Source organism: Carcharodon carcharias, chromosome 11 (assembly GCF_017639515.1).
Source record: "Carcharodon carcharias isolate sCarCar2 chromosome 11, sCarCar2.pri, whole genome shotgun sequence".
In the NCBI taxonomy this organism is placed as follows: Eukaryota; Metazoa; Chordata; class Chondrichthyes; order Lamniformes; family Lamnidae; genus Carcharodon; species Carcharodon carcharias.
This window is the reverse complement of record NC_054477.1, coordinates 36,579,383-36,723,561: the sequence shown is the minus strand read 5'-3', so window position 1 is coordinate 36,723,561 and position 144,179 is coordinate 36,579,383. Positions and strand designations below refer to the sequence as shown.

Genomic DNA, 144,179 nt, shown 5'->3' with positions numbered 1-144,179 from the left:
CAAAATACTTGCTTCCAACCATGTGTGCAGTAGTTTGTATCCCCTTTGAAATACAACATTATAGGAAAAATGAACAGAATTAACTCAGAGCAGGATAAGTTGTTGGAAGAGGGAGAAAGACGAGAAGGGGAAGATGGGCTGTCAGCAGGAGGCCACATCCACCAAGGCTGTTCAGGGACAAATTCTCCTGCCTGAATCTCAGTAAGGAACAAAGGCTCAGACATTTCCTCTGAATTAAGGACGTCTTCAGAGGAATTTATCATCTCCTGCAGCCAAAACTGCAGGTTTGGATCAGGTTAGCAACAACATTGCTAATGGCTGTGAAGCTAACTGTCGCCGTGAACTTTTATGCATCTGGATCCTTCTGGCTGGAGCAGGCCTATTTGCAACATCTTTCAGTTTCCCATCAACTGTGACATAAAGGAAGTCACTGAGACTCCGCATCCCAAGAGCTCTGAATACATTTCATTTTCTCTTACCAAAGAGAAGATGGCAGAGTGAGCATGCAATTTTGCAAGGGTTACAGGCTTCTCCTTTGTGCAGGGCATTAGTTAATGCATGATTGTCACTTTGTTGGTGCTGCATGCCAACTCTATAATGTACCGCAACTGAGAGGGAGTGCATTCCCTTAGTATCCAGCTGATATGTGACCTTGTGCAGCTGATCATGCAGGTCAATCCCTAGTATCCTGGAAACAGTCATGATGCCTTCATTCTGCAGTGATCAGCAGCATTTGAGCAAATAGAGGCTAGTTCCTGGGTGACAAGGGATATCCTTCGATGACCTGGCTCCTGACTCCTGCAACCCAGCCACTCATAGGCGCTATGCATGTAACAAAAGCCGTGCTGTCACATGAAATGAAATAGAGCAGAGCATTGATATGCTTAAATATCACTTAACTGCATGGACTGCTCTGCAGAAGCCCTACGGCATGTCATGGTCTGGTGCTTACTGCATGACACTGGTGAGAGTAGTTTATAGGCCCCCTAATAGTAGTTATACTGTTGAGCAAGAAATAACTTAGGCCGGTATAAAAAGGCAATGTAATAATCATAGCGGACTTTAATCTTCATGTAGACTGGACAAATTAAATTGGCAGAAGTATTCCAAAAGATGAGTTTATAGAATGCTTATACAATGCCCTGTATAACTGAAGCATAATCTCCCTACTCTTGTATTCAATTCCCCTTGCAATAAGTGATAACATTCTATTAGCTTTGCTAATTACTTGCTACTAACCTCTTACAATCCATGCACTAGGACACCCAGATCCCTCTGCATCTCAGAGCTCTGCAATCTCTCACCACTTAGATAATATGCTTCTTTTTTATTCTTCCTGTCAAAATGGATAACCTCACATTTTTTCCACGTTATACTCCATTTACTAGATCTTTGCCCAAACACCTAACCTATCAATACCCTTTTGTAGCCTCCTCATGTCCCTTTCACACATACTTTCCTAGCTATCTTTGTGTCATCAGCAAATTTAGCAATCATATCATCAGTCCCTTTGTCCAAATCATTTATATTAATTATAAAGTTGAGGCCCCAGCACTGATCATTGTGGCATACCATTTGCCACATGCCCCCAACCAGAAAATGAGCCATTTATACCTACTTTCTGTTTCCTGTTACCTAGCTAATCTTCTATCCATGCCAAAATATTACCCCCTACACCATGGGCTTTTATTTTCCGCAATAACTTTCGATGTGGCAACTTATCAAATGTCTTCTGAAAATCTAAGTACAGTACATCCACCGTTTCCCCTCTAGCCACAGCACATGTTACGTCTTCAAAGAACTCCAATAAATTGGTTAAACATGCTTTCCCTTTCACAAACCATGTTGAGTCTGTCTGATTACTTTGAATTTATCTAAGTGCCTTGCTTTATTAATAGCTTCTAACATTTTCCCTATGACAGATGTTAGGCTAACTGGCCTGTAATTTCCTGCTTTCTGTCTCCCTCCCTTTTTGAATAAAGGAGTTACATTAGCTGTTTTCCAATCTAATGGAACCTTCCCTGAATCTAGTGAATTTTGGAAAATTAAAACCAACGCACCAACTATCTCACTTCTTTTAAGACCCTAGGATGAAATTCATCAGGACCTGGGGACTTGTCAACCTACAGTTCCAACAATATCCTCAGTATCATTTCCCTGCTAATTATAATTTTCTTGAGTTCCTCCCTTCTATTTCCTGCTTTACAGCTATTTCTGGGTTGTTACGCATGTCCTTGATAGTGAAGACTGGTGTAAAATACCGGTTCAATTCATCTGCTATCTCCTTATTTTCCATTATAAATTCCCCAGACTCGGTTTCTATAGGACCAATGCTGATTTTGTTAACTCTTTTCTTTTTTAAATATCTTTAGAAACTCCTATTGTCTGCCTTTATATTTCTAGCTAGCTTTCTCTCGTATGCTAACTTTTCCCTCCTTATTAAGCTTTTAGGTGTTCTTTGCTGTTTTTTATATTCTGTCCAATCTTCTGACTTGACACCCACCTTTGCACAATTATATGCTTTTTCTTTAAGTTGATACTATCTTTAACTTTTTTTAGTTAACCCTTGAAATTTTTCTTTCTCTTTGGAATATGTCTATTCTGTGTATTCCGGAGTATCTACATAAATATCTGCTACTGCATCTCTATGGTCCTATCCCTTAACCTAATTTGCCAGTCTATTTTAGCTATCTCTATTTCATGCCCTCATAATTGCCCTTATTTAAGTTTAAATTACTAGCCTTAGACCCTTGTTTCTCTCCCTCAAACTGAATGTAAAATTCAATCATGTTATGATCACTGCTACCTAGGGGTGCCTTCACTATGAGGTTATTAATTAATCCTATCTCATTGCACATCATTAATTAATCCTATCACGTTGCTATCTTGTTGACCGACTAAAAGCCAACAAATCCCCAAGTTCTGATGGTCTACACTCAAGTATCCTAAAAGGGGTAGAAAATGGATCTCTGCAGAGATAATGGATGCGCTGGTTAATATTTTCTAAAATTCTCAAGATTCTAGAATGGTCCCAACAGATTAGAAGTTAGAAAATGTAACATCGCTGGGAATGATCTTAGGCCTTCAGTACCTATCTTGCTTACCTTGTTATCTTGCTTCAGACACTATATCAGCTGTCTCATGGGACTTGGATGTACTCATACAGAAAGTTAGCATTCAGGTACGGCAAGCAATTAGGAAGGCAAATGACATGTTGGATTTTATTGCAAGAGGAGTGGAGTACAAGAATAAGGAAGTCTTGTTACAGTTGTATAAGGCATTGGTGAGGCCGTACCTGGAACTCAGTTTGGGTCTCCTTATCTAATGAAGAATATATTTATATTGGAGGTGGTGCAACAAAGGTTCACTAGATTAGTTCCTAGGTTGAGTCCCATGATCAGGGACTGAGGAGATTGAGTATATACTCTCTGCAGTTTGGAAAACATGCTGGTTGGAATTTTTCCAACAGGTAAGTGGACCGACCACTGGGACAGATAGCTGGAGCCAACTTCAGTGGTATTTTATTGATGATGACCAATTAAGAGGCAACTGCCAGGACCACTGCCCTACAGAGGGCCAGAAGCCTGGCAGCCTCGGCAATGCCACCAATGGAGGAGACCACGGCTGAGGTTGCAGGAAGAAGAGGAAGGTGTCTCCGTTCTGAGGCACCTTTGAAGGCCAGGTAAGTTTTTTTTATTGACCCTGCCAGGGCAAGCAGGCCCCAGCGATCAGGGAAGTGCACCCTGTGGTGGCAGTGCTCTAGCCGTGGGGGAGTGGGGTACAAGGAGCAGCTATAAAGGAGTCCCGCTTCCCAGGAACCTGCCGAGAGGCTATCAAGGTTTACCTGGTGGTCTCCCCATGCAGCAGTGGCTCCTCCCAGTAAATTGTTTGGGGGAGGGTGGGGGGGGGTGGGGTGGGGGGGGTTAGGGGGGCCTTTAATTGGTCACTTAATTCGTTAAATGGTGGGCAGCCATGCCCTTGAGGTTTCTGCCACTGATAACATCCTGTGTTGGCTGGAAGATGTTGGGTTCCCTCCCCAAAGCCTTCTGCTGCCAATTTCTGAGACCTCCCACTTCCCACAGAATCATAGAATTGTTAGAGTGTAGAAGAAGGCCGTTCAGCCCATTGTGTCTGCACCGGCCCGTGAGCATTTTAACTTAGTGCTGATCTCCTGCCTTTTCCCTGTAACGCTGCACATTTTAAATAATCATCCAATGCCCTCTTGAATGCCTCAATTGAATCTACCTCCATCACACTTCCAGCCCATCTCCAGAGGGATGGGAAAATCCAGCCCACAATATTCTCTAAGGGCTTGACAGGTTAGACACTAAGAGACTGTTTGCCCTGGCATGGGGAATATAGAAGATGAGGAGACACAGACTCAGAACAAGGGGTGATTATTTATCTGCAGTTATGATGGCAGCAGTCTGAACTTGCAAGATGACAGTGTGAGCATCAGCTGCAGCGTACAGATGTTGGCTGACTTCTACTTGCCCTACAATGAAAGCTGAGACACCAGCCATCAAGCACTGCATCATGAATGGGTCCATATTGTCTCATGGAGGTGGCCATCACTTCCACATTAGACAGAATGGGCTCCAAGCTCCAAACAAAGCCCTAAGCCAAGTGGTGTCAAATGAGGCTTGCTGAGTGTTTCATTGTGCTTTTGTATTGACAGACATTCCTGTGGATAGTGCTTTGTCTCTTCATTTTTGAGCCTTTTAGTCTCATCTGGAATCTGCCTTGGGGCTGCTTTTATTTTGGGAATTTCCCTAACCTACACTATTAGACAGCAGCACACGTTTCTCAATGAGAATTACCTGCTTAATGACATATATGTAGAAGAGGAAAAGTAGAAGGAACAGAGCAGCAGCTGACTTGTTTGACACCACAGCAAAAAATCCAGACCCTCATTCAGATACCCAACCATAAGGGTCTATTGACCCAGAGGATCCTATTTTGTTATATCCCCGGGTTTATGGAAAATGAGATATGGTTCAGCACAGAAGCCGTGGAAGTGATTTGCTGCATCCTATAAAAAGAATTGCGAACTTCCTGAGCAACCCGGATAATTCCTATTGTGCCTCAGGAAGTCACAACAGCACTTCATTTTCTGATCACTTGATCATTCCAAGGATCAACAGTTGCATCCTGCCAGGGCAGTATGTTTGCTGCAGAATGTAAAGCATTTAATGCATTGTGGCCCAGGTAGTCCAGTTCATTAATTTGATGCAGGAGCAAGACAAATGGTTCAGTAAGCCATTCATTTTTATTGGATCTCAGGATTTTCACAAGTGCTGGGAGCTAAAGATTGAAGTAATGTGGCGTTACAAGTCCTGATGTCAACTGAAAGGGAATTTACTCCCTTACTGGCTAATTACATGCATGGACTCCTGCATGTCAGCATTAAGTATGCAGGGAGCTGCCACAATTCTTTCATCCTATATTGGTTCTGTTAGGTTCAGAATTAAGACTATTGGTAAAATAGAAAAAAATACAACAAGACTCACATTCATATTATTGGCATGCTAAAGGGAAGATTCAGGTGCCTAGACAAGTCTAGAGGCATTGCTCTGGTACTCACCCAGTATTTTCACATAAACTGTGGTGGCCTGCTGCACCCGCTACAATTTCTTTGTTCAGAAAGGCTTAGGTGTTGAGATTCCTGAGGAGATGACAGTCAGAAACTGTGACAAATGAACTTGGACATGAGAAGAACATAGCAGGGCCATAGTCAGGGCTGTGAGAAGACTTTAAGAAGATAAACTAATTCAAGGCACTTACAGCAGTTGCTGATCATATCACAGATGTTCAACATTTGTAATAAGCGCATATATAAAAAGATAACCCTTCAGAATGCTCTAATCAATAAAAGCAAAAGTCCAATGGAGGGCCAAACTCCATAATTACTATTCTGATATAACTTTACATTTCTAGCAAAACAGTTATAGGCATTATCAATATATTACAATCAACTCCTAGGGCATAAGGTTTCTGGAGTTTTAAAGCTGAACAACACTGGGGATTATTTTGACTTTGTATGATGGTGTAATGGAAAGTTAGCATTTCTCTTTACATAATTTCAATGTTTCTCTCCATTGACTTCAAGCAGTGCTAAGTTGGTGTGGCTTGCTGAGCATTCATAGTAAGGTTTTGCGGATCAGACTAACGTCCTGGAAATCTTTGCCAAAATTAAGTAAATTGGGTGTAGGATCTGTTAGTGAGACCCATGCCTGCCAGAAGCAACTCTTTCCCAAAATTGGCCAGCAATAAAATCAGGAAGGCTGAAAATTGGGAGCTCAACTATGCACCCAATTTTCTGACCCACAGCCACTCCTGAGCAGGGCTTCATAAAATCTAAGAAGTCTTGTTCCAATTATAAGTAACAGCAATTGCATTGCAGTGTACAGTTAACAGCATGTTTGCAAAGTTATTGTGTAGAGACTCAACAGCATTTGTATTCTCTAATTGGTAGTGATGGTCTCACTGGCAGAGCATTTAGGTTGCTTGAAAGCTGGTTGTACAGAAACAAGCCATTATAAATGGTGCAAATATTTATTAATATTGGAATGTGCAAAAACAGCCTTGCTGTTTAACCTATCCAAAATGTCAGATCTCATTTGACATCTCACTTCAACCATGCAGTGAAGCAGAATGCTGCAATATATAAGTGGCCCAATATGTATCGAATCAAATCAACTCTCCTTCAAAAAAGGAGGAAGTATGGCCAAGGAATAAATGTTGAAAAAGCAGTTCAAATCCATTGTGCCGTAAAAGTCTGACTTTGTGCACAGAATTGCACAGAAGCGGGCCAATAATCAAAATCAGAAACAAAAACAGGAAACAATGGAGAAAATGCTTGTTTCAGATTTCCAGCATCCACAGTATTTTGCTTTTACAATAATCAAAGTGATTGGTCCATGCTGGTACCTCCACACAAGCTTCCCCCTATTCTAATTATCTTTCCACATCCTGTCTGGTGTCCTCCTATTCTCTTCCCCTTCATGCATGCATTGAGCCTCCCTTAATTGCAATAATGTGACCACTCCAGCCATGCTACTTGGCAGCAAGTTTCACAGTCTCATTACTCTCTCTCTAAAAAAAATCTTTCCAACTTTTTTAATTGCTCTTAGTGACTACCTTACATATACATATGTGCCACCTTGTTCCAGTCTCAAACATAAGAAATGCTTTCTACACACTCACCCTACTGAATATTAAAGAATTTATCAGATTACTTCTTAGTCTTTTTTCAAGAGAAATGACCAAAGCCTGCTCAACCTTTCGTGATAATTGCAGCCTCTCAATTCTGGTAACATCCTTGTGAGTCTTTTCTGCACTTACCCCAGTGTTTCAATATGCTTCATAGTGAGGCCTAACTAAGGTTTTATAGAAATGTAAAATTACTGCCTATTTTAGTATTCTATTTCTCCAGTAATGAACCTAGTCTGCACTCTTTATAGCTTTACCAACGTACTATTTTTAGTGATTTATGTAACTGTTTTCTCAGGTCCTTTTGCTCCTCTGGATCATTTAGTTTCTTACCTTCTAAGGAATAAATGGCTTCCTTATTCCTCCTACCAAAATGAATCACCTCACACCATGTTGTATTAGGGTAGTTTCAGCTGGTTTGTTCTCATTACTTTCACTGCAATCCCTGTGAAATCGGTTGCATCAGCGCAAATGATCATGTAAATTGAGTTTCCAGGATCTTTAATGTTGGCTTAAAAGTCATTTTGCCAGAAGCCAGCCCTGCATACAAAAACAACCGCACTCCCAGATTGAAGTAGTGAAGAGACTGAGTTTCCACCGGCCCTGCCTAATTGTGGCTGTTTGAGAAAGCTCTTCAAATTTTCTGAGATGCACAGGCAATAGTAGGCACATTTTTAAAGCTTTTCATATTGAAAAAGTATGTAATTTAAAAAGAAAATGACTAGTGTAGACCAATTAAACTAGTAAATAGTGCAACATAGATTTTAACTCATTTTCTATGCTTTAAAATCAGGTTACTCACAGGTTGGTGACTAGAGACTGTGACTGAAAATGTTTATTTCTTTTGTGATAAACATATTCTAGGCTGCATTTATAAAACTATACCAGGTTAGCAAGCGTAAGTAGATCAATGGATATTTTTAAATGTAAAGAAAAGTACAGTTATATTCGATTATGGTGACATGCTGGGTTCATGGAAGATTTGACATTTAAGTGATTATGCAAATCAATTTTAGCAGAAACCTGAATTGTTTTCTAACAATTTTAAACACAACTTGCACCCAAATTCCCGATTGCACTCAAAGCTCTTACCCATATTGTATTTACTTTACCATTTCTCCACTAAAAGCATTAGCTCTAGCGGAAAAAGGTCATGGGTTCAAACCCCATTCAAGAGACTTAAGCATATGATTTAAGATGACATGTCAGTATGGTATTAGGCGAGTGGTTTACTGTTGGATGTGCTGCATTTTAATTCAAGAGTTAATACTGAGGCTGCATTTGCCCTCTTAGCTGGGCTTATGCTAGGAATTTCTGCTTCACCAGTTTCGGTGAGGCGCCGCACATGAGTGGAGGGCAGGACACTGAAAGGGAGTAGACTGACCATCACCAAAATGAAAGTCGGTGCCACCCAGAGCCGACACTAGGGTATGGTGAATTGGGGTGACTGCCCCTGGCCACACCTTTCGCTTCGACATCACAGTGTCAGATATAATACTATTCCGAATGAGTTAACGTCTTTAAAGCAGGCATATAGCACATAGCATCTGACCTGTGGGGTAAGTCCCTCACTGTGTTTACTTTCGGTCCCAGGCAACTTAAACCCTCCGCTTGCTATTTTGCTTTTCTTCCAGTACGGATTTGCACCTAACATTTGCTTGACAGTGGAAAATGGACAGTCATATTTTTTTTAAAAGTCGAATTATTTATTGTATTGTGTCTGTAATTTTTTTCTTAAAGCTGAAGGCAGTGAATGTCCTCACTCCGAGATTTAGGCCGGAATTTTCCAGCCCCCCCTCCACCCCTCACCTCACCTCCCCCCACTCCCCACCCCCCACACCCCCTGCCTCCACTGTGGCAGGTTCCCCTGCAGCGGGGCCAGTGAGCCATTGAAATCACCATTAACATTGGGAGTCCAGAAGATCCCACTGGCGTGAGGGGCTGCAAAACTCCGGCCTTAAGAGTTTTCTCCAGCTGGGGTATGGGGTGTGTGTTAGCAAAACTGTTATAACAGAATCCCATAGAGATCATGGATTTCTCCTTAACAAAAGGAGAGCCAACAATTATGTTCAGATGTAGTTTTACATGTGACACAGTTATCACAGTCAATAGTGCAGTGCGTGCTTGTAACCGAGTGCTCAGTAGCTGGGACGATGATGGTGCTCCTTTTCACACACACGCTCAGGGGCCCAGCCGTCAGAGGAAACTTGTCTAAAAGTGTTATGGGAGGACCCACGCAGTGTGATTTGCCTGGGCCCTGCACCCCACCAGGAGCTGCCCTGTTGCTACTTATAGGATCCAGGCCACGTGAGTGGAGTGAATCCCCTCACGATTACCATATTCAGAAATTAAAGCTTATGATCAGTCCCCTTGCTCACAGAGTTGAGGGAAGAGGGGTGGGGGTGTGCGGAGAGGGGCCCTGCAGCCTCTAGGAGGCTGGAAAATATGGAATTTCACAAAATAAGATGCAACGGAGCTGCTCCCACAGAACATTTGAGCCAATGGCCTGGATCTTCCGAGCAGTAGCAATGCTGAGCAGCTTGCTGCTGCACTCAGAGATTCCCTCAACGTGATGCTGCTGCTCATTTCTTCTGGGATCTTCTGATTCCGGTTATCAAAGAAATATGCAGTGCAGCGCCCGTCAAGGAATTTCATCAGAGAATCGGGGGAAGACAGGACACACCCACTTTTTACAGCACAAGCTGCCATATGATAAGTTTAAAGGTCCAGCCTTTGAATGTTAGTGAATGGCTGAATGGGGTATGTAAGTGAATGAGTAGGTGGGTGGGTAGATGAGTGAGTAGATACGTGGGTAGCTGGACAAGGTGGGCAAGTGGGTGAGTGAGTAGTCAGGTCAGGAGGTAATCAGGTCGGGAAGGGGGTCATCAGGTTTGGTCCAGAGAGTTTAGTCAGGAGATTGGAGGGCAGTCAGGTCGGGTTCAGGGGTGGTCAGTTCGGGTTGGGGGGCTTCAGGGGGATTATTTTGGGGTCAGTTGTGGAGGTACCCAGATGTTAGACAAGGCTTTTAATCTGTCAAACATTTCATGGGTAATTATCCAGGTAAGTACAGTGGAAGGGACTGAAGTCTCTGACTCTAGCTCAGAGCCATAGGTATTAGCACAGGGTCACAGGGTGCAGGGGAATTGCCCATCTGAAGTTTAAACTTCCCAGGCAATTCCCACATGGATCCACACATCAAGACTTCCACAGTCATCTTCAGTTGTATGTCCAGTATCCAGTTTGTCAGAGACTGGACAGTCCATAGACCAGGAGATTTGGCCCCACATATTCAATGTGCATGAGATTCCCTCCCACTACACAGAAACTCCAGTGGAGTCAACATGAGCGCATGTCCTTGATCTGAGTGTTTTTAACGCCACTGCATTGATACCACCTCCTATCAGTAGGTGGCGGTATCTATCCTCATATGAATTTAAAAATAGTCCTGTACAAAAGCATGGGATAATTTTCTGACTACGCAATCCCAATGATAAACATTGCTCACAGAAAGCACATACCAGAAATTTGGGGGTGTTAATCCCAAGTTTTTTAATTGGTAACTCATATTCAGATATTTATCCCTTAAATGAGAATATACTGATCATTTAGGCTATAAAGGAGAAGGCGTTGGAATAAGTGAAGATAAGAGCTAACCAGACCAATGGCTGTAAGCTAGTTCTGTGCACTTTGTCGATTGCTCTTCTCGATAGCTGCTCTGGGGTATGAGGCTTCCGTGAGTTTGCAGAGGGGAAGGTAAGGGTGGGATCTCTGGACATGGTCCATTGATGAGTTGGTTGACTGCACATTTTCAATGGTCTTATCCATGCAGCCTTTGACCATAGCATGCCAGAGGTAGCATGACCAGAGTCAAGAGATTAGCAAAGCCAGTGAGTTGGCATCGAGTTCAATGCCATCCTTGTCCCAAAACAAAATGCCACTCTTCTCCCCAATGAATCTATTTAGAAAAGAAGCTCTATCTCAAAATAAACACTCTGCTTCAATGAAATAAAATCCTTCAAAATAAACTCACAATCAGCTTAAGCCCCATGGTAACCAACAGCAACAAAGCTACCTAGAATGGCATGAAGCATAGAGAGGGCATGACACCAAGATCAAAGAATACATTTATCTACAATAGATAGGCCCAGATCATCTGGTCTCTGGATTGTTGGGTAGGTAGGTGAGGTGGATACGTGGGTCAGATAGATAGTAGGAGCAGCAGGGTGGGTGAGTGGGTAGTCGGGTCAGTGGTAGTTGGGTCGGAGACTGGGTTGGGGGGGTGGCGGGGGGGGTGCGGGGTGGTGGCGGGGGAGTGGTGGTTCTCAACTATTTGGAGGATAGTTGGGTCGGGTTGAATAGTAGTGGTCGAGTGGATACTTAGGGTGGGTGGGTTGGGGGGGTTTAGAGGGTCAGGGAGTCAGCTGTAGAGTTACCCAGGTGTTACCCAGTGTGCTTACTCTGTGAGAATTGCCTGAGTTTGAACTTCCGATGAGAAATTCCCCTGCTCATTGGGACCCTCCAAAAAAGTCTCCAACTCTGAATTAGTTCAGATTTACTTACCCAGGAAATGTTAAACAGTAAAGTCCTAATCTCGATACAACTGACACCACGCACTTCTCTAACTCTCTCCTCAACCACCCAGCTACCTCCCTGACTCACCAACTACCCTCCCCACCTGACCCACTCAACTACCTCTCCCGATCTGCCCTTATTAGTCCCACCACTGACTACCCCCTCACCCAACCTGACCAGCCCTCACAACCTGAGCATACCCTGACCCAACCACCCCTCCATCCAACCGACCCACTCACTCACCGACCCACCACTCTACCCACCTGTCACCATGCCACCCTACTCATCTGCCACCCTACCATCTACCCATGTGCCACCTCCCCCACTTACCTCACCCACCCGCCCACTTACATTTTGACCCATTCACTAACTCACTGAAAAGCTTTGGGACTGTTAAACACTTCCCAGAATAAGGCAGCTGGTGCCGTAAAAAGCGTGGCTTCTGTGCAGATTCTCTTCACCACCTTCCCTGTGGATTCTTGAGCAGAGGGAGTTCTCTGCATCGTGGATCGGAAGTCTGGCCCGAAAATCATATCCAGGAAAGTGGGTAATTTTCTGCCTGATCAGCATCCGACAAAGCAGTTCCGCTGCTCGTCGGAAGATTTGGGCCTTTATCTGTTCTGGAATGGATGGTAGGAGCTCTGAAAACCAAATACAGGTTCAGGTTCAGGCTATAGCAACCAACAGCCAATGAAAAGCAAAAACAGCTCTGGAAACATGAGAGAAACTGAGACAACGACCAGGAGAATGAGAAAGATAGAACTTGAGTTTAAACAGCGTCTTTCACAATCTCAGAATACCCCAAATTGCTTTACAACCAATGAAGTATAAGTGTTCTGGAATACCCCAGCCCTCTTTTTACCCATGCTTAACAGCCGAACATTGAGGAAATGGAACTCCTTTATGCTCATGGGCATCAGGACACTATATCCATACAGGTGTGAGCTCCCTTCAATGTTTCCAGCACTTTGGAGAAGGCTGAAATGCAGGGAAATTGGACAGCCACCACAGGCTGCTGTTGATATTTAATGAGGAATGGTTACCTTACTGAACTTTGAATTGGTCACTTGTTGACACTCGTCGCATCAGGAGGCAGAAAAACAGCTGGTATTCCAGGGAATCTCTATACCAGGTGAAAGGCAAGTGTATAACAGTCCAATACCACAGCTATTGCTATCTCTGTGTTGGATGTTACCTTTGGGGATTCTTATAGCAGATAGAGGACCTCTGCTAATTAATGCCTCTGCTAAAGACCAAAATCTCTGAGTAAATGTGTTGGCGACGATGGACCTGAATTCCTCCTTTGAGGAATGGTGAAGTGCTGCACATGGTGTGTTTGAGGCAGGTTGCCTTTTTGGAGGCCTTTGGTGCAGCAAGTCTGGCATAACATGATGATGGCTTCCCAAGGACAAAGGAACAGATACAGAGAGCTGCTGAGATGCAGTTATCAAACAGAATTTTCATGAATTCCGAAACCAATATGTTTGCTTGTACAACAAGTTGGCAGCCATCATAAGAAGACATTGAAGGGGGCCCAAAAATTACAACCCTAAAATCCCCAGGTCTTTGATTCTATCATAAGTGGTAAGATCAGCATCGCCAGACTTTGCCTGTGGAGCATGTGGAGTCTGTTCGAGGCTGCCACACTTGAATTCTGGCAGTGGGCGTCTGTGCAACGTGGATGTGAACCACTGTAGGATGCTTAAGTTGAGTAGGGCTGGGAGTGGCAGCTATTCAATCAAGGCGCTTTCATCCTGCTCAGTTTGGTGTTAGAGATCCCATTCATTCTCCCAGTGCAACATGAACCATTCAACCAGCAAGGGCAAGTAGATTATACGGTCATTAATCAAATTGGTGTTTTTGCTTCAAATTTTCCAGCATTTTGCTTTTTGTTCAAGGAGGTCAAGTTGTTGGTCCTGCTCAACAATGCTTCATTCTCTTGTTTGCTACATTTATTGGCAACAAGTTGGCTGATAATGCAAACGATCCCTCTGCTAGCCTGGATGGGGGTGTTATGGTGCAAAGTGGAGGTGACTTTGTTTTAGACTCCAGATTAAGTCTGAATTTTTACTGCCACTTTTATATCAGTGCACAGCTATTTTCATTCACAGTAATACAAATGCAGCAGTGTAGGCATTTCACAAGTTAATCAGTACTGAAGTACTACATAGGTAGTCCACCATGTCCTCACGCCCTCTTTGATAGGCAGAAAACACTACCCAGTCAGACAATATCACTCATAGTGGCCAGTGATGTTGTTGATCTGAAGGTCTCCTTGTAGCAGGTGATATAGATCTGCACTGTGTACAACTCCCTGTGTACAACCCACTGTGAACTGGAGCACAGCGTGAAGCAGGCAGGGAGACAGCAGGTTCGGTGATTGATAATTTTCTGTCTCCTCATTCCTGCTGGACAGAACCCAATCCAGCCACTTAATTATTGCTGTGAGTGGAAACAGTGGGAGTCAAAGATGCAAAAACAGAAGTATAACTACATTTTTCATTTCTAGTTGTTTCGTAATTCATATTCGTAAAGCATCTTGAATCATTTTTTAAACAAAGGTGTGCGTTTATTTAGCATATTTCATAACCTCAGGCTGTTCCAAAGTGCTTACAGCAAATAAACTACACAGACAGCTATTTTGAAGCCATTTACTACATCTGGGTATGGCTAAATCAACCAGTTAAGATATCAGGATTTCTGATAACAATTGTCATCTACAATCTGATAAGCAGCTAAACATTTTTTTGAAGTGTTTTTGAGGAAAATATTACAGTTGGAACAGTATGATGTGAGTTGTGCAATAACTAAACAAGGTGCTCAGTGTTTTCTTATAGTTTCTCGAACCGTAGGAACATAAGAACATTGGGCTTAGAAGCAGGAGTAGGCCATTCAGCTCTTCAAGCCTGCTCAAAGCTGATCTGGTTGTAGTCTCAACTCCACTTTCCTGTCTGCTGCCCCCACCCCACCACCCCATAACGTTTGACACTCTGGTCTAATAAAATCTATCTAGATCAACTTTGAATAAATTCAATGACTCAGCCTCCACTGCTTTCTGGGGAAGAGAATTCCACATACTATCTGTTGTAGGGTGTTGGTTACAGTTCAGTAGGTCTGAATAAGTCTTCGTAGTCATATGTTGGTTAACTGTAAGTCTTTACTGACTCTGACAACTATTTACAAATATACAGTAAATGGTACAAGCTATGAGCTGACTCCTTGCTTACTGACACACACGGCTCTGTCTAACATGAGACTGAGCCGGGGTGCAGATCATGTGCTCTCTTGCATCACGGTGTGGGCAATACTGTACTCAGTCCCACGTTAACCCTATATGTGCCAGACCCTTATACTATACTAACAACACTCTGGGGGGAAACATTTCTCCTCATCCCTGTCTCAAAAGTAGAGACCTCTTATTCTTAAAATATGTCCCCTAGTTCTAGTCTCCCCTACAAGAGGATATATGCTCCCAGTATTTCCCCTGTCAAAACCCCTCAGGATCTATATGTTTCATAAACCTTGCTGAGAGACTCACAGATTGAAGCATTTCAACTGAAAAGGCAGATCCTCGTCAGAATCTGTCATGGCTGTCAAGGCAAAATTCAGAAAACTTTCCCCAAGGTCAGTTCGAGATTGATGGAGAGATAAGTAGAGCCATTTATCCATCATCAGTCACACAGCTGGACTTGGCATCACTTCATGCCTCATACACTAGGGAGATGGATTTCATTCTGAAACCTGAGGTAAATAATTACTGGCTTAATGAGAACAAGTGTGTTAATTGAGGAACTGAGAGAGGGCAACGTTTCAAATTGAAAGATTTAAAACATGCAGAAAAAAATCAAAGCAACAAAAATATGAAAGTGAAGAGAAATACACAGAAGAGTATCAGAAAGTCATGATAACAGCAGCCACGCATTTCAAATTAATTCTGCATCTCAAATTCAAAGTCGGAGTTCTGGTTTTCATTAGGCATTCACATCTTCACATCTCTGCTGATTCTCAGTTCTCACAGCAGTTCCTTTTTAAGGTCCAAAACGTATGTCAGACAATGCAATGAAACAGCACTATTTTCAGCATTAACAACCATCCCTGCTCATAGCGTTCAACTCCTTCTTCAGCTGTCTGCCCCAAGGCAGGTCCGGCCCATGGCACCACCACCTCCTGAATAGGTAAGGCAAGGGGGCAGGTCCCGAATCCACCAAGTGCCAAGTCTGGGTTGCTGCGGCAACATGTACTTTTACAAGCATGTTATAGTCCAGAGCCATAGATAATGATGGTAGAAGCTCCAAATTCCTTTCCATCACATGGCTGAAAGGAATTTCTCCAACTCTTACCACCTGCCATTGGCATGTGTTGGAAGGATTTGCAGGCTGATGCTCAATCCGACTGGCCGCATTATGGGTTCACCTTCCTTGGCCATCTAGTCCCGGCCTGGGACTCAACCCTGGAGCTTCTGGCTCAGAGGCAGGAAGGCTGCACCACAAGACCCCCTAGCATTCTCCCAGCTATCTTTAGCCAATGGACGGTTTCCACGTTCAATTAAGCTTCCATTTCGTGAAGGTTTTGCATTCCATTTTTCTGTGCACAATTCACAATAGTATTTACTTTCAACTGCTATATTCTTTCATTTTGGTGACATATCACTGTGACCTAGACCTGGAATTTCAATTCGGGTTTGGGAACCCAACGTCTGGATCATTTCCAGATCCCAACCCCGTGCCGCGTCAGTGGTGCAACACAATTTTTAAATGCAAACGTCCTAATTGAGCCGGCGGTGAGCTCACCAACCAATTAGTGGCACCAGGCGTTGCCTGGAGGCAGAAGCTAATTCCAGAGGGCAATTCTCAAAGGCAGACGGCAGCCATTATTGGCCCTACAGCTGCCTTGTGGCACTGAGCAGGCAGGAGAGCAGTGAGGCCAGCAGCCTCACAGTCCACACAGGTGTCCAAATGCTCACTCATCAGGTAATTAATCTGCACGGCTCAGGCAATGGCAACTTTGTGCCACCTCATGAGTGCTCAATTTGACCATCCCTTGACTAGATTTTAAATCGGCAGTCACAATAAATAATGGCTCCCGACTGTGCTCCTGACAGCTGTGCACGAACGTGCCCCAGGCTCTTCGCGCTTCTATTCTTACCTTTGAAAATTTGATTCTCTTCCTCTCTAACCCACTAGCAAACTCTTCAACAAGCTTAACAACAAGTTAAATGAAGGCATGTAGATTTCTGCTCGCCCCGGCCACACTCCTTTTAAACAAGGCTGCACGTCACCAGAAATGTTGGAAGACTGTCTCGCAATCCAAGTACACAATTTTCAATGCGCGTCTGCATTCTACTTTTCTCCCACTGGCGATTGAAAATCCAGCGATAAAAACAAGATAAAAACAAGTTCGGTCGAAGGGTCATGAGGACTTGAAACGTCAACTCTTTTCTTCTCCGCCGATGCTGCCAGACCTGCTGAGTTTTTCCAGGTAATTCTGTTTTTGTATTGAAAATCCAGCCCCTGATATTTGAAAAGACAAATCAAAAGAACAAATTTTAACCATTTGCAGACAGGTAATTCAATCGATTACCCAGCAGAACAGAGAACCTTGGAAGAGATGAATAACTTCTCAATAAACAACAGGCTAAAAATTGGTTTCATCCTGTTTTCCAGAGTATGGGTCACAATTCACAACCTCCTCACACCTGGTCCTATTGAAGGAACCAGCACATAAATTTCACACTGAATGTTCATTCATGTGATTGCACCGTTCAGCTGAGCATAGCTTGCTGAACGTTCAACAGGTGTAGAGCAGCATGCGAAGTGAGCATGTGTTACAGCTATCCTGTAGCTCTTAAAGGCAGCCTGCCCCTCTTAAAGGGGAATGGCATGCATCAGAAGGGAACTGCTGCTGACTACCTGTAGCACAATTGACTGCTGGTAGAAGATAAACAAATGGAGCAACAGGGAAGAGAGAGGAGTCCCAGGTTCATAGATGTGCATTGTAGAAAAGCCATGTTTGCAGATGGAATGGGAGCAAGAAGGTCAACTCCTGCAGTCTGGACATTACAGAAGGTTAATATATAGGTGCGTCAGAAGGAGGAGTTCCTCAAGGACCTGGCAGCAGTGCTGCAAGATCTTCAATGACCTCAGGTGTGTGTTTGAAGTCAGTGAATGGATCTTCAGAGGACTTCTCCTACCCACTGCGTAACTAACCTATCACTCTGTTCAAGCCACCCTACCCCCCATTATTCACTAATCAGCAGTCCCTCGCACCCAGGAGTCACGCTTAACATTCAGTTCCTCCATTTCACACTCACCCACCTTCCAATGATGATGCCAGCCTCACAACCACCTCCAGCAGCCTAAACATACCTCCAGCTATTCAGCTATGGCAGGCACATCACCCAAATGGGTGAAATGCAATTACTGCCACCTTTCCCTCCTTCTTGCAGGAGAATGTTGCACAGCATTCTGTGGAGCAGAGCAGACTCAGCAGCCAATAGGCAAGCCTTCATCTCCTGAGCCTGACAGAGAAAATGATGCTACACATCATGGGGCTGGTTAGGACTGAGCTTGTGGCACCTGGAGTCACTTAGAACATTCAGACTGATGTTATGTTCCTGCCTTAACCTCCTTCTCAACTTCTCTCTCACCGTCTTCTGACCCTTCCCCTGCTAACTGGCATGAAGTGCAAGTTGCGAATGGTGTGAACATGGACCTCTTACCTCCCAGTCTCATCCCAACCTTCCCCTTCTGATTTCTTGCTTTCAGACACCCAAGGAATGCTGCCTGACTGGCCACAGGAGCCTCTGGAAGATGGGCAAAAGAATATAAGAAGATAAGAAATAGGAGCACGTGTAGGCCAGTTGGCCTCTCGAACCTGCTCCGCCCTTCAACAAGACCTTGGCTGATCTTCAACCTCAATTCTACTTTCCTGCAATCCCCATATCCCTTGATTCCTTTAGCATCTAAAAATCTATTGATCTCAGCCTTGAATATGCAATGACTGAGTATCCACAGGCCCTGGGATAGAGAATTCCAAAGAATCACAGTCCTCAGAGTGAAGGAATTTCTCTTCACCTCAGCTTTAAATAGCCATCACCTATCCTGAGACACTGACCCCTTGTTCTAGACTCTCCAGGCAAGGAAAACAGTCTCTCAGCATCTACCCTGTCAAGTCCTCAGAATCTTATATGTTTCAATGGGATCACCTCTCTTCCTTCTAAATTCCAGAGACAAATGGCCCATTTTACTCAATTTCTCCACATAAACCATCTCTCTGGGAATCTGGGAATCAATCTAATGAACCTTTACTGCACCCCTTCAAAGGCAAGCACATCCTTCCTTAGGTACGGAGGACAAAACTGTACACAGTACTCCGTCTGTCGTTCCACTAAAGCCCTGTGCAATTGCAGCAAGACTCCCTTACCTTGCACACCCAACCCCCTTGCAATAAAGGCCAACTTGCCAATTGCCTTCCTAATTGCTTGGTGTACCTGTATGTTAACTTCCTGTAATAAAGCAGCAAAGTACTGCAGACATTGGAAATCTGAAATAAAACAGAAAATGCTGAAAATATTCAGAAGGTCTGGTAGCATCTGTGGAGACAGAAAGAACATTTCAGGCTTTCAGAACTGATGAAAGCTGAGTCAAGGTTGAGCTAGATGTTTGCTTTACAAGGGAGTCAAGAGTTATGGGAATCTGACAAGAAAGCAGAGTCAAAGTCACAATCAGATCAGCCATGATCTTATTGAATGGTGGAGCGGGCAAGATGGGCCTACTCCTGTTCCTATTTCTTATGTTCTTCTGTTAACCAGACCAGGAAAGCATAGTTTATGTGCCAGCACACAGAGGCTAAGGTCACAGCGATTTCTGCTACAAGATACTCAAATGATGACATTGATAGAGTGGCAGGCAGGCGAATGCTGATGAGCATGTACACTGGGATGCTTAGTGCATTGGCAGGCTCCCTAGGGGGGCTGTGATCACTCTCGGGAAAAGGGAGAAGTTCAACATGCTAGAGGGCTTCAGACAGAGCTTGGAGTCCATCCTTAGCAGCTAGGCCATCACCATGATAGCACTTGCTGTCTACGCAGCCACGATGCAGAGTCTGGTAGCCACTACCTCAGCTTCCCCTCCAACACAGGCGGAAGCTACCCAACCTCATGGTGCTGCAGTGGAAGCTCAGAGAGAGGTCATGAGATCCATGCTTGCTGCCATGCAGACTCAGACTGCTGCCATTATAGCTTTGGATCATAATGCTCAAAGTGCATGGTTTACAGGATTTCACAGTGGTCCAGCAATCTGTCCTCCAATAGGTTACTAGGCTTGTCTGACAGCATCTGTGGAGAGAGAAACAGAAGCAATGCCTCGAGTCCGCATGACACTTCTTCAGAGAAGACTCAAGGCACTTAAGAGTCATACGAGCTCGAGGCGTTGGCTCTGTTTCTCTCTCCACGGATGCTGTCAGACCGGTTGAGTTTTTCCAAAGTTTCATGTTTTTGTTTCAGATTTCCAGCATCCACAGTATTTTGCTTTTATTTTAGGTTATTAGGCTTGTTGAGGCACACTCTGGGGGGAGTAGCAGTGGCTCCATTCAGCACGACCCTGCTCTCCTCTCACAGGATGACAGCATTGGGGACTGTACCCCTGCCACTCCACCAGTCCTTGTTGATTTTTCTCATCAGGCCAGGCCAGATGCTGCCACCCCTGCCAAGGTGGTGCCGTTTGAAACAGTACCCCTGCCAAGGTGGTGCAGTCCAAAGCAGTACCTCTGACAAGGTGGTGCCGTTCGAAGCAGTACCCCTGCCAAGGTGGTGCAGTCCAATGCAGTAAACTTTGTAAACAGTAAAAATGATCTGGTCTATACACAATGAGGCCGTGAATAAATCTAAAACTTCAGTTTATTCACCAGCCAGCATGAGATGTGCAGTAATGTTATAATTTACAGTTTCACTAGAGGTACTAACCAAAGGGAATCTTCATGAATTTGTTTACAATGCTGTGACACCAACAAGCAGAGCGGCTCTCCAATCTTTTAGTATCTATATAATCCAAACAACAGATAATCCAATATAAAATGGGAAAATTGCTTGGTTGTGATTTTTGATTGGAACAAACCCAGACGGCTTGTGCTGAGGCCTGCTGTTTTGTCTAAAGTTTCAGCACCTGGGTTTTCAGATTTGAAATGAAGCACAAAGATTAGCTTTGCTGCTGATGACAGAGTGGAACCTGTTATCCAATAGATCTATGTGATTCAGGCTGGCTGCCAATCCCATCAAAATGTGGCATAATTTACAACAATGAGATCAGAACTGAGAGGGTAGAACTGTCAGGAAACATTGAATAGGCTGGGGCTCTTTTCTCTAGAAAAGGAAGGCGGAGAGATGACCTGATATGGTCTTTAAACTTATGAAGGGGTTCAATAAGGCAGATGTGGAGAAGATGTTTCCACTCGAGGGGGGTAGTCCAAAACTAGGAGCCTTAAAGTATAAGGTAGTAGTATTGATCCATCTAAACGGGAGTCCTCTGCTCATTTTTCCAAGTTTCACAGTCTCGTGCTTTCCCCTTCAGTCGCTCGCAGGAACCTCCCAATTTCAATTTCAATGAACAATATGACTAGGGAAAGGAATTCGTGAGCTGGTTTCTCATCTCCTTCCTCATGTATGCTTAAAGGAAATACAAGTCTACATCCTGAAGGATTCTCCATTCGTAAGGAACCACGTCCTCAAGGTTGTAGCTCTTCCACCATCACTTCAAAAAAATTTACTGGTTCTACCATAGGTAAAGGCTCATATCCCTGAGCATGGGACCCTTACCTGGGCCTGTGGCATCTCACTAAAGGGCAGGGATTACTGCTGCTTGATGTCTTAATTGACTCCGCTACCTTAAAGTATAAGATAGTCATGAATAAAACCAATGGAACTCAAGAAAGTCTTTACTCAAGGAGTAATGTTAACATCTAGAGACCAGTTAGCTTGACGGCCAGCATGTGGTTCAGAACTAATGCCAACAGCAAGGGTTCAATTCCTGCTCCAGCTGATGTAGACTTGGACCTGCTTCCTCACCTGCCCCATGTTTGTTGTAGTGTGCTGCCCCTCAAGCTATATAACCATTTACCTCTCCCTAAAAGAGAGCGGTGCCTAAGGTCCCCTATGGACTGTAGCTAATTCCCTCATGAGAATGTGGAATTTGCTAGCAATGGAATGCTCAAGGTAAATAAACACAAGGAGCAGGAGTAGACCACAGGGGCTGTTGAGCCTGTGCTGCCATTCAATATGATCGTGACTGATTTTGGGCTTCAACTTTACTTTCCCATCTGATCCCTATATCCTTATATGGACTGAAAGTTGATACCAACCTTAAATTTATTCAACAATGGAGCAGCCACAACCCTCTGGGGTAGAATTCCAAATATTCACAACCCCTTTGGGCAAAGTAATTTCTCCTCATCTCAGTCCTAAATGATTGACCCTTTAACCTGAGACTGTACCCCCATGTTTTAGATGCCCCAACCAGCAGAAACAATCTCTCAGCATCCACCCTATTAAGCTCCTGCAGAATCTTGTAGATTCAGATGAAATTCCCTTGCATTCAATGTTGTAGATATATTCAAGGGGAAGCTAGAAGCATGATGGTGAAAGGAATATAGGGATATTTCCATTGGAATAGAGTGAGAGGAGCCTTGTGGGTATTTCAAAGTAAAGGACAACAATGCTTCATTAGTATCTTCTCAGTGAGAGGCTTTATTGAACTGACTTAAGATGTCTGCTTGCAGAGAGACTGCCTCATGACATAGTCACATGACTACAGGAAGCCAGATGTGACATCAGACTGGTTACATTTCAAAACCCAAACATTCCCCTTTTCATATTAAACAAAAGATACAAACATCCCCCTTTTTCTAACGGACAGAAGACATTTACATGCACGATCCTGTGAGACTGAGTTACCTGCTATACACCCATTGTTAGCAGGCATTAACACTGTTTGTTCTACAAGTCAGTCTCTGCACATGCATTGTACACATAGTTTTTAAATCGCGCAGATCCATTAATGGTACGTTTGTGCATTGACTGATCACCTGAGTGGTGTTCCTTGTCCAGAAAGTGTTGTTCCCATGGCTCTTGTTGCCTGTTGCTATTCCATTGTGGTTGTTGGGACACCTGGATGTTTGGGAAATCTGTGCTCAGTACAGCTGGTGAGATCCCTTCTTCCTGACCAGCAAATTGCTGTGAAGGAACAGCTTCACTTGTGCCTGCTGTTATACCTGTATGTTTGGTAATTCACTTCTACCACTTGCGATCGAGGTGACAATTTCTCTACACATGTCCCAAGCTTACGTGTGGGCTGACTCCTGTTCAGGGTGTTGAGTGCTTGTAACTCTTTCAAGTACAAACCCGTTTCCATCTGTTTCAGATGAAGCTACATTGTTTCATAGTTTGCCATTGTGAGATTTGAACTCCTGATCTTGGGGTTACAAACCCAGTACCATAACCACTTGGCTATTACCCTGACTTGCTCTTCATGCTTTTTCATGGCTACATATTGATTCTTCAAGGAGTCTTCCAAGGTTGCAACTCCTTTTCTGCCTGCCTTTTTGTCTGACTGTACATGCGATTGAGCTTTTTCAACTCCTGTTTTGAGTTGTCAGCCATGAAATTGAGTGTCATTATTTCCTCTTAATATCTTTGTGTTGTCTCTGAAATTTGTTTGTTCAGATCTCGAACAGCTTGGTTCATTGAAGATTTCAGTTTATTGTTTATTTTCAACGGTATATAGTTAGCTGGAATTTTGCCCTTCAAATCTTCCAGTTAAGCTCTGATGTGTACATTTTCCTGTAGAACTGCTTCATTTACCTTCAACTTGTGCATTTCATTGCACGGACATGGTTGACAACCATCTTAAATATTGTCTGCCTTGGTCTGGAGACTTTTTTTTCCCGCTCTCTGGAGTTTTCTGTTGCCTTCTCTGTTGGCACGTCTGGGATTACCAGCCCAAGCTTTTGACTTACTTCGGCTGAGACAAGTAGCTGTTGCATCCTAATTATGATCTGGAACTCCAGATCTTCCTTCTTGCCATTTCAATGGGCTCTAAGGCTAATTTGTCCTCTCAATATGAGTATCATGCCTTCATACAGCTTTCATGGGCTTCATTTTCAGATTAACATGTTGAGGTACTTCACACAGGTCTGTGAGGGTCATTATGTTGCATGAAGCACCAGTGTCTATCTGATATTTCTTGTTCACTCGACATTCTTCCTCTGTGCTCATCAATGTAACAGTCCACAAACCATTCTTCAACTATAGATTTGATGGAACCAACCTGCTGTATCGTGTATAGTTCTTCAACAGGCTCTTCTGCTGATATCTTGCCAGTGCCATCTGTATAGGCTTGTTTTGCTTCTTTCTAGCATTATGACACAGCAGTTGGTAAAGGCTGAGTGGTTTAAACTCCAGAGGAAAACTTGAACAATTGTCAAAACCTATATTTTCAACTGGTATGTTTGAGGTGCAGCTCTGAATTCAGGAATAAGACCACCGAGCCTCAAAAGGTTTTTTTATATAAAACTAAATTAAACATTTATTAATTTAACAAATTAAACACATGCACATCTACAAATTACTACCATAATAACTTTTAAACAAATCCCCAAGTTAATATCTCCCAGGTAAATCTTCAGCAAGGCAACAATAAACCATAAGGCAAAAATAGCGCGCCCGACATGCCGGAACGTAAAATGATGCACGAAGACATTGGGTGTGTGTCCCGACATCACTGCGCACCATCGCGATATTTCACTAGGCGGGCATGCTACGAGGATGGAGGCATGCCTGCCATTAATTAATGGGCCAGTTAAGGCCCTTGAGGCACCAATTGAATTTGATTTTGTGCAGTCCGTGCAATTTTCAGGACATCGCACAGATGCAACGGGCAGGCAGATAGGCCCCATTTTCAAGAAACTCATTCATGGGTGCGATAAGAGGGGTGAGTGGGCTTATAAATGCGAGTTGTTAGTACTTTAGCTTATAAGTTGCTGCTTGCTTGTGTGAACAGGACAACTTCATTTTGCTTCAGAGCTGCTTTGACAGAAATAAAAGGTTTCAGTTCAGGACTCCAGAGCAATCATACTGCTTCGGCCTTCCAGGTATTAGACAACCTTCTCTTACCCTGGGATTGGGGATTGTGGTCTCCGCTGGAGGCACCTCTTCTGAGGAGGAAGAGAGGGCCAGAAGGGGCAGAAGGCCTGGTGTCCCAATCAACCACCAGGGGAGCCACATGTGGGAGGAAAGGCACAGGTACCAGGGGTGCAGGGCCAATAGGAGGTCCGAGGTAGAAGGGGCCACAGAAGACACCACTATCCTGCTGTCAGGGATTACAGGTGGTGATGCAGCTAACTCAATGTGTCTGAGGTGCAATGCCACCTCTCATGGGAGACTGTGACCTCCATCTGTCAGATAATTGGTCCTGAGATCAGCTCTGACTGTGTGGGTGGACAGCCCATGCCAGTGGCTCTGAAGGTCACAGTGACCCTCAATCTCTATGCCTCCGGCTCTTTCCAGGGGCCAGTGGGTGATCTTTGTGGAGTCTCCCAATCAGCTGTCCACAGTTTTGTCAAGCTGGTGACAGATGCTCTGTTCAGGTGTGCATCGACTTTCATTCACAATGCATGGATGAGGCCAGCCAGGCTGGGTGAGCCAGAGGCTTTGCAGCCATTGCTGGGTTCCCCCGCGTCCAGGATGCAATAGACTGCACACATGTGGGTGCCAGTGGGTGAAACGAGTGCCTTCGTCAACAGGAAGGGCTTCCACTCCACGAATGTGCAGATAGTGTGTGATCACAGGATGTTGATTCTGCAAGTCTGTGCAAGGTACCCAGACATCTCCCATGACGCATACATCCTCAGACACTCCCAGATGCCTCTGCTGAGGTTCTTCAGTGCTCCAGCCCAGCTGGATGGATGGCTGCTGGGTGACAAAGGCCATCCCCTCAGAAGGTGGCTCATGAAGTCTCTCTGCCATCCAAGAACAGAGGCTGAGCAGCAGTACAATAGGAGCCATGGCTCCACAAGGGCCGTGGTAGGAGGAACCATCGGTCTGCTCAAGATGCGCTTCCGATGCCTGGACCATTCAGGGGGCACACTCCGGCACCCCCCAGATCGTGTGTCACTGATGGTGGTTGCATGTTGCACTATCCACAACCTGGCACTGGAAAGGGGAGACACAGTGGAGGAAGAAGATGTTGATGCAGCTGCTCTGGAAACAGACAATTAGTCGTGCAGTGAGTCCAAGGATGAGCACGGTCAGGAGAATGCTGAGGGCATAGACGCTGACCTGGACAACCTCCAGGGAGGCAGAGACACTCGGCCATGAGGGTCATTGCATTGCTCAGGCTCTGCAAGGACTCCTCCACAACGGAGACCAAGGCACGCATCCCCTCATGTATCTCCCCCAGATCCTTCCGCACACCCTGCTGGGCTTCCAGCATCTGCTGCCTCAGGGATGACTCCAGAGGCCCATCATCAGGCACCGACTGAGCATGTTCCTGGTCCCCAGCCGTCCTCCAACTGCCGGCGCCCTGGGTACCCTCTGCCTCCCTCTGCACCTCAAGCAAGTATGAAATGCCCTCACTGCTGTGCACCGAGATACTATCCAATGATCTAATACCCACCAAGGTGCTGGTATCTGTGCTGGTACCTGTTTGGCTGAGAGGGTGTGACGCAGGTGCGTTCTTTGGGTGCTGTCCTCTGGGGTCAGCGATGGGCCTTCAGGCTCCTCACCCCGAAGGGCTTCTGGTGAGCCTGAAAGGAAGAACAAGGACATGTCATTAGTTGAAGTCATTACACTGTTTCTGCGCATGCCAGGCACCCGGAACAGGGTGCTCTCGTCTTTCCATCATCAACGGAGATTCCATGTTCAAGGCTCACATCAATATACGGACAACAGTGGAATTGTTGCTATTACAGACATTCTGACCTCAGTGCATGGCACTCTTACCTCCCTATGACACCCCAACCTCACCGTGGCCAGTTGACCTAGATGCATGGCACCTCTCCAGCTGCAGGGCCTCCTGCTCATATCTACTCAAGGTTAGAAGGTGGGGTGGTTCTCCGCCAGTCCACAACCTTCCTGCATTGTTATGGGATGCCTTCTCCTGAAAGAACAGAGGAGCATTGACTAGTCCACCCTGTACCTGCATTGCCATTGCAGCCTGGCCAACTCCACTGAGGAATACATCACAGGGCTCAGCCGATTCGTGATCCTGGAGCTGGAAGACATTCATTCCAAACAGCCAGGGCTCACCCCCTTGCCCAGATGCTGCCTCATTAACATTTGCCACTCACACTCCAAGAACATTGTGGTCTGGGGTGGGGGAAGGGGGGGTGGTGTTGGCACTCCTGACTGCTATGTTAAGAGACCCATGCCGGTCACTTACCCTTCCCAATCACAGGAGATCATCGAGTGCTTATGGCACAGCACCCATGTGCGCCTCACCATATCATGGGAGCTCACCCTGGGTGCCACCTCCTCCCAGGCATTTTTAGTGAGGCGGGGGGGGCCTTCTCCTCCCATCCCTGGGGGCAAGTATATCTCTGCGTGCTGCCAACTCCTCCAGGAGGGCAGCGAGACACTCATTGGAAAAAGTGCTGGGCTGACTGCCATGCCAACCTGCCCTCCCGCCTGCCGTGTTCAGCACTGAAGTGTTCCACACTGAGGTTCCTCAGAGTCAATGGCAGCCTTCGCATGGCTGCTGCGGTCACTTTTGAATTGGCCACCGGGTTGCCATTGAACCCAGAGGACATTGAGCTCCCGCCACACCCGCCCTTTCTTGCTGATGCCGCTGTCGCTGGTCTGGCCTTAATTGGCCCGCCCACATAAAATGGCGGTGCACAGCCAATCGCGGGCGGTGGCTGGGTTCCCGACCGCCCCTGCCCACTGCTGCCAAGCCTGCCCAACAGATGTAAAATCCTGGCCATAGACTTTAAACAGACACCAGGCAAAGCATATTTGACAGTACAAATTCAAAATGAGGTTCCTTTCAATTTGTTTCCTTAGCAGACACACTTGTAAGATTACAGGCTGGTTCGACCTTAAACGTCTCTGGCTTACACACATACAGACTCCTTTCTGTTTATACCTAGCTTCCCCTTTAAATGTAAATTTTCCATTGTATTACTAGCTTTTTACTTTTATCTCTCCTAACAATAATATCCTTTCATTCCACCAATTTTATTAGTAATATAAACAAATTGTTTGGCATCTCCCAGCTAGGTGCAAGATTTTACCCAATCTTTTGAATGGTTTATTCAACAAATGCAAATTTACACTTTACCTTCTCCTCCTTATGTTTATCTAATTAACATCTCAAAACTACTGTACATCAAAACCAGACTAGTTGGCTTGAATCCAATTAGGCCACACACAGGCACACACATAGATACACACATAGGCACAGACCTTACTACAATTCCAATTTAAAAATAATTTCCAATAACATTACAGACATTAATATCTCTTCATGACACTAGCCAAACACTTGTGTGCGAAATGATACTGCTTCCTGCAGTAAAAACACTGCTTTCCTCACAGTGGGCAATCCTTCCTTTCCTTTGCATGCTGTCCTCTGCAGTATTTGTATCCTGTCCTTTGTCATTGCTCTATTCTTTCGGCCTGGAATGTCTCTCAACATTACATATCTCCTGGTCTGTTCTGTCATACATATGCTCTAGCTCACATTTCACAACTTCTGCATTTTGAAGCATGTCTGTCACTTTCTTTAACGCCAGTTTCTTATCTCGCAGTAGATTTGATCTCACCAAGGTGTCTCACATGTCTAAGACTAATCTATCCTTAGTCAGGTCCTCTTTTAGCTGTCCAAACTCACATGATTCTGCAAGCTGCATTACCGCTTGCAGAATCAATGGTCTTGTTTTCACCCTGAGTTCTAGTGTTGAAAACATAGCATTCATATGTAACATTCACCTGGGGTTCAAAACATTCGCTCAAGGCTCTGTTGTCTTTTTCCTTTGTTCGTCAGTTAGATTTAGGATGGTATACACTTTGTAGCAGACCTTCCCCAGCAGTGTTAGGAATGTGGCTGCTCTTGTCAGTTCAGGCTTGTTAATTAAGTTTGTTGCAATCTCATAGTTTTGCCATTGTAAGTGGAAAAATTGCCAATTTTGCCACATATTGCCTTGCATTTCTCCTGGAACTGGGATTGGAAAATTTACTGCAGCCAAGTTACTCACTCAATATTTTACCTGCAGCCTTCAGCATGTGTTGGCTTTCCTTTTGTCCTTTTGTATTTGCTTTTCCTTTGTCTTTGTTCAGTAGCTTTCCGCAGCCAGTATTTTACTAGCAAGTTTTGTTTGCTTTTCCTTTGTCATTTCTCAGCAGCTTTACTGCAGATTTAAGCATTTCTGTGGGCCTTTCTGAGCTGTCTTCTCTGCAGCCAATTCCAAGGTTTTTCCCCACCTTCTGGCACCATGTTTCAAATTTAAGGATAGCAGTGCTTCATCAGTATCTTCTCAGTAAGACGCTTTATTGAACTGACTTAAGGCTCCTTGACAGCACCTTCCAAACCCACGACCACTACCATCTAGAAGGACAAGGGCAGCAGATACATGGGAACACCACCACCTGGAAATTCCCCTCCAAGCTACTCACCATCCTGACTTGAAAATATATTGCCGTTCCTTCACTGTCGCTGGGTCAAAATCCTGGAACTCCCTGCCTTACAGCACTGTGGGTGTACCTAAACCACATGGACTGCAGTGGTTCAAGAAAGCAGCTCACCACCACCTTCTCAAGGGCAATTACGGATGAGCAATAAATGCTGGCCCAGCCAGTGACGCCCACATCCCTAGAACAAATAAAAATAAATGTGTCTGCTTACAGAGAGACACACTTGTGGAACATATAGAAATAGAATATATAGAATTATAGAAAGCCAGATGTGACATCAGACTGATTACATTTCAAAATCCAAACAGAGTATTGTGCTGACTGGACTGTTTCTGTGCTGTAAATTCTATATAATACACAGTTTGAAAGCTTTGTTCAACTGCCACCAGCCTGCTTTTGCGATGCCTGGAGGGGAGCCATCAGTCATTTCTTGGATGTCCAAGGCCTGACTGATGTGACTTTCGGGTGAGCCTATAACTAAGTGCCCAGTGCGCCATTTCGAAACAAGCAGAAGGTTGCTTGCATATGCAAAATGTATTCCAACACTGGTTATAGAATATTGCTCCCAATCACAAATTAGCAGAGGTTATGCCGGGCACACTTCACCTATTTGTGCCAGGCAATGTGCAGCCTAGCCAGCAGTCTTTAAAAGAGGTTGCTCCACAGAGGACCTGTCTTACAAAGCTATAGCAGACCTGCTGCCACCATTAGTCTGCCTGTCTGCCTCTCACCCCATTGACAACCAGTTTGAGTTCTGCCATGGAGCCATCAGGTTTTCAACCCCCGGCTTGCTGACTGTATTCTAACAAAGGGTTCTTTGTGATTCTCCTCATGGTTCTGACAGTTTGATTCAGCACAGCACCAACAGTACCAGAAAGGTCAGAGGTAAAATCTGAACGAACCCTTCCCCCAGCAACAGCAGTCTGTGTGACAGCGGATTGGCTGAGACAAACTATCAAACTATTCCCACTCATGAAAGGATTGAGAGTGAGAGGGTACAGATTTAAAGTAATTGGCAAAAGAAGCAAAAGCGATATGAGGAAAAACTTTTTCACACAGCAAGTGGTTAAGGTCTGGAATGCACTGCCTGAGAGTGTGGTGGAGGTAGTTTCAATCAAGGCTTTCAAAAGGGAATTAGTCTGTTATTTGAAGAGGAAGAATGTGCAGAGTTATGGGGAGAAGGCGGGAGAATGGCACTAGATGAACATTCGGAGAGCCAGTGCACACATGATGGGCTGAACGGCCTCCCTCTGCGCTGTAACAATTCCGTGATTCTGTGAAACACTGCTGATATTGCACTCATTTTGAGCATAGGTTTAAAATCACCCCCTATATTTTTCTAGTCACTGGTGAGCTTTAATGGAAATTGCATCATTGAAATTTATTTCAGGCTTTTACTTAAGTGGAAAAGACATAAATTTCAATAGGAAAATTGAGCCAATAAAATTTAGAAATATTTTTGAACAAATGAGGCTCTCGGGAAAACAAAGGAACACATAAAATATACCTTTGAATTTTTCTTTCAATGTCTGAATAGTGTGACAGACAAATAGTTTGCAATAGTTTTGTCAAGACTGCTAGAAATTGGATAAGGAGAAGGAATAAGATTTTAAATGAATATGGTCCAAATAAACTAGAAGCATATATCTGAAGCAAAGTATATGTACAAACAGAGGCTTTTTCCTCAATAGTAGCCAAGTCAAAATGGAACCAATTCTTAGGGTAACCCTATTCTATGGGCTTAAAATTGTTCCTCTGAGATGTTTGTAATGGCTACAGTGACAGGAAGTGACAGCACGAACTGACTCCTGAGTGAAACTTCCTGAGAACTCCCTAAGCACACTTGTTTGGGTTTGACACCACATGATGTCTCACCACAGTCATTTCTGCCTGACCTGCTTGGTGTTTCTTCATTTCTATTTCATTTCTCAAACTGATCTTAATAAGCAAGCTCTTCTCTCTGGTGGGACTATCATTTGTCTCTTTCGCCATGTTCACCTTCATTGCTTTCCATTTCCCTCCTGGTGTTTGCTTTAATACTGTTATTACCACTGCCTTTGTCTTGCGTCCATGACACCTTTGTCATTTAATCTCTCCTGACCTCCAACCTATCCCTGATCTATTTTGCTCCACCTGCTCCATCCCCCCCCACTCCACCCTTTTCAACAGCATCAAACAATTCACATTTCTACCTCTCTTCAGCTCTGACGAAGAATCATATGGAGTCGAAATGCTAATGCTGTTTCTCTCCCTCCACAGATGCTACCAGACCTGCTGAGTTTTTACAGCAATTTCTGTTTAATTCTTAATAAGTAAGCACTTCCTGTGCACTTTATAAAGTTATAAAGTTATAAAATTAACTTAGTTTGAGGAACCAAGAACTCTCACCCATTTAAAGCTGCTGACACTACATACTGCTTACTTCCATCTCCATAGCATTGCCAGCATCTGCCACAATATCAGCCCATTTTATGCTGCAGCCCTCATTTATGCATTATTCATACCTAGACTCATTCCAATTGCTTCAAATTTGACTTGGCCAGCCTCTTATCTTCCATCCTCCATAACCTTTAGCTCATTGCTGAACCCCCATTCCCCCACCTTTGCAATCTGACATTGACTTTTGGTACCCAGTGCCTCAAATTTTAAATTTACATCCTTGTGTTTAAACCGTAGTTTCACCTGTTGCTATCGATGTAATTCCTTACAGCCTTCTCCAAACTGAGCTCTCTTCTCTTCAATCCCTTTTGCTCCACTATTGGCAGTCGTGCCTTCAGTTTACTGGCCCCCTAAATTCAGAAATTCCCTTCCTAAACCCATTGACATCTCCAACTCCCTGTCTTCCTTTCAGACCATCCTTAAAACCCAGCAATTTGATCAAGCTGTTGGACACCCTCTTTTAAACATTTTTTTCTTTCAGTGACCATTTTCCCTTATACCCTATGTTAGAACCCACGGTGTTATTAAAATTTACCCATTCGGAGAAAAACACGGAGTTTGCTAAGTATAGGATGATCACAGCCATTGTTCCAATATAAATCAGCAGAAGAGCTGAAGAATAACATTTTTCTCTAACTGATTATAGGCTTCTGACCGGCCTTTTTCATCCCCGTCTTTCATATGTTTTAATCACTGTCACCAGTGGGGACTTTCCCCACCATCCCAAATTCACATTCAGATCAACTTCAGACAGCAGGGTAGCTGTCCCCTTGGACCTCCCCTTCTACACCAGCAATATGAAGGAGGATTTGCAGCCACAACATGAATGGAAGGGATCAAACAGGGCATCAGATGACAGCAACCCGCCAAGTATTACCCTCCTTAACAATATGAACAGGTCACATTGGTCCTATGAGGACCTCTCCAAGGAGCTATACATCCAATGGCTGCCCCTCTGCAAGGATGCCACTGGGTATCTCTGCCAACTTCATCATGGAGATTTGCCGACATGCTCCACTGCACAGCACTCTGTCCATGTAAATCGAAGTGACAGCAGCCTTCAACTTTTATGGCTCTGTATCTTCTCGGGCTGCCTGCGGGCATCTGTGTGACATTCACTGCCAGGGAATTGTCAGGACATGAATCATTCAACTGATAGATGCCCTCTTTTATATAAAATTAATCCATGTGTCAGGTGGTAGAGGGCACAGATCCAAGGATAGCTGAATTCTCCAATTCGCAGGGTGCCGCAATGGCACACATGTAGCTCTGAATATGCAAAGCAGCCTCTGGCATCTGTGAAAAGGAAGGATTCCTATTCCCAGGGTACCCTGCTCAACCTAGGTACAAACCAAGCTATCTTCTCACTCACTGCTGCCAGAAATATCAGAGGGTGGACTCCCCAGGATATCTTCAGTGACTGATCAACTACAGCAGCACTCAGCCTTACCTTTTTCTGCACATCATTACCAGGTGATACCACTTCACAAGTCTTTGATCTAGACCTTTCTCGGAATCCCTCAGCTATTAGAAGAAGGTCACGTTTACTGAATGGTTCATTTTATGAATTAATATAATGCTCATAAGTAACAATCAAAGCAAGTATGTTATGATTGTAAGCTGAGAGATTGGAAGTATGTGAAGATAAGTCTCATAAAAAATTCACCTCTGTGCATTTTCCTCCACCTTAACCCCTTTTCTTGCTCATTTTTCCTTTTACTCTTGCTGAGCTTTCCATTCTTTTCTTCTACCTTCTGTAGGTATAAGCATTTTTTCTTAGTTATAAGTTATTTTGTTTGTTTAAGTTTGTTTCTTCAACAAAGAAGATTTTATTTCTTAGAAATGCATTGCATTCAGTAAGTGTAAGATACATTTACTTCTACTAGACTCAAAAAGCTTACATCTTATCACAAATAGCAGTGATGTATAATCTTTTATATGTAGGTATAATTAGAACACTAAATTTTCAATTTGAGACTTAGGTATGGAGAGATTAAAGAGATGTTAATTGAACCATAAATTTCCAGGATTTTATTTGTAACCTCTGATGTGGTTTAAAAAAAACCATAATGAGGATTTTCAATAATCCTGGATGAATGTTGCTGTTAATTATCCCAGTAAAGAAATTCTCTTGGTCCCATATGATGACAGGAGCCACCTACTCGTCCGGCCTAGTTCTGCCTAGATTCCATGATTTATGGACTGAGTAGGGTTCTGTGGTGCCTGTATAACTGAAGCTTTAGTGGTAATCTCCAAACTGCATTCATGTGGTCAGGCACAGGTTAAAGCCAGTTATTATCAGCTTAGGTATGGCCTCCCAGTTTGGAATTATGTAGCATTTCTAACCACCTCATTCGTCTAAGTGAGAGTAAGAAGATTGAAGAGTGTAGATTTTCAAAAAAAGTAACATTTATGTGGATTTTTAGGTTGTTGATTTTTAAGCCCATTTTATAAGGCTAAACAGCTATCAATTTCACATGAGCAATTTCCCTTGAAATACTTGTTCTAAACACACACTATCCTTTACCATAGGATCATAGGACCTTATAGCACAAGAGGATACCACTTGGCCTATTGTGGCTGTATCCAGTTATTGCCAAACACCCTTCCTTCCCCATAACCCTGCAATTTTCTGCCCTTCAAGTATCCATCCTATCCCATTTTCAAAGTTGCCTTTGTGTTTGTTCCCATTACTCTTCAGGCAATGCACTCCAAACACTCTAAACCAGAGGAATTCAGCACACTACATAGCATGACAAGCACAAGTCACTGTAGGTAGGAGACACCCACATAAGAATCACCTCAACAGAGAAATAGACCAGAACATTAAATACCTATGCAGAGATACATTTAGGACAATAGGTATATAGAATATTTATATAATCCCAATACAGCATCAAGTCAGCAATTTCCAACATCTTATACAGGACATTATTCTGAAAGCATTGCATAACAATGTGTGACCCTATTCTTTGGTTAAGTTCATTGTTTACTAATATTCATTTATTTACCATTTATCAACAGGAGCTGGGAACCAAAAATCAAACTATTTTCTCAGAATAGCCATCACAGAGCTGCATGTTTCTATTTGTTTGATGAAGGGCTGGAGGAAAAGCAGGAAGACGGGCATAAGAACCTACAGTATTTAACTGAAGTAAAGCGTTACCTCATTGCATATTTCCAGTACAACAATTTGCATCTTTCTTGTGCCTTTATTGTAGTAAAACATGTTAAGGTGCTTGACAGAAGCATTATCAAACATGAAGGCTATAGTGGGACAGCTGACCAAAAACTTGGTCGAAGTGATAGATTAATTTAGATTAATTGTTCAGTTCAGATGTAAACATGAGTATATTGAACACAGGAACAGGAGTAGGCCATTCAGCCCTTCAACTGTTTCTGCCTTTCAATCTCATCATAGCTGGTCTCTAACTTAATACCCATCTTGGTTCCAGATCAGTCAGCGTCCTAATCTAACAAAAATCAAGAATCATCCTAGGTTTGCACAAAGTGCAGTAGTGGGTGGGATAAAAGTTGATTTACCTGCTGGCTGCAATGGTGGGCCCCTTTCAATCTCAATAATTATTCACTCATGGGGGATCACACTGTTTCGCTGGCGGGCAGCCTCCAAATCACCAACCACACCATCATCTTGCCATTTCCTCATGCCAGGCGCCACATTGAAACTGCGGCCATGTGCGCACCTCTCAGTGCTTCCAGCCTAGGACTGTTGCACAGAAGATATGTCCCTGAAAAGCAAGAAGACTGCAGCCCCCCGGTTCAGTGATGCATCCTTGGAATGCCTTTTGGACACCGTGGAGGCCCCCCATGATGACTTCTACCCCAGCTCTGGCAATAGGAGGGGCAGCAACCTCACCACTCTGGCTTGGGAGGCAGTGGGAGTGGTGGTCAATGCCAATGCTGCACACAAAAGGTCGACTATCCAGTGCAGAAAGGTGATGAATGATCTCATCCATGCTACCTGGGTAAGTCAACCATCTCAGCACTCTAAACTCACACACATTCACTGGCATCTCACTCACTGCCAGCTCAAGGGACATCATCACTCATTCTCTCACATCTCCATCTGGCCTCACCTCCTCTGGAGATCGGATCTTCATCCCGTCCATGTCTCCACTCAGCACACATGCATGCCTGGCATCCTTCTCATTTGGTGTGGCATGCACCTTGCTCACACTCTCCCATCTGTCTTTATGCAGGATAAGATTGTGCACAATAAAAGGGTGAGTCCCAGACTGGGGCTGGACATCAAGATCCTCACTCCCACGTGTTACAGTGGACCATTTCTATGGCAATGGCGAGGTTAGCGCCAAGCGTTCGAGTGTGGATCATGCACCAGATCATCCCTCTGGCAACTCAACAGTGAGTCCACTGTTCTGTGTATCGTGGAGGCCATACACTAACAACCTCCAATTTCTCTCATGGGTACATCTGGCACATTGCCCTCAGGCAACCTTGGCCGTGACTCCAGCGCCGAGAGCATCTCGGATGAGGACCCTGAGGACAGCACCCTCGAAGACCCATCACAGTGCTCACCCACACCCTCCGGCAGCACATTGACACACACCTTGGTGGGACCTACAGGTATAGCAGGCTCAGGCTCACTATCTGGTGAGCACAGCACACAATCCATTCCACAGCCTTTGGAGGCAGGGACACCCTTGGTCACTGGCATTCAGAGGACTGCTGGAGGCAAGGGATCTGCTGAGTCCAAGTTAGATGATGAGCTTCTGGACTCAGTCTTCAGTCAGTTGTTGGAGCTGCAGTGACAATCATAGGAAGAGCAGGAAGGGATGACAGCAAAACTCTTCAGGTTGCAAGGCATGACGGAGGAGTCCCTTGCTGTCAGCCCAAGGTGATCGCACCATCATGACAAAGCACTGAGATCAACATTGGCAGGATGACAGCTGCCATGCAGACTTTGGTTCAGGACACCAGTCCTGCACTGCTGCACAGGCTGAACTCCATCGCTGACGCCATAGCTGGCCTCCAACAGTGTCAGCACAAGAGGAGTATGGGGCAGCTGGATCTCCCTCCTTCAAGGGCCCAGTCAGGGAGGAGAACCGGCAGCTCAACACCCTGGGGCCATCTACCCAGGCGACTCTGGGAATGTCCGGCCAATCCAAATCCCCTTTTCCTGTGACCACATCAGCCAAAGCTCCACAGGCTGAGGAGGGTGCATCTGCCTCACAGCAGGAGACCCAAAACAGGCTAGGGCCTTCCACATCTCAACCCTCCAGAGGACACACGCCAAGGTCATCACAGACAGGGCGTAGCAGGCAGCAGGCAACCTCCACCTCTACTGTCGATGTTGGGGGAGAGCCAAGACGTAGCAGCAGGGTTAGGAAGGTTAAGAAAAGTAGTTTCACTGCGTGGGCATGGGCGTTAATCACTTGTACATAATGTTGACTATTGTAAATAAACTCCCAACAGTGTCACTCTGTCTATGGCTCCTTGTTACGATGATCAGTGTTCATGTCTGTCTGAAATGAAAGCTTGGTTCCTGCACAAGATAAAGACAGGTATCTCAGTCCAGAGCCTCCTCCCTGTGCTTTGTGCAATCTTCCAGCACATTGATGGTGCACCTTCATAGTTACTGGATGCGTCAGTCATGCTGGCACATCGATGGAGCTTATCATTGTTGCCAGAATGTCCGGGGCTGGCAGCACAGAGTTCCATCATGTTTTCTATGTGCTCTTAGCGCCATTGAGGTGTGCTGTCTGTTATGATGCGGCAGTTGATGTGTGTCAGGCAGATCAAATCCACAAGGGAAACTTGATCACGCTATCACAGCAGTTTTGCAACTTGTATTTATTTTATTTTGAGATGCGTGCCCTGAGTTCAGGAGTGATAAGTCCACCAAGACTTCAGAGATTTTTTTTAAAAAACAAAATTATACATTTATTAACAAAAAAAATATTTCAAGCACATACATAGGTCTACAAATTAATACTATTATAACATCTATAACCCCTAATTAATCTGGCTTCCAGTTATACCCCCATTAAGGCAACAGTAAAAAAATAGATGTCAAACAGATCCAGGCAAGTCAACACAATACACTGGGCAGAAGAATTCAAAGTGGCTTTTCCCAGCTTCTGTTTCTGTAGACAGCAGGCTTAATGCACAAATACTGGAGGCTTCTCACACTTCTGTTAGATCTTAGACGCATAGCCTCATTCTCCTTTATACATGTAAATTCCATTGTTCCCATATGTCTTTGGAACTTTACCTTTCTCATAATATAAATCTTTTCATGGTGCTAACATTGTCAGTAACCTTAGGGAAAAAATAAACACACTGCTTGGCCTAGCTTCTCTGGCTAGGTGTAAACATCCTGTCATCTCTTTGAAATTCAAACTGCCCTGATCTATCTAAAAATGCAAATTCTCCTCACCTTACATTCTAAGACTTCAGCCATATTTACATAATTAGCATTTCAAACCTAGCTTCTTTTGATGAGTCAAAGCCTCCAGACTAGCTGTCTCCAATTCAATTAAATCCTTGCCATCACACACACACACAAAGAATCTATCCAAACCCCACTATTAACCTACTTTTACAATAAATCACAATAATATGAGAATTATTATACTTTAAAGACATCCCCCTTCTTAAGAGAAAATGAGTCAGCATAATTTAAAAAGGCTGCTTCATTTTCTTAACCCATCTTACACTACCACCTACACTTATCTATATACTCATACTATTATATTACCAGGTGCATGCATTAACATTATACATAAATAAATCCTTGATATCAACAGAAGTCATTTCAGTCCGGTGTCCAAGTTTTAAATGTCCAATTTTCCTTTGAGCTTTAAGCTCGCGACAAAGCATTTGCAAGTAAATTTTCTCATCCAGCCACATGTACAATCTGTAGATTAAATGGCTGTAGTTTATTATTCCATCTGAACACTTCGGTCTCAAAATTTGTCCAGAAACTTTAAAGGATTGTGGTCTGTATAAACAATTGTTTCTGACAAATTGTTTGCAACGTAAACTTCAACATACTGCAAAGTTAACACCAGACCCAGAGTCTCCTTTTCAATCATTGAATATCTTCTTTGATTTCTCTGTTGCACATTCAACTTCCATGAAAAATACCCTCTTGGTTTCTCAATTCCAGTTTCATCTTCTTACAACAGTACGGTCCCAATGCTTATATTCCTTGCGTCAATGGCCAACTTAAATTGCTTTGCATAATTGGGTACTGCCAAAACTGGTGTCATAGTAAATACAGTTTTTAAACTGTCAAAATATCTCCTGACACTCCTGTGTCCATTGAAAGTTCTTGTTCTTTTTTAATAGTTCAGTCAATGGAGAAACCCACACTGCTAAAATTTGGTACAAATTTCCAGCAAAACCTACTCATACCCAGAAATCTCAAAACTTCTTGTTTTGTTGTAGGCACAGGGAAGTCTATGATAGCTTTGACATTCACAACTCTCAGAGTCACCTTACCATGTCCAATGGTATGGCCTAGATAAGTAACTTACTGTTATGCAAGTTCACTTTTAGCCATGTTCATCACCAAATTAGCTCCATGTAGTCGACTAAATAATTCTTCCAGATGTTGTAAATGCTCCTCCCATGTTTGACTGAAAACTATCAAGCCGTTAATATAAATAGCACAATAATTCTTTCCGGCAATTACTTTATTTGTCAGTCTTTGAAATCTAGCGGGTGATTCTCATGAATCAGTTTCAGTGGTCCCCTTACCTCATGACCATAGACTAATTCAAAAGGACTAACTCCAGTCGATGCATTAGGAGAATCCCTAATAGCAAAAAGCAAGAATGGAAATTCCCCTATCCCAATCCCATGGATAGACCTAACTATATGCCCTCTTCAACACAAAAACAAAATTACCTGGAAAAACTCAGCAGGTCTGGCAGCAGCAGCGGAGAAGAAAAGAGTTGACGTTTTGAGTCCTCATGACCTGTTGAAGGGTCATGAGGACTCGAAACGTCAACTCTTTTCTTCTCTGCCGATGCTGCCAGACCTGCTGAGTTTTTCCAGGTAATTCTGTTTTTGTTTTGGATTTCCAACATCCACAGTTTTTTGTTTTTATCTATATGCCCTCTTTATAGCTTTTAAAGTTTGATGCCATCTTTCCAAAGCCCCTTGTGATTCAGGATGGTAAGCTGTTGACTTAAGTTTGTTTTAACCCTAAACTGTTCACTACTTCCTTAAAAAGCTGTGACATGAAATTTGAACCATTATCTGATTGTATTTCTTTTATTTATTTTGGTAAACCATATCATGTAAAAGATTTAGGCAACTCTTCCACAATTCTCTTTGTTGTAATATTTCTCAAAGGTATCGCTTCAGGGATACCTTGTAGATACATCCAATATTGTCAGTAAGTACTGATTTCCACTTATAGTCTTAGGGAGGGGTCCTAAACAATCAATCATGACCCTGTTTAGATGCTCTTCAAATGCTTAAGTTGGAATTAAAGGTGCCGGCTTAATCACTGCTTGTGGTTTCCCTATCACTGGACATGTGTTACATGTTCTACAGCATTTGACTTCATCTTTATGCAATTCAGGCCAATAAAAATGTTTCTTTAATTTTGCCTGTGACTTTTTAATTCCTAAATGTCCCCCTCTTGGAATTTCATGAGCTACTTTCAGTATCCCACTTTTATACCCAATGATATAATAATCTGATATACCTCCATCCAGTTTTCATCTGCTGAAGCCTGATAAGGCCGTCACTTTCTCATCAACATGTTACCCTTAAGGTAATGACATTATGGAATCCATTTTGCCTCTGTTTCTGAGTAAACTGTTTTATAAAGCTGTTTTATTTGTGGATCCTTTTTCTGTAACTCTACCAAGTGCCTTGAGCTAAACACACCAGCTACATTCTCTTCCAGTCTTCCTTCTTGAACAATCTTATCAAAGATAGTGTCGGCTAATTGAATTTCAACACCTTTGCCCTGTCTCCTAGACTCCTACTCCTCCTGTCTCAACTTATGAGTCTGTTTTCATGTTATCTCATAGTCTGGAAACAAACCAGGATGCTTTTTCTGCGACATCTCTGTTGAATACATCTCCACAGGTTGCTCAACTACCATAGGCATCACCCACATCTGTGGCCCAGCTATATCATTACCTAAAATAAATTTAACCCCTGCAATGGGCAACTTACCCACCACTCCAACAATCACCTCACCTGTTTTCCACTTGCTCCTTAAATTTACCTTCCACAATGGAATAGGTTTAGGATCTCCATGAACCCCACTTCTTTTCACCTGTTCCTGCAATACTCCTTCTGCACAACAAATATCACTATCCCACAACATTAAGCATTGACTAGCCCCTGTGTCTCTTAAAATTTTAATAGCTTTACCTACTCCACCCCATACAGATGGAAAGACTCCCCCATCACATACAAAATCTTTAAAAATTTCTGCAACCTGCTCCTCAGAACTCCCTTGAGTAAATTTTGAACACATTCCCTCTTCTTATCACTGATTCTTCCTGTTTTATCTGGACACAAACAACTGATCCCCTGCCTGAACCTCAGAACCCACAGTACTTTCACGCCCAGAACTTTCGCATCCCAATAATTCCAACAAGTTTTCCCTGTAATTTCCAACACACTGACTGCACGTGCCCGACTTCATTACAATGAAAATGCCTCAATTTTCAAGTGTCACTTCTACCATCAGTATCTCCCTTTTTAGTCTGAGAAAATCTTTCTGGGAATTTCCACCTACCCCTTCTCTTCCCTGACTATCCACCTTCCTTTCCCACCCTCTACCCTTCTCCAACCAAAAAATGAGAGGAAACAGCTTAGCAACTAAATCAAAAACTAACTTTCATCGACGTGGAAACAATCATTCTTCTAGAGATTGGCAATTTTAAAAAGTAGAATGTTATTTTTATCACAGATGTTGACATATAATGAAACAGTGCAAAGTGAGATTTAAACAGATCTTCAAACAGCAAACAAAGTCCAATGAAGTCTATAGTGTAGAAGAGCCAGAAACAACCAATTCTGACATTGATCCCATTTACTTTCAGCGACTGCAGGTGTTTAATAACATTGTAGCACCAATTCCCTACCCACTAATTGGTGAACCACCTATGAGTCATGTGTTTCACATTAGCAGCTACATAACACATGCCAATGAGATTTAACCTGAAAAATGAAATCGGTCCCCACTGATTCCACTAGGTAACCATTCCTGCCAACCCACTGCTTTCATGTATGGTGATTATAATCAGCGCCATGGTCTTCAAAACTGAGGGCGGAATTGTCTTCCCCTGTTGGCGGCTGGCATCATGGCGGGCAGCGGGGACAATATGCCGGGAAGGCCAAAAATGGTTTCACAACATTGGCAAACCAATTAACCATCGTCTGCTCCACCTGTCAACGGCAGGCCGACTTTCCCACTGTCCAACATCAAGAAGGTAATTTCAATGCATTTACATCTCATCATCTTGCCTGCCTGCTGGAATCATCCCACCATGTCGAGTTTACCTCCCACGTCAGTGTGACATCAGAGCGATGTGATTCACAGCAGCATTTAAAAGGCGTGCACCTGGTGAGCTAAACTTTGAGGGGAACTTGGAGGTAAGTGTGCACTGACATTACACAGCATTCACGAGGGTCGCCTGTTCGACTTCAAGCATTCAGGCAAGTTGCTTTTTCGCAGCTGGCTGACAGTGGGCTGCTGAGGCAAGGGCTGCACTGCAGTTGAGGCAATGGGGATGATGCAAGGAAGTCTGATGGTAGTGCACAAGCACATGCGGGGGCTATTTCCCACTTTGCAGCGGAGTCCGGACTTTTCGCGCCACTTTCGGCTGACTGCTCCCGCCCAACTAGGAGAATGGTGCCACTACGTGCCCCTTGAATTGCTTGTGAATCCCTTACAGTGCTTTCCATCACCAATGCTATTTCTAACGCATTCTTAAAATCAAGATTCACTTCAGCCAGCAATCTTCGCTGAATAGTGTCTTCCTGCATGCCATATATTAAACAATCTCTGAGCATGCCATTCGGGGTTTCACCGAAATCACAATATTCTGCTAGTTATTTTAATTTCACCACATAGATAGCAATTGTTCCCTCCGGGGCTCTACTGCATGAATTGAACTTGAACTTCTGCATTGTGACTGAGGTTGAAAATGACTGAGGTTGAAAATTGGGTTGAAAATGTCCCTTAATGAGGTCTAATAATTCATTGAAAGTCTTTGAATCTGGGCACTGTGGGCCATCAAGCTTCAAACTAAACTGTAGGTCTTGCTCCGAAAAATACTCAGGAGAATTGCTCTCCTCTTTTCCTTCCCCCGTGATTTTGGTTGCTTGAATGCAAGGCGTTCTACATATTGAGACCAACCGCATGTGGCTGGCTCAAAGGAATCAATTCTGCCAAATTGTGGCAATTCAGATGAGTATATCTTCTTTTATTTTTAACGAACTTAGATATTCAAAATCGCTGGGTGAGGTATAGCACCAAATCTGATTTATCCTCATTGCCAGTTTGTTATTGAGTTGATCTTCACACAACTTTTCTTAGTGGAAACATTAACTTTATTTACAAGGCAGCAGCAGCAACTATACATATGCATCAAACTCCATAACTAAAGGAGAACTGTCTTGCAGATGTTCCCCGTGCTGTTAACACATTGGTTTACACAGATCATGCAATCTTGCAACACAAGACTATTCTTAAAGCTACAGCCCTACATTTCCCAAAAGTATAATTGCTACATTATCTCATTGCAATTTGTGGGATCTTGCTGTGTGCAAGTTGGCTACCAGGCTTCCTACACTACAGTAGGACCTACAACTCAAAAAGCACTTCATGGACTGTAAAATGCTTTAGTACAACCTGAGGTTTTGAATGCCTTTTCTTTAACTCCCTATCTACAACAACAGGGAAAACAAGTAGTATTTAAAACTTGGCTGGCAAACTCAAATCTTTTATTCTGCTCCATTTTATTCAATCCCACACCCTAATCAATTCATTACTCCTTTACATTAATTTACAAATGATAGAATCTATTTATGGAGAAGACAGATACTAATTGAAACATCAAACTTTGTAATGATTTTTTAAATATTCAGAACATTTTTACTGAAGAAACAATATTGTAGATGATTTTGAGAAGCTTATATCAGTTTGTAGAGCTGTATATGTACGTTTTAAAGAGTAATCTCTCAGTACCTTTCTGCATGAATAGACTGCTTGGAATGACATGAGCGTCTCAAGACTGTTCTCAAGAACTTAAATTATCAGTAATCCACACAAAAAAAATCAATTCTCATACCTATTGTACGTGATGTATTCAGTCGATTACCAGAATTCAGTTTATATAATTTAATTGGAAGGAATTCTGTGAGTCTTGAACTTTCATCAAAAACTCATGGGTGAGTGATGTCACTGAATAATTTAATCCCTTACAAAACCTAAGCGCTTGTGTGTCTTGACATGTATTGGAATCTGGCTAATGTTCATTGGATCAACTTTAGTATCTTAAAATATCTACATGGAGATTGTTACCATAACTCAATACCATTCTAATGGAAAAGAAATACAATACACCCTAAATGTTAATGATGTGATACAAATGTTTAATAAACTTTAGTTCCTATTCCTGAAGTTCACTGTATTTAAACTTTTCAGAAGAGGATTTTATGGGATTACTGCATTACAGTAATGAGTGTTTCAGTGTAATACTGCTTACAATTCACTCAGCTGTAATGCTAAGTGCTATGTCATGGGTACTTGGTTACAGCCACACACACAGATGCCAAAACTGTTGTGCCTTATCTATTGAAGTAAGTTCTAAGTAATCCTCCAAGATCTGAAAAAAGGAACTTTCATTTAAAAATATCACCTTATCAAACCTCTCAAAACACATTGACACTGAGCCACATAAGGAATTATTAAGAAGTGACCAAAAACGTGGTCAAAGAAATAGGTTTACAAGGAGCTTCTTAAAGGAGGAGAGAGTGGAAAGGTTTAGGAGAGGATTTTAAGTGTTTATGGGCCTGTAGACAGCTGAAGGCAGGGGCAGAGCTGGCAATGGTGGAAGAAGGAAAATTGTAGATGTGTAAGAGGAGAGAATTACGTCCTGTGAATTAGATTTGAAATACAGTGATCGTTACTTTTTTATTCATTCGTGGGATATGACCATCACTAGCAAGGATCTGTTGTCCAGCACTAATTACCTTCGAAATGAGCCCCTTTCTTGAACTGCTGCTGTCAATGTGATGTGCGTACACTCACATTGCTGTAAGGAAGGGAGTACCAGATTTTTGAAACAGCAATAGTGAAGGACTGGTGATATAGTTCCAAGTCAGGATGGTGTGTGGCTTGGAGAGGAACTTGCAGGCGGTGGGGTTCCCATCCTACTCTTACACTTCTAATTGGTAGAGTTGCTATTTGGAAGATGCTGTTGTAAGCGGTCTGGCAAGTTGCCACAGTACAGTTTGTAAATGGTACACACTGCTGATCGTTGGTGGAGGGAGAGAATGTTTAATGTTGTGAATGAGGTGTCAATCAAGTGGGAATGATGCTGTCAGGGGCTAATGTTGGCAGGATACTGGAAGAACCCTTTGTTCTTTTTTGAATAATGTTATAAAATTCCTAATATCCACCTGAAATCACAACTGGTGTTTTAGTCAGTGTTTTATTCAAAGAACACGCCAATGGCAATGCAACTCTCCTTCAGTACTGGAATGCTCAAGTTGCGGAAAGGGACTTGAACCCACCATCTTCTGATTCAGAAGAATGTCATTGACTGAATTGAATTTTTATTTTTTAAAGTTTTGATTTATAGTGAACATTATTCAGCACTTTTTTGCAAGTTGATGTAATACACAAAGGATAAGCAAGATAAGAGCATGAGTTCTCAATCACGTACATCGACATGAGCAGAAAGCTCCCCCAATTAAACATTGAGAAGACCAAACCCATTGCTTTCGATCATTGCCACAAGCTCCACGCTCCCTTGCCTCCAATTCCATCCCTTTCCCTGGCCACTGACTAAAGTTGAAACATATAGTTAGCAACATTTGCCTTCTTACTTAATCTTGAGCTGAGCTTCTAACTCCCTCTCAAGGCCACCTACTTCAACCTCTGTTGCATTATCTGCCCCTGTTTCAGACCATCTGCTAAGGAAAAATGCTAATAAATATCTTTGCTATCTCTAAACTTAATGGTCCCGGTGCACACCTGGCTGGCCTCCCACCTTGAACCCTCCATAAACCTCCAAACTCTGCTTCCCTCGCCAAGCCTGCAACACATCCCATTTACCCATCACCCCTGTGCTGACTGACCACATTGGCTCCTGGTCCTGAAAAACCTTGATTTTAAAATTCTCATCCTTGATTTCAAATCTCTTCAGGCCCTTGCCCTCCCTCTCTTTCTGTAATCCTCCAATTCTCTCCTCTTACACATCTACAATTTTCCTTCCTCCACCATTACCACCTCTGCCCCTGCCTTCAGCCCATAAACTCTTACAATCCTCCCCTAACCCTTTCCACCTCTCTTCTCCTTTAAGAAGCTCCTTACAAAACTATTTATTTGACCATGTTTTTGGTCACATCTTAATTATTCTTTATGTGGTTCAGTGTCAATTTTTTTCTCATAGCATTCCTGTGATGTGCCTGGAGAGGTTTGGATGTTGCCAATATCAACTCACCTCATCCAAAGAGGAGGACAAAGGCAGACTTGGTTGAACAATGAGAGTTAACTTTTATTGCTTTCATTAGTGTTCCAGCCCTGGCCCAGAACAAAGTAACAAGCGCACTTTACAAAGATATTACTTGCTAACCTTTCTTCCAAATCACACAAGTGTGTATCTTGTTGGGAAGAAAAATTAATATAATGGGAAATACTGCAAATGAATAGCCTTTAAAAAGGAACAAAGGATAAAAGTGATGGGAATGCAAATCAAACACATACAAAGGAAAATAAATAAAGAAAGAAAGACTTGCAATTAAATAGAACCTTTCATGACACAATACGTACCAATATGCTTTACAACCAATGATGTGCTTTGGGGCCAGCCACATAAACACTGGCTACAAGAGCAGGTCAAAGACTGGGGATGCTGTGGCAAGTGATGTGCCTCCAGACTCCCTAGAACTTTTTCACCATCTACAAGGCGCAAGTCAGGAGTTAATGGAATACTCTCCCTTGCCTCGATCAGTACGACTCCAAAAACGCTGAAGAAGCTTTACACAATCCAGGACAAAGCAGTCTGCTTGATCGGCACCCCATCTACCCCACCTTCTACCACTTCTAGCGAAACATGGCTGTAGTGTATACCATCTACAAGCTGTACTCTAGCAACTTGTCAAGGCTTCTTTGACAGCACCTTACAAACCTGTGACCTCTATGTTCTAGAAGGACAAGGGTAGCAGGCTCATGGGAACACAACCTCCAAGTCACACATCATCCTGACTTGGAACTAAAGCACCATTCCTCCAATGTCAATGGGTCAACATTCTGGAAATCCCTACTTAACAGCACAGTCGGTATGCCTTCACAATACGAACTACAGTGGATCAAAAAGGTAGTTCTGCATCAACTTCTCAAAGGCAGTTCGGGATGGATAATAATTGTTAGCTTTGCCAGCAATGTCCTGTGAATGGATATATGAAAAAAATATAAGAAAACATCAGATAAAAGTAGTAGTAGACCATACAGCCTGTCAAACCTGTCCCAGCATTTGATACAATCATGGCTAATCTTGGGCTTCAATTCCACTTTCCTGCAGGCTTCCCTTATTCCTTGATTCCCTGAGAGACCAACAATCCGTCTATCCCAGCCTTAAATGTATTCAACGATGGAGCATCGATCATCTCTGGGGTAGAGAATTCTAAAGATTCACAACCCTTTGAGTGAGGTAATTTCTCCTCATCTCAGTCCTAAATGATCGACCCTTATCCTGAGACTATGTCCCCATGTTTTAGATTCCCCGACCAATGGAAACAATCTCTTAGTGCCTACCTTTCAGAATCTTATATGTTTCAATGAGATCGCCTTTCATTCTTCTAAAGTCCAGAGAATATGGACCCACTTTACTCAGACTCTCATCATAGGACAACCCTCTCATCCCAGGGACCAATTTAGTGAACCTTCACAGCAGCCATTTTGCACATGGTTAGGCCCCACAAAAAGTAGATGAGCACCCTGGATAATTTGCAATTTGATGGTATTAGTTATGGGCTGAATATTGGCCAATAAAAACAGGAGAACCTTTTTCCATTTCTTCAAATTGTGCAATGAAACTTTTATATGGATATTCAGGGCCTTTCTTTTCCGCCTCATCCACAACTCCCTCAGTACTGAAATGTCAGCATGTATTATGTATTTAAGTCTGTTGAAGATGAGAAGCTTTTGAATTGGAGGCAACGAACACCATCTGATTACAATGCAACCAAGGCAATCTCTGTGCAATTTGTAATATCAAAGCAAGAATGCACTGGTAATAACGACTCATTTAACTTTGGTGGTATCCCTTCATTGGGCTTTGGTTCTTTGCTGATGAAGGACAGATATCCTATTGAATAAAAACATTTACAAGTTTGAACAGAATAGATAACATGCAAGATAGCAACTAGCCATGTCTGAAGTGATTGAAGAGTCAAGTCACATTACATAATGGTTTGTATAAAGTGTGCATTGTACTTGTAATGGTTTGCAAGACCAAATTAAAAATAAGTGTTCTTTGCACAGTGGAGAATAGTGAGATGTCCCATGTATTTCACTTATGAAGAATACTTCTGTAACTCATTTGTTTGGAGCCTCGGCTATTGAAATAAAATGAAATTCCTTAGTTAATTAGCGCATACGTTCAACTGTATTTTTTACAATATGTATTAACATTGCTATGTTGACTTGTGGTCAAACTGAATGACATTAGTTAATTGTATCTTTTTCTTAATGTGTAACTATTAAAGCTGATGCAGAGCTATCAGGCAAAAGTAAACAAAAATCCTTTCATTGAAGTACATCAATTTTATTTATATTAAACTATATCACATTGAATCATGAATTTCTTTATGCTTTTTGATAAATTTTGATAAATGCATACAAGTCAGACTTTAGTGTATTATGTTTTAAAGGAAAACAATGTAGTATTATAGAGTGGTTACACCACAGGAGACCATTTGACCCATCAAGACTGTGCAAAAGCAGTTTAGCTAGTCTTACTCCTCAGCCCTTTCCTCATAGTCCTGCAAATGTTTTCCCTTAAGGTGCTTATTGAATTCCCTGCTGTAAGTAATGATTGAATCTGCCTCCATCACCCTCTCTGGCAGTGCATACAGGTCATAACCTCTCGCTGCGTACGTTTTTCCTCATGACACCTTTGGCTCTTTTGCCAATCACTTTAAATCTGTGTCCTCACTGAGATCTGGGCCTGAATTTTTCGGAGGGCAGGGTCTTGCTTCCCACGATCCGAAGATTCAGCAGGAAACACATCCCCACTGACTCTGAGTACCCCTCAGCCATTTCGCGCTCGAGTAAGCATCTATTGGCTGCAGGCGGAACTCCCCACCCCTCACTTGAAAGGAAGTCCCACCTTAGAGAGCTACCGGCCAACCTGATTGGCTGGCAGTTCTCCAGTCCCTGCAGCGTCTGCGCTGCAGTAGACAGAAGAGGAAATGGAGGAAGAGGAGGACGCTTGAGACCAAGTCCAGGCACTGGACACCCAGGTAAATTCAAGGGGTCCCAGGACAGGGAGGGCAGAGAAGGCCTGGGGGGTGCGAGAAGGGTGCATTCGGGGTCTCAGGGGAGAGGCCGATGGGGGGAGGGAGGTCTGGGGGCCACTGGACATTAAAGGGGGATTGGGGGAGAGAGGTGCCTGGCTTCAGAAGGGGGTTTCTGATTGAGGCACCCCTCCCCCTTCTCACCTGAGATGTACTCTGTTGATTTTTGGCCTTCCCCCCCCTCACAACTTTGATATTCCCACCAGCTTAAACATTGAGGCTGGGTGAGAAACAATCCCTAAGTGGCCTGAATAATTGGCCACTTATAGGCTTCAAATGGGGCAAGGGCAGGCTTCCCATTCGAGGCCCTTCCACCCCAGCTTAAAAGCGCCGTGTGCTCGGGACGGGTGGGAAGCCGGAGTGAATCCTGTCACTTCAATTTCACGCTCTACCCACTGCACCCCCACCCCTACTCCGCCTCTGAGTGAGGGAGCATAAAACTCTGGCCCTGAAGTCTATGATGGTACATTGGTTCTAAACCGATTTCTTTGACTCGTTATATTGGCCGCCCTTAATCTTTTGACACTTTTACACATCTAAAGAAGACAAAGCACTGGGCAGAATCTTCCGTTGAATGGCAATCATCATCGAACTGCCGCTCTGCTCCCTTTTTGCCTACCTTAACCTGGAGCTGCACATTTCGTTCCTGGACCTCTGACCCGGGGCCTGCTGAGAAATGTGCAGCGCAGCAGCTCCTGGAGTCCTTCAGTGTAGTGCAAGATCATCAGGGGAAGTGAAGTCACATGCTGCATGAGCTGCCGTATTCTTGTTGGTTTCAATGCCCCAGCCACTTTGACAAGCTGAGAGAGAAGGTAAGAGTGTAAGGTAAGTAGGTGAGGGGGTAGGGTGGGTCGAGCGAGACAAGTTGGTTTGGGCGTAGTCAGAGTTTGGCAAGGGGAGTTTGGGGGATGGAGGGTGTTAGTCAGGAAGGTGGAGGGTATTCAGGTGGTTGGCAAGTAGTCAGGGGTGAGGGGGTAGTTGGGAGGGGCATGGGAGTGTTAGTCAGGGTGTCAGGCAGGTCAGGGGTTTGGGGATGGGGGGGGTGAAACAAGTCAGGGGTCCAGTGGGGGCTGGCATAGTTACCCAGGAGTTAGTTATTCTTTCATGGGATGTGGGCATCCCATGCAAGGCTAGCATTTGTTGCCCAACCCTAACTGCCCTTGAACTGAGTGGCTTGCTCGACCATTTCAGAGGGCAGTTACAAGTCAACCACATTGCTGTGAGTCTGGAATCACATGTAAGCCAGACTGGGTCAGGGCGGTAGAGTTCCTTTCCTAACGGACATTAGCAAACCAGATGGATTTTTACAACAATCAATGATAGTTTCATGGTCACTGTTACTGAGACTAGCTTTCAGTTCCAGATTTTATTAATTAAATTTAAATTGCCATGCTGGGGTTTGAAGCCATGTCCTCAGGTTATCAGCCTGGGCCTCTGGATTTCTAGTCCAGTGACATTACCACCACGTCACCATCTCCTCTTTTCCTGGGTAACTATCCTGCTAAGAAAGTTGGAACCATCTGAAGTCTCCGACTTTAAATTGACGGGTTCCAGTCACAGGCTACTTGCCCAACAGAAGTTGAAGCTTCCCAGGAAATTCCTGTACCATCCTTACAAGAGTCCCCAGCGCATCTTCTGGGGCACCTCTGTGGAGTGGAAGATCTGGACCATGTGCATGTCCAAGCTCTCTACACCTCCACCCTCCACACCCGCCCTGCACCACCAACATCTCTTCCACCCCCCCAACCCAAGATAGCCTGAGAGCTCTCTGCCTCTTTCTGAAAAGGACCAATCAGTCTTGATCCACCAACCACCCTCCTATGCCTGCCTAAATTTGTTTGCACCTTAAACTTCACCCACTTCCTCCAAATGAAAGTTGTTGCTGTGGGTAACCATATGGTACTAGCTTTGCCTGCCTTTTTATGGGAATCATGCTTTGGAACATGTTCCAATCCTACTCAGGCCCCTTCCTCACCCATTTTACCAGTACACTGATGACCATATCAGTGCTTCCAATCTCCCATCCTTCTCTCACCTTCAGATGGTCCATCTCCAGCCTTTCCCTTCTTCTTCATCTGGGAATAGGCTATTAACCAACATTCACCACAAGCCTACTGACCTCACAGCTCCCTTGACTAAATCTCCTCATACCTCACTTATTGTAAGGACTCCATTCTACTCTCCTAGTTTCTCCATCTCCGTCACATCTGTTCTAATGCTACCCTCCACACCAGCACTTCCGATACGTCAACATGTTTCCTCAATTGAGGATTCCTCCCCCCAGTGTGATTGACAGGTCTTCAGCTATGTTTGTTCCATTTCTCACATTTTCGCACTCATCCCTTCCCCTCCCTCCCAGGACCTAGGATGATAGAGTTCCCCTCATCCTCAACTTCCACCCCCCCCCACCAGTCTTCATATTCAACAAATCATCCACTGCCATTTCTGCCACCACCACATTTTCCCCGCCCCTCCCATTTCAGCATTCTGAATAACCGTTCCCTTCATGACACCCTGGTCCACTCCTTGATCACCTCTAATAGCCCCGCCCTTTCCTGTGGTATCTTTCCATGCAAGTGCAGGAGGTGAAACATCTGCCCTTTTACCTCCTCTCTCCTCACCATCCAAGGCCCCTAACACTCCTTCCAGGTGAAGCAATGATTAACATGTACTTCTTTCAACTTAATACACTCATGCTCACAAGGTGGCCTCCTCTATGCTGGCGAGACCAAGTGCAGACTAGGTGATCGCATTATGGAACAGTTCAGTTCAGTCTGCCAACGTGACCCCGAGTTTCCGGTCACCAGTCATTTTAATTCTTTACCTTGCTCTCACGCTGACATTTCCATCCTTGGCCTCCTGCCGTTTTCTAATGAAGCTCAATGCATGCTTGAGGAACAGTGCCTGATCTCTCAATTAGGCACTTTACAGCCTTCCGGATTCAACACTGAGTTCAACAATATCAGATTGTAACTTCTGCCCCCGTTTTGTTTTCTTTCTCTCTATTGGTTTGGATTCTGTTATCCTGTTTTTAATGTTTTTGCTTTTAGATGGCAGTCGTTCATGATTCTGCCATTCACACCTTCTCGCGACATAATTTTTGTTTCTTTATTTCTCTCATGACCACTCCCTCCTGCCTTGCACTATGAGCCCTTTTTTCATTTAATCTCTCCTGCCTTCACCCCTATCCAACCATATTTCCCACCCTATGTCCATTACATGTTATTATTTTATATTACATCTCTAACTTTTCCCAGTTCTAACAAAAGGCCACCGACCTGAAATGTCAACTGCTGAGTATTTCAAGCATTTTCTGTTTTTATTCCATTACATTACCAGGTTTTCCTGGGATTAAGTACAAACACCACACCTTTTCTTGGGAACATCCATTTGTTTTCTGTCAATTTAATTTGGCGAAATAATAGATAATACTCCCATGACCCAAATTTCACTTCTCAAAGTCATCTCTCTTATAGTCCTCAGGCTTGATCCATTGGGGCTGATTTAAAAAGCACCAAGATTACAAATCTGTGTGCTCAGCACAAATAGCATTTATGCACAGTATGCATGTCATACTCAATGACAAGTAAATCAGTAATATCTTTTTTCTTAGCCTTCCATGGGATGTGGGTATTGTTGGCAGAGCCAGCATCAGTTGCCCATCACTAATTGCCCTTAAACTGAGTGGCTTGCTATGCCATTTCAGAAAGCAGTTAAGAGTCAACCAGACATTATTGTGGGTCTGGAGTCCCATGTAGGCCAGGCCAGGTAAGGACAACAGATTTCCTTCAATAAAGGACATCAGTGAACCAGATGGGTTTTTACAGCAGTTAATGACATTGTCATTATTACTAAAGCTAGCTTTACGCTCCTTATTTTATTAATTGAATATAATTTCACCAGCGGCCATTGTGGGATTTGAACCCATGGCCCCAGAGAATAAGCTTGGGCATCTAGATTACTAATCTAGTGACACACCACTACACCACAATCTGTTCTAATGCACAGTAAACCCATGATAACATTCAAAACAACAAGAGATCACAAAACCTTTTTTATTCAATGTTACTCATGAGTACCGGGGTCTGTCTGGTTGGTCCCAGCAAGCCTCAACCTCACTTCACTGCACCCCGAGGCCTCCTCGATGGTCGCCGCTCCAGGACCTGTTGCAGTCCCAGCAGTGGCCACTGCTCCCAATGGCGCTGCTGGGACTGAAGAGCCGTTGGCTATCCAGTTGGCTGGCAGCTGACAGAGCCTCTTCCCTCAGAGGGATAGAAGCTGCAACCGCAGGCAATTAACTGCCTGCTCAAAGTAAAGTCCAGTCATGGCTTCCAGAACCAGCGGAGGCTTTCCGGCCGATGGATGGGGCCACCCATACACTGTAAAATTCCAGCCTACAAACAGCAATGTGATAATGATCAGATAATTTATTATAGTGAGGAACAAATATTGGCCAAGGCATTCAGAACAAATCCCCTACTCTTTTTAGAATAGTAAAATGGGTTCTTTAACATCTGCCTAAAAGGGAACACAGAGCATTAACGCCTCCACCAAAAGACAGCAACTCCAACTGTGCAGCACTCCCTAGATTATGTACTCAAATCTCTAGGTGGGATCAAAGCCCAATGTTCTGACTCTGGGCCAAGAATACTATTACTGTACTATTCCTGACACTTGTGCTAGAAATTGTATTCACTTGCAGTCCAAACCATAGCAGAAGATTTCTGTGAATTAATAAAATCGTACGTATTTAAATTTCTATTTGAGTAGCTAAGGTTCTTTAAGGAAAATTTTTTGTAGCTCTCGACAAAATCGAGATGACAAACGGAAAGTATTTGCTCAGTATAGTGGCAGCACTCATCTATACTCACTATACTCACCCTCACGTCCTCTTTCAAAAGATTCATAACTAAAACAAATTCAGGGCCATCCCCTCAAGCTGCAATAGTCCAACATGTCTGGAGCACTGACTCTTCTCCTTTTCTGTCTGCAATTTGTATGCTGTCTTGGCATGGAAGCAAATAGCAATTTTTTTTTAATGTGTCATTAGGGTCCAGGGCCAGCATTTTTATTGCCCTTCCCTAACTGACCTTGAGAAGGTGGTGGTGAGCTGACTTCTTGAACCGCTGCAGTCCCTGTGGTGTAGGTACACCCACAGTGCTGTTAGGGAGGGAGTTCCAAGATTTTGACCCAGTAACAGTGAAGGAACGGCGATATATTTCCAAGTCAGGGTGGCATGTGGCTTGGAGAGGAACTTGCAGGTAGTGGTGTTCCCATGTGTCTGCTGCCCTTATCCTTCTAGATCGTAGAGGTGGATGCTGTCTAAGGAGCCTTGGTAATTTGCTGCAGTGCATCTTGTAGATGGTATGCACTCTTTCACTGTTCATCAGTGGTGGGGGGAGTGGATGTTGAAGGTGGTGGATGAAGGACCATTCATGTGTGCTGCTTTGTCCTAGATGGTGTAGAGCTTCTTGCATGCTGTAGGAGCTGCGCTCATCCAGGCAAGTGAAGGGCATTCCATCACACTCCTGACTTGTACGTTGTAGATGGTGGACAGGCTTTGGGGAGTCACGGAGTGAGTTACTCATCACAGGATTCCTGGCCTTTGACCTGCTCTTGTAGCCACAGCATTTATAAAACTAGTCCAGTTCAGTTTCTGGTCAATGCTAACCGCCAGGATGCTGATAGTGGGGATTCAGTGATGGCAATGCCATTGAATGTCAAGGGAGATGGTTGGATTCTCTCTTGTTGGACATGGTCATTGCCTGGCACTTGTGTGGTGCGAATGTTGCTTGCCACTTATCGGCCCAAGCTCATCGATGAAGCAGTTGAAGATGGTTGGGCCTAGGCCATTAACCTGAGGAACTCCTACAGTGATGTCCTGGAACTGAGATGACTGACCTCCAACAGTCACAACTATCTTCCTTTGTGTTAGGTATGACTCCAACCAGTGAAGAGTTTTCCCCCGGTTCCCATTAACTTCAGTTTTGCTAGGGCTCCTTGATTCCACACTCGGCCTAAAGCTGCCTTGATGTTAAGAGTGGTCGCTCTCACCTCATCTCTTAAGTTCAGCTCTTATGTCCATGATTGGACTAAGGCTGTAATCAGGTCAGGAGCTGTGTGGCTCTGGCAGAAATCAAACTTGAGTGTCAATGGGCAGATTATTGCCAAGCAAGTGTCACTTAATAGCACCGTTTATGACCCCTTACATCACTTTGCTGATGATCAAGAGTAATTGGCCGAGTTGGATTTTTCTTGTTTTTTGCGGACAGGACATGCTTGGGCAGTTTTGCACATTGCCAGGTAGGTGCCAGCGTTATAGCTGTACTGGAACAGGTTGCCTAAGGGCACAACTAGTTCTGGAGCACAAGCCTTCAGTACTGTTGCCAGAATGTTGTCAGGTCCCATTGCCTTTGATGTATCCAATGCCTTCTGCCATTTCTTGATATTACATACAATGAATCGAATTGGCCAAAGACACCCACATGTGATGTTGGGGACCTCTGGAGGAGGCCAACTATCGGGGTGTTCCAAGCATCTGCTCTTTGTCTATTTCAATTCTCTTTCAATAAAAGGGAATTACAAATTGGCAGCATTAATTTAAAGCATAACATTACACTTGTTAGCATGCCCCATTAGAATAATGTCATAGAACTTTTATGCAATTAAATTGTAGGGACATAGGGTAGATGTTGCCTTCACGCTATCTCCCTGAGCATGCAAAGGTCAATATTTTGTTGTTGCCTGCCTTCTAAGACCTATTAGTAAACACGTGTACAAAGGTGATATCTACCTTTGCTCTTTCCCTGATTTCACTAAGCAGCCCCTGTATCTGCAACCAGCCATGCAGACAGCAATCATTTAGGGAAAGATTTTTAAATTCCAGCTGCCTGTTTCTCATCAGTAAACAGATGGCGACCATCAGTTGAAAATCACGTAGGGCCCTTGAGCACCCAATTGCCCCCCCGAATCAAATTTTAAGGAGGCATTCAAAATGAGCGCCTAGCAATTTCCTGCCCAAAAGAGGTGTTCATTTAAATCTGAAGCTTTAACTCTGTTTTTCTCTTCGCAGGTGCTACTGAGTATTCCCAGCATTTTCCATTGTTATTTCAGATTTACAGCATCTGCCGTACTTTGGTCATTTTGCTCAATCTGTCTGTTTAAATAAACAAATCAGGGCAATACGCCTGTTGCAAAATCCCCCATTGAAACGCGCGAGAAGAATTAGGCACATGACGTGAAATAAATTTCAGCCATTGAGAGGTCTAACTGGAGGACATTTTAAGATAGTTGAGGAGCCAGGAGAAACTGATGTTCTACCTCATCAGATCAGCTAGAGCAAGGGCACCATTTGGTACCAACAGATTGCTGAGAAAACACTAATGAGATCTGAACCTGAAAATGATCAAGGCCCCTCCAATTGCTGCAATGGACATGTGCCAATATTGACATCATGCCCATTCAGTGCCCAATTGGAAGGTCTCTCCCATTATTTCAGCATTCCTAATGTAGGTTCTATTTATATCTCTACAGACCCATGTGGCATATATTGTTTGCTCTCTTCTGTATATCTTGAATTTCTCACTATTGTCATTGGCTACAACTTAAAAAAAATATTTATGGGATGTAAGTGAATGGAAGGGCCAGCATTTTATGCCTATTTTTAATTGCACTCAAGAAGATGGTTGTGAGCCATCTTAAGAACATAAGAAATAGCAGCAGACCACATGAACCATCGAGCCTGCTCTGCCATTCAATGTTTTCAAATTGACCATGTAGTTGATAGTGAAGCGGATAGCTGTCAACTCCAGAATCATGTCAGTGGTTTGATTAAGGGGGCGGAAAAATGGCAAATAGAATTCAATCTGGAAAAGTGTGAGGTACTGCATATGGGGAGGACAAACAAAGCAAGGGAACACTCAATAAACGGGAAGTTATTGAGAGGTGTTGAGGAAGTGAGAGACCTTGGAGTGCACGTCCACAGGTCCTTGAAGGTGGCAGGACTGGTAGATAAGGCAGGTGGTATTTGCCAAGCTGACCAAATCTTCATGGGAAACTTGGCTATGCTATCACAACGATATTGCAATTTGTATTTATTACATGAAGGCTTGTACACTGTAGTCAGAAGTAATATGTCCACTACCACCCTTAGAGATTTTAAAGATCAAACTAAAATATTTATTAACAAAAGAAGAAAAAACTTAAAACATACACACAAGATTACACTTACACAGTTATAACAATGCCCAAAATTTTTACTTAACCGGACTTCCAATTACACACCCCCTTTCAAACAACAGTCCAATTAGATTTCAGGGGAAGAATTTCCCTCCCATCGGGGGGATGTGCAGGAGAGGGTGTGTGTGGGCGTGCCTCTGATCGGTGCCCCCGATTGGGGGCGCGCCGCCATTTTATGTGGGCGGGCCAATTAAGGCCCACCCAGTGCGACATCCGCCAGGAAGCGCTATGCACTCCCTGTGTGGGCGGGGGGCTGGGGGGGGGAATTCCCTAAGCCGAGAGTGCATTCTTTCACGCATGCGCATGAAAGAGCTCACTCATCTCTCAGAGGCTAAGTGCTGCCTCAGGGAGATGAGTGTGCCAAATTTAAAAATGGTGAAGGGGCAAAAATAAAACTTCCCTGACATGTCTCCTCATGTGACACTGTCACATGAGTTGGGACATGTCCATTCCTTTAAATCAAATATTTATTACATTTTTAAAAAACCCTCATGAAACCTCATCCCGCCCATGGATGAGGTTTCATGCTTTTTCTGAAGCCTGCCAGGGCTCCCGGCCTGCCGGCCATCCTTAAGGTTGGACAGGCAGGTCCAATAATGAGTTCCACCCAAAGTCATCCTGCGTCATTTTAAGTGTCACTGAGCGGGCCCCGCCCCCACCCACCCCCCGCCCCTGCTCATTGACTTAAATATCCTGGCCCAAGTTTAGAAAGTCATCTAGCAATATTACCACAAGTACCAACTAGACAATAGACTTCCAAAGTTTTTCAATACAATCTGGAACAGCAAACTTCCACAGGGTGGCTTGAGGCTTTTTCCTCAAGTCTGTTTCACACAGTCACCTTTCAAGATCTCACATGGCCATCCCTCACACAGCCTTCCATCTATCCTTCTTTAAATATATTTCTCCCTTTTTGATCTGTAAATCTCATTGTTTCAACTTGCCTTTAGGAGTTGCTTTTCCCAGAAAATAAAAATCTTTTGTGTTATCATTACGGCCAATGCTTTTGGGAAAAATAAACATAATCACCTTGTCTTACTTATCTTGCCAGTTGTAAACATCTTCCATGTCCCTTTGAAAATCAAACACTTTATATAAAAATGCAAATTCCATTCACGCCTTCCTTGCTGAGACTTCACCCTAGCTTTACTCATCTGCATTTCAAATGCTTGTTTTACACCTCACTTCTTTGATAATTTAATCCTTGCAGTCTGATCATCTCTAGTTTAATTAAATTAGCCATACACAAAGAATCATACGCACACAGACACACAAACACACAGACACACAAGCCTGCTTTAAAATATCCCACAATAAAATTAGGAAAAATATGATAGTTTCTTGACACTGGAGATGATCTTTAACTGGCATTTGCATGGCATGAATGTTACTTGCCACTTATCAGTTCAAGCTGAATGTTGTCCAGATCTTGCTGCATTCAGGCACAGGCTGCTTCAGTATCTGAGGAGTTGAGAACGGTGCTGTACATTGTGCAATCATCCCTACTTCTGACCTTATGATGGAGGGGAGGTCATTGATGAAGCAGCTGAAGATGGTTGGAGCTTGATTCTTTCCTATTGTTTGTCATTATCTTCTGGAAAAGTAGAAGGCCCAGAATATTCAAAATTCATCCCAACACTATCACTACAATGGAGCAGGGTGTTCATCAACTGGGGTGCCAAGCATTCTGAAATTCCCAATATGTTAGTATTTGAATAAAGTGTGTGGGAGATAGGATCAATGCAGCTGGCTCATTCTCCAGTTGGGCAAGGAGGAAAGAGCATTAGCTTCAAACTGCAAAGGATTGGCCCCTTTCTAAGCAGGCCACTTCTGCCACCTGGCTGGACTGAATGCCTGCCTCGTTCAGACATGCGGAACCTGACCTAACACTACTGCAAGTGCTCCACAAGAAACAGAATTTATCTTCAGAACCAAGACACCATACAACAACTTGCATGGGAGCTTCTATTCAACACCAGGAATTTACAGATCATTTCCACCTACAGGGGTAGGATGAGGAAGCTCAGAATATATTCGTAAAGCCCTGCTGACTGGCAAACCTGGTGGTGTGACCTGTAACCTTGAATACCAAGGGCCTTACCTGGAATTATAATCCCACAATTCAAAGTGAGTTGAGGTAACATTAATAACATCATTACAGCAGTGTGAGGTGACACCCTTCGCCTCAGCATCAGCATTATTTGGCCAATGTTCTTGCTTATGGGGCAGGCAGTTGCCTCACATGGCCTGCTGGCATCTGGAATTGAGGCAATTGCTCCCAACCTCACCAATTTTGTAGATCCTGGGTAGGCAAACCCTGGCATAAAACCCACCTTAGAATTCTGACCAACAGTGTGAATCAGTCCAGGAGGTTGGGCTGTCAGTGTGTGCCTGGTTTATAGAGGTGCACAGTAACAATGTCATGTTGCTGCAGGAAACCAGTGAAGGTCATAGGGAAACATTCAAATTCATAAACTTTACAATTTAAATAGGCTTGAATCCTGGAGGTATGCAAAGCTCGCCCCCAAATTCTACTCAGTCAGAATATACTGGACAATGCATTGCCAATTTAATTGTGTTGCTAAGGACCCTCCCATATTTTTTCCCCCTTCCCCTGTAGCTTTTGTGTGCATACATCATTGGTTTATTGGGGCAGAATATGTGCCTTTTATGTTCCTTAAAGTTGGTAATAAACAAATGATGCCTGGTCACTGAATGAAGCAGACTTGGTGAGTTAATGACCTTTATGAACTTTATGATGTTTGTATGTTACAGCTATCTTCTACACGTTCTTGTTAAGTCATCAAATACACAATAACAATAATACCAACAACTTCTTACAAACCTACAATTTTCACCTCATTAACTGGCATTCTTCCTTATGGAGGCTTCTCAAAGGCCTCAGCATAACTAACCCAAAGCATTAACTGCCCAATAATCAATTCTGAACCTTATTGTTGGTCAATGTAGTACAAGGGTCTGGCACATACGGGGTTAATGTGGAATTGAATACAGAGTACACACAGTGATGTAAAAAGGCACATGATCCAGGTCTAGGGTCAGTGTGGTATTGAGAAGAGACGGACTAAGACCTAGGCATGGAGATAGCTCCTAGAGTGTACTCTTTACTGTACATGTGTAAATAGTCTGACTTTTTTATAAAGACTTACAGTTAACCTACTGAAGATAACAAAGGCTTCTTTAAGAGACACCATTCTGTAACCAACACCCTCCCACAGTCACGATAATATTTTAAAATGAAGATTAAGTAAAAATCCTTTGATACGATCACATATTCATTTCCACATTTCAAACTACTTGTGCTGGCAACATTATCTTTTTATTATTTCCTTTAATAGAATTCAGGACCTTCAAAGCAATGGTGGAGTGTGTGTCTGATATTATGACCAGTCCCTGGGCGAGATTCCCCCAATTTGTTGTGATCCCACGCGAGGCACCCCAAATTGTTATGCTCCTGGGTGAGGAGGGATGAATTGGCTCTCCTCCTTTATTCAACCCCCTCGGTTGGTCATAACAGGGTTAATTTAGAAAGGATCCCATGCCTCGCGGATACCTTTTCCCAGTCCAAATGTATTTATGTTTTAAATGGAGCCAATTTAACTAGGCTTTCTTGAGTCAAAGAAAGAGTGAGTTTATTAGTTACTAAACATGGGGAAAAATAATAAAAATGCAACACACATACACGCAGATTAGAAATGAGAAATTGAGTTCAAAAATAAAAGTTTAAACAAGATATACGAATCTGTCCGTGTTGCAGCCATTAAGTTGAGGTGATTCCAGTAGTGCTGACTTTGGCAGTTGAGCGGTTGGGTTGGAGATTCTTGCTTCTGAAGGCTAGCTGAAAGGGATTGTCCTGTTTCCTTTTCAACTGTTGCTTTGCTGACTTGTGACTTGCTTTCCGTAATCAGGGAGAAAATCCATTTTACCTGCAAGTGCAGGGATGACCAGTAGGTGTTCTGCAGCTGTGACCTTCACAACATACACACACACCAGAACAGAACACCAGACTAACACACAGAACTAGGGTTACAGTTGGCTTTTTTAAACCCCCTTTCTAGTGTATTCCTAGAAGGGAAAAACAAATAGTCTTTCACCCAGATCTGTTTTCTTTTCAACTCAGTTCATGTTCACAGTCTGGGATCTAACTCAACAGGAGGTGGTTTCAGCTGAGTTGGTAATCATTTTCCATTATCTCTGCAACCACAGGATCAATTTTCATTGTATCTTTTCCTTTGAAGTGCCTCTGTCTGAAGTAGGCCATGTCACACCTTTTCGGCACAACATTCCATTCACTCTGAACTAGTTGGTCAAGTCATCCACATAGGAATTTTCCAGCAAGTGGTTACCTTACAATGTCAGCCAGCTTTTGCTTATAAGTCCTTTTTTTAAAAAACACATGTCTTACTTAAAAGTTCAATTTGTCCATAAGTAATTTGGGGATAGGATCCGTGGTCATGACACTAATAAAGTGAGCCTGGATGTCATGACATTTAATAATTAGTGTCTTTGTGTTACAAATGTGCTACTGAAATGAATTATTTTGTCACAAATGACTCCACAAGACAAATTTCAGGAGTGTTAAGTAAATATGAATGAAGTATACAAATTACCAAATAGGTAATTGTCCATCACAACTTTGCTCTTTACCAGCTAACAACCTCAGAAGAACAAAATAAGCAAAGGGAAAAACAATCTTCATTTAAGTAAATATTGCACAGATCATTCATCAATGAAGTAATGATGTTTCAGCAGTGTTATTTGATCACTGCTACTAATCTATGGGAAGCATAAAGTACCTCCTTGGTTTCAAGTCAGTTTCTGGCTTGCTCACTGCAAACAATGTGTTAATCTGAATTTTAGGGAAGACCGGGCAGGAATGTGCTGTGACTAATCTTGACTCCATCAGATTAAAGACTGTCCTCGACCAAGTATTGGGTTTCATCCACTAATCAGGTCTGTGCTGTGGATGGTGGATATCCCCCCCTCCCATCATTTATCATTAAAACATATGGACAGTCAGAAAAGATCTGTCACGTTTCAGACTATGCAGAACATAGTGCTTGCCAATAACAGCATCAGTGCTTTAAGGATTTTCCACTCATAGTGAGAAGAGAAAAAGGCTGTCAGATGAAGACAGATTGCTTTCACCTTGAATAATTCTGTTTGTCGTATACTCCGTTAATTTTAGTGAAAAGATTTATAAAAACTGCTAGTTTAAGAAGTAATGAAATCATTTCTTCCATCTTACAAGGAACATTATTTCCTCAAAAAAAGCAAAAATTCTAAAAGTTATATTGAGTTCCCAGACAATTCATTACTAAGCATTATTTGTGCAACACTGCATGACAAGTAATAAAATAAAAAGAGCAACAAATATATATACTGTTGCATGCTACATCCTGGTAACCTGAGCAAGTTAATAAAAAAAAACCTTTATTTCAGAGATGCCTAATTATTGCCTCGATCCCGCTCCTGATCATCATACTCCTTTGGTTGGCCCACTCTCCCAAACTCCCGAATGACCCTTTCCATCTCCTACCACATGACCACCATTAGAGATGCGGTGGCCCAAAAGTTAAATGGTCCTTGCCAATTATCTGCCTGGAGTTGACCAGCAAATGTCTGCAGTGCGGACAGAGGCCTAATATCAGGTGGGCCTCAAATCTACCTGGTCCATTACAGGGATTCCTGCACCCACTTTGCTCTTGCAGGCAGGCACAAGACAATTCCTAGGCCAGCACATACCCTGGGCACAGCACAAAGGGAAACTGGCACAAAGGTGTCTCAGATGTTGTGTTCATTGTGATTCTTAAATGCATCAGCATTTAAAAGGCTCATTTTGGTACTTACGTAGCAGTCAAAGGCCACTGTTTACGTCATTCTCAATTTAATTGTGAAACTGAAAGGTTTCTCTTGAAGGTATATAACAGAATCAAATGAATAAATGTCACAAATTTAAGAGCAAACAACAGGGAAGAGGGGAAGGGTAGCAGTGATGAATCTAGGGCCTCAGATAAAGGCAGAGTTCTTCTGAGGGAGGGACTTTAAACTGACAAAGGGACAGGGGCATGCTACTGAAATAGAGAGCTACACGAGGCCTTCAAAACCTGACAAGCTAGAGGAAATAGGACATGACTGCCTTAGGCAAAGAACAGGCTAAAAGTGAACATGAATTAAAGGGAACATGCGGAGGGGAGTGGAGAGGTGCTGTGGAAATCAATAGCTGGCGATAAAGAATGATGAAAAGTACAGCGACCTTCAAAATTCCAGATTAGACAGACAAGCTGGGCACGAAATCAGGAATTATCTTGACTGTAATTTGCATTAAATTGACCATGAACCTATTAGGTGGAATCTTATGGAGGTAATGGGGGTCTTAGCTGACAGAGAGCTGGAGAAAGCCTTGCATTACCTCTTGTGGCACTGAGGCACTTAACAAGCCAACGGCAGGCCTACCCTGGGATCAAGGATCTGGGATCCATAAGTCTTGCCCACTGAGAGCTGCCGGCCAATCAGAGGCACTCAACAGCGCCACTGGACAGGCTTTGGCTGCTATTGGCATCATACTTACCCAAAGCCTCAGATCGAGGAGGGACCCAGGCACAAGTGAGTGATGGTGGTGGATGGGTGTTGTCGGGTGGGGGTTGCAGGGAAGGGATGAGGGGGTTCGGCAGCAAGGGCAGAGGATGGCTCTCAGCAGATGCTCCCTTCCTGATGCTGGGCCCCTCGATCAGCCGCTGAGCGCCTTTGATCAAGGGGCCCACCTTGAGAGCCCGCAAGCAAATATGCCAGGCTTTGCTAGTTGTGCTTCCCACATTGCAAGCACCAGTCCTCCCCCACCCACCCCCTCCCTCCACCCCCCACCCCCCAACATCTGCCACTGCTGGGTTAATACCAGCGAAGGCAGAATGAGGCCCTTAGGTGGTCACTAATTGCTCACTTAAGCGCCCCAATTGGCAAGAAGGCCATCCACGGGCCTTCCCGCCACAGACTTAATCAAGATGTAGGCAGGAAAGTCGTCTTCAACCTGCCACACTCCCACCTGATTAAATGCCCCTATGGGGGAGGGCACAAGATTCTGCCCATTTTATGCAACAGCATTTGAACTGGTGCAAAAGACAGATATATTGAGCAGAGTGCATTAAGCAGGGAGCCAACAAAATACCTTCCCATCTGGTTTCTCTGCCCCTGTTCGACAGGTTGGAAAATAAGTCCAAACCCACATGTTCCATGCTCCACCTTTTAAACCTCTGGATGAAGTAGTACTGAGAGGAAGGGGTCAGGATATACTTCTTGGCCACACTATGATTTGGAGGTGAAACTTCAAATGCCAGCAGCAGCTTTAAGCAAGGAGGTGAGGATAAGAATCAGAAGGGTGACTCCCAGAGTGCTGCAGTGGGTTTATCTGGAAATCTTTAAACATTTAACCCTGAGGGAGAAGCTCTTGGAAGATTAAGCACAAAACAAATTATCCCAGGACAGATTAAAAAGTGTCCCAAATATCAGAAAACAGCCCATTCTTACAAAACAATAGCTTCTCTCCAAATTATAGAGGGGGTCATGCAAGATTGAGATATTAGATTGAGCGCTAAACCTTCATCACCACACAGCTTCCAGCCGATCTCCCTGGACTACAAGGCAATTATGAATGCAGAGTTTCGGGTGAGTGACTGAAGGATCTACCACACCGTACTGGTGGAGCAGGGTAGAAGTTGAAACATTAGAAACCAAACAACCTGTCTGTTAATGTGTCTTTAAGGCTGAGGACTAGGGCAGATTTTCCTGCCCTCCTTCACCAACTACTGAACAGGAAATATGCTGTTCCTGCCCAAATCTCAAGTGATGAGCATTCTTGTCTGTGCAATTTAATAGTGGGACCTTATGACGACAGAAAGGTCAGAAATGTTATGTCCCTCCTTGCAGTAGTTGCAATTTTAAAGGATAGGCATTTAAAGCAAGTGGTGCAATCTTGTAGCTTATTCTATAACCAGAGAAACTTCATAACTATTTTTCAGTGAAGCAGATTCTATGTGATTCAATTAGAAAAAAAAATCAAACAAGCCAAAATTTCCATGATAGAGTGATTATACACAGGCATTGATTGGCATAAGCTTGAAGAGCTGAATTACCTGTTCACACTTTGGAATAGATGTTCCTTTGTATATGAATTCCAGTAAAGCTGGCATTTTAGATCAGAAGTCAGGATTTCCAGAGCCCACCGTGGCAGAACCCGCCACAGGGGATGCGGCCAGCCAACTTAAAGTCCACTATGGAACAGAAGGACCCGGCCGCGGGCGGGACCGGTGTCGTAGGGTGGCCGAGTTGTACTATTAGTGATAGAGTTGATCTGCAGACACTTCTTGGGTGGAAACATTAATTATTTACAATATACTCAGCAGCAACTACACATGTGCTTTCAACTCCAACTCTAACTCTACAGTGACTGTGAGGTAGCCTGTGCTACTCTCCTATTGGTTACTACAGATCATGTGATCTTCCTTAACAAGTATGATTCTTAAAGGTACATTACACACTAAATAAAACCATAATTACTATATTCCTCCCCCTTTAACTCAGCTATACATATATTTATCAGTACATATTTTTCAAGACAACATAATATTTACACTGGGTAAGGGATTTACAAGTTCAGTCTTTCAGGTGTTTTCCTGGTACGTGTGGAACGTTGCAGCTCCACAACTTCAGATTCTGTCAGGAACCTCCTTTTCTGGCATTGCCTGAAAATCAGGTGCTTCAGTGGGCACTTGCAGTTCTGTATCCTCAACTCTTAAGGAACATTAAACCTGGGTTGAGAATCCTCAACAGGAAATGCTGACCTAGTCATGGTCACTGGTGGAACCATATCTTGGTGATTCGTCTTTCTCTTCCTTAAATGGTCCACATATTTACAGATGATCCAGCCTTCCACCTCCACATGATAAGATAAAGGTCCAGTCACTGCACTTATTTCACACAGTAACCACTTTGGTCCTTCCTCGAAGTTTTTCACGTATACTGGCTCTCCCACAGTAAATTTCCTCTTGCGACTATGCCAGTCGAGCCTGGTTTTTTGGCTTCCCTGACTCCTTTCCACCTTCCCATCTAAATTTGGCATTATTAAACTCAATCTCATCCTGAGACGGCGTTTCAACAATAACTCCAAAGATGTGACACCTATTGTTGTGTGAGGAGTAACGCTGTAATGAAAAATAAAGCATGCTAGCTTGGTTGCTAAGGAATCTCCAGTTAGCTTTTTCATGCCTGTCTTGAACGTTTAAACTGCCATTTCAGCCAGTCCGTTTGAGGAAGGGTGGTAGGGTGCAGTTTTCACATGAGCGATACCATTGAGGCTGATACTCAGCACTCATAAATGCCGTGCTGTTATCAGAAATGACTACTTCTGATAGTCCATGTATGGCAAAACTCTGACATTGTTTCTTAATTGTAGCGGCCGAGGTTGGTAATTTCACCTCATAAACGTCCAAACGTTTTGAATGGGCATCGGCAATAAGCAGAAACATTGGGTGTAATGGAGCTGTCACTGGCAACTTTTGTAGTTGCTGACATTGCACACAGTACTTTACTAAAGTCTCTATTTTGTCATCCATCCCTGGCCACCATAGATAGGTGCATGCTATGGTCTTCATTTGGGAAATTCCTGGATGGGCACTGTGTGGTTCAATTAAAAGTGGCTCCCTTCCCTTTGGAGGAGCTATCACTCATGCTGCCCACAATAAGATGCCACCTTGGCTGATTATTTTGTGTCTTCTGTTGAAGTACAGTTTCATTTCATCAGTTAAAGGCTCCTGTGACCAGTCATGTAGCACTTGTTCTCATACTTGAGATAGGACTGGGTCTGAATTGTCCAGTCTCTGATCTGTGGCGCACATACCGGCGAGGAATCTAAGAAATTTAACTGTAAAACAAGTTGCTGTGGAACTGGGACATGCTCATCATTTTCTTGTAAAGGCAAATGATTAAGGGCATCGGCGTTTGTGATTTGATAGCCAGGCCGATGTACAAAAGCGTATTTGTATGCTGCCAGAATTAAGGCTCATTGTTGTATTCTTGCTGAGGCTATGGGTGGTATAGGCTTATCCTCACTAAACAATCTTAAAAATGGTTAGTGCTCTGAAACAATTGTAAAATGACGGCCTTGTACGTACTGGTGCGATTTCTTGACACCAAAGATAATGGACAGACCTTCTTTTCCTATCTGTGAGTCTCCCTTTCCTGCTGTGGTGAGCATTCTTGATACATAATCTATTGGCCATTCCATGCCGTCCTCCTTCCAATGAGAGAGCATTGCTCCCACTCTGTAGGGAGATGCATCACATGTCAGTACCAATTCTTTCATCTGGCCATAAAGCACTAATCGATTGGACGAGTGCAACAGTAGTTTCACCTTTATGAAAGCTTCTTTTTGAGGTGCCTCCCAAGACCAATGTTGGTTCTTTTTGAGTAGAGAATGCAGGGGCACCCAGCACTGTAGACAAATTGAGTAAGAACCACCCGTAATAGTTGATCATTCCTCAGAATGATTTGAGCTCCGAGGCGTTTTTTGGTGCAGGTGCCTCTCTTCTGGCACTCACTTTCTCCTCAGCCGGGTGGAGGCCCTGTGAATCTACCCGGTGACCCAAATAGATCACCTCACTCACCTGGAACTTTTCTTTTTTAAACACACTCCAGTCTGCAAGAAACATTTGAAGATTTCTTCTATGTTTGCCAAATGCTCTTTTTCAGTGAATCCTGTCACCTAAATGGACTACAACTTGGGCAGTCCTTGCATTAAGCTTTCCATTGTTCTTTGAAAGATGGCACAAGCAGAAGAGATACCGAAATCATGTACAACCCTTTGTGGGTATTAATTGTGACAAATTTCCAGGAGGAATTAGCCAACTCTAATTGTTGATAAGCATGACACGTTTCAAGTTTTGTGTACGTTCTTCCCCCTGCCAGCTTGGCATACAGGTATTCGAATTTTGTAATGGGGCGCCTGTCTAGCTTAGCTACTTTATTAACCGTCAGTTTGTAGTCTCCACAAATTCGGACACTTTGGTCAGGTTTAAAGATGGGGACTATGGGTGCTGCCCAATCTGGGAACTGAACAGGGTGTATAATTCCCAGTTTCTCTGGTCTGTTCAGTTCAATGTCGACTTTTTCTCGAAGGGCATATGGCACCGGTCTCGCCTCCATGACGTGAGGGGTTGCTTGTGGATCCACATGAATCTTTGCCTACAGGCCCTGGATTTTCCCCAGTTCATCCTTGAAGATGGTGGTGTACTTTCTAAGTAGCTCTGGTAGCCAACTTGCTCTCAACTGGAAAATTTCAGACCATTCTAACTTAACTTCCTTTAACCAATTTCACTCCAGGAGACTTGGCCCTTTGCCTGCTACCACCATCAATGGTAGCTTTGCTGATTGGCTTCTATAATGGACAGTTAGTCTGCTTATGCCTTTTACTTGAATGTCTTCATGTATATATGTTTTTAGCTTGGCAGCTGTGTCTTCTAAACTTAATGGATGTTCACTACTTATTCAAATATTTGAAGACATGTTCCCCAATTACTGTAGTGGAAGCTCCTGTGTCCACATCCATTCTAACAGGTTGGCCATTTACTTTCACTGTGACAAAGATTGATTCTGTCTTTCCAACTTTCAGGTTAAACAACGAGTAAATGTCTGAAACAAAAACAAAAATAGCTGGAAAAATTCAGCAGCTTTGACAGCAACTGTGGAGAGGAATACAGTTAACGTTTCGAGTCCGTATGACTCTTCATCAGAACTAAGGAAATATAGAAATGAGGTGAAATATAAGCTGGTTGAGGGGGGTGGGACAGGTAGAGCTGGATAGAGGGCCAGTGATAGGTGGAGGCAGAGAAGAGATTGCCAAAGATGTCATAGACAAAAAGACAAAGGGGTGTTGACGGTGGTGATATAAGCTAAGGAATGTGCTAATGGTGACATTAAGGGTAGAAAGCAGGATGAGCAAGTGAAAGATGGCCCTAGTGGGGGTGGGGTGAAGGGAAGGGATCGAAATAGGCTAAAAGGTGGAGGTAAAACAATGGATGGAAATACATTTAAAAATAATGGAAATAGGTGGGAAAAGAAAAATATATTTAAAAAATTATAAATTATTGGAAAAAGGGGGATCGGAAAGGGGGTGGGGATGGAGGAGAGAGTTCATGATCTGAAGTTGTTGAACTCGATGTTAAGTCCCGGAGGCTGTAAAGTGCCTAGTCGGAAGATGAGGTCCTGTTCCACCAGTTTGCGTTGAGCTTCACTGGAACATTGCAGCAGACCAAGGACGGACATATGGGCATGAGAGCAGGGTGGAGTGTTGAAATGGCAAGCCACAGGGAGGTCTGGGTCATGCTTGCGGATGGACCGAAGGTGTAAATGTCTGAATTTGTTGTTTCAGGCTCTTTTACATTGTAGATTTCATTGGGCTTCTTGTTTTGTTTACAAGCCTGCCTGAATTTTTCCTTGCATTGCCTCATTATGTATCCACTTCCGTGACAACAGTAGAATTCGATTTCTTTGAACTGTCAATTGCTAAAAGACTACTTGTTTCCACCTCTATTAAAATTATTCTTCGATTTCGCTGCTAAGTTATGTTTCTAACTTAGTTACTACACATCATGCGATCTTCCTTAACAAGTATTTTTCTTAAAGGTACATTACACACTAAATAAAATCATAATTATTAATGCCGGAGAATCCTGGCCAGAGAGGCATAAGGTCCAAAGTAAACTTGCCCTTGGACCGCTAAATCAGGCTAGCTATGGGTACCAATGAAGCACCCAGTGCTATTTGTCTGTTTAGAGACCATATGAATGTGCGACTAAGGCCTGTGGGGGAGCAGGAGAAGTGAATTTGCAGAGAAGTTGTTAACCAAAAAGAGACTGATGTCTGGCTGCTTGTGAGCTGCAGTTGTTTTATAGCCAGGAGGAGCACTCTTGCTTCCTTCCAATTCCACAAAATACTAGAAAGAATTCCAATTTTTTGGAACTTTCTTGAGTGGTCTTCTCTGGTCCCTGTTAGGACAAATGGGGCTGAATTAAGAGCTGGAGCATTATTCCAATATCGACATGTAGCTTGTATTCATTTCAGGCAATCATCAGAGATGCCTAAAATAGAGGCCCTACCTAACTTAGTGGTTTGATTTGCTGTGCGGATTGGACATGAGTCTCTGCTGGATTTTGATAATCCATAATTTAATATGCCTTAATGAACATCAAGATCAAGTTGAATAAAAACACTTATTTGCAGACAAACCGAAATGTGTTCCGATGTTTCCAATTTACAGAATTAATTGCTATCTCATGCATGCAGAGATAAATGTCATTTATATCTAACCTCTAGTTATATATTTGTCACCAACAGGAAACGTTCAGGAATTTCTTTGGCTTCCAGTAACACAAATATGTGTTTTATCCATAAAATCCAATGTAGCACAGCAAGTTTTAGGGAGCTAGAACAGTAACTATTTGAATTTCAGAGCTTGTGCAATCTTTAAGACTTTCATTTGAAATCAGACAGTTGTAATTTATTGGCATAAGACTGTCATGTTGCTAAGCTTAGAAATGATGGAATACAAATGTTACCATCTGAGCACCTAACACCATTTCAAGTGGAAGGATTAGTGTCCCTATTACTATGATGTGTATGGTCACATTTTAATCTTTCTTTCAGTACACGTAATCCCAAGACTAAAACTATTTTACCATGGAATTATGTAAATGCAAACATGAGAAACTGTAGCCCCAGTTCAGAACCGATAAACGTAACTTGATATTTGAATTCTTTATTATTAAATTTTTTAACATAATGACAGAGCTCAAAGTCAGAAGTATAAGGGGAATTTTAACACAGGTGAGTGTGACGGACTGGATGTGAGTGGTGGGTTAAATGGGCAAAAACTCTGATTGTGTCGGGAAGCTGGCTCCAACCTGCTGACTCCCGGGTTTTACTACAGGACAGGGTGCAGGCAACAAAACTGCTCCCAGGAGATGGGTCAGCATGTTAAATGTAAGTTAGAAACTCCAGATTTAATTCGCTTTGGAAACCCAACAGCTGCAGTGAGGGGTCCAAGTTTTTGTGAAGCCAGTAGCAACAAAAGCCAGCTGCACTTCTTAATGTCAGACAGCACCTCCTAAAGGAAATCTTCATTCTGGCTGAGGCAGCTCATTCAACTGGCTGAGAAGCACTTTAAGAGCAGAAAGAAACTGAAGTAATGGCACAACAGGTCAGAGAGAGGGTATCAAAGTGCAGAAGGAGTACTGTCACCTGGCCCCCAATGAGAGCAGCTCAGACACTGCCCTTAGAGGATAGTATAGAATTGGAACATGTACGAGGGAGTTACCGGTCACAAGCGGGCTGCAGCCAGGCCTGGGGGAGTAGGGATTACAAATAGCCACTTCTCCAGAGAGTAGGCTTGTAAACAAGTTCTGCCTGCAGAGGACTTTGTTGGGGTGGTGTACAGGGAAAGGCTGACGGGCATGCACACAGAAATGATTGGTGAATTGGGAGGCTAGTCAGAAAGCCTCTTGCCACTGTTAAGGAGCATGGAGGAGCCCTGTTTCAACTTGGCATTGGGTTTTGTGAATTGCATGGAGGCCATCCTTTCCAGCATGGATGTGGTGTCAAATTTTGTGAATTCACTTGCAGACCCGATCATGACGCAGCCTCTGATGGCTGATGTCTCAGCGTGCATTGCAGCCCAGGCAGAAATGACCCAACATCTGAGTGCTGCAATGGAAGATCAGTCTGACGTCATGAAATCTCAGCTTGTTGCAATGCAGGTTTAGACTGCTGCCATCATGGCTGCACTTAGCAGTGCTTAAAACAGATGCAGACTCTCACAGCAGCCCAGCAATCTGTGCTTCAGCAGATTATTAGGATTTATGAGGTTCCGCCCCAGAGTAGTACCAGTGGTTCCATGGCACAAGAACCTGCCCTCTCTCAAGATGACAGCATTTCATGTCCCACAACTGTCACTCCGCCAGTCTCCCTAACCATCAGCCACCCAGCCTAGACTGTATTGGCACCCATGCCAAGATGGTATAGTCTGAAGCCAGGCTTTCAAGACCTAAATCTGCTCAAGGGTATCTTGCAAGTCTATCTGCAATCTCCCTCAGTAAAAGTCAGCAGCCTTCAATTATCCATGCTGCAGTCACTGGGGTAGGAGCAATAGTGCAGGAATAGCCACATGGAAGATGGGCACCAAGGAAATGCACAAAGATGAATCTTTAAGCATCATATAAAAAGAAAAAGAAAGAGTTCCATTTATTTTTTTGTTCACTTATGGGATGTGGGTGTTGCAAGCTAGGCCAGCATTTATTGCCCATCCCTAGTTGCCCATCAGAAGGTGGTGGTGAGCTGCCTTCTTGAACCGCTACTGTAGTATAGGTACACCCACAGTGCTGTTAGGGAGGGAGTTCCAGGATTTTGATCCAGTGACAGTGAATGAATGGTGATATATTTCCAAGTCAGGATGGTGAGTTGTTTGGAGGGGGACTTCCAGATGGTGGGGTTCCCATGTGTCTGCTGCCCTTGTCCTTCCAGGTGGTAATGGTCGTGTGTTTGGAAGGTGCTGTGTAAGGAGGCTTGGTAAGTTCTTGCAGTGCATCTTGTAGATGGTACACACTGCTGCTGCTGTGCATCAGTGGTGGAAGGAGTGAATGTTTATGGGTAGGGTACCAGTCAAGCGGGCTGCTTCGTCCTGGATGGTGTCAAACTTCTTGAATGTTGTTGGAGTTGCACTCGTCCAGGCAAGTGGGGAGTATTCCATCACACTCCTGACTTGTGCCTTGTAGATGGTGGACAGGCTTTGGGAAGTCAGGAGGTAAGTTACTTGCCACAGGATTCTTAGCCTCTGACCTGCCATATAGATACTGGCAGTATTTATTTGGCTAGCCCAGTTCACTTTCTGGTTAATGGTAACCCCCCCAGGATGTTGATAGTGGGGGATTCTGTGATGGTAATGCAATTGAATCTCAAGGGGTGATGGTTAGATTTTCTCTTGTTGGAGATGATCATTGTCTGGCACTTGTGTGGCACAAAAGTTACTTGCCACTTCTCACCCCAGATCTGAATATTATCCAGTTCATGCTGCATTTGGATATGGACTGCTTCAGTAACTGAGGAGTCGCTAATGGTGCTGAACAATGTTTAATCACCAGCGAACATCCTCACTTCTGACCTTACAATGTCATTGATGAAGCAGCTGAAGCCGATTGGGCCTTTTCACCACCACCCGGACATCTAAAGAGCTTTACAGCCAATGAAGCACTTTTGAAATGTACATTATGTTATAATGTCGGTAACATGGCAGCCAATTAGGGCACTGCAAGCTCTCTCAAATAGCAATGTGATAATGACCAGATAATGTCTTTTTTTTGGGATGTTGACTACAGGATAAATATTGGCCAGGACATAACTTTCTTGCTGTTCTTTGAAAAAGTGCCATGGGATCTTTTACATTCACCTGAGGGAGCAGATGGCTGGCTTAAACATCTCATTCGGCCACTGCAGCTCTCTCTCAGTACTGTATCTGAATGTCAGCCTTGGTTTTTGTGTTCAAGGCCAGGCTAAATGAGCATTTCAGATACTACGAATTCTGTGGTGAGTAACTCATCTCCTGACTACCCAAAGCCCTGGAATGGGATTGGCTGAGATCAGGGTAGGAGAAATGCTTATTAGGACCCTGGATAGGTAAGGCCTTGTGTTGAAATGCCTCCTCATCCTCCTTCCTCTCCTCTTCTGCCTCTGCTCCGTCTCCCTATGATGTAGCAACCCAAGACAAACTGCAACCATAGCATCCATGACTGACAGCAATCATTGTGCTCAGATATATTTTTAAATCGCACAATTCCTTCCAAAGGTACAGCACCACTCGATCTGACTGACAGACCTTCTGTCAACTTTTCAAACAGCACTGTATTGTTAAAAGTACCTCAGCTAAAAGTTGAGTAGTGATCCCTTTAAATAGTGCTGATGGGGTGGAGGTGGGGATATGCCTTATGCAGCTAAATGTATGTCCAGTTGTGGGTATTTAAGAGAGGAATTGACAGGAGTGACGAGATCCAAAATGGCAGGTTAGGCGTCAAATCAGTATTCACATCACAATCTACCCATTCTGTATGTTTCTAGCACACGCACAGTACCCGCCTGCTATCATCCTTCATAACATGTCCATAACATAACGTTTATAACATGCTGGAAGTGATCAGAAGTGGACTCCCCTCCTCCCCCCATTTTTTCCTGAACTGCCTACTGTAGTACCAGAACTACCTGTATCAGGGAGCTCAACGTTGCATCTATTCTCTTTGGTCCCCACCACATATTCCGTTCCCTAGCCACCGATTCCAATCCTCTCCACTGATTATGAACGGGACTATTCAAAAATTTGGCATCTTATCTGACAATGAGCAGAGCTTCCCACCCCATATCCTCTCCCTCATCAAGGCCACCTACTTCCATTTCATCACTCGTCTCCTTTCCTCATCTGCTGCTGAAACACTCATCCACGAATTTGCCTGCTTTAAACATGACTCTTCCAGTGTTCTCCTGGCCAACCTCACACCTTTCACTCTCTATAAGCTTGAGTTCATTCATAATTTGTACTAAATCTCACTCACCCTTCACTCCTCTGCTTACTAACCCACATTGCCTTCTGATCAGACAACACCTCAATATAATAGATTTGTTTTCAAATCCCTTTTCATAGCCTTGCCCCTCCTTACTTCTGTAACCTTACCTAGCGCTAAGACCCTCTAAGGTCACTGCACTCCTTCAATTGCTTCTGCTACAGGGGAAGAAGCTAACTGTTTGATGAGTATCTGGTAAGAGGTCAAGGTGTATTCTATTCCTAAAGTTTAAAATAGTACAGGAATTTGTGAAAAGATTAATAAATATATAAAAGAAAATAAATAATTGAGTAAAATAATTAAGTAATTAATTAAAGCACCTAAGTATGGCAGGACAGGTGACGTGTCATAGCTGTAGCATGTGGGAGCTGCTGGTACCAGTGTTATCCAGGGCAAACACATCTGCAGTAAGTGCCTACAGCTTGAGGAGCTTCAGCTCAGAGTCATTGAACTGGAGGCTGAGCTGTGGACACTGCGACACATCAGGGAGGGGGAAAGTTGCCTGGACACTTTGTACCAGGAGGCAGTCACACCTGTTAGGATAGGATCTTCTGATTTGGAAGGTGGTCAGGGACAGGAGGGTGTCACTGAAGCTGAGGCAGGTAAAGAGACCCAGAGGAAAGGAGTGTCAGCCTCTGCAATCGTCCAACAGATTTGAGGTTCTTTCAACTTGCTTGTATGAGAGTGGGGGCTGCAGGGCAGATAAGTTGACCGTGGCACTGTAGTACAGGAAACCATTCAAGTTGGGGGGAGCAGAAAGCAATGTAGTGGTAATAGGAGACAGTATAGCGAGGGTGATTTATGCTGTTCTCTGTAGCAAGAAGTGAGAGTCCAGACGGCTTTGTTGCCTGCTCAGGGCTGGAGAGAAACTTGCAGTAGGAGGGGGAAGATCCAGTGGTCATGATCAATGTAGGTACCAATGGCAGTATGCAGAGTTAGGCACCAAATTAAGAAGCAGAACCTCAAAGGTAATAATTTCTGGATTATTACTTGAGCAACATGCAAATTGGCATAGGACAAAAAAGATTAGAGAAATGAATGTGTGCCTCAAAAACTAGTGTGGGAGAAGTGGGTTCCAATGTGTGGGGCACTGACACCAGTATTGGGGAAAATGTGTACCGGTGGAACGGTCTACACCTGAACTGTGCTGGGGCTGCTGTCCTCATAACTAGGGAAGTAGAGAGGGTTTTAAACTGAATAGTAGGGATAAAGGATCAAATCTGGGAAAAAATAGCAAACCAAAGAGTAGAGACAAGCAAGAGAGAAAGGTACTAATATGGGAAATGATAAGCAAACTGTGACAGGAGTACAAATCTAAGAGAAAATCAGCAGATAAGCCTAAATGCTACAAAAATAATAAAAAGACAAAACTAAAGGCTCTGTACCTAAACGCATGTAGCTTTCAAAACAAAACGGATGAGCTGAGCTGATAGCCATTACAGAAACTTGGCTACAACATGACATAGATTGGAATCTGAATATTGAAGAGTATGTGACATTTAAGGAAGGACAGGAAGTTAGGAAAAGATGGAAGGGTGGCTCTTTTAATTAATGATGGTATTAGTACATTAGAGAGGGATGACCTAAGTTCAGGAAAACAGAATGTAGAAGCAGATTGGGTTGAGATGAGAAATGATAAAGGCAAAAAGTCACTTGTGGGAGTGGTGTACAGGCCCCTAATTGTAACTACACCGTAGGGCAGAGTATAAAAGAAGAGATAATGGGAGCTTGCCAGAAAGATACAGCAATAATCATGGAGGATTTTAATCTACATATAGACTGGAAAAATCAGATGGGCAAAAGTAGCATAGATAAGGAGTTCATAGAATGTTTTTGTGATAATTTCTTAGAACAGCACAATCTGGAGCCAACCAGAGAGCAGACTATACTAGACCTGGTATTGAGCAATGAGATAGGATTAATTGATAACCTCATCGTGGAGGAATCCCTTGGTAGCAAAGATCATAATATGATTGAATTTTATATTCATTTTGAGGGAGAAATGAGTGCCTCCAAGACAAGTATTTTAAACTCAAATAAGGGCAATTATGAGGGCATGAAAGCATAGATAGCTGACGTGAACTGGCAAATGAGGTTACGGAATATATCATTAGAAATTCAGTGGCAGACATATAAAGGGGTATTTCAGAATACACAGAATGTATACATTCCAATGAGAAAGAAAAATTCCAAGGGGAAGGCCCACCATCCATGGTTAACTAAAAAGTTAAAGAGAGTATCAAACTTAAAGAAAAAACATATAATAAGGCAAAGATGTGTGGCAGGTCAGAATGTTGGAAAGAATATAAATAACAGCAAAGAATGACAAAAAGATTAATAAGGAGGGAAAAATTAGCACACAAGGGAAAGCTAGCTCGTAATAGAAAGACGGATAGTAAGAGTTTCTATAGATATTTAAATCAGAAAAGAGTTAACAAAGTGACCATTTCTCCTATGGAAAGTGCATCTCTGGAATTGACAATGGAAAGTAGGGAGATAGCAGATGAATTAAACAGGTATTTTGCTTTGGTCTTCACTATAGAGGACACAAGTAACATTCTGGAAATAGCTATAAATCAGAAAATGGAAGGGAGGGAGGAACTCAGGAAAATTACAATCACCAGGGAAGTGGTATTGAGAAAAACTGTTGGGGCTGCAGACTGACAAATCCCAGGTCCGGATGGACTTCACCCTAAGGTCTTGAAAGAAATGGCAAGTGAGATAGCTGATGCTTTGGTTTTAATTTTCCAAAATTGTCTAGATTCTGGGAAGGTACCATTAGATTGGAAAATAGCAAATGTAACTCTTCTATTCGAAAGGGAAGGAGACAGAAAGCAGGAAACTACAGGCCAGTTAGCCTAACATCTGTCATAAAGAAAATGTTAGAAGCTATTATTAAAGATGTTATGGCAGGGCACTTAGAAAAATTCAGGCAATCAGGCAGAGAGAAATCACGTTTAACCAATTAATTGGAGTTCTTTGAAGGAGTCACATGTGCTGTGGGTAAAGGGGAACCGGTGGATGTACTGTACTTGGATTTCCAGAAGGCATTTGATTAAGTGCCACATGAAAGGTTATTGTGGAAAATAAAAGCTCATGGTATATTTTATGTCTTGAGTCTTTGAGTTCACTAGTCAAATAAATTCAAATTGCACACCTTCATATACACTTGTTAGTTGATGCTTGCTATCAATAATGGAGAGAGACCGACATAAGAACAAACTGTGATTGTTTATTGCAACAGAGGGCAGAGCACTAAATCCTTGCATGATCCCTCCACCACCTCCAGTTCTAAACTACAGTTAACCAGTAGTCTGCGCTATTCAGCAATTGGTCAGTACTGTCACACTTAGTTAGTCCACTTGCATTCTCTTAAAGGTACATCATACTCACTTTACCACAGCATAGGAGGTAACAAATTGGATGGAAAGAAGATTGGCTAGCTAACAGGAAGCAGAGGGTTGGCATAAATGTGTCTTTTTCTGGTTGGCAAGATGTAACAGGTGGGGTGCCACAGGTATCAGTACTGGGGCCTCAACTTTTTACAATTTATATAAATGATTTTGATGAAGGGACCAAAGGAATGGTTGCCAAATTTAATGATGACACAAAGATAGATAGGAAAGTAAATTGTGAAAGGACATAAGGAGGCTACAAGGGAACATAGATTGATTAAGTGAGTAGGCAAAGATCTGGCAAATGAAGTATCTTGTGGATAAATGTGAAATTGCTCATTTTGGCAGGAAGAATAAAAAGGAAGCTTATTGTCTAAATGGTGAGAGATTGCAGAGCTCTGAGATTCAGAGGGATCTGAGTCCTAGTGCATGAATGACAAAAGGCAAATATGTAGGTACAGCAAGTAAGTAGGAAAGCTAATAGAATGTTATCATTTATTGCGAGGGGAATTGTTTACAAAAGTAGCGAGGTTATGCTTCAGTTGTACAGGGGACTGGTGAGACCACATCTGGAATATTGTGTACAGTACTGATCTCCTTATTTAAAGAAATATGTAAATGTGTTAGAAGCAGTTCAGAGGAAGTTTACTAGACTGATACCAGGAACAGGTGGGCTGTCTTATGAGGAAAGGTTGGACAGGTTAGGCTGGTATCCACTGGAGTTTAGAAGATTAAGAGGCAACTTGATTGAAACCTTTAAGATCCTGAGGAGTCTTGACTGGATGAATGTGGAGAGGATGTTTTCTCTTGTGGGAGAACCTAGAACTAGGGGCCCCAGTTTAAAAGTAAGGCGATGTTCATTTGAGGCAGAGATGAGGAGAATCCTTTTTCTCTCAGAGGGTTGTGAGTATTTGGAACTGTCTTTCTCAAAAGACGGTGGAAGCTGAGTCTTTGAATATTTTTAAGGCAGAGCTAGATAGATTCTTGATTAACAAGGGGGTGAAAGATCATCAGGGGTAGGCAGGAATGTGGGGTTGAGGTTACATTCAGATCAGCCATGATCTTATTGAATGGTGGAGCAGCCTCAAGGGGCTGAGTGGCCTACTCCTGTTCCTAATTTGTATCTTCATATATTCATTTGTACTTCTGGCTTTTTGCCCTTCCGAGAAAGCATTCAATAAGGTGCTGCTCAATGGGATGTCTCACATGATTAGAGACCTTTGGATTGGAGCAATATGGGCCCTGACAATGGCAATAGTAAGAATATAAGAACATAAGAACTAGGAACAGGAGTAGAGCATTCAGCCCCTCAAGCCTGCTCTGGCATTCAATAAGGTCATGGCTGATCTTCTTCTGTTTCGATTTCCACATTCCTGTCTAACCTCGCTAACCTTTGATTCTTTTGCCTAACAAGAATTTATCTACCTGTGCCTTAAAAATATTCAATGACCCCCACCTCCACCACCTTTTGAGGCAGAGAGTTCCAAAGTCACACAGCCCTCAGAGAGAAAAAAATTCTCCTCACCCCTGTCCTAAAAGGGTGATCCCTAATTTCAAACAGTGCCCCCTAGTTCTGGACTCACCCACAAGAGGAAACATCCTTTTGATGTACACCTTGTCAAGGCTGTTCAAGACCTTGTGTGCTTCAATCAAATCACCCCTCACTCTTCTAAATTCTTGTGGAAACAAATCCATCTGTCCAAACTTTCCTCATAAGACAGCCCACTCATTCCACATATCAATCTAGTAAACCTCCTTTGAACCGCCTCAAATGCATTTACATCCTTAAATAAGGAGACCAAAACTGCACACAGTATTCGAGTTGCAGTCTCACCAATACCCTGTATAACTGAAGCATAACTTTTATATTCAATCCCTCTCGTAATAAAGGATAGCATTCCATTAGCCTTCTTAATTACTTGCTGTACCTGCATACTAACTTACTGAAGACTTGTGCTCCAGGACTTGCCGCACCCCTAGCCAAGCTGTTCCAATACAGCTACAACACTGACATCTACCCAGCAATGTATAAAATTGCCCAGGTATGTCCTGTATACAAAAAGTAGGACAAATCCAATCCGGCAATTACTGCCCCATTAGCCTACTCTCGATCATCAGTAAAGTGAAGGAAGAGGTCATCGACAGTGCTATCAAGTGGTACTTGCTTAGCAATAACCTGCTCACTGACACAGTTTGGGTTCTGGCAGGGCCACTCAGATCCTGACCTCATTACAGCCTTGGTTCAAACGTGGACAAAAGAGCTGAACTCCAGAGGTGAGGTGACTGCATTTAATATCAAGGCAGCATTTGACCGAGTGCAGCATCAAGGAGCCACAGCAAAACTGGAGTCAATGGGAATAAGGGGGAAAAGTCTCCGTTGTTTGGAATCATACCTAGCACAAAGGAAGGTGGTTGTGGTTGTCGGAGGTCAGTCAGCTCACCTCCACATACTCCTTCCCCCCCCTCACCCCCCCAGACCCCTTCCTCCCCCAGACTCCTTTCCCTCTCCAAACTCCTTCCTCCCCCGGGCTCCTTCCCCCCCTCTGAACTCCTTCCCCCCACCGAACCCCCTCCCTTACACCTTCCTCATCCCCTTACACCTACTTCTCCACTTGCCGCTTTCTCCCCCATTACACCCTCCTCTCCCGTACTCCCTCCTCCCCCTCACAACCTCATTCTGACACCTTTGGCCCCCCTCCCAATCTTATCCCCCAACACCTTCATTCCCCTCGCCTCCTGGTACACCTCCCTCTCCCAGTCAGACCTAGACATTCTTCTCCCACCCTCCACCATGGTACACTTCCCTCTCCTACTCACAGCTGGACCTTCCTCTCCCTGACTTCGCCGATCATCCCTAGCAGCCCATAGCTAAGACTGTGATGTTCCGAAGCAGATCCAGGACATCGATGGAGACCTCCCACCTTCCGTGAACTGCTTCACGGCAAGGCCAAGTCCATGAAAATCCACCCAGCATGCTATACACATGTTCCCTCAGGGTGTGGGGCTCCAGTGTCTTCAGCTTCTCTAATGTCTGCAATCTAATCAAGGTCCTAATGTTAAGTCCTGACTTCTGCATGACACACTCATCCCGACGTATTTTGGGCTGGCGTGTTTTCCCAGTGGTGTAAAGGAAAATCTGACATGGGGGCAATTCCAGCTGGGTCTTACTTTGCATCCCACCAGTGGGATACAAAGCTGGTTCACACCAGCCTCCAGTCGGATTGGCATTCCACCATGGCGGACACCATCAGATGATCCCACAGAGCTTTCACGCCAGCGTGAAATTGATTTCTTGGTTTTCTCATCATATTGTTCCCACTCCCACACCCCACCCTGACACCCAATGCCAATGGGGCTGGAAATTTCTGGCCCCAGAGTAATCAAGGACAGTCAGCAAGGATTTATTAAGGGAATGTCATGTCTGACTAACTTGATTGAGTTTTTTGAAGAGGTAACAAAGAGGACTGATGAAGGTAGTGCAGTTGATATGGTCTACATGAATTTTAGCAAGGCTTTTGATGAGGTAGTACATGGCAGACTGGTTAAAACAATAAAAGGGATCCTGGGGTATGTAACAAGCTGGATACAAAATTGACTCAGTGGCAGGAAACAAAGGGTAATGGTTGATGGGTGTTTTTGCAACTGGAAGTCTGTTTCCAGTGGAGTTCCAGAGGACTCTGTACTAGGTCCCCTGCTTTTTGTAGCATATAGTAATGATTTGGACTTAAATTTAGGGGGCATGATCAAGAAGTTTGCAGACAACACAAAAATTGGCCATGTGGTGGATAGTGAGGAGGGAAACTGTGGACTGCAGGAAGATAACAATGGACTGGTCAGTTGGGCAGAAAAGTGGCAAATGGAATTCAATCTAGAGAAGTGTGAGGTGATGCATTTGGGGGTGTCCAACAGGCAAAGGCTTACACAATAAATGGGAGGATACTGAGAGGTGTAGAGGAAGTGAGGAACCTTGGAATGCATGTCCACAGCAGCAGAAGGAGCATACTATAGGCAGAACTAAGAATTCCCATGACCAACATAGCAGATCAAAGAAGTGCAGCCCTGCTACTTCCAGTAGTGAATGGTGTTAGACAATTAAGTAATAATGAGAGGATGAGGCTACATGAATATCCCCATCCTCAACAATGGCATCTGGAAATGACATCCTTATGCCCATCCATAGTCTTGTCCTTCAATCAGAAATCTGGACCAATCCACTTGTGGTACAAATAAATGCACACAAGTAAATGGGGATGACTGAAGGCCCCCAGTAGTAGTGAACAGTCATATGAATTAAATTAGATACAGGAACCCAAGTGAATGTCATATCTGAGGTACTTACCAAGAAATTGCAGCAAAACCACAATTTTTTAATTCTTTTTCAGGATGTGAGCATTACTGGAAAGGGTCATCAACAGTGCTATCAAGCAGCACTTGCTTAGCAATAACCTGCTCACTGACGCCTAGTTTGGGCTATGCCAGGGCCACTCAGCTCCTGACCTCATTGCAGCCTTGGTTCAAACATGGACAAAAAAGCTGAACTCCTGAGGTGAGTTGAGAGTGACTGCCTTTGACATCAAGGCAGCATTTGACTGAGTGTGCTGTCAAGGAGCCCTAACAAATCTGGAGTCAATGGGAATCGGGGGAAAACTGTCCACTGGTTGGGGTCATACCTAGTACAAAGGAAGATGGATGTGGTTGTTGGAGGTCAGTCATCTCAACTCCAGGACATCACTTCAGGAGTTCCTCAGGATAGTGTCCTCGGCCCAAACATCTTCAGCTGTTTCATCAATGATCTTCCTTTCATCATAAGGTCAGAAGCAGGGATGTTCACTGATGATTGCACAGTGTTCAGCACTATTTGTGACCCCCTCAGATACTGAAGCAGTCCCATGTCCAAATGCAGCAAGTACTGGACAAAATCCAGGCTTGGGCTGACAAGTGGCAAGTAATATTCGTGCCACACAAGTGCCAGGCAATGGCCATCTCCAAGAAGTGAGAAACTAACCATCGCTCCTTGACATTCAATGGTATTACCATCAATGAATCCCCCACTATCAACATCCTGGGGCTTACCATTGACCAGAAACTGAACTGGACTAGCCATATAAATACTGTGGCTACAAGACCAGGTCAGAGGCTAGGAATAGTGTGATGAGTAACCCACCTCCTGACTTCCCAAAGCCTGTCCATCTTCAACAAGGCAGAAGTCAGGAGTGTGATGGAATATTCTCCACTTGCTTGGATGAGTGCAGCTCCAACAACACTCAAGAAACTTGACACCATCCAGGACAAAGCAGCCTTCCACTATCAATGCACAGTAGCAGCAGAGAGTGCCATGAACAAGATGCACTGCAGAAACTCACAAGGATCCTTAGACAGCACCTTCCAAACCCACAGCCGCTACCATCTAGAAGGACAAGGGCAGCAGATAGATGGAAACATCACCACCTGGACCTTCCCCTTCAAGCCACACAGCATCCTGACTTGGAAATATATTGCTGTTCCTTCACTGTTCCTGGGTCAAAATCCTGGAACTGCCTCCCTAACCGCACCGTGGGTGTACCTACACCACATGGACTACAGCGGTTCAAGAAGGCAACGCACCACCACCTTCTCAAGAGCAACTAGGGACGAGCAATAAATAAAACCCGTAACAAAAACAGAATTACCTGGAAAAACTCAGCAGGTCTGGCAGCATCGGCGGAGAAGAAAAGAGTTGACGTTTCGAGTCCTCATGACCCTTCGACAGAACTTGAGTTCGAGTCCAAGAAAGAGTTGAAATATAAGCTGGTTTAAGTTGTGTGTGGGGGGGGCGGAGAGATAGAGAGACAGAGAGGTGGAGCGGGGGGGGGATGTGTGGTTGTAGGGACAAACAAGCAGTGATAGAAGCAGATCATCAAAAGATGTCAACGACAATAGTACAATAGAACACATAGGTGTTAAAGTTAAAGTTGGTGATATTATCTAAACGAATGTGCTAATTAAGAATGGATGGTAGGGCACTCAAGGTATAGCTCTAGTGGGGTTTTTTTTTATATAATGGAAATAGGTGGGAAAAGGAAAATTTTTATAATTTATTGGAAAAAAAAAGGAAGGGGGAAACAGAAAGGGGTTGGGGATGGGGGAGGGAGCTCACGACCTAAAGTTGTTGAATTCAATATTCAGTCGGGAAGGCTGTAAAGTCCCTAGTCAGAAGATGAGGTGTTGTTCCTCCAGTTTGCGTTGGGCTTCACTGGAACAATGCAGCAAGCCAAGGACAGACATGTGGGCAAGAGAGCAGGGTGGAGTGTTAAAATGGCAAGCGACAGGGAGGTTTGGGTCATTCTTGCGGACAGACCGCAGGTGTTCTGCAAAGCGGTCGCCCAGTTTACGTTTGGTCTCTCCAACGTAGAGGAGACCGCATTGGGAGCAATGCAGTAGACTAAGTTGGGGGAAATGCAAGTGAAATGCTGCTTCACTTGAAAGGAGTGTTTGTGTCCTTGGACGGTGAGGAGAGAGGAAGTGAAGGGGCAGGTGTTGCATCTTTTGCGTGGGCATGGGGTGGTGCCATAGGAGGGAGTTGAGGAGTAGGGGGTGATGGAGGAGTGGACCAGGGTGTCCCGGAGGGAGCGATCCCTATGGAATGCTGATGAGGGGGGTGAAGGGAAGATGTGTTTGGTGGTGGCATCATGCTGGAGTTGGCGGAAATGGCGCAGGATGATCCTTTGAATGCGGAGGCTGGTGGGGTGATAAGTGAGGACAAGGGGGACCCTATCATGTTTCTGGGAGGGAGGAGAAGGCGTGAGGGCGGATGCGCGGGAGATGGGCCGGACACAGTTGACGGGTAACCGAGGTTTTCCACCCACGGTCGTTGAAAAAACTTCCAATCCCAATAAAACCCGTATCCTGTAAATGAATAATAAGCAATAAATAAGCCACTGTAAGCAGAACAGGATTCTCAGAGGATACATCTGCTCTCACAGGTCCAGTGAGGATAAAGCCCCAATCTTCTGAACTCAGATGATGGACCAAGTATGTAATGAGAACAAGACATACACCAAGAAAACAACTACAAGCCACAGAGCTTAGATTCTAACTGTACAGAAAGATGGTAAGATGGTTAAGCCCTCGCACAGCAGTGACCTCTCTTGTTACCTGCAGAGATGCACTGCTGATCAAAGATAAGCTCCAGTATCACACCAGGGCCATGTTTACACTGTGCTAATATAGGTATCACATTGGAGTGAAGATTGTGATCTGATGGATGTTTTTTTAAAAATCAATACACGATTAGAATATATGATCGCCTGCTCAAGTTAAGTCTGTACTGGATGAGCTCCAAAAACAGTGCATTCGTATAAAATGTGTCTATCCTGTCATCTGGCAAGAAAGTTTTAATTAAAACTTGAAAGTTTTATTGAAGGAACATCTAATCACTGGATATGAGTGAAATACTGAGCTTGTTGCGGGGAAAGAAGCTTTTTTGTAGAACTGTGTAACAAAACAAATTTGATTCTGTATGAAGAAAAAGATCCAACTCTCATGCTTCTACTCACAATATTTTCTTTACTGAATGTGAATGTCACTGGCAAGGCCAGCACTGGCTGCCCATCCCTAATTGCCCTTAACCTGAGTGACTTGCTAGACCGTTTCACCACATTGCTCTGGGTCTGGTGTCATATATAAGCAAGTAATAATGGTAAATTTCCTTCCCTAAATGACCTTGGTAAATCAGACTGGGTTTTACAACAATCACTAATAGCTATCATGTTCTCCATTACTGACTTTTTGTTCTATGTTTATTAACTAAATTCAAATTCCACCAGCTGCCCTTGGTCGGATTTGAACTCATGCCCCTAAAGCATAACCTGAGCCTCTGGATTATTAGTCTAGTGACATTATCACTACACCACCATCCCACCTTTATATTTAAGTTGCTGTAATTTTAATTTGTGAAACATGTTAGAAGTTGAATGAATCCTACCCAAAGGAATATTGGAAAATATTTGCTCTAGACATCACCTTTGTTGTCACTACAGCTAACGTTATAGCATTCACAAGCCTAAAAAGTTTCTTTATTTAAGGCAACATTTTGAATTGGTTTACAGGAAGCTGCCTGTGTTGCTTTAAAACAGTATAATTACCGTGAAAGAAAAGCCTTTGCTGTAAAACCATCTGCCCCAGGTGAGTGTGGTGGCACATTATATTGGTGCTCCAAATCCATGTTCCATACATTGCAACAATGCTTTCTGCCTTGGGGATCAGGTGTTGTTGCGGGTGGACAGGGTGTTGTTGTGGCTGTCCCACTGCCTAGCACCCTCTCCCAATTGATTTACATTTTCTCCCTATTGCCCATGCATTGAATTTAAGAGCTTCATCCTCATTGTTAAATTCTTCTATTTGTTGCAAACAAACCAGGCATACGACAGGGTCTGGAAAAACAATAATTTGAGTTCTTCTTTTAAAGGCAAGATTAGATGCATAGAGCGTTAACTGAGAGGCTGAGTCAGCACATCTGCCTTGAAGGCTGCTACTGTATACTGAATACAAAGTCATGGGATTACACATTGTATCCTGTCTAGAGGTGGATAATGATTGGCAACAGTTTAAGATATACTGCCTTAAAATTACATGTACATCACATCACAGCATCCCCTTTTTTTCTAAACTAGAGGTTTATCTTTAAAGAAACAAACTATTTACATGACAGCAAAAGAAAATAACATTGTTTCTGAAAACACCCTTATACAAAGCAATGGGAGGCTTTTATGCTAAAGGTGTAGTATAACTGTCGGCATTGTCTATCTGAGTCATCTTGACAGAGTTCTGGAGACTGGCCAACCAACTCCCTGCCCTATCAATTAAGTAAGTGTACATAAAGTACCTTAGCTAGATTATCGCAAAGCATTTTAAATTATCAGATATCACAAAGATATCTATTGTGCAAGGTAAAGATATCACCAGACCTCAACTAAATATGCTACCTGGGTAAAACATCCAAAATATATGGGCACACAAAATGGTATATAGCTTCATAAATAACTGTAATATCAGAAATGTGATACTTTTTTCACCTTCTGTTAATTAATTCCCCTTCACCACACTGTAAAGTCTGGACCCATCTTCCTGCCTCCAGCTGTTCCTGAATTCACTTTGATCTTGGTTTGATAAAAAGTTTCAAAAGAAACTAATGTACCCTAAAATTATAGTGGTTTGGCATGAAACAAGAAGTAGCACGGAGTTTCCTGGAGTGCCTCTTGATATAGTTAGGAAATGTTGATCAATCAGCATTTGGGTGATACTAGCTTTAGCTTTCATACTGTTCATTGAGATAGCACTGAGGAGCAGCAAAGAGAACTTCAGTCATCTTATTCTGTCTTCAATGACAGCAAACTTCCAGTTAGCCTTGTTGTGTGCAAGATATGGTTCCTTCGTGATTTCATGCTGGGCATAGAATTGCTTCTATGGATCACTGTGAGATCCAGAATCAAAGTGTAAGATAGATGTGCAGTAATAAGGAGAAATAGCTATAGGGACTGAGGGATCTGGGCCTGTCTGACCTTTTACTCAGACCCCCTGAAGGGGAGTCCATCTCCAGCAGACATGTCACTTTGCCAGTCCCACAAGAACTAGACTAAGGAGAAGATGAGAAGCGCGTTTGAATGTAGAAATGTATATAGATATCTGGAACAGCAAAGTGGTTAGCAAGTCACAATCAGGATCTTTGTAGAAGCCAGTTATTTGCCATGCAGGTGATGTTGAAAGTCTGAATCTTGAAATGGCAGCGGCTGAAATGCATTATCTAGATAACAAATAACAAACATGTAAATACACGCTCATATTTCCAAGCTCAAAAGGGCTGTTAGCTGTTGCAGAAATTTTGCATCTCCAACTTGTGGAACTACTATTCTGTGTGGTAGGATGCATATGCTCACTGTACTTGGAAGGATAGTGGCAATATACTCTCAATTTATAGTGATTTTTATTGGTACCAAGTTTATTTTTACTGGTTGCCTAATATAGGCTGCAACCTATATTTCTCAGCATCTGTGGAGAAAAAGACAGAGTAAACATTTCGAGTCCGTATGACACTTCTTGACAACTGCTCCAGTACCATTAGGACCAAACGATAGCAGCAGCTCTAACTCCCTTTTCCTCAAGTGCATGACCCTCCAGAGGGAAGGTAGGATGGACACCGAGATCCATCTGGAAGGAAAGACCCCCGACACAGGGTCTACAGGCAAGGGATTAGCTCTCTAGGCATGTATGAGCACCAGTACCACGGGATGCTCAGAGTCTCTTGGCAGCTCATTGCTGGCACTTGCAGCTTCTTGGAACAAGAACTCCTTCTCTGGGGAGAAGGTTGGTATGCATTGCCAGTGACCAACAAGGTGTCTGTCGCTGGAGAGCCACTCCAACTCCTTAGGGATCTGTGTCTCACCAAATTGTGTGCTCTCTTCTCCTGCAACAATCGAAAGCAGAGAAGTGTGGCTCTGGGGAGGCCTGAAAGGGGAGCGGGGTTGGGTGCTCCACTGGTTCTGTGTGCTACCCTCCCTGCTGTTCATTCTTTGACGGCACTACCTCCCCCAACCCCAACACCCTGCCCCACTCCTCTGGTGAATTGCTACTCAGATAGGACGTGAGGTATCTGCAAAGAGAGGAAAAAATGAAGCTGTAAGGTGTATGGTCCTGAGGAGTGCTATGCTGGAGAATGCTACCAAGTCAGAGTGCAGAGCTTGATGTCTGACGTGTTGTGCCACTCACCTGTCATATCCACCTGAGACCCCACATCCTCTTGGTGTCGCATGTCAAGGCTGGGGGAAGATGGTGGTGCAGTGGTAATATCACTGGGCTAGCAGAGGACCAGCCTAATGTTCTGGGGGCATAGGTTCAAATCCCACCATGGCAGCTGGTGGAGTTTAAATTCATTTAATAAACATCTGGAATATAAAGCTTGTCTCTGTAATCATGACTATGGCAACTATCATTGATTGTTGCAAAAACCCATCTGGTTCACAAATATCCTTTAGGGAAGGGAAAGCTGCCATCCTTACTTGATCTGACCTGACTCCAGACCCAGAACAATGTGGTTGACTCTTACCTGCTCTCAATTCAAGGGAAATCAGGGATGAGCAATAAATGCTGGCCTGGCCAGTGATACCCACATCCCATAAAGGAATAAAGAAAGAAAAACACCCCTCGGCCACATCCATGCACTCCTTCTTGATTGGAGAGGTTCTCCTCTTCCTCCCATCCTTGGGAAAGCTCACCTCACCGTAGTCCCTCAGATCGTGCAGCAGGACCACCAGTTAAGAGTTAAAGACCCAGGGGCACCTTCCCCGGGTCTCCTCTCCATTCTTATAGCTGCTGAAACCTGGAAGATCCAAGTGCTGGTGAGCTTTTCTGACACATGCCTTCGTCCCTTTAATTAGAAATCTTCCCTTTGACAGGAGGATGCACCGCCTTCCCTAATTGATCATAGAACCCTGCAATGGTATGTAAATTGGTTTGCTATGGCAAAGAGCAACTGGTGGGCATGCTGTGGCGGAAGTCATGTTCCAAACTTGAAAATGGTCCTGCTGTTGCGCCAGGTGCTAAGTTCATTAAGATTCCACTCTCGAAGGTCTCTAAACCTAACCTCTTACCAACCTGTGTATAAGGTCTCTGTGCACAGTTAAGTATTTTATATACTCAGAAGAGATATAGTGCACACTCGCTGTCAGACAAACAGAAAGCACTTATTTGATTTTCTTATTTATTTAGTTTGGAAACTCTTAAAGATGGTAATTGTTTTATCCATATTTCAGGCACTCTGCTGAATGAACTCACCCTCTTAAGGCTTGATTTTAATGCAAGGAATGATTGATGAGGTGGGGTGGCTGTGGGGGAAGCAATTTTAACTCCTAGCCTTTGATGACATGCTGATGACATCAAGATAGAAGGTGGGAAATCAGACAAATGCCCTGCTCCAGATAACTACCTTTTCTCTACTACTCAAAAAAGCATATGCGTGGATGTCAGATAAGCAGTCAATTTGGCTTGGCACTCTATAGCTGATGTGAGGGAATCTGTATTTTTGAATTTGCTTTGTATGCTTTTGAGGCAGACCCTTCCCCAAAACAAAAGCTGGACTGAATATGAAACTGAAAGGGAAGCTAAAAAGGTAAACCTGGAAATGAAGCTGAACTTCCCAGTTTCTAAGGAAATCAAAAACAAACTGAGGTTGGGAAATCAAAACTGAAACCTTGTTGAAAGATATAAAAGGACACAGACCAGTCCAAGCAGCACTAGCAGTTGTGCAGTCCACTGATGCAGTAACAAGCACGCTGAAAAAGACTGAGGAAGACAGTCCAGATCCAGAAGCTGAGAATAAGTTGCTGCAACTGTTTCTGTTACTGGAAGATAACATTGGTAGGCCTATCCCACCCAGACGGAGTTGCAGTAGCACAAGACATGAAACAGGGTGATCACAGACAGGAAAGCGTAAAGCGTGCACTTTTATTGCTTTCTGCTCCATTTTTCTCCATCTTAGTCCTGAAGAAGCTCACCGTGTAGACATGTGCCATTTGTGTTGAAGTTCACGCCCATGGATCTCTGTGGGGTGTGTGTTGTTGTCAGCTAGGGATCAGACTAGTTCCTAGATGAGGAGCAGCTGAAATTCTTATGAGGCAGACAGAATTTGAAGGGCTTTGTGACTCACTGTGATCACTAAAATCTGAGTGGATTGCTGGGCTAATTCATAAGATTTGTCTTCATGTATCTGCCATTTAATATGTCATTTATGGTTTAAATTCCACCACATTTTGCCTGTTTAACTCATGCTAATTCTGGATGTTACATATAGGAATAGATAGTAGTTAGCATTTGCTTTGTTGACTCTTGTACAGTATTTTTTCTGTTTTAAACAGTGAAAGCTTGGGGCTTCCTTTGTTTAGTGAAGAACTGGGATTTCAAATTTCTTGTAAATCTGTTACTGACCTCTACCGATATCGTAATTTTTGAGAATGTAACTAGTAGAGTTGATGAGGGGGAGCCAGTGGATGTGGTTTATTTGGACTTTCAGAAGGCTTTTGACAAAGTCCCACATAAGGGATTAGCTTGTAAAGTTAAAGCATGGGATTGGGGGTAGTGTAATGAGATCGATAGAAAACTGGTTGGCAGAAAGGAAACAAAGAGTAGGAATAAACATGTCTTTTTCCGAATGGCAGGCAGTGACGAGTGGGGTACCGCAGGGATCAGTGCTGGGACCCTAGCTATGCACAATATATATTAATGATTTAGATGAGGGAGCTAAATGTAATATCTCCAAATTTGCAGATGACACAAAGCTGGGTGGGAGGGCAAGCTGGGAGGAGGATGTAAAGTTGCTTCAGGGTGATTTGGACAAGCTGAGTGAGTGGGCAAATGCATGGCAGAAGCAATATAATGTGGATAAATGTGAGGTTATCCACTTTGGTAGCAAAAACAGGAAGGCAGATTATTATCTGAATGGCTATAAATTGAGAGAGGGGAATGTGCAATGAGACCTGGGTGTCCTCATACACCAGTCATTGAAGGTAAGCATGCAGGTGCAGCAGGCGGTAAAGAAGGCAAATGGTATGTTGGCCTTCATAGCCAGAGGATTCTAGTACAGGAGCAGGGATGTCTTGCTGCAATTATACAGGGCCTTGGTGAGACCGCACTTGGAATATTGTGTGCAGTTTTGGTCTCCTTAGCTGAGGAAGGATGTTCTTGCTATAGAGGGAGTGCAGCGAAGGTTTACCAGACTGAGTCCTGGGATGACGGGACTGACATACGAGGAGAGATTGAGTCGGTTAGGATTATATTCACTGGAGTTCCGAAGAATGAGGGGGGATCTCCTCATAGGAATCCCGATAGGAAGGAGTAATAAGCCCAGAGAACCATGGATGACCAGAGATATTCAGGATACGATGAGAAGGAAAAGAAAGGCTTTTAGCAGGTACAAGGGGAGCAAATCAGGGGAGGCATTACTGGAGTACAGAAAGTGCAGGATGGAGCTTAAGAAAGCAATTCAGAGAGCAAACAGGGGATATGAGAAAGCTTTGGCTGGTAAAAGTAGGGAAAATCCCAAGATATTCTATAAGTATATCAATGGGAAGAGGGTAACCAGGGAAAGAGTAGGGCCCATAAGGGACCAAGGGGGAAATCTATGGGTGGAGCCAGAGGACATCGGTTGAGTGTTGAATGAATACTTCACATCCGTCTTCACCCAAGATAATGAGGATGAGGGTGTGGAACTCAGGGAGAGAGACTGCCAGGTTTTTGAGCAAATTGATATAGGGAGTGACAAGGTATTAGAGGTGTTGGCAGGCTTAAAAGTGGACAAATCTCCAGGTCTGGATGATTTGTGTCCCAGACTGCTGAGGGAGGCAAGGGAGGAGATCACAGGGGCTCTGACCCAAATTTTTAATTCCTTTCTGGCCATGGGAGAGGTGCCAGAGGACTGGAGAACAACTAAAGTAGTTTCGCTATTTAGGAAGGGTTGTAGAGGTAAGCCAAGGAACTACAGACCAGTAAGTCTCATGTCATCAGTAGGGAACCTATTGGAGAAAATTCTGAAGGAAAGAATCTATCTCCACTTGGAGAGGCAAGGTTTGATCAGGGATAGTCAGCATGGCTTTGTCAGAGGGAGGTCATGCCTAACAAATTTGATTGAATTTTTTGAGGAGGTGACCAGGTGTGTAGATGAGGGTAGTGCAGTTGATGTAATTTATATGGATTTGAGCAAAGCCTTTGACAAGGTCCTGCATGGGAGACTTATAAAGAAGGCAAATTCACATTGGATACAGGGAAATTTGATAAGATGGATTTAAAATTGGCTTAGTTGTGGGAGACAGAGGGTGATGACAGAAGGATGCTTTAGTGACTGGAAGCCAGTGTCCAGTGGCGTACCACAGGGATCTGTGCTGGGTCCCCTATAATTTGTCATTTCTATAAATGACATAGAGATATGTGGGGGGTTGCATTAATAAGTTTGTGAATGACATAAAGATTAGCCGGGTGGTTAACAGTGAGTTTGAGTGTCTTGGGCTACAGTAAGATATAGACAGGATGATAAAATGGGCAGATAAGTGGCAGATGGAATTTAACCCTGAAAAATGTGAGATGATACACTTTGGAAGGAATAATTTGACAAGGAAGTATTCAGTGAATGGCATGACACTAGGAAGTTCTGAGGAACAAAAGGACCTTGGGGTGTGTTTCCATAGATCTCTGAAGGTGGAGGGGCATGTTAGTGGGGTGGTGAAAAAGGCATATGGGACACTTGCCTTTATCAATCGAGGCATAGATTACAGAAGTAGGGAGGTCATGTTGGAGTTGTGTAGAACCTTGGTGAGGCCACAGCTGGAGCACTGTGTGCAGTTCTGGTTGCCACATAAAAGGAAGGATGTGATTGCACTGGGGAGGATGCAGATGAGATTCACAAGGATGTTGCCTGGGATGAAACATTTAAGTTTTGTAGAGAGGTTGGATAGACTTGGGTTGTTTTCGTTAGAGCAGAGAAGACTGAGGGGCAACCTGATCGAGGTGTACAAGATTATGAGGGGCATGGACAGGGTGGATAGGGAGCAGCTGTTTCCCTTAGTTGAAGGGTCAGTCACAGGGGACACAAGTTCAAGGTGAGGGGCAGGAAATTTAGGGGATGTGAGGAAAATCTTTTTTACGCAGAGGGTGGTGACGGTCTGGAATGTGCTGCCTGGGAGGGTGATGGAGGCTGGTTGCCTCACATCCTTTAAAAAGTACCTGGATGAACACTTGGCACATCATAACATTCAAGGTTATGGGCCAAGTACTGGTACATGAGGTTAGGTATGTAGGTCAGGTGTTTCTCACATGTCGATGCAGACTTGATGGGCTGAAGGGCCTCTTCTGCACTGTGTGATTCTGTGATTCTGTGATCTCATAGAAATCTATAAAACTCTAACAGGCCTAGACAGGGTAGATGCAGGAAGGACGTTCCCAATGGTGGGAAAGTCCAGAACCAGGGGTCACAGTCTGAGGATACGGGGTCGACCACTTAGGACTGAGCTGATGAGAAATTTCTTCATCCAGAGAGTGGTGAGCCTGTGGAATTCGTTACCACAGAAAGTTGTTGAGGCCAAAACATTGTATGTTTTCAAGAAGGAGTTAGATATAGCTCTTGTGGCAAAAGAGATCTAAGGATATGGGGAGAAAGCGGGAGCAAACTACTGAGTTGGATAATCAGCCATAATCATAAGAATGGCAGAGCAGGCTTGAAGGGCCGAATGGCCTACTCCTGCTTCTATTTTTTATGTTTCTATGTAACATTGAATACTTTGCTAACATTTGTTGGGTGTGAAATTGCAACAGGCTCACAGAGAATTGACAGCCTGACTTCAATGATCAAGTGAACCATGTTAAATTGGGCTTTTGGTTTGCTGAAATCCAATCTCAAGTATTTCAGGGGTTGACTAATTTTGTGCACTTTCATCATGGTTCATACAAAGATTGGGCATTGGGTAGGGTATCAGGGGCACCTGTGGCCTCATGCCGCTGCACAGAGAGCTCCAAGAGTAAAATGGAGAAAAACAGAGCAGAAAGCAATAAAAGTGTACTTTTTACACTTTCCTGTCTGTGATCATCCTATTTCATGTCTTGTGCTGCTGCTAACACTGATTCTCACTTTTCCAACTGCCCGGGTACACAGGGATCAATAGGTAGCAGGTTTTAAATTTATTAAGATGCCTTAAAATTTACAAGCTATTGTTAGAAGAGCAATTCTGCATCCTTTATTGTTTGCGTGATGGAGAGCTTAAATATTCCAGCTTTATCTTCAATTGTGCGAAAGTACTGAACCTTGAAATTCTCCTGCAATTGGGAAACAATAGGGGGTGCTAAAGAGCAGGAGATTGGTTGGGCTCCAAAAGGACACAGATCAGCTTTCAATCTCTCATCAGCTTCATCCTTTACAAACAAATAGAACATTCCCTCCAAATAAGCAACGGATCTCTCTCCACAATGGCAGCAGTCAGCTTCTCAGACATGTTCACATTAGTCCTTTTAACTCACCCAAATAAAAGCTGTCACCCATGAGTCGGAGCCCAATCAAATGTCTTTCAACTCTTTAAGGATGGAAAAGTCCTTTGCAACTTTAAATATACAGACATAGTTTCTATCATATTACATCTGCCAAACCATTCTTCTGAAAATGTGTAATTGTAGACACGGGCCAGAATCACCGACCATTCAGAGTAAATAGAATAGACTAAATAAGTTTGACATTTTCTATCGGGGCAATATGTATGTTAATAATGAGTAGGTTGACTGCAATCTTGTTTTTACAATTTGGTGCTAAAGTTCCACTGCTGCACTCAACAGATCAATAATAGTTCATTGCTTCAAATAGCAATAGAAGCCTGAAAATCTGCAAGCGCTTATGCCAAGGTCATGCCTGCTGTGAATTTCCACTGTCCCTAATAAACTGACTGAGGTTGTGATTGGTGGGGGTAGCACACAACTGCCTGCAAATACAGGCACCCATGTCATGCCATGACTCCAGAGGAGATGCAGTATACCTGTTTCTAGTTGCCACCCTCCCCCCAAACCCTGACAACCTCCTTTGTAAATGGGGTGCTTTAAAAATATGCAGAATAGTATACCACCCTGGATCTTTGAAGAATCAGCTACTGATCTCAACCCAGACCACTGCCTCCACCAGATGGGCCCCACTTCCTCTCTTTTTGGGGAGCTATACCTGGTCTGACGAGACGGACCTCAGTCAACTATGCATCAGAACTCAGTGGACGTCAAGGATGTGAAAGCACTGATATTCAGAGTTCCTGCTCCCAGCCCTTCTCCTTAAAACAACGGGGAAGCTGAGGGCTCTTGCTTTCATAAAACCATCCTGAAAAAGGGGCCACCAAGTTGGGGTACAACAAGAGAGAAACTCTGATGTATCTTGCATGTTTTCATGGCCAGAATTTTCCCGTTGGCATGTGGGGGCGGGCTCTGGATGCCCATGTGTAAAATGACACATGGTGATGTCGGGCAAGCATCCTGACATCACCGTGCTCCGTCGCGATATTTCATTGGGTAGCCATGCGATGATCTCCGATGCACACCCACCATTAATTAACTTAAGGCCCTTTAGGCGCCAATCGATGGCGATTTTTCAGTGCCCATGCAATCTCCAGGTTGGCACACAGGCACAACGGGCAGGCAGGTAGGACACATTTGTATAAACCTCATCCACGAGCGGGATAAGAGAACTCAGTGGGGTCACGGGTGTGCTCTCTCAAGTATTGATTTTTTTCAAAGTTACTGATACTTGCCTGTGTGATCTGCAGTATTTCAAAACAAATACCAGTTGCTTGGTCTGCACTCACAACCTTCAGATCAGCACTCTGAAGTGAGAAATCTTTTTTGGGCCTGCAGGTTTCAGGAAGCCTTCCTGTAGCCTGGGAATGGGAGCTGAACTGTCCACTGGAGGCACCTCCTCTGAGGAGGAAGGGAGGGCTAGAAGGGCGAGGAGGCCAGGAGTGCATATTCAGCCGTCAGGGGAGTCACCTTTGGGATGACAGGCGCAGGCATAAGGGGCATAGGGCCAAGAGGTAGTCCAAGGCAGAAGGGGCTGCAGAAGATGCCACTATCCTGCTGCCAGGGTACACAGGCAGTGAAGCAGCTTCCTCAATATGTCTGAGGTGCAGTGCAGAAGGAAGCTCCATCTCTCAAGGGAGACAGTCAACTATATCTGTCAGATGATTGGGCCTGAGATCTCTGCGAACTATGTGGGTGGACACCTCATACCAGTGGCTCTAAAGGTCACAGCTGCCCTTAACTTCTATGCCTCTGGCTCCTTCCAGGGCTTGGTGGGTGATCTTTGCAGTGTCTCCCAATCAGCTGTCCACATTCGGACCTCCCTGCTCACTGGATGGATGGGCACCGAGCTGGGAAACTTGCTGCCCAGAACATCTCCCACATTAGCAATGACCAGCTGAGGTCAATGCCGATGTGAAGGCTTGCTGGTCCAAGCGTCTCCTCAGGAAGCCCTGACTGGTCTCCTGGAGGAGCCTCTCCACAAGAGTCGCCACTCTCTCCATGGAGGAAGCTTGGCGCTCAGCTATGAGGCTAATTGCTTCAGTGATAGTCTGCGTAGACTTTTGCGTAGACTCCTCCACCTCAGACACTAAGGCAAACATAGCCTCATGTATCTCTACCAGATGCTCCTGCACACCCGGCCACATTTCCTGTGTTTGCTGTATCACGGACGACTCCAGAGGCACATCATCAGGCACCGACTGAACGTGTGCTTGGTCCCCTCCAGTCCTCCGACTGCTGGTGCCATGGGCACTCTCTGTCTCTGCCAGCTCCTCTAGCGACTGTGGAGTGTCCTTACCGCTGTGTCCCGAGACACTAGCCAATATTCTAATGCCCACCGACGTGCTAATATCTCCGCTGGTGCCTGTCTGGCAGAGATGGTGTGACGCTGGTGACTCTGTCACTTCAGGGCCCTCAGGTGTGAGAGGGGGCCCCTGCTGGTCCATCTCTTGGCTCTGGTCAGCTTATGCTGAAAGGAAGAACAAGGACATTAGATCAGTTAATGCGGAGACAATGTCAATGTGCATCCCTGTCCCCCGAATCATTATGTGTTGATCCTTCCATAAGCAATGGTCAAGCCATGTTGCAAACTTCAATCACTAAGCATTCAGCAGTGCCATGGCTGTTGGGAGAACAATGATGACCTCAATTCTGGGCAAACATACCTGCCCATGGCACCCCAGTCTCACCGACACCGGTGGACCTGGGTGCATGGCGCCTCTCCAAATCTAGATCCTCCTGCTCAAAGCAGCTGAGAATCGCCAGCTGGGCCAGCCGTCCGCCAGTCCTCACTCGCTCGGCAGCATTATGTGCATTCTTCTCCTGAAAAGGAGAGAAGAGCATTGATTTGTGCAAATTGTACCTGGACTCTCTTCACGCACGGCCCCCCCAACCAGAGTGGGACATATCGGGGCTCCAGTGCCTCCTCATCCCGCAGCTGCCGAACACTCACACAAAGATGCCTGTCCCCCCCTCCCACCACCCTCTTGGCCAAATGCTGCCTACATCACATTACGCACCACACGTCTAACCTTCCATAGCAAGGAGGCACAAGCACATGGAGCACAGAGGACAGCAGATAGATCGATGCCAACACCACCTAGAAGCTCTCCTCCCAGCATCTCATCACCCTGACTTTGACTTGTCCTAGACTTCCAGCACTGCGCCTCCAGGTTGTCCCCAAAACAGTAATATGGGTCTCAGTGTAACACATGCTGCGGAGGCAGAGCCCATCTCTTCACCAGCCTCTCAGGGTGACCTCGGTATGAGCAATATCTGCTGGCCCACCCAGTGAAGGACACATGCTATCAATAATCCAATGCAGTAACTGCACTCAGAGTTGGGGGGAGGGGGGGTGGCGGGCACCAAGAGGGGAAAGCCTACCTGCTGGGTTAAGTGACCAATACCAACATGGTACTCATCCTGCCAGAGCGCAACAAGTTGTTGAAGCGCTTGCGACACTGGATCCAGGTGCGCCACACCACGTTGCAGGAGCTCACCACCTCCGCCACCTCCGCCACCAAGGCATGTTTCGTCATGTGGGGGAGCCTCCTCCTGCCATCCTGGGGTATGAGGACCTCCATCCTCAAGGAGGGCAGCAAGGCAATCATCAGAAAAACGAGGCGTACAGTGCCCCCCTGCCTTACCCTCCTGCCTGGCCTGCTCACCAGCAGCCCTCTGGGGAGCCCTTCCACTGGCTATGATTCACAGCCTAAAGGTAATACAAATCCTGGCACTCTTGGGAGACAGGCAGCACAGAACAATCCAGTTTAACATGATCTGAAATTAATTTAAATCAAAACCCAAAATCAAAGGCCTAGCTTTATACTTAAAAAGGCAAACAAATTCAAACAAATTAGGGAAAAATTCAAACAGACTGGAGGAGAACGTTTATCAGCATTTTAATAAAATGCAGATAGAGCATCTTTAAAAGAATAATGCTGGATGTGCAGCACAGGTACATATAGGTTAGGAAACTCAGACTCAATGGGTGGAATTTAATGACCTTCCCCGAGGCACGTTTGGAGGTGGATGGCATTTAATCAGGCTAGAGGGTGCAGGGTGGGGACGCCACCACTATCCCGCCTGTGCTCTAATTGTCCAAGTGGGAAGAGTCGTGGACAGCCTTCCTGCCCTGATGCCAACAGAGGCCCTTCAGTGTGCAATTAATACTTACTTAAGGGCCTCATCTCGCTGTTCTGGTATTCAGTGTGGGGAACATTATCCAACGAGTGATGAAGATCATTTGAGAGGAGTATGGCCGTCTTCGAGGCTGCAGTGAGGAGACAGACTAGGATTCATTCCATAAACTGCTGACTTTGGGCAGTCAGAGTGAAGATTTCAGTGTGAGTTTCCCACTGCTCAGAACCAACGTCATTGAAGCAATTAACAAACTTCTGATGGAGCTCGAGGGTATAACATTGTGATAAAGGCCCTGGAACACATCCACTCCAATGAAATGATCATGACACTGGGCTGCTTTCCAACTGTTGAAGCTTTTCTCAAAGATGCAGCTTCCAAGTAATTGTTGCAATTACAAGGAAGCTGCCAGCAGTAGGCAGCGCAGGGGCCACCTGGGAGACCCAAAAAGCAAACCCTGTTGAGAATCATCAGTAGCAACAAAACAATGCACTGGAGCCCAGTGAGTTGACAAGAGGTCAAAAAGAAAATGAACAATTGAAAGAACAATTGATTGTCCTTCAAGATCAAATGCAAAAGGAATGCATAAGTATTCAGCAATATGAAGAAATAAAGACTGTCTTAAACAACACAATGGAAGCACAGCAGAAGAAACTCGAGCAGACTATGCTGAATTGCAGGAAAGTTTAAGATGAAGCAAGCGAGCTTTTTAAAGGAAGGAAAACCTGTTGACAGACCTTCACACACTATAAAATTCACTAGGGTAAAGTTTATTCCTCTGGAAAATTATGAAGAGAAGGAAAATAAAATTACTGTCACTCTAAAACAAACTGAGGAACCAGTGGCAGAGAAGACTCAGCAATGTTCAATATTCCAGGAGGAAGCCAAAACCTACAAGAAACAGACTGAAGAGCTGAAGAAGCAGTTGAATGGAAAAGAGGACACGTTGAAAGGAAAAGCCGTAGAACTTTCCAAGCTCTGAGCAGATAATGAAACCATGAATAGAACAATTACAGAACTGCAACAAGTGAAGACTTTGCCGGATGTAGGCCTGGCCAACAATGAATCCAAAATGAAGGACAAGAACAAAGTTCTGTTGCTGACAGATAAAGAAAAGACAGAAATGAGATCAGAAAATGTAAATCTGACACTGAAGAGCAGGGCAGTAGAAGAAGAAAAAGCTGAGTTGAATGAAAAGATTCATAAGCTGGCAAAAGGATTTGAAGATAAGACAGCGAACAAATGTCTGGCTGAAACTGTGAAACAAGTGGAAATGAAGTTTCTATTTGTGAAACATCCACGTCTAGCAAAAACATGGCAGACACCACGCAAAAAGAAAACTCTAATCCACTCTGGGAATGAATGGAGTGCACATTCCCTTTGGAAGGAACAGGGACAAACCAACAGTGTCCAAAAAAAAGCAGACAAGTTGTTAATAAAGAGAAACACAACTCGAAGGAGCATAAAAAGTGAATCGAATGGAGATAACCAAGTACTAGAAGCAAAGGGTACTACCACCATTCCTCCAAACGTGACAGACCGCGATTTGGAAGAACTGTCCAGGTTCAAGACTCTGAATTTACAAAGTCAGAGACTTGAGCTGGGGGAGCAGCGATAGCAAGTAAAGATTGTATTACAAATAGTTACACTCCGTTAGAAAGGCAAGTTTTCTTTGGAGAAGAACGGGGGATGTTGTATGATGTGCCTGCATGCCATTGTAATGTAAAGGCGCTCGGCAGAGCAAGAATTTTAAGTGGGACTGGAGAATAGCACCGCCCATGGTATGATGTATAGAGTCACATGGTAATAGACTGAGAGGCCAGTCTAGAGAGAATACTCTGGAACTAGCCTGCATGGAGGTAACTGCGCCATGCATGACAGTAACCTGGGAACTGTAAATAGTTAAAGATTAAAAATAAGGTGTTCATGTATAAATCTAAAAGTCTTAAGATTTAATCATTCAGACATCAAAAAAACCCAGACTACAACATTCCCATCAGCTCTGCAGCTGGTGGGCAAGAACCCTATCGCCTGGATTAAAATCCATCTAACAAGCCAGATCCAAAATGCATTAAGCAACAAAGTAGATGTGACATACTGCGGGGATAAAGGCAAATGGGTTCACTGGGATGAGTCCAGGATCACATTGAAACATATCCTACAGCTATAAAGTAAGTGAAGAGGGATGTCTGCAGAGGCAAAATGCAGCAATAAATAATTTTGTCAGCGCTTTATTAGTAAAAGGGCTGCCAAAGAAGAGATGAGAATGTTAAAATATCTAAAAGAGTTTGAAACTGAGATAAGCATGGGCACAATAATGAAGAGTTTTGTTTTTGAAGACATTATTCCATCATCAGTAAAGTTAGGTGCTTTTCACTTATTTCTTTGACAAGCTTTTAAATTCATTTTTTAGGTGAAAGAATGTGTAACTCAGGGCAGGATTTTCGCCTCATTGGACGGGGGCAGCGGCAGGCTCGAGAGCAGCCGCAAAATGGTCCGCAGACCACGATTGGCCCCCAACCACATTTTCATGCTGGCTGGCCAATTAACAGCCAACCACTGTGAAACGTGTGCTGATAACCTCAGTGTGTGGGGGCGGGAGGAGTGCGAGCTCTATAGTGTGCACATGCGCAGGGGTGGGCTCAGAGCTGCCTCAGGGAGCTGAAGATTTTTAACATTAAAAATAAAGATTTGAAAAATAAGGAAAACTTGTCCCCACATGTGACACTGTCACATGAACAGAGACATGCAAAAAATGAGTTTAAAGTTTTAATTGTTTTTTAAGTAACTTTTGGAAACTTCATCCTGCCCATGGATGAGGCTTCACAATAAATGCAATGGCCGCCTGGCATATTCGCCCTTCCACCATCTGTAAGGTTGGACGGGCAGTGGAAAGTTCAATTTAATTAATCGATTATTGGGCATAATAGGCCTCTCAATTGCCGGCGGGCATGCTGCTGATTCTCGCGCGTGCCCACTTTCCGCGATGGCGTTGGGACGCTCGCCAGACATCGTGCACTGTTTCACGTTCATGTCAGGTGTGTGCCCACATGCCGAACTGAAAATCCTGTGAATTTATTTTTCATGGAGGTGTTTCCTTTAATTCCCCCCTCCCCCCCCCACTCCCCCCCTTACTTGGTTCTAAAGCGTAAATTATTGATTTGGCTTTGGGTTTGCCCGGACCATAGCATTATGCTCACAGCACCATCAGAAGGTCACAGATGTTGGGGGGGGGGTGGATTTTACAGCCCTGATGCAATGGGGGTGGGGCCATAAAATGCGGCAAGCCATTCAAAACTCCATTAACTTTGGTGGAGCCGTAAAATCCCGTTGGCATAAAATACTGGCCCTCTATCCAGCTCTTCCTGTCCCACCGCCCCTCACCCCCTTAAACCAGCTTATATTTCACTTCTTTTCTATTTTTACTTAGTTCTGTTGAAGAGTCATACGGACTCGATGCTGTCAGATCTGCTGAGCTTTTCCAGGTATTTTTATTTTTGTTTTTTTATCATATTTCAAGTGATTTTTTGAATGTAAATTGTTTAAATGCTTGAGTAACAAGGGAAATTTAAAAGGTGGTTTTCAGACATGGATCTGGCTCCCTGTTCCAAAAAAAATCAGACACATTTGATGTGGATGTTTGCTGTTGGGTACAAAGAATGAGCAGCAAAATGGGAATTGGCCATATAAAAATGAGAATTATCAAGCATATGCTCAACAAATAAACTGCACTGGGAATTTATCCAATTTGATTTGACTTAGTAGATTTTATTTAAGTAAATAAAAGCAACCAGTTAATTTGTTTAATGATGTCTGTACTGGGTAAATATTGACCAGGTCATCAGGTGAAAACCCCTGCCCTTTAAATATTACCATGTGACCTTTTCCAGATTATTTGCTTAAAAAGAAAATAATTACATCCACTACCCCATCACTCTGCAAAAAGTCCCTTTTACTTTCACTTCAGAAAAAGCAGTTGAATTTATATAACCTCAGGATGTCATGTTGAGAAAAGCAAAAAAGCAAAGTGTTGAGAATGTCAGGTTGTAAACAGTTGTGCTTCAAACTGTCCATTTAGTTCCAAGATGAAAGACAGTTGGGCTGTCAAGGATAGCTAGTCAGCATCTCTACTTAGGTATATAGCCCATGTGATTCACATTACCATGGTGATGAGTATGTTGAGATGTTAAGGTTACAGAGGAAGCCATTGTGATATTGGAATACAGGCTTTCCTTAAGTATTACTAAAACATCAGTCTTCCAAGATCCAGTGAAGAGAGAGAGAGGGCAGCTAGAGGTCAAAAGTCTCTGTGGCTCACCATGTCAGAATGCAGGTAGAGATTAGCACTTGGATTGAAAGAAAGCAAATTTGCGAGGAGTTAAAATGAAGCTGGAAGATTCACCTAGCTTGAGCTAGAGGGAAAATCTCCAGTAATACTATCAACACCAAAGACAGTCTTGGAGTTAGAAGTTGCTAGGCTGAAAATAGAAAAGGACAAAAGTAAACCCTTGGGAGCTAAGAATCATTTTGGGCTGATTCAGGGAGAATTGAATGTCTATTTAAAGGACTGTACAGCATATACCTGTAAAGTGTGTTTTTTCAGCAGTACTAAAAATAAGATGGAGGATATTCCATTCTGTGATTTAACGTATAAGTTGCCTAGTGTTTAGTTAGTAGTGCTTTTAGTCTTTTGTTGCAGTAAACATCTTAATTCATGAAATGTTGTTGTGTCATCCTTTCAGCTATTAACTGGAAGTTCAAATTTCTTTTTAAAAGTTATTCGTTTCTATGGAGATTGGAACAAGGCACAGGAAAATAACCATCTGTCCCATCGCCCTTCGGTGTATGTTTGGTGTCTAATACAAAAAGAAATCATAATAAACTTAGCGTACCGGGCAGGTTTCTTGTAAGAAACAGTAAATTTTATTTACAGAGCTCCGGATGAAGCTACATGCTTGTATCAAGATCAAGGCTAGAAAGCCCCGCCTCTAAGATTACCCACACATAGGGCTGATTTGTCTGTAGAGTCACATGATTCCCATAACAGTACAAAATGTTTTAACTACAGTTACTACAGAAATAAATTCCAGTTACTTGCACTTTCCTGAGAAGTGTTGGGAGTTTTTATTTCACCAGTGAATTTTTTTTTCTGTCAATGCGATTGAGGAGGGCAGGTGGTTTCCCAAAATCTAGTCCCAAACGTGCCCATGTGCCCATCTACAAAGCTGGATGATCCCACCTGCTGGGTCTGTAATATTCAGTTGAACTTAGAAAGAACTAGATGTTGAAAAGGTCAATTTGAAGATATGTCGTTATCATTGCTACTATTTTAGGATTACACTGTTATTAACTGTAGATTATTAGCATGAGTTTCCCGGTACAGACTCTTGCTGACAGGAGCTACAGTAAAGCAATCACCCTTCTGTACAATGAGTCAGAACTCTGCTATGGTGTGTCCTGAAGTGTGAACAGCAACAATGCAGATATGGCAGAAGTTAACAGTGGATTATTGTCAATTCCTTTCTAGTTTATTTTTGGTTTCAGGCTCATGTTATAGGGTATTCTACTTAAGGTTGGGTCTTATTGAAGAATAGATAGCTCCATGGGCAGAAATTTTCACTCGGCGGGCGGGTGTGTGCCCAGCCCACTCAAGTGTGAAATGACACGCGTTGACAGCAGTCCAGCATGTCGACGTTAACGTGCAGTCGCGTGATAGTTCGGTCAGCGGGTGCATGCCGGAGCTAGCAGCTCGCCCACTGACAATTAAAAGGCCTGTTAAGGCCATTAAGTGACCAATTAAATCAAACGGTTGACAGGCAGGTGAAAACACCAAGCAGCCGTTGCATTGTTTTGGAAACCTCATGCACGGGCGGAATGAGGCTTCCAAAAGCAAATAAAAATAAAATAAAAGCTTTAATTTTTCATTAATAACATGTCCCTGCTCATGTAACAGTCACATGAGGGGACATGTTTTACTACATTTTTATTTTTTCTATTTTTTTTATAACTCTTCATCTCCCTGAGGCAGCTCCATGTCTCAAGGGGATTATGCAGCGCTCCCTCATGCGCATACGCAAAGTTAGCGCTCGCCGTCTCCCACTCCCACACAGGCAGTGCTCAGCGCTGCCGCTCGCAATTCATGCTGAGCCCGCTAGTGTGAAATCGCGGTGCGGTGCCGAATGTAGTCAGTGGTCGGCTTCCTGACCACCCCCGCCCGCCCCTGCCGAGCACCCCTGCCAAGGGCAAAATTCTACCCCATGTTTCTTTCCAATTGAATTCTACGACAACTTACTGTTAAAGCAAGTTATTGGGGCACCTTCAATGAGTTAGTGGGTAAGTGCATAGCCTGGTGAACAATGAACACACAGAGTTGGAAATTTCCAAGCTCAGTCCTTGTTCTAAGTTCAGTTAGTTTTTGTCAGCCATCTTTATATTCATTCTTGGGAAGTTTTGCGGGCAAGACCGGCATTTATCGCTCACCTCTAGTTGCCCTGAGACGATGACAATGGGCTTACTGCTTGAACTCTAGCAGTTTGATACACATCAGAGAGTAGTTAAGGGTCAACCACATTGTTGTGGAACTGGAGCATGTGTAGGTCAGACTGAGTGAGGGCAATAGGCTGCCTTCCCCTCAGGACATTATTGAACTAGTTGGGCTTTTATGACAATCTGACACATTCATGGTCAATGGTGGATGTGAGGGGAGGATGGGGTGGGGCAGGGGGACAGGGGGGGTAGGATGGGGGGTGGGGGGCGATGATGATATGGTGGTAATGTCACTAGAGTAGCAAAAAGCCAGGTTAATGCCTTGAGGACATGGGTTCAAATCCCACACAGCAACAGGTGGAATTTAAATTCAATGAATCAATCTGGAATACAAATCTAGTTTCAGTAGTGGTGATGACAGCTATCATTGATTATTGTAAAAACTACTTTCCTTTAGGGAAGGAAACTTGCCATCCCTACTTGGGTTGCCCTACAGACCCACAGCAATGTTGTTGACTCTTAACTGCCCTCTGAAATGGCCTAGCAAGTCACTTAGTTCAAGGGCAATTAGGGATGGGCAACAAATGTTGGCCTTGCCAGTGACACCCACACCCCATGAAAAAATTTAAGAAAAGAAATTGTGGTATCAGTGAAATTTCCACTTCTAAATGATTATTTTATTTTCCTCTTCTAGCAGAACATTAGTCATTTTACCACATTGATTTAGATTTGCCTAAGAGGCATCATGGCTGCTGCCAGAGTGCTGCGTAAAGAACACAAATACAAAATACAGCTGGAAATCTGCAGAAAAAGCAAAAAACATGCTGGAAATACTCAGCAAGTCAGGCAGCAACTGTGGAGAGAAACTGAGTTAACGGGATGAATTTTAACAGAACTGGGATGACTTGGGAGCCCTTTAAAAATGGGGGGGCCGGTCAGTCCTAATTTTAAGATTCCCAACTCCATTCCCAGGGTTTTCAGGAGTGCCTTGAAAGGGTGTGGGTTGGTTTGGGTCACAAGTCCATACCCTTCATTTTGACCTGACCAGCTCTATCGCAGGGGTACGCATGTCCCAGTTCTCACAATTTTCATGGAGTCAGGCCAGTTTTTCACAGACAGAGGTGTCATGAACCATAGTCTGCATGAGGGAACCTTTTGAAAGGTAAGTTTAAAAGGTCCTATTTATGCCCTGCCATGCCAAGGTTTGCCCCCCTCCCCTCCATCCACCCCCATGTCCCCTCATAACCTCCATGCCATGCCCCTCAAACAACCCCTATGGCCCTACATGCCCCCATGCCAAGGTATGCCTCCCATCCACCTTCTCTGTCCCCTCAAGCACCCAATGCCAAGGTATACCCCGACACACCCCTATAACCCCTCATGATCCCATGCCAGACTATGTCCCCCAAATAACACCTACAGCTCCACATGCCCCCATGCCAAGGCATGTTTTCTCTGTGGCTCAGGTATTTCAACAGGCTAAAGAATTTATGGGCTGTCAATCAAGCCTCATTAAGTATTCTTGCCTGGGAGACCAGGCATTCACTAGAACACTTGTGCCCCAGGGAAAACATAACTTGTATGACAGCTCTGGCTCTCAGATCTATGCTATCAATTTCACAATGTTTATTTACACAAGATAAAGAGATTTCAAGTGTTTTCAGTTTCTAGTATTGATACTTTAAAGGGACTGCATGTTTGAAACTTTTATTGGGCTGTAGTAAAAATGAGTTTTTTTTTAAAAAACTGGAAAGTTATCAATGAATGACTGTATTTTTAAGCATTTTTTACACATACTACTGTCACTGTAGTGTTCAATTGTTCTATACAATGGGGGGAATCTTCCATGGGAAATGCCCATGGAGGGGGGGTGGGTGCGGAAAAGTTGATGTAATTCCAGCTAGGCAACGGGAAGGCTGAACATGTGCAATCTTCTACTTTTCAGCTCATTAATTAGGCATGTGAGGAACTTGGTAAGTCTCGTGGCGGGGCGGGCAGAAAGTTGCCACCCCACCGTTACCTCATGGGATTGAAGGTCCTGGCATCATATTTAAACTGCTCCTGAACACACATTCACTCACTGCAGGCCACGTGCGGTGGAGAAGGAGTACATGATGGCTTCGGCCCCAGGGTCCAGCAAAGCCTCCCTGGGAATTCTCCGCCAGGCCATCCAGGTGGGGCAGGAGATCCCCTTCTGAGCGATGGGAGCAGGAGGCCCCCTCACCTGATGAGGCTGGCCTGGGAGGAGGTCGCTGGGGAGGTTAGTGCCTGTGGGGCCCTAAAAAGGAGCACCCTGCAGTGCAGGAAACACGTGAATAAACTTCTATGCAGCACCAGGGTAAGTGAATCATCTACTCACAGCAAACTCACACTCTTATAAGGGCCTAAGGCAATCTAAGGGTTAGAATCCACAGGGATGTTGCACACTACCAGTAGATGGGACATCAGCACTGAATGTGTCTGCCAGCCACATTAAACTCACCATCTCATGTAAGTACTTGTGCAAACAGCATCTTAATCCCTTTCTGGGAGGGCTCCGTAGAGACAATAGAAATGCACGCTCCTGGACTGCTCTTTCATCCATTGGGTTCACAGTCTATCCTTTTGTCTTTATGCAGGAAAAGATTAACCATAACAAAAGAGAGTGAGCAATGACCAGAGGGGTGTGCCTGAGATCAGGATCCTATCCAGTTTTGAAGAGAAGGCAGCAGAGGAGAGGGATTATTCCTGTGTGGAAGGCGAGATCAGCCTCCCGCAGCAAGCCAGTGAGGATGCATCCAGTATCCATTAAAAAGATGCGGACCATGACGGTGAGTGATCTTTAATTTATGAGAATCCTTCCTCAGTCACTAATTCTCTCTTCTTTCTATTATAGGTCCCAGCAAGAAAAGGTGGAAGGACAGTGATGACAGGGATGAAGCCATTGCATTGGTTATACAAGGCAGATGCGCTCGGGAGGCCCTCATAGCTGCTAGATTTGTGGAGGATGATGACAACATGCGGTGAGGAGACACCATAGATCTTCACATTGCATCTATGAACGTTTGACTCCAGTCTGGCTTATGGCAGCACGCGCACGCTCTGTGAGAATGTTCCTCTCATGGAGATGCAGTGTAAGCCCTAATAGTCACTTGACTGCAGGAGGATGATGTAGTGAGGACACTCCATAGACCTTCACACAGCCTCTGAGAATGTCTGACTCCTGTCTGGCCAAAGGCAGCTCGCTAGTGCTCAGTGATCAGGGTCATATCATAGAGACGCAGCCATGAAACTTTAGAAGCAAGTGATCCCTTGTCCACCTTTAGCACTTGACCCCTTCAGGAGCACTGCGTCACTGGTCACAGATGCTGAAGAGATAGGGGCCAGCCCCTCCTTTAATGTGCTGAGAGCACACAGGAAGAATGATAGAACTCTGTGATGCCTGCCCACGACATTCTGGCAGCAATGACAAGCACCATCGATATGCAGGCATCAGTAATGTGTCCAGTGAATGTGAGGCCGGACTATCACTTTGGTCTGAAGGCTACACAAAGCACAGGGAAGAGGCCCTGGACTGAGTCACCTGCATTTATCTTATGCAGAAAGATTTCATATCAGAGTGACACGAACACTGCTCGTCAGAACAAGGAGCCATAGGCAGGGAGACATTATTAGGACTTTATTGAAAATAGTGAACATTATGTACAAGTGATTAACACCCATGCCCAGATTGTGCAACTAATTATTCTTAATTTTCCTAACCCTGCCACTACATCTTGGTGCTCCCCAGACATCTACGGTGGAGGTGGGTGCAGCCTGTGGACTGCAACACCCTGTCTGTGATGACCTTGGCGGGCGTCCTCTGGAAGGCCGAGACCTGGAGGGCCCCAGCCTGCTGTCAAGGTCCTGCTGTGTGGCAGTGGCACCCTCCTTGGCCTATGGAGCAGGTGCGGCTGAGGCCACAGGAAGAGGGGATTTGGATGGGCTGGACATTCCTGGAGTCACCTGGTTGGATGGCCCTTGGGGTGCACCTGCTGATCCTCCTCTCTATGGGTGCCTGAGAGCCCCAGGCTGACACCTTGAGGAGAAGGGGTAGCTGGAGTGAGATCGAGCTGCCCGGCACCTCTCTTACGTACACACAGTTGGACCCAAATATGGCATCAGTGAAGGAGTTGAGCCCGTGCAGCAGTGCAGGAGCGATGTCCTGGACCAAGGTCTCCATGGCAGCCCCCGTCCTACCAGTGTTGATCTCAGTGCATTGGTATGCCCGCATATCACCTTAGAGTGAAGGCGAATGGACTCCTCCATCATATCTTGCAATCTGAGGAGTGCTGCGGACATCTCTTCCTGACATTCCCGAAGTTGACTTTGCAGCTCCAGCAACTATGACATAATCCAGTCCAGAGGACCGCCATCTGACTCAGACTCAGCAAATCTTTGGTCTCCAACAGTCCACTGAGTGCCGGACACCTGGGAAGTCACTGTTGCTGCCTGCTTTGGAGTGGATCAGACAGTGCGATGTGCTCACCAAGTTGTGATCGAGGCTACTGTAAAGCTAGGTCCCACCACGGTGTGTGTGTCTGTGCTGGTGGAGGGTGTGGGTGAGCGCTGATGGGACTTCAAGGAGGGTGCATTCAGATTCCCCTTCAGGGGTTTCTTCAGGGCTTGATTAGAGGCCCTGGGTCATGGACTCTGTCGGTTGTTTGGCACATGTGCCTGCGGAGGCAAGGGAGATAGTTAGTGCTTGGCAGTGGCCTGTGAAAGAGGACATATCACTCACAGCATGGTTGCCTGATGGATATTGCACTTCTGGACCCTCACATGGTAGAGCAGAGCCGACCTCACCGTCAGCACAGAATCGGTCCAGATTGTCGCCGGTCAGCTGGATGGCTCTGTTTTCAAAGTCCGTGAGGACCTTGATTTCAGGCATCCCTCCACTGGTCTGTGACTTCTCCCTCTTGTTGTGTGCCAGCTTTTCCTGCATGAATAGAGGTGGCGAGAGTTTAAGCAGGAAGCCTGCCAGGCCAGATGATAAGTATGCCTGGTATGTATGGGTGATGAGTGGTCCCATGGATGGGATGAGGACAATGATGGTGAGTGTGAGAGAGTGAATGGTGATGTCCCTTGAACCAGCAGTGAGTGAGATCTCTGTGGATGTGTGATGGGTTTGAGAGTGTGTTAGATGAGAGTAATGAGAAGAGTGACTTATCCTGGTAGAACAGAGGAGATCATTCACCCTCTTGAGGCACTGGGCAGCCGTCCTATTTTGAAGGGCGTTGGCCCTGACCACCGCTGCCAACACCTCCCAAGCCTGGTTGGTCATGCTGCTGCCCATCCTGTGGCCAGAGCGGGTGTAGAGGACATCCCACATCCAAAAAGCACTCCACTGACACGTTGGTAAACCTGGGGGCTGCATTCTTCTTGCCTTTCATGGACATCTTCCCTGCAGCAGTTGTGGGCTAGTAGCACTGAGATGTGGTGTGCGCTGCTGGACTTTAAATACGGTGCCCGGCATGATGAAGCAGTGAGGTGATCATGGGTGGGTGATGAGACCCCGCCCGCCATTGCAGCTGATGTGTAAAACGTCATTTTACCTGCCTGCTACCGCACTTAGTGCAAATCTGGGACAATTCCGCTCAGTGTCTTAAACATGCCCCAGACAGTGTGGCCTCATGAACAGGACAGTCTTTTAACACTAACATGCTCCCAAGACAGTCTTTCACCCTTCCCCAGAGACTCTGTTTAAGCTTACCACAGGGCAGACTTTCACTCTAGTCCTTGCCTCCCCCCCAACCCCCCACCCCTGCCACTCAGTCCTGCTTCCGTCTCACCCTTCCCTTCTGACCCTTCCCCCCACCCAGTTCTGCCTCTGTCTCATTCCTACACACTTGCCCTTGCCCTCCACCACCCCGACCCTCCCAATCCTGCCTCCTCACTGGTTGTGCCTCCCGTGCTCAGCCTAGCTCAGCTTGTGCTACAGGCACTTGATAAAATTCCAAACTATTTTTCCACGCATTGAGAAACTGATTTTTTCATTTTTTAAGTGCCCTCGCTCGCCATGATTCCTACTGGTGGCGGGAGTGGAGGGAGATTCTACCCAATGTATAATGGGCCAATGGGCAAGGGAGTGGCGTAACTTGGCATGGGGCATAACAGGCCATAGGGGTTGTTTGGAGGGGCATGCCTTGGCATGGGGGACTTGGGGGGCCATAGGAGATGGGTAAGGGGTAATGAGGTGGCATGGAGGAATGGGGTGCGTGTAGGGTGTAAGGGGGTATGAGGGGTGTGAGCCTGCATGTTTTTTATTATAACTGGGACAAAGTCCCACAGCACCACGGGGGGCCTTTTAAACAGCCCGCCTCCGCACCTGACACCCTCTGTATCCACCTCTGTACTTTTCCCCAGGTCAACTGGCCCGACTGTAGACCACACCTGCCCGCACAGAATGAAAATCCCATCTTTGCGGGCACATTCTCCCAAAGCGAGCAGGCGGAGCCAGGAATGTCCCCAACTCCTGCTACCTGCCTCGGTGATGAAAATCCAGCCCAACGTTTCAGAAATCTGATGAAAGGTCATTGCAACCTGAACCATTAATTGTGCTTCTGTCCACAGTAGCTGCCTGACCTGCTGAGTATTTCCAGCAATGTTTTTTCTGTTTTTATTGCAGTATACAGAATGTACATTTGAGGGGTGAGTAGGATCACTCATTAACAAGCTTTGCTTCTCTTGGGCATTATCCTAATGAAACTAAAATTGAAAAAATGTGAGGACTATTTAAGAGTACTGTTGAAACCATGGAGATTTATAGCACAAAAGGAAGCGATTTGGCCCATCGTATACAGGACTCGACTGCAACCAGTAATTTGCTTTCAGAAATGCAGGTATGGTCAACCCAAAATGTACTGTTCACCCTAAATTGCTTTCTGCTCCCTCAAAAACTGAAACCTGCACATATAAGCGTAAACATATGCACAGAGCTCTGCTTGACAAGGGCCAAATATAGGTTAACTTTTTGATGTTAGTGGAAAGCCACAAACAATCTTTTCTTTGCTAACATTTAAAAGTTTACAATGAACATTTATTGAACTCCCATGGTTCATTTTTAAAACATGGTTGTGGTTACACTGCAGTCATTTTAATGGTGCAAGACCACACATGCCAGATGTTCATTCCATGTGGACTTCCCACCAGCTGGCTGTCCAAGAGTCCCGGCAGGAGTCCTGGACTGCTTTGAGTGCTAGCCTCATTAGTATTCAGCTGGCAAGTGGCAGGCAGAACCCACCACTTCCAGACCATCACAATATTGGGAGCCCCATCTGGTCACTGGGCTAGAAGAAGGTAGTGCTGTGTGGTGTGTGGGGAGGGTCTGGATAGGCACACCACAAAAATAAGAACAAACTTATCTGCTGGCTCCTCTTTGACTGGACTGCCGGTTGTTACTGGGTGTGGCTTGTGCACCAAAACCATTGCCTAGTAAGTGTCCTAAACTGTTAAACAGGATCCTATATCAGGAGCCCCTGATTTGCATTGAAATGGGCCTATTACCTGAGGGCACTCTGGACACTGGTGGTAAGACTGGTGAAAGGTTGCAGTGGCTACAGCAATGGCAGGAGCGGGTCATTTTTGCCCAGTTTCCCACAGGTGGGAGACCTCAAGTCCTGAACTACAGCATGTATTCTGTACTGATATGTAGCTGAAAATATTTTACAATGGCACAAATGATGTCTTCTCATACAACTGTGGCAGGAAAATATGCATCATGTGATTGAGTGATCTCATAATTCAAACTAAGGCTTTCAAAAATATACCTGAACTAGGCCATTACTGTAAAGAGAAGCTTGTTCAGTGAAGCGCACATCCCTTGTTTAGTCACTGTTTAGAATCTCACGTCTTTCCAAAGAAGAATCTACTTTTTGGATTGCTTCCCACATTCTCAGGAGAGCTGATATTTTGGGTGTGACTAAGTGTTGGAGAACTGTTCAGCTGTCAGCGGCAGGTCTATCAGCGGGTGACTGTGTAGAATCAGCTGACACCTGAATCCTTTTTAGGCCTGGATACCAACCTCAAGCCTTTTAAAAAAAATGTAATTGCCCAGAGGGGCAGCATTCTAGGTTGATAATGAAAATCCTAGATGATTCTATGGTACCCCTCAGTTGACATTGGCTGAGTGTAATTTTAGTGAAAGGGATTGGAGTGGGTGGGGCTGTGAAAAAATGACCCAGAGTTAGATTGCTTTACATTAACAATATATATTTTTTAAAATGCAGTTTGAAAAGGTTTTCCATTTGGGAAGTTAAAACCTCTTTAAAATGATTACAAAGTACAAAATTCTGTTGGAATCTTTTCGTATCTTTTTCTTCCAGAAAGAAAACATGACCAAGAAACAGATTACTGGATACATAGTCTTTTGGAAAGACCTCGGCAGGACAATTGGTGTCTATGAGGAGAGGCAGAAGTCTGGATTTGTCCCCTCTATTGAGTGTTCAACAGAAACATTAGGACTTGTGCCTTGTCTTTACAGACACTTATTGACCTGTCTTTATTTTAGATTTCCAGCATTCATTTTATCTTTAGCTTGAAAAGAAAAAAACTGGCAAACAATTAACAACTCAGATAAAAACATTTTGTGAATACAATGTCTTCATTTTTTAAAAATTTTTTGTGAAAAGAGAAAAATTATTGCTGAAATAAGTGTGCATTCTCAACCTGGCCTTTATAGGAGGGCACACCACTATGACTATCTTTTTACTGTGTTTTAATTTTTGAGACCAAAGATAAAATGGTATTAAAAAATAAGTGGGCAGGTTTTCCTGGGTCTTCGTACAGATACATTGTATTTGCTGTGTTCAGATGATCCAGTGCTCTGGACATGGACCCAGGAAAATCTCTAATAGCTGTCTGTGCTCTGAGATTCCTAGAACTAAAAAGGTCATAAAAAACAAGGTTTTCCCTTGGAGTGGAACATCCTGTTTGCCTGAGAACAAAGCCAAAGACCCCGTTCTAAATTCTGAGAAGAGACTTAATGACAGCTCCACATCCACATTGATATGCCAGCCAAGATGAATTGCTAGCCCAGAAAAGATTTGGGGCCCTTCTGAAGACCTCGATGAATCTCACATGAGCTCTCACCTGGTTTGGGTCCATTGAGGCCTAGCAATGGTTTAATGAACAGGAAGCTGAAAATTTCTCCAGTTACGTCCTCTTGACATGAGGAGGCTGACAGAAGATCCACCCATGAACCCAGCACCACCAACATTTAAATGGGTGCCATCCCAGTGAAATCAGGTTCTGCTCTAAAGAGACTATCTCTGCAGAATTCTAGCTGCAAGCCCCAGGGGCTCTTCGTATGTGAAGTGACCACCTGGTCATTTCTTAATTGGCAAACCAAACATTTCCTATGATATGTTAGGGATTTTTTAAAAAACTTGCACAAGAATAGGGAAGTTAGAAAAGTCTCCCACAGCTTGACCATTCATTTTTCGCATCTAGCATACAATATTCTAGGCTTCATTAATAGGGGCTGGGAGTACAAGACCAGGGAGGTTATGATGAACTTATATAAGACACTGGTTAGACATCAGTTGGAGTATTGTGTACAGTTCTGGTGCCACATTGTAGAAAGGACGTGAATGCATTGGAGTGAGTGCAGAAGAGGCTTACGAGAATGGTTCCAGGGATGAGTCACTTCAGTTATGAGGAAAGGTTGGAGAGGCTGGGACTGTTTTCCTTGGAGAGGAGAAGGCTGAGAGGAGACTTGATAGAAGTTTTCAAAATCCTGAGTGGTCTGGGCAGAGTAGATAGGGAGAAACTGTTCCCGCTTATAAACGGGTAGAGAACCAGAAGGCACAGTTTTAAAGTGTTTTGCAAAACAAGCAATTGCGAGGAGAGAAAAAAGAATTTCACACAACGAGTGGTTTGGGTCTGGAATCCGCTGCCTCGAAATGTGGTTGAGGCAGTTTCAATTGAGGCATTCAAGAGGCCATTGGATAATTATTTAAATAGAAACAACGTGCAGGGTTATGGGGAAAAGGCAGGAAATTGGCACTAAGTCAAAAAGCTCAGGGAGCCAGTGCTGATATGATGGGCCGAATGGCTTCCTTCTACACCGTAACAATTCTGTGATTCTGTGATTTAGAAAACTAATGGTTCATTATACACATTCTGCATTAATTCACCATGTTTGACAGCAATATTCCTTTATGTTTCTTCATTTCTTACTTTTCTTTGCTGGATATGCAAAAGTTCACAATGTACTCAAATTGCAGAAGAATAAACGCAGCATCTCAGGGATATAAATGCCCATTTTTATTCACACCTGCATACACTCATCCAGCACTTAGAAACTGCCAGTAGTTAAAAGCAGCTGGAATTAGAGGGACAGCACTAGCAGAGCAATAACAAAGATGATCTGTGTGAAAAAATGCACTGTGTGACAGCTATAGAGAAAGGGGAAAATCATCCCCACTGACAAACATTAAATAATATCAGATATCATCAGGAATGTTGACAGAGAAAGGTAGAAAACATGCAGTCACGACTGTACCTGCTAAAAATTGAAATTTTCAACATGTAGTGAAGCAGATATTAATTGTATAAAGAATTAAATTATAGGTTGCCTCAGATCAATTCTCCAGAGATTAAATCCTACTTTCTGGCAACTAGGTGATAATTACAACAAGGCTTCATTATACTTTAGAAAATATGGAAGAAGTATAATGTTGTCATCGCAGCTTGTTTAAGAGCAGGTACAAGCAGGCCACAGTTAATTTCAAAGCACGCCTGTAACTTGCTCTGCCTCCAGGAAACTGAATAGATCCATGTTCAAACTGACCGCTAATAAAGCACTTAGCCAAAGATAAGTTAAGAATGGACATGTTCACACTGCTGGAGAGGTTATACCTGTATGTAGTTTATTTGATTTGACTTTGATTAGCTGGTTTCATAGAATCATAGTCTCATAAATGGAAAATTCCATCCTAAATGCGGGGTTGGGCAGTTTCAGTGGTGCCTACCCCTGCTGGCTGGAAAGCAGGAACTTGCTGATTCCGCACTTGGAGGGTCATTAATTATACACAGGTGAGTGTCTGGCCAAATCACGACACTAACTCGGGAACTGATTCGTCCTCCTGCCATCCACTGGCAGGGTCAAATGTCCTGGCACCATATTTAAAGTCCAGTCCAGCACATATTCTCACTCTCTCCAGCCCCACCTCTCTTGCGGACATGTGTGGAGATGTCTTGCAGCCAGAAGAAGAGGGCCGAGCGCCTCAAGAAAAAGGCAGCACCTCGCTTCATCCACCAGGCCCTGCAGGCCTTGATCAGAGGACTGCAGGCACACAGGCAAGTCCTGTATCTCAGGGATGGCTGCAGGAAGTGCAGCAGCCTCACCTCTCTGGCCTGGGAGGCCGTCGTGGAGCAGGTCAGCAATGCCGGCAACCGTGTCCGGAATGCCACCCAGTGCAGAAGGAGGATGAATGACCTCATCCGCTCTGCCAAGGTAAGTCACCCTTCAAATCTCTCCAATATCAAACTCTCATCGTGGCATCATGCACTCAAATGGCTACTTTCTTCAGGAATCTCACACAGCCATTAGCAGGGACACATATCAACACTCGTTCTCTCACTGAGACTTTCACATCACCACCATCCTATCCATCACACTGCTCACACTCCATCCTCTGGCCTTTCTGGGGAGGGCTCACCACACACAGGGGACATGCATCGCACCCAACCTCTGCGCCATCCCTTATCACCTGCCTTTCTTTCTTCTTTATACAGGCCAAGCTGGCACACAACAGAGATCGCATACCAGGGGAGGGATGGCCAATATAATTGCCCTCGCTGAGTTTGAGGAGGCTGTGGCCGAGCTAGCTGGGAAGAACAGGGGTTGCTCATGTAGGGAAGTGGAGATCAGCCTCTCCCAGCAACCTTGTTTGGATCACAGCTCCATCACCTCATTAAATCCTGACAATCACAGTGAGTCACATGTAGTCTTATCTAGCATGTTTATTAACTGGAACTCTATTTTCTATTTCCTAGGCACCACCAGACTGAGGCCCCCAAGCGAGTTGAGTACCAGTGTGAGCCCCAAGACCACATCTGAAGGGAAAGCTCCAGGAGAACTATCATGACACTCACACCAGCTCAGAGACACACGCTAATGGGGCACAGCTGTAGGTTAGGCTCGGACTCACTTCCTGGGGAACACCTCACTGACACATCCCCGCAGCAGTCGGAGGCAGGGATGGCGCAGATCTCCGGCACTCAGAGGGCTGCTGGAGATCAGTCGCCTGCTCAGTCCAAGTCAGATGATGAGCCTCTGAAAGCGGTCACCAAATCCATGCTGGAAATGCAACAACAGGTGGTAGGACATCAAGCAGAGATTCGACAGTCACTCAGTAGACTAGAGCAATTGATGAAGGAGTCCGCCCATGTTCGGATCATAACAATTCACTGCATAAAAGAATTTCTCCTCATCTCTTCTCTGATTCTTTTGCCAAATACCTTGGGCAGAGTTTTGTCATCGGCGAGCGGGGAAGCAGGGTCCTGCTCGCTGACACATAAAATGGTGCGGGATGATGTCCGGCGGAACCCCCGATGTCACTGTGCCCCACTTAAATTTTCAGCAAGGTGGGGGCACAGCAAAATCAGCTGTGGGCCCGTCAACCTGTCAATGACCATTGACAGGATCAATTAACCAATTAAAGGACCTGTAACATTGTCACATGAGGGGACATGTAAGGGATTTTTCTTTTCTCTATTTTTAATATTTTAATCATGCACAAGCGCAAAAGAGCACACTCTCACTTTCGGGGTTTCCTCCGTGCCCACACAGGGAGCACATAGCGCTTCCCGCCAGATGTCACATGGGTGGGCCTTAATTGGCCCGCCCATATGAAATGGCGGTGCGGCCCCGATCACTGACGGCGATCGGCTCCGCGCCCGTCTGCGTTTGAGTCAGGCCCACTCGCCCGACACACAGAAAATTCTGTCCCTTAAGTCTGTGTCAATTATTACTGATCCCCCTGTCAATGGAAAGTTTGTTCTATTTACTCTATCAAAATCCTTCCTAATTTTGAACACCTCTAAGTTTCTATGTAGGAAAACGAGTTACATCACAGCGCTGTGCAAAACTATAATGATAATGTTGTCATTATTTCTTTATAGATTAAGGCTTATGCTTTTAGTGCACCATGTAATGGGTTATCTTTGCCCTTCTTGCTCTCACCTCTTAGCACTCGAGCTTTCCACTATGCACTTCGATAGTCATCAGTATCATGCTTGTACATCGATTGCTTCCTCTCAGCCCACATATAGCAGACAAAAGCCTGGACACAATAAGAAAGCTGACGCCAAGGTGTTCAAAACTGGAACTGACAGTGAATGGCAGTCTGAATATACCCAGATGCATTGAAACTAAGATGAGGTTGATTGTGTTCTTGACATACCGATGTGAGGTTGAACTTCTATATAGACAGCCTGCTGATCTTATTGCTTCATACCACAATCTATTTATTATCATTAACTGTCAAAACAAAAGTCACTTCCTCTTCGTTTTAAGCAGCGACCCTTACAAAACAAGCTTCAGTGTTTCAAGTTGCAGATGCCCATTGGCATTTTTTGGCAATGCAAGTTTGAGGGAAAGGAGTTGTTTTAAACCTGTTCACATAAAAGTGGGGTCACCTTATGTTTCCTCTTTAGTTCAGTCAAAACAAACACGCAGCGATTACTCACTCGGTAAAGTATTTCCTGAAGTTCCAGAGATAAGTAATCCTGAAATTGTAAGAAACTTTTGGTTGCTCTGGCCTTTGGAATGGGCTGGCGCAGTTCAGGGTTTCTGGTACGCTTCAGAGCAGCAGGAAAATATGTGGCAAAAGGAAGCTTCATTGATGGTTGGGTTAAACAAGCTTTGCCCCATAGTACATTGTATCCATATCTAAATAGATGAACTGGTAAACCAATAGCCTGGACTCGGCTGATTCTTTAAACTACCTCTCTGGTCTCCTTTTGAAATGAATACATACTTGAATATCGCAATCAGGTTGATGCTGTTGTAAAGTTGTGCTTGTTTCGATGGAAGCTTAAGATAGTTATTTGCATTTAGAAAGCAGAAAAAGAGACATGCATTTATATAGAGCCTTTCATGAGTTCAGCAGGTCCCAAATCATTTACAGCCAGTGAAGTAATTTTTGAATTGTAGACACTATTGTAATGTAAGAAACACAGCAATTGGTATGCAAACAGCAAGACCCATAAAAAAGAAATATGATAATGACTAGATAATCTGTTTTATTGATAAGTGGCTGAGGGGTAAATATTGGTCAGGATACAAGGGACAGCACCCCTGCTCTTCTTTAATGTCCATCTGAGATGGCAGATGGGACTTTGTTTAACATCTTATCCAAAAGCTGATGAGAGGAAACATCTGGACCCGTTGGCGGTGGGCGTCATGGCGGGCATAATGGACAATGCGGCGAGAAGGCCAAAAATTGGTTTCACGCCGTTGTGAAACCAGTTTACGATCATCCGTTCCACCCATCAATAGCGGGCCGCATTTCCCGCTGCCACATGTCGGGAACCTAATTTCAATACGTTAGCATCTCATTATAAGCCCTGCTCACTGGAATCATCCCCTCACATCAAACTTACCGCCCACATCGGCATTACTTCAGAATGGCGTGCTTCATGACTGCCTTTAAAAGGCATGCACCTGGCGACCTGAATTTCGAGGTGAGTACAAACAACCTTGTGCAGTGTTCATGAGCATCATCCATAAGACATCAAGAGGGCCTGCGCATTCAGGGCGGGGGCACAGACTGAAGGAAGTACACAAGCACATGCTGGGTGGTGGGGTGGGGTGGGGTGCGGATGGTTAGTAGTTCAGGCAGCACAGACTGAGGGAAGTACATACAAACTTACAAACATACGAATTAGGAGCAGAGTAGGTCACTTGGCTGCTCAAGCCTGCTCCACCATTCAGTAAGATCATGGCTGATCTGATTGCAACCTCAACCCCACATTCCTGCCTACCCCCGATAACCTTTCATCCCCTTGTTAATCAAGAATCTTTCTACCTCTGTCTTAAAAATATTCAAAGACTCTTCTGCCACCACATTTTGAGGAAGAGGGTCATGAGTCTTTGGAACCCTAAGAGAAAGAGATTCTCATCATTTGTGCTTTGAATGAGCAACCCTTTATTCTTAAACAGTGCCCCCTAGCTCTAGATTCTCCCACAAGAGGAAACATCCTCTTCACATCCACCCCGTGAAGACCCCTCAGAACCTTAAAAGTTTCAATCAAGTCGCCTCTTATTCTTCTAAACTCCAGTGCATACAAGCCTAACCTGTCCAATGTTCCCTCCTAAAACAACCCACTCATTCCTGGTATGAGTCCAGTAAACCTCCTCTGAACTGCTTCTAATGCATTTACATCTTTCCTTAAATAAGGAGACAGCACTGTGCACAATACTCCAGATGTGGTCTCACCAGTCCCCTGTATAACTGAAGCATAACCTCCCTACTTTTGTAATCAATTGCCCTCATAATAAATGATAACGTTCTATCAGCTTTCCTAATTACCTGCTGTACCTGCATGTTAACTTTTGTGATTCATGCACTAGGACACCCAGAATCCTCTGAATCTCAGAGCTCTGCACTCTCTCACCATTTAGACAATAAGTTTCTTTTTTATTGCTCCTGCCAAAATGGACAATTTCACACTTTATACTCCATATTGTACACCATTTGCTAGATCTTTGCCCAATCACTTAAGGAGGCTACAAAGGGACACAGGTTATGTCCTCTTCACAATTTACTTTCCTACCTAAAAGCAAAAAACTGCGGATGCTGGAAATCTAAAACAAAAATAAAAATACCTGGAGAAACTCAGCAGGTCTGGCAGTATCTGCAGAGAGGAACAAAGTTAACATTTCGAGTCCATATGACTCTTCAACAGAACTAAGTAAAAATAGAAAAGAGGTGAAATATAAGCTGGTTTAAGGGGTGGGGGGGGGGAATAGAGCTGGATAGGGGGCCAGTGATAGGTGGAGATAGCCAAAAGATGTCATAGACAAAAGGACAAAGAAGTGTTGAAGGTGTTGATATTATCTAAGGAATGTGCTAATTAAGGGTAGAAAGCAAGACAAGCAAGGTACAGATAGCCCCAGTGGGGGTGGGGTGGGGTGAAGGGAAGGGATCGAAATGGCTAAAAGGTAGAGTTAAAACAGATCATGCCCACATGTCTGTCCTTAGCCTGCTGCATTGTTCCAGTGAAGCTCAACGCAAATTGGAGGAACAGCACTCAACTTCTGACTAGGCACTTTACAGCCTTCTGGACTGAATATTGAGTTCAACAATTTTAGATCATGAACTCTCTCCTCCATCCCCAACCCCTTTCCGATCCCCCCCGTGGTGTATGAACCCAAATTCTATCAACGCTTCCTAACAATAATTTTCTTGTGTAGCACAAACCAACTTTACAACCATACTGCTAGGCAAGTTTCCACAATCTTTCTCATGGTTTTTGTTTTTGCATTCTTTCCATGTATTGCCTTTTCCTACCCCTTCAAGTACTTGTCAAAGTGTGTGATAATAATACAAGGAACTGTAATTTTATTTCACCTGTCATTAAATGCTCAAAGGCAGAGAATACCAAGGGTTTGATGTAATGCATGTAACAATGCTGCAGTCTTAAGTTTTGTAAAACACCATTTCTGCAACAATGAGTGGAATCTTGTTGAGGCGTCAGGAGCCTCGCCTGCCAGCTGGAGAGCCAGGGAGAGACTCGCGCATGCTGCCTCTTTTCAGGAAGACTCACTGAACCGCAAGCCAATCCGGCGGGTGTGAGGCCAGTAGCAGGCCTTCCCCTGGAATCTTTGGAATAGAGTAGTGTAGTGGAATAGAGCAGGCTGATTGAATATATTTAAGGCTGAGTTAGTCATGTTTTTTATCGACAAGGGAATCAAGGGCTATGTAGCGGGGGGGGGGGCAGGCAGGAAAATGGAGTTAAGGCCACACTCAGATCAACCATGATCGTACTGAATGGTGGAGTAGGCTTGATGGGCTGAATGGCCTACCCCTGCTCCTTTTTCTTATAACCATATAAGTCTCTGACTTTCTCTTGTAGCCACAGTTTTTAAATGGCTAGTCCAGTTAAATACACCGTTCATTGGAGGAATTCCTGCATGGTGAAATGTGGAGTGTCAACAAGTACTAACATCACTTCAGTTTGGCCCAACGACTTCAGTGGTGTGGCTGGAAAATTAGTTTTCCAGAATGTTGCATCTGTGTTTTAAGAGGCAGATACAATCAATAATTTCAGCATATGGTCCATTGTTGAATAGAGAAAAGTACTGAACTAAATCCATCCAGGTTGGGCCAGTTTGTTTCATTCTGATTTGGCTCAGATGAATGTAAACTTTATTTGTTCTTACGTGAATTGTACTTTAAAGACTTTATTTTAAAGAAGAAGAATGGTGACGCAAATGCTTTTAGTCATGTCCAACTCATCCATATGACAGGAGTAGCAAACGTCACGTTCCACTGCTGATGAATGGCATGTGTGTTATGCATGTGTAGATTAGGTCATGCAACTTGAAAACATGGTACAACTGAGCTTCTAGAAGAATAGTGTTATCCATATATCTCCTTCCATCCCATTAATGCAAGAAACTCAATAATAGAACTTCTGGGCACTGGGGTGTTTTTAATGGTGTATTGTATTTCTAAGGTTTTTAAAGTGCCCAATATTTGCAAATTATATTAAACATAAACCAAGTAATCTCAACCCTCCCAGCAAAAATAAAATTTGCACCAGTTCTATCAAAAAATCATTTAAGGCTCTGAGTCATCCCCTGTGTCATGTGGATGACCTTATTAGAGTCTCAATTAATTTCCAGTATGCACCTCCTTCACTATACAGAAGCTCTGCCTCTCCTCATAACTAGGAACCAGTTTGCCCTGATTATTTACTCAGCCAAGTAGAGTCCACACCCTTTGAACTTTAGGAACAACAATCAATATATCATTACAGGTGACAATCTTACGGTCCTGCTTAGTTTCTGGAGCACTCAAAAGGCACTCAAAAGTGCAACAAAGGCTGATTTCCTGCCCTCTTCAGCCAGTGAGCTGCATTATGGATTGATGGCTTGCTGCCAGCTCCCCAGCATCATATAAATAAGGCCCAAACCTTACTAGGCTTAATTTTTTTTGCAAGATAGTAAGACTCTTTGAGATGAATTTTTGTGCTGGAGGGCAAAAAATGAAATTCAGGACTGTTTCCAGGTCCCAAACCTCCAAACCCCACCCAGGTCGAGGCGAGGGAAATTGATTTGCTTCACGATTTTCAGGGTGTAACCCCGTAATTAATTTTGAGACAGGTTTGCTGTCCAATTAGATGCCACAGGGATGGGAGATGGGTCAGAAGAGGTGTAGGCTAGATTTAAACTCACTATGGCAGCCATTACTGAGGCTGCCATTTGACTGAAGGGGGAAATTTGCAGGAATTTTCAGAGCCTTGGACAGTACTGGCATTGAAGCAGATGTCACTGGAAAGCCGGAGGTTTGGCATCCGGGGTAGACCTCACCCTAGGTTCTCAGGTGGATCCAGTGTTGGAAGAGGTTCAATGGCCTGATATGCTCTGGCAAGGTCATTACTACCTGCAATGCTAAGGACAGGCCTCTGGATATTTACTCTCCAGCAGACACATCACCTGAGGAGCCTCAGGGTGCATGCTGCTCCTGGAAATGAGCAGGGTGTGTGACGGGGCACTTACTCGGAATGGTTCCGGGCCATGGTGCTGCTGAGGACTTCTAACCACGGATACATGCACCTTCTAATGAAGAGGGCCAGATGACAATGGACACAGAAAACATCAGTGCCTTATCCCGCTCTGTGGGTGGAATCGTCCCAGGTTTGCACCAAATGTTGTAGTGGGCGTGAAAAAAGTCATTTTACCTGCCGATGGGTTTTCGCACCATCTCATCCCATTCCCGGCATGCTCACCTCATTTGAATTCTCAGGAAACATGCCGGATCATTGGCGGCGCAGCCTTTAATTCGCCCTGCCATCACCTCAGGCTGTCATTAACCCAGGTGCCATATTTAAAGGGAATCCCTAAACAGAGCTAGCACTCTCTAAGGGATCGGAAGCTGCTGCAAAGGCATGACTGCCAAAAAGAGGAAACATGCTGCCTTCAAGGTTTAGTGATGCCTCCATCAGGCACCTACTGAACAGTGTGGAGAGTCACTTACCCCCACTCTGGGCAAAGACCAGCAAGCAAGGAGAGAAATCCAGCATGGGAGGCGGTGGCAGCAATAGTCAGCACCAACACCCTGAGAAAGAAGATAGCCACCCATTGCCGAAAGAGGATGAATGATCTCCTCCATTCTGCCAGAGTAAGTCACTCTTCTCATCACTCAACTTACACACTCACAAACCCATCACACATCCACAGGGATCTCACTCACTGCCAGTACAAAAGGACATCACCATTCACTCTCTCGCACACACCAACATCTGCCCTGCAGATCGTGTCCTCATCCCCACCGTGGCACCACTCACCATCCACATTTGCATCACCATCCTTCTCACCTGGCCTGGCAGGCATCTTGATTACGCTCTCTCCACCTGTACCCATGTAAGACAAGCTGGCACACAACAAAAGGGAGTGGTCACAGACTGGTGGAGGAATGCCAGACATCAAGGTCCTCACAGACTTTGAAAGCAGCGCCATCCAGCTGCCTGGCGATGTTCTGGACCATTCCTGTGCTGAAAGTGAAGTCAGCAGTGCTCTACCAAATGAGGATCCAGCAGCGCAACATCCATCAGACAGCCATGCTGTGAGTGAGTTCCCCTCTTCTGCAGTCCTTGTCATGCACTAATAATCTCTCCTTGCTTTCGCAGGCCCATCTGGGAAGCAGCTGAGGAAGCCAGGAGCTCGACTCAAGCCCTGAAGACAGCTCAGAAGAAGAATCTGATGACACCCTCTTTGAAGGCCCATCACAGCACTCACCCACATCCTCCACCAGCGCAGGGACACACACCTTGCTGGGACCTAGTTCTCGAGTAGCCTCGGGGTCACAATCTAGTGAGCAGATCACACTGTCTGATCCACAGCAGGCAGCAGCAGGGACTTCCCACGTTTCTGGCACTCAGAGGACTGCGGAAGGCCAGATATCCGAGTCAGATGAGGAGTCACTCGGTCATACCTCAGTTGCTGGAGCTGCAAAGTCAAGCTCAGAATCATCAGGAAGGGATGTCCACAGTACTCCTCAGATTGCAAGGCATGATGGAGGAGTCCGTCCGCCTTCAGTCTGAGATGATGACACTGGCATGCCAATGTACTGAGGTCAACACTGGTAGGATGGCTGCTGCCATGGAGGCCTTGGTCCAGAGCATCAGTCCTGCAGTGCTGCGTGGACTGAACTGCATCACTGACATCATAGTTGGCCTCCAGCAGCGTCAAGTGAGACGGGAGTGGGGAGTATCAATCTCACTCCAGTTTCCCCTTCTCCTCAGCAAGTCAGCCAGGGGCCCTTGGGCACCCATAGGGAAGAGGATCAGCAAGTGCACACCCCAGGCCATCCACCCAGGTGAGTCCAGGACGGTCCGGCCTATCTGAATTATCTCTTCCTGTGACCTCAGCAGCTTCAGCTCCACAGGCCAAGGAGGGTGCCACTGCCGCATGGCAGGACCCTGAAAGCGGGCCTTGGCCCTCCTGCCAAGGTGATCACAGACAGGGCGTAGTAGTCAGCAGGCTGCCTTCACCACAACTGTGGACGTCGGGGGAGAACCAAGATGTAGCAGCAGGTTTAGGAAGGTTAAGATGATGTATTTGCACAGCCTGGGCACAGGCACTAATCATTTGTACATAATATTCACTATTGTAAATAAACGTCCAAGAATGTCTCCTTGCCTATGGCACTTAATTATGATGAGCAGTGATCGTGTCACTCAGATGTGAAACCTTGGTTCCTGCACAAGATAAAGACAGGTCTCGGTCCAGGGCCTCTTCCCTGTGCATTGTGTAAATGTCAGACCAAAGTGAAGGTCCGACTTCACACTCCCTGGACACAGCACTGAAGCCTGCACCTCGGTGCTGCTTGTCATTGCTGCCAGAGTGTTGTGGCAGACATTACAGAGTTCCATCATTCTCTCTGTGTGCTTTCAGCATCTTTGATGTGGGGCTGGCCCCATCTCTTCAGCTTCTGTGACTGGTGATGCTGTGCTCCTGAAGGGGTCAGGTGCTGAAGGATCAGGTGCATTTAAAGTTTCATGGCTGCGTCTCCATGATATGACCCTGATCACAGAATGCAAGCAAGCTGCCCTCAGCCAAACAGGAGTCAGACATTCACAGAGGCTATGTGAAGATCTGTGGAGCCACATGGGCATCATCAGCTTCATCCTCTGTGGGTAGCCCTTGTCCCCAAGGACCCAGCCCTGCAGCCTCTGTGGGCCCTTGAAGATGTCAAGGATCTGAGGCCTGCTAAGGATGTAGGAGTCATGAACACCCCCTGGGAATTGTGCACAGGCCTGTAGGATACATTTATGGTGGGCACACACTAGCTGAACATTCAGCGAGTGGAAGCCCTTGCAGGTGACGTAGTTGACGGCTTGTTGCCGCAGAGATTTCAGCATCATGTGAATGCAGCCGAAGGTACCCTGCACCTGTGGAAAACCTGAGATCTGTGCAAATGCCAGCACTCGTCCTTCCTTGCTTTCCTGATCCCGGAGAAATGCACAAAGTTCGGTGAAAATATCATCTATGACCTCACGGTTACACTTGTGCATGGAGGCTTGCGAGATCCTGCACAGGTCACCTGCACAGTCCTAGAAGAAGCCACTGGCATAAAAATTGAGCGCTGCAGTCACTTTCACAGCCATTAGATGTCCTCCATGTCCTCGTGGTGCCTCCACCTCTCTCCTCTTCTTCTCTGCTCTCTGTAAGCCATGTGGCGTACCGCTGAATCACCAGGTTCCATGATGATGATGAAGATGATGATGATCTCCTCCTGCAGGATCAAAGAGAGAGACGCGTGGGTTAGCATAAGTGTCCTAAGAACCTCTCTTGGTTAAGTCTGAAGGCTCCTTCATCCATGGAGGACAGTGCTAGCCACCACTAGGATGGCCAGTATAGAGCACTCATTGACTGTCCGAAACCCACCCACCTCCGCTTGACCGATTGGCAGCAGCTTCAGCTACTGGAATGTAAGGTCCTAAGATGGAGGTGCAGAAATAGGCCATTTGGCCCATCGAGCCTGCTCCGCCATTCAATGAGGTCATGGCTGATCTGATAAACCTCAACTCCACTTTCCTGCCATTTCCCTGTAACCCTTGATTCCCCTACTGATTAAAAATCTGTCTATCTCAGCCCTGAATATACTTAACGACCCAGCCTCTACACCCTTCTGCGGTATAGAATTCCACAGATCCACCACCTTCTGAGAGAACTGCATGCTGTGCTCTCGGCTCAGGCAGTCTCTTAACCCTACACTGCAAGGCTGCACTGTTTGCTTGGACCATGAGGGATACTGGTCCAAACCTTAATGAAGACATTGCAAGGGGCTGTGAGCATCTCCACCAGTGACTGTGCCATGGCCACCTCTCACAAAGCAATTCTACAACTTGCCCAGTCAGCCAATTGTTCTGCTGCCTCCTAAAATGCACATTAATTTGCAGTCTGTTCCTGAGGGGTGAAATGTTCTGGAGCATTTGGTGTCACTTTCATGCTTTTGTGTTGCTTGAGTGGACAGAAAAGCTTCAGAGGCCCGATTCCAAGCATGTCAATGGAACTGCTGCTGAACTGTCACAGTTGCTGAAGAGTGCTCACTTTTGACAAGCTTTTCCAAGGGCGTGGCTGCTTCCCTCACACACCCAGTGGGCAGTGCTGATAATGAGATGGTAAGGTATTGCAATGAGGCTCCCGACCTCTGCCAGTGGGAAACACAGCCTACTATTGTCAGCAGGAGCGAACGATCGCAAACTGGTTTCACGGCACCGTGAAACTGATTTTTGACCTTCTCGCCATATTGTTGCCCCGCACCCACCATGATACCTGACGCCATTTTAGCTAGAAAATTCGGCCTGTTTTGACTTTGCCGAAATGAGCACATAATGTCTGAGAATGGGCTGTCATTTTTCCACCACATTACCCTACTGGAGGAGAGAGACCCTGACGTAGACAGGATAGCGGACAAAAAGGAAGTTGGCCCTGGTGAGCCAGGAGGTCATGGTGGACCTGGTGATTACAGAGGGTAATGTGGTCAGAGGGGTCACAAACTGACTTGCATTGGGTATCCTCAGCACTGCAGACTCTCCGAGATTAACTCTCATGATCTCTTTGTTTTTCCCACAGATGTCCAACTGAGTAAGTCACTGGGTCTCTTTTTACTGTCTTGGTCCATTGCTTTCCCCTCTTTGTGCTGTATAAATAATAACACATGTCTGGGATTCTTTTAATTGCTGCCATGACAGGAAAAGGGGTTTGAGGTGCTCACTGTGGGGACTTGAACCTACAAAAGAAAGAAAATAGAAATGCAACCACTGCTGCAGACCTAATGTGGTTCCAACAGAAGGATTTGTTATCAGCTTTCAGGCCTTCTGGCTGCTGTCCAGAAACAGCTGCAAGAAACCTTTCAGATCTAAATATCTCTGGACAGTTTGTGTATTAAGACTTATTAGTGACCATACACAGCATATGAATTTGAACTGCGTGTAGTAGCTGTTTATAAACCTAATTATTGCATTCATTGCATATAAGGATTCAGGGCTGTGTTTAAATTGGAGGCAGTGCCAATACTCGTGGAAAACATTCGTGATAGTACACTTGTAAGTATCTACAAAGTGCTATCCATAAACACGATTCCTTAGTATGTGTGGTATGACTTTCTGCTGAATCAGAGTCAAGTATATTCAAATGTAACAATAGACACCATTAGACACATCTGAATGCAGAATGTTAGTGTCTGTTCCTCTGTGCTACCTGTGCACTATTATAATTCTATCCCACACACTATGCACCACTGTGTTCTGATGGCAAATGTAGAATTAAAAGGGGAAATTGTTCTGGGGTATGTGCGTAGGTGCAATGGATCACCTGGGCACAGCTGATATCAAGAAACCGGCCAGTCAGAGCTCATAGCTGTATAGAAGCCTGCTTGTTCTTTCCCTTAATTTGAGAAGGAAAATTGGACAAATTCTTTGATAGAAATTCTCTCTATCTTGATTTTTGAATATTTCCTGTGCCCAGGTAATCCAGGGAAATCTCCCAGGAAATCTGCAAGGAAGAACTAGCACTTGTCATGGCCTCAGTATTCCAAAGAGCTTCAAAGCTAATGAAGTACTCTGGAACAGCAGCCACATTTCATATGTAGGGAGTGTAGCAGCCAATTTGTGCACAGTAAGTTCCCACAAACAACTATGAGATAATGCCCAAATAGTCTGTTTTTAGTGTTGTTGGTTGAGGGATAAATATTGGCTAGGACTCCAGGAAAATCTCCTTTGCTCTTCTTCAAGATGGTGCCATGGAATCTTTTATGTATACTGGAGAGGTCATCTGGGGCCTGGGTTTAATATCTGATCTGAAAGACGGCCCCTCTAACACTGCAGCTCTCCTACATTACTGCACTAGTGTCAGCCTGGATATTTTGCTCAAGGGAGGAATTCTAATCTCAAAAATAAATGGATTAAGCGTTAAAATTCTGAATCTCAATCCCAACCCGCCTCCAACACACCCACTCCATATCCCCCCACCCCCACACTGCACCCCTTCCACTGGCCTCCAGATTACCCTGACCCTTCCCAATCCCAATGATTGGACCCTCTCCCTGGGATAGATCCAGACCCAGAATATCAAACTCCCCGGGGTTGGACCCTCAACCAGCATCCCCCTTGCAAGATCAGACAACTGTTACCCCCTTCTCTCTACTAACTGCCCTGATTGGATGGGTCAGGGTCAGATCCATCTAGTCCTGTGGTCTCTTCTCCAGCATTCCCTGCCCAACTGGAAGCCAAGCCTGTCAATCAGGCTGACACCCAGTCAGGAGATCTGTCTACATACCAACACCATTGAGTTAAAACCTTGGGGCTTCCTGCACACTATCAGGCCTCCTGCTCCCAGCAGGTCAAAATGTTGAAAATCCACTACATCCCCACATAAGTCTCTGGAGCAGGATTTGAACCCACAAGCTTCTCACTCAGCGATCACTGAAACGCTGCTGGCACTATGAAAAAAAAACTAGGTTATAATGCGTAAGAACATAATCTGGTTCCCCTTCCTGCTCCTCTGGTATTGATGCAGTGCCAAAGGACATATTCCCATTCTTAACTTTGTGCCTGCCCTCATACACATCCCAAAACAGGCACGCAGCTGAGGCAATGGATAGTTCCAGTCAGCTGCTAAAAGATGTGAGATGCATGCTGCAGCCAAGCATGTTATCTTCTCTGCAATTTTGGAGCAGCTGAACACAGACAACGTAGACACAACATAGGGCAGTTTACAGCTACCACACGCCCTCATTCTAAAGCTCTAGAATAGATCCGCCTCATTAGAAAGCAAGCCTGGCTCCTAATGTTTTCATGTTATGGAATGCTCACTATATTGTGTGCCTTACTAAAAAAAAACTTTTAAATATTTGGTTCCCAATAGCCATGTTAAAATGAGGGTGGAGTGGATTATGATGTAAAATTAGTAGCTAGAGCAGTTGCTCACTTCTACCTTGTGTGTAACAGATACCTTAGTTGACTTTTACATTGCAATTATTAAATTACCAGTTTAAGGGACCAAATTAGCATGTTTTTTTTTATTAACTTATTACAGAAGAATGTAATGACATGGACCTGGAGTCTGTAGTTTTGGGACAGGTTTGTGTGATTATCGGTTGTCTGTCCAGCTATAATAAGTTAGCCAGCACTTGGGCTAAGGTTTATTTTCAGACTTCATTAAAAATGAATGGCTTGTTTCTGAGCCAAATATTTCATTCCTAAAATAGGATTATTGAGATTAAAGGCAATTTTTAGATCAGAAATATTAAGCCTGTATTTTTTTTAGGTTTACATGATAACCCTTGTTCTTATTTTAACTTTTTCCAGATAAAGGGATGGTGGTCAGGGAGTGGGGGGGAATGGGAAATGAGATACAAGGTCAGTCATGATCTCATTGAATGTTGGACGAGGCTCCACAAGTCATGTGGGCAACCCCTGCTCCATTTTTATATACGTATACATGTTTGAATCCTACTTTCCGAAAACTGAATTAAAATCATCATTGTTGACCAGTTCTGTGGAAAAGGGGGCGTGATTGCTGCAATCTACTGTGTAACTGGTGAAAGATCTAACTTTGTCAGAATTAGTAATGTTAGTTCTGCTGCCCATGTGGTTTGTATGGACACAGCCTTGCAATTAATGGAAGGGTCAGAACATAATGAAAGCAGCAGCATTTTAAGTGCCATTGCCCCATTTTAACCATGTTACTTGTTTTAACTGCATTGCTGAGCGGTTATGGAAAATCAGTAAAGGTAGGTGCGTGAAAATTCCCCCTTTGATGGTGCGAATGCTATCTCTCATGCTCATAGGTCATAGAAGCAGATGTGACAGAAATTTTCAGTCCTGAGGAAGACTGCCTGGATAATCTTTCCCAAAGTTATTTGACACCTAAAATTATGATCATTGCACACAGTCTCTAGACATGGTGCAGCATTATCAATGGAGTAAGGAAAACATTTGCACAGTTTTCATTCCTGCATTTCCATGATCTGTTTGAATGACAGAACAGGTTTGATGGGCCAAATGGCCTCCTCTTGATCCTATTTCCTATGTTCCTATGTATTTTTTGATAATGTTTCTCCATCCACCCCAATTGCCCCTCATGCCCCCAATGCCAAGCTATGCCCCTCCACCCACCCACATAGACCAGCATACCTCCAATGCCAAGCTATGGCACTTCCATGCCCATTAAGTGGCTATATACTGTATAAGAAACATATGAATTAGGAACAGGAGCAGACCATTCAGCCCCTCAAGCCTGCTCTGCCATTCAATAAGTTCATGGCTGGTCTGCCTGTATTTCAAATTCCACATTCCCATCTAACCTTTGATTCCCTTGCCTAACAAGAATCTATCTGCACCTGTCTTAAAAATATTCAATGATCCTGCCTCTACTGCCTTCCGAGGCAGCAAGTTCCAAAGTTGCATAACCCTCAGAGAAAAAAAAATTCTCCTCATCTCTGTGCTAAAAGGGTGACCCCTAATTTTAAAACAGTGCCCACTAGTTCTGGACTTGTATACTTCAACCAAATCACCCTCACGCTTCTAAACTCGTGGAAACAAACCCAGTCTGTCCAACCTTTCCTCATAAGACAACCCGACTCATTCCAGGTATCAATCTGGTAAACGCCCTCTAAAACACCTTCAACACATTTACATCCTTAAATAAGGAGACCAAAACTGCACACAGTATTCGTGATGCGGTCTCACCAATGCCCTATATAAATAAAGCATTACATCCTTAATTTTATGTTCAATTCCTCTCGTAATAAAGGATAGCATTCCATTAGCCTTCTTAATTACTTGCTGTACCTGCATACTAACTTTTTGTGACTCATGTTCACTCACCTTTTGGGAGCAGTGACAGCCAGAACTGCAAGGGACACCTCTACTTGGGCAGCAGATAAATAGAAGGCGAGGCTTGGGGCCTTCACTCACCTTCTGGGAGCAGAAACAGCTGGACCTGTGAGGGATACCTTTACTCGGGCAACAGGATGAGTTTGAAAAAAAAATCCAGAAGTAACATCACAGGAAAACTGTAAGCCCTTTGGTTGGTGAGAAGCTGCTCTTAGGGAGTGTGTTTAAATAGCTTAAAACTAGAAAAATGTATCATTTATAAAGAAGTACCTATTTGGATTTCAGCAAGGAACATTAGCAAAGGGAAGTAAAGTTAAATCAAGTCAAAGTGAAATAAAGTAATAAAGCAAACCAAAGTAAGATAAAGTTAGGATAAGCGTAATAAGGTTAAGTTACTAGTAATATATTCTACTCATTCTACTTACTCTAAGTATAATAAATAGTTTTTAGAGTTATGGGATAGCAGGTTAGCTCAGCCAAGTGGAGTGTATATCCTGCGGTACTTGTGAAGTCGTGGACACACCCTGTGTCCCTGACAAACACATCTGTAGGAAGTATCACCAGCTGCACAAGCTTGAGAACCAGGTTTTGGAACTTGAGTCACTGTTGTGCATCCACGAGGCAGAGGACTACATGAACAGCACATTTAGGGAGGTGGTCACACCGCAAGTCAGAAGCATACAGCCAGAAAGGGAATGGGTGACCGCCAGGCAGTCTAAGAGAACCAGGCAGGTAGTGCAGGAGTCCCCTGAGTCGATCCTGCTTGCTAATTGGTTTTCCATTTTGGATGCTGATGAGGGTGATGGTTCCTCAAGGGAGTGCAGCCAGAGCCAAGCCTGTGGCATCACAGGCGGCTCAGCTGTACATGGGGGAGGAAGAAGAATGGAAGGGCAATAGTAATAAGGGATTCCATAGTGAGGGGATCAGACAGGCATTTCTGCAGCAGTAAACATGACTCCAGTATGGTGTGTTACCTCCCTAGTGCCAGGGTCAAGGAACGGCTGCAGGACATCCTTCAGAGGGAGGGTAATCAGCCAGAAGTCGTGGTCCACATTGGTACCAATGGTAGGATGAGTGATAAAGTCCTGAAAGCAGATCTCAGGAAGTTAGGAAGGAAATTAAAAAACAGGACCTCAAGGGCAGTAATCTCAAGATTACGCCCAATGCCACGTGCTATTGAGAATAGGAATAGGAGGATAGATTGATTAAATATGTGGCTGGAGAACTGGTGTATGAGGGAAGGCCTCAGATTTCTAAGGCATTGGGACGTGTATAAACTGGACAGATTACATCTTAACAGGACTGGGACTGATATACTCACAGGGAGGTGGATTGGGAAAATACATTTAAAGCTATGACTGTACAAAGGCAATGGATAGTCTTCAAAGAACTATTATATGGCTTGTAGCACCTATTCATTCCTTCAAGGTGCAAAAACCCAAAAAAAGTCAGTAAACCGTGGTTGACAAAGGAAGTTAAGGATTGTATAAGATTAAAATAAAAGGCTTATAAAGTTGCCAGAAGTAGTAGTAAACCTGATGAATGGGATGTTTTTAGAATACTGCAAAGGAAGACCAAAAAAAAAACTGGTAAAGAGAGGGAGGATAGAAAATGAATGCAATCTAACAAAAAACATAAAAACAGGCTGTAAAAGCTTCTACGAGTATCTAAAACGGAAAGCGTTTGGCTAAGACAAATGTGGGTCCATTACAGGCAGAGTCCGGAGAATTCATAATGGGGAATAGAGAAATGGCAGATAAGCTAAATGATTACTTTGTGTCTGTTTTCACTGAGAAAAATATATGAAATCTCCCAGATTTAGAGATCCAAAGAACGAAGGAGAATGAGGAGTTGAAGGAAATTAATATAAGTAAGAAGGTTGTATTGGAGAAATTAATGGGACTGAATGTTGATAAGTCCCCAGGACCTGATATTCTGCATCTCAGTGTTGAAATAGGCTGCAATAGAGATAGTGGATGCATTGGTGATCATTTTCCAAAATCCTGTAGATTCTGGAATGATTCATGAGGGTTGGAAGGTAGCAAATGTCACCCCACTATTTAAAAAGGGAGGGAGAGAGAAAACAGGGAACTACAGACCTATTAGCCTTACATCAGTAGTAGGGAAGATGCTAGAATCTATTCTAAACAATGTGATAAATGGATAATCATGATCTGGTTGGCATAGTCAGCATGGATTTATGAATGGGAAATCATGTTTGATGAACTTGGAGTTCTTTGAAGATGTTACTAACAAAATTGATAAAGGAGATTCGATGGATGTGGTATACTTGAATTTTCAGAAGGCTTTTGATAAACTCCCCCACAGGAGAGTGAATAGCACAATAAAAGCACATGAGATAGGAGGCAATATCCTGGAATGGATTAAGGATTGGCTAACAGGCAGCCAACAGAGGGTAGGAATAAATGGGTCATTCTCACATTGGCAGACTGTGATTGTGGGTACCACAAGTATCAGCACTTGGGCCCCCACTATTCACAATATATATTGATAATTTGGATATGGGGACCAATTGTAATATTTTCAAGTTCACGGACAATACAAAGTTAGGCAGGAAGGTATGTTGTGAGGAAAATGTAAAACGGATACAGGAGGATTTGGACAGGTTTAGTGAGTGGGCAAGAACATAGCAGGTGGATTACAATCTAGGAAAATTTGAGGTTATCCACTTTGGCAGAAGGAACAGATGTGCAGAATATTTCCTAAATAGTAAGGGATTAGAAAGTGTAAATGTACAAATGGACAAGGACACCCAGTTCCCTAAGTCACTGAAAGCTAACATACAGGTACAGCAGGCAATTAGGAAGGCTAATGGAATGTTAGTCTTTATCACAAGAGGATTTGACTTCAAGACCAGTAAAGTCTTGCATAAATTGTATAGAAGCTTGGTTAGACTGCACCTGGAGTACTGGAGTACTTTGGTCCCCTGACCTCAGGGAGGATATTATTGCCATAGAGGGAGCGCAACAATGGTTTACCAGACTTGTTCTGGGGATGGCAGGACTGTCTTATGAAGAGAGATTGGAGAAACTGGGCTTGCATTCTCTAGAGTTTCGAAGAATGAGAGGTGATCTCATTTGAAACCTACAAAATACTTAAAGGAATAGACAGGGTAGATGCAGGTAAGATGTTTCCCCTGGTTGAGGAGTCTAGAACCAGCGGACACAATTTCAAAATAAAGAGGAAGCCACTTAGGACTGAGTTGAGGAGAAATTTCTTTACTCAGAGGGTTGTGAATCTTTGGAATTCTCTACCCCAGAGGGCTGTGGCAGCTCAGTCATTGAGTACGTCTAAGGTGGAGATTAATAGATTTCTCATTAACATAAAGGATAGTGTGGGTAAAAGGCATTGAAGTGTTCGACCAGCCATGATCGTATTGAATGGTGGAGCAGGTTTGATGAGCTTAATGGCCATCTCCTATTCTTATGTTCCTATGTACTAGAACACCTAGATCCTTCTGCACCTCAGAATTATGCAGCCTTTCTCCATTTAAATAATACTCTGCTTTTTTATTCTTCCTGCCAAAGTGAACAACTTCACATTTTCCCACATTAAATTTCATTTGCCAAATCTTTGCCCACTCACTCAACCTATCTATAACCATCTGCAACTTCCTCATGTCCTGTTCACAACATACATTCCTACCTACCTTTGTGTCATCTGCAAATTTAGCTACCATGCCATTGCTCCCCTCATCTAAGTTATTGATGTAAATTGTAAATGGTTGAGGCCCCAGCACAGGCCCTGCAAGACTCCACTCATCACGTCCTGCCAACCTGAAAAAGACCTATTTATGCAGTCTCAGTTTTCTGCCAGCCAGCTAATCATCTATCCATGCTAATATGTCACCCCCTAATAACCTTTGATGTGGCACCTTATCAAATACCTTCTGGAAATCCAAGTGCAATATGGACAAGCTGTGTGAGTAGGCAAATGCATGGCAGGTGCAGTATAATGTGGATAAATGTGAGGTTATCCACTTTGGTAGCAAAAACAGGAAGGCAGATTATTATCTGAATGGCTATAAATTGAGAGCAGAATGTGCAACGAGACCTGGGTGCCCTCATACACCAGTCGCTGAAGGTAAGCATGCAGGTGCAGCAGGCACAAAGAGGCAAATGGTATGTTGGCCTTCATAGTGAGACTATTCGAGTACAGGAACAGGGATAGAATTACCTGGAAAAACTCAGCAGGTCTGGCAGCATCGGCGGAGAAGAAAAGAGTTGACGTTTCGAGTCCTCATGACCCTTCGACAGAACTTGAGTTCGAGTCCAGGAAAGAGCTGAAATATAAGCTGGTTTAAGGTGTGTGTGTGGGGGGCGGAGAGATAGAGAGACAGAGAGGTGGAGCGGGGGGGGGGATGTGTGGTTGTAGGGACAAACAAGCAGTGATAGAAGCAGATCATCAAAAGATGTCAACGACAATAGTACAATAGAACACATAGGTGTTAAAGTTAAAGTTGGTGATATTATCTAAATGAATGTGCTAATTAAGAATGGATGGTAGGGCACTCAAGGTATAGCTCTAGTGGGGTTTTTTTTATAATGGAAATAGGTGGGAAAAGGAAAATCTTTATAATTTATTGGAAAAAAAAAGGAAGGGGGAAACAGAAAGGGGGTGGGGATGGGGGAGGGAGCTCACGACCTAAAGTTGTTGAATTCAATATTCAGTCGGGAAGGCTGTAAAGTCCCTAGTCGGAAGATGAGGTGTTGTTCCTCCAGTTTGCGTTGGGCTTCACTGGAACAATGCAGCAAGCCAAGGACAGACATGTGGGCAAGAGAGCAGGGTGGAGTGTTAAAATGGCAAGCGACAGGGAGGTTTGGGTCATTCTTGCGGACAGACCGCAGGTGTTCTGCAAAGCGGTCGCCCAGTTTACGTTTGGTCTCTCCAATGTAGAGGAGACCACATTGGGAGCAACGAATGCAGTAGACTAAGTTGGGGGAAATGCAAGTGAAATGCTGCTTCACTTGAAAGGAGTGTTTGGGTCCTTGGACGGTGAGGAGAGAGGAAGTGAAGGGGCGGGGGCAGGTGTTGCATCTTTTGCGTGGGCATGGGGTTGTGCCATAGGAGGGAGTTGAGGAGTAGGGGGTGATGGAGGAGTGGACCAGGGTGTTCCGGAGGGAGAGATCCCTACGGAATGCCGATAAGGGGGGTGAAGGGAAGATGTGTTTGGTGGTGGCATCATGCTGGAGTTGGCGGAAATGGCGGAGGATGATCCTTTGAATGCGGAGGCTGGTGGGGTGATAAGTGAGGACAAGGGGGACCCTATCATGTTTCTGGGAGGGAGGAGAAGGCGTGAGGGCGGATGCGCGGGAGATGGGCCGGAAAAGGTTGAGGGCCCTGTCAACGACCGTGGGTGGAAAACCTCGGTTAAGGAAGAAGGAGGACATGTCAGAGGAACTGTTTTTGAATGTAGCATCATCGGAACAGATGCGACGGAGGCGAAGGAACTGAGAGAATGGGATGGAGTCCTTACAGGAAGCGGGGTGTGAGGAGCTGTAGTCGAGATAGCTGTGGGAGTCGGTGGGTTTGTAATGGATATTGGTGGACAGTCTATCACCCGAGATTGAGACAGCGAGGTCAAGGAAGGGAAGGGAAGTGTCAGAGATGGACCACGTGAAAATGATGGAGGGGTGGAGATTGGAAGCAAAATTAATAAATTTTTCCAAGTCCTGACGAGAGCATGAAGCGGCAGCGAAGTAATCATCGATGTACCGGAGAAAGAGTTGTGGAAGGGGGCCGGAGTAGTCCATCGTGGTCCATCTCTGACTCTTCCCTTCCCTTCCTTGACCTCTCTGTCTCAATCTCTGGTGATAGACTGTCCACCAATATCCATTACAAACCCACCGACTCCCACAGCTATCTCGACTACAGCTCCTCACACCCCACTTCCTGTAAGGACTCCATCCCATTCTCTCAGTTCCTTCGCCTCCGTCGCATCTGTTCCGATGATGCTACATTCAAAAACAGTTCCTCTGACATGTCCTCCTTTTTCCTTAACCGAGGTTTTTGCACCCACGGTTGTTGACAGGGCCCTCAACCGTGTCCGGCCCATCTCCCGCGCATCCACCCTCACGCCTTCTCCTCCCTCCCAGAAACATGATAGGGTCCCCCTTGTCCTCACTTATCACCCCACCAGCCTCCGCATTCAAAGGATCATCCTCCGCCATTTCCGCCAACTCCAGCATGATGCCACCACCAAACACATCTTCCCTTCACCCCCCTTATCGGCATTCCGTAGGGATCGCTCCCTCCGGAACACCCTGGTCCACTCCTCCATCACCCCCTACTCCTCAACCCCCTCCTATGGCACAACCCCATGCCCACGCAAAAGATGCAACACCTGCCCCCGCCCCTTCACTTCCTCTCTCCTCACCGTCCAAGGACACAAACACTCCTTTCAAGTGAAGCAGCATTTCACTTGCATTTCCCCCAACTTAGTCTACTGCATTCGTTGCTCCCAATGTGGTCTCCTCTACATTGGAGAGACCAAACGTAAACTGGGCGACCGCTTTGCAGAACACCTGCGGTCTGTCCGCAAGAATGACCCAAACCTCCCTGTCGCTTGCCATTTTAACACTCCACCCTGCTCTCTTGCCCACATGTCTGTCCTTGGCTTGCTGCATTGTTCCAGTGAAGCCCAACGCAAACTGGAGGAACAACACCTCATCTTCCGACTAGGGACTTTACAGCCTTCCCGACTGAATATTGAATTCAACAACTTTAGGTCGTGAGCTCCCTCCCCCATCCCCACCCCCTTTCTGTTTCCCCCTTCCTTTTTTTTTCCAATAAATTATAAAGATTTTCCTTTTCCCACCTATTTCCATTATAAAAAAAACCCCACTAGAGCTATACCTTGAGTGCCCTACCATCCATTCTTAATTAGCACATTTGTTTAGATAATATCACCAACTTTAACACCTATGTGTTCTATTGTACTATTGTCGTTGACATCTTTTGATGATCTGCTTCTATCACTGCTTGTTTGTCCCTACAACCACACCCCCCCCTCCACCTCTCTGTCTCTCTATCTCTCCGCCCCTCACACACACACCTTAAACCAGCTTATATTTCAGCTCTTTCTTGGACTCGAACTCAAGTTCTGTCGAAGGGTCATGAGGACTCGAAACGTCAACTCTTTTCTTCTCCCCCGATGCTGCCAGACCTGCTGAGTTTTTCCAGGTAATTCTGTTTTTGTTTTGGATTTCCAGCATCCGCAGTTTTTTTGTTTTTATCACAGGAACAGGGATGTCTTGCTGCAATTATACAGGGCCTTGGTGAGACCACACCTGGAATATTGTGTGCATCTTTGTTCTCCTTATCTGAGGAAGGATGTCCTTGCTATAGAGGGAGTGCAGTGAAGGTTTACCAGACTGATTCCTGAGATGGTGGGACTGACATACGAGGAGAGATTGAGTTGGTTAGGTTTATATTCGCTGGAGTTCAGAAGAATGAGGTGGGGGGCGGGGGGGATCTCAGAAACCTATAAAATTCTAACAGGACTACACAGGGTAGATGCAGGAAGGATGTTCCCAAAGATGGGAGAGTCCAGGACCAGGGGTCACAGTCTGAGGGTATGGAGTAGACCATCTAGGACTGAGATGAAGAGAAATTTCTTCACTGAGAGTAGTGAGCCTGTGGAATTCGCTACCACAGAAAGTAGTTGAGGCCAAAACATTGTATGTTTTCAAGAAGGAGTTAGATATAACTCTTGGGATGAAAGAGATCAAAGGATATGGGGAGAAAGCAGAAGCAGGCTATTAAGTCGGATGATCAGCCATGATCATAATAAATGGTTCAGGAGACTCGAAGGACCAAATAGCCTACTCCTGCTCCTGTTTTCTATGTTTTTATGTTTCTATGTCTACAGGCTCCCCTTTGTCCACAGTGCTTGTTACTCCTTTAAAAAACTCCAATAAATTGGTTAAACATGATTTTCCTTTCACAAAGCCATGCTGGTTTTTCCTGATTACGCTGAACTTTTCTAATTGCCCAGCTACAACTTCCTTAATGATCAATTCTAACATCTTCCCCACGACAGACGTTAAGCTAACTGGCCTATAGTTTTCTGTTTTCTCCCTCCCTCCCTTCTTGAATAGAGACGTTATATTTGCTACTTTACAGTCTAATGGAACCTTTCCAGAATCTAGTGAATTTTGGAAAATTAACACCAGGGCATCAACTACCTCATTAACCACCTCCTTTAAGACCCTAGGATATAGTCCACTAGGACCCGGAGACTGGTCAGCCTGTAGCTCCATCTGTTCGCAGTACCATTTCTGTAGTGATTTCAATTTTACCAAGTTCCTCTCTCCCTTTCACCTCCTTATTTGTAGCTATTACTGGAATATTGTACCCCTTTAGTGAAAACAGAAGCAAAATATTTGTTCATTTCTTTTACCATTTTCTTATTATCTACTAGTAACTCCCCATGGTCACTCTAGAGGACCAACATTCACTTTACTTACTTTTTTCCTTTTTAAATGCCTGTAGAAACTCCTGCTATCTGTTTTTATGTTTCTAGCTAGCTTCCTCTCATACTCTAATTTCTTTCTCCTGGTTAACGTTTTAGTCATTCTCTGCCTTTCTTTATATTCTGACCAATCATCTGTCCTGCCACTAATCTTTGCACAGTGGTATGCTTTTTCCTTAAGTTTAATGCTTTCCTCAACTTCTTTAATTAACCACGGATAGTGAGATCCCCCTCCCTTAGAATTTTTCTTTATAATAGGAATATAGTTATTCAGAATACTCTGAAATATTCCCTTAAATGTCTGTCACTGTTTCTCTATTGACCTATCCTCTAGCCTAGTATCCCAGTTCATTTCAGCTAGCTCAGATTTCATGCCCACATAGTTGCCCTTATTTAAGTTTAAGATACTGGTCTTAGACCCACTCTTCTCCCTTTCAAACTGGATGTAAAATTCAATCATATTTTGGTCACTGCTACCTAGAGGTGCCTTTACTCTGAGGTCATTAATTAATTCTGGTCACATTACACAATACCAATTCTAACATAACCTGCTGTCTGATAGTTTCTCAGAGCAGCACACTCTAGAACCAATCTTGAAAGCATTCAAAGAATCCTTCATCCAAGCTACTACTGCCAACCTTATTTTCTAGTTTCTATGTAGGTTAAAATCACCCATGATTATTGCCCTCCTGTTATCACAAGCCCTCCCTTTATCACAAGCACACAATATTTCCTCTTGAATACATTGTCCTACACTGTGGCTGCTGTTAGGGGGCCTGTAGACCACTCCCAACACTGCCATTTTTACCCTACTATTCATCATCTCTTCCCAACCAAATCTATATCCTGATCCCCTGAACCAAGGTCATCTCTAACTATTCCACCAATGCCCTCTTTGATTAACCAATATAGAACCATTGAACCCTATAGTTACAGTAGGATGTGTAAAAACAAAGCTTTTAAAAAAAAATCATTCATAACTTCCTACTGTTATGCCTGCTTGACTGAGAGACCAGACAGCCACTACTCTTGTTGAAACAACTGTTCCCAAGAGAAAACATTACTTGGTTGACAACTCAGGGGCCTGAAATTTTCCCACGTCAGGTGGAAGCGGGCGGGGATGGTTGCAGAACCAACTGCTGTCTGTGAATGGCTCCATGCTGCCATTTTACGCAGGCGGGCCAATTAGGCCTGCTCAGCGTAAGACACAAGCAGTAGCACTCAGCACTACCTGGGTGGGTGGTGCAGGGGGGTGGTGTTGTGGGAGAGTCAGGACATGCATGCGAAACAGCTCCTCAGTGGCTCAGAGCTGCCTCAGGGAGATCGAAGCACTTTTGAAATTAATTAATTAAAATGGATTTAAAAATTTAATTAAACATGTCCTAGTTACATGAGATGGAACGTGTTTTTATGTGTCAGAATTTTAAAATTTT

General features: G+C 44.3%; 1 long non-coding RNA gene across 1 annotated transcript; it reads left to right on the top strand.

Moving 5' to 3' along the window:
- The first annotated feature begins 49,545 nt into the window (after positions 1-49,545).
- On the top strand, positions 49,546-115,128 carry LOC121284263. The gene is made up of 3 exons (XR_005944458.1): positions 49,546-49,612; positions 85,934-86,061; positions 114,998-115,128. It is a non-coding gene; the product is annotated as an uncharacterized LOC121284263 (long non-coding RNA).
- The last annotated feature ends 29,051 nt before the right edge of the window (positions 115,129-144,179 follow it).